Genomic DNA, 144179 nt, shown 5'->3' with positions numbered 1-144179 from the left:
CAGGACAGGGGATTTTCAACTGACATGAGATTGGGTTTTTTTTAAGTATTTTCTATAGAACGTGACAGTAAATGTTATTTGTGGGGCTAAATGCAGTCAACATTGTCAAATTGAGCTAAGTCTTTTCATTTATTTAATTGCGCAGTGAAGAATTGAACTGTATATTAAAGCAAGCACTGTAGTCTGAGTGAATATCATCTGCAAGTTTGAATTAAGAAATTAAGTTCAGAGAAGTGACAACTTTTGGGAAAGTAGCTCTGATAATGTTTAAGCTGAACAGCCTGCAAATTTTACAGTGCAAATTAAAATATAGCAATCACTGCAACTCAAATGCTATATCTTACTCCCAGTCAGATAATATTAACACCTGATGTAGCTTTTATTTATTTTATTTTTTTTTTCATAAACCACCCAAGGCAATGTAGTCAATAAAGCACTACATTATTAGTATTGTTACTGTTTTACATATTACTGTTAAAAAGAAAAAATAAGTAAAGATATGCAAACTATTGGATGATCCTGTTGATTTTCCCCCGTAAAAGGTGATATTTGAAAAAAAAAATGTTTGTAATTACCAAAAAAAGCTACACTTGACCTAATTTCGTTAGCGGCAATTAAAGAAGTGCTAAACTAAATGTACACCTAGTTCTAGCATTTTTTCTCATGAAATATAATTTATATCAGGGGTCGATCCAGCGCCAAATTGGGCCACAATGCGGCCCCTTCACAAAATTCTGCATGGCAAAAGCGGCCCCATTCACAAAGCTCCGCGTCGCAAAAGTGGCCTTATTCACAAAATTCCGCGTCGAAAAAGCAGCCCCTCAACAAAAATTTATAAAAAGGCAGCCTCTTCACAATGTTTTTTAACCGCAAATGTGTACGCATCTACGCGAAAGCCTACCCCTCTTCCACCTTCCCCCATCTTATCTTTTTGCCTGCTTGACCATGAGGTATTTTGGCTTGAGAGCGTCAGAGGGGGGACGGGAGAGGGACGCTTGTGATTGGTGGCTACCCAAAATCCAAGAAAAATAATGAGCACGTGATAAAGAATTGATTCGATGATTTTCTACTGTTCCACGAGTGCGAAATGAAGACTGACTCATTTCATGCCACGGCAAATTTATCACCTATATTCTGTTGGTTTGATTTGCTTCAATTACCAAATACTTCTGAATTAAATATTCCTTTGAATCATTGTAACTTTCAATTGTGTCTTAGTTGCACGCATCCTTCATTTATCCATATTATTTTGTCAAATTATGCACTTTTAATTCTCAAAATTAGCTGCAAGTTGAAACCTTGCCAGTTGCAGATCTTCTAGTTTTTTTCTTCCTTTTTTTAAATTTTTTTTTAATATTCTCCTGCTTTTTCAATTTGTTCCTATATCTTTCAGTTTATTTTGAAAAAGTTTAAGGTTCATAGTTGGGGGTTATCTTACGGAATGGACGAGCGAAATTTCTGAAAATTATTCCCGAACGAAGGTTAAAAATAACACTTGAAAATCTTATATTTTTCTTTTTTTAATCAATTGCATAGAAATTCGCATTGAGTACTGGCGCATGCTGATGCAAATCGTATTGTATGGCAAATAATTAAATCCTGTTAAAGTATGAGTGACTACGCGGGAAACGCCAAACAACCAATTGGCGAAATTCCCTGTAGTCTGTAGTCGATGCTGTCCATTCTCGAAAGCTTACTTGACATGATTTTGATTGCATTTAATGAGGGGAAAAAAAGGTGTGATTAGGTCAGGGGTACCCACTTTTTCTCATATTCTTTAGTTTAAAGCAGCGTTTCTCAATCTTTTTTTGACACTCGGACCGGTAAAACTTTGTCAAAAAATTTCACAGTCCAGTAGAAATTTTTACTTTTTTTTCGCTAAAATAAACTAATCAGTTTTGTCTTTTTTTTTTTTTTTTAACAAATGCCCGAAAGAAAAACCTTTTACTTAAAATAAACTTGCAAAACTTAATTGTAAGATTGTTTTTAATAACACACTTTGAATGTAAAAATAAGCGCAGCTAATTTGTGTAAATTTTCATAAGCGAATGAATCTTGGAGAGAAACCACAAAATGTATGCAAAGTAATGGATATATTAATGCATAAAATATCGTATAAAATTAGGAATAAAAATAAAATTAGGAAATTTTATTTTATTGGAAATGGGTATAATTATTCGAGGACCAGTCAAATTTTCTCGCAGACCGGTGACTGCGGCGAATTTATGGTTTAAAATCAGGGGTCTGTCCAGGATTTTTCACAGGGTCCGTTTTTTGTGAAAAATGAATTAATTTTGTGAAAGATCAAAAACTTTCGCAAAAAAATAAATAAATTGTCAAAACAAAATTTTAGAATTTAGAGATGGCGCAAACGGCATCAATTAAACTTAAAGTTGAGTGTTTTCCTTTTCTACGTTAAGAAAATCATTCTGGATTTTTTTTCTGATATTTGGTGGGGGGGGGGGGGGGGGGGCATCGCTCTTTCAAGTATCAATATTTATCTACCATTCTACGTTATGTTAAATTATACTAGATATATTTCTGTACAGTACTTAAAATAATTGTAACAAAAATATAAATAAATAAAATAAAATTCAGAATAGGGTTCAGCATTCAACTTTTTGACCCAAGACACTCTTAAAAGGCAGAGAATTTCGTTTAAAACCTTTAAATTCCGTGATTTTAACAAAAATAAAAAGATATTTCAATTGTTTACCTCTTAACAAAGCGTAATAATCATCAAAAATTCGAAAAATCGGATTCCCACAGCGGATGCAAAGAGATCGCAATTCTCAAAGTGAAGGCATCAAAAGTATAAAAACGGCTTGTAAAAGAAATATTTTTGATAAAATTATTTTAAAATTGCATTTTAGAGTCCTATGATAAACATATCATTACTATCTGTGGACACAGTTTGACCCAAAAAATAAAATAAATTATCTATTCAGCATTTTAATTTTTGACTCATAACAGAAAATGGAATTTTGCTTTAAAAACTTGAAATGAGAGTTCTAACAGAAATGCAGAGACTTTTCATTTATTTGAATCCTAATAAAGCGAAGTTAGCTTGAAAAAAGAACAAAATATGATTCTCATATCGGATGTTAAAAGATTGCATTTTTCAAAATGTATACATCTAAAGAAAAAAAAACGGTAATTAAAAGAGTTTATTTAAAGTTAATCATCCTTGTTAGCATCGAAAAATCAAAACCCATATAATTTTATCCCAAAATAACAATTAAACATCCCACCACCGAACCAACCGTAAAAATGCAAATATTGACAAGCTGGCAAAATGATGAGAATATTTTCTAATCAAGTCATTATAAAGGTTCAACGCCAGACACTAAGTGGTGATAATTTTGAAGTTGGTAACCCTATCTGAAGCGATCATATTTTTTCCCCACCCTTACTATCCCTTTGCAGTTCTAAGTTCATTTCGTAGATATATATCATTATTGTTTATTAAATCATGAGTGGAGAAAAGTGCTTACCAATGCCTTTTCAGAAAAGTTTACAACACCGCCGCTAATTAGCTATGATAAAACAAACAACCATTATATTTATTTGGCAGTAGCAATTATTTATTGCTTGCAGAGCATCACAAGAGTGCCGCCGATTTTGTATAAGCTGATTCCTCTAATTTGACTTAAAAAAAGGTTCCAAAAATTATCGGTTTATACACAGAAATATGCGTTATTTTGCTTTCAGATTTGCTCTTTCAATAAACAATTTGTGACAGATCTGATCTTGTTTATCAGGATTTTGTGAAGGGTCCGTTTTGTTTGATCGAGATTTTGTGAAAGGTCCGTTTTGGTTGATCGGATTTTTGTGAAGGGTCCGTTAACGGACCTAAATATCCTCTGGCCAGACCCCTGAAAATGCATTATCCATTTTTTCTTTCCTGCTATTTTTCTTGTAGACTGTACATGTAGAAGCAAAAGATAACTTCCAAAGTCACGCTAGTTTGAGCGTACAGCATACAGTAAACTAAAAGAATAACGGTATTATTGTTATTTTTTTTTAAAAGTTTAATCCCTACATTCTTTCTTTTATTGATAAAATACAATGCCAGCTGAAAAATATCGTCAGTCATTCTATTTAATCTTGCTGTCTTTTTAAATATGAAACTTTGAGATGAGCAATTTCGCAATTATTTAACGTATGTCCGCTAATGGTGAGCAACGGGAACAGCGAGCAAACGAAGTTTTATTGAGTGGGATTTTATAAAAAGTTGAGGGAATTGCGTAATTTGCAGACGATAAATTTAAAAAAACTGCAGATGATAAATTTAAAAAATGTGGTAATTGTATATTATTCCAGTTCGTTTTCTTTCTTGGTATTAATTTTTCTTTTGTAACAGATCGTCTGCGATCCAGGAGTGCAGACGATATTTCTCATAGTAAACTTGTTCATGTCTTCGCGTGTTTAAGTAGACATTTTTTTAAGCACATCAAAGAATAAATTGTTATTCTATTCGATTATAATTTGTGCTTTGCAAAATATTTTTTTACGTTTATAGCGGATAATGGAGAGCTGGAGATAGCAGCCGCAATAATTTCAGTTTGGAGAGATCGCTTGTTCGTTGAAAATTATTCTTCAAGAAATTAAAATATGAAACAAGGATGTCCTGCAGCGGGAGGTACCTCCTGAAATTCTGCGTATTATGTTAAAAAATTTCGCTCTTTGAACGTTGGGTCCCAAAATATTGTGAATTTCTTCAAGTCAGCAATTAACAACCCCGATGAAATCGCTACCACCACTTCATCATGCAGTAACAGTAACGCAAATGTTCCCGTTTCGGAGGACTCGGAAAATGCGGTAAACATTAGTGAAGCAAATGTTCCTGATTTGGAGCACTCGGAAAATGCGGTAAAAGATAGTAACGCAAATGGTACCATTTTGGAGATCTTGGGACTAATTGACATATTTATGCAAAACAGATGAAACCTTTTGAAATCCATTCATGGGGAGCTTTTCTCTAATCAAGAACATAGGTTTTAAGGAATGATTACAGCATTTTAACAATAAAAAAAATATTTACTTAAGTGCACAAGTTAACTCTATTTCAAATGATTTCAGTATGTATCAAAAAAATCTTAGGTTGCTTTTGTAACAAACAGCTTTAAAATGCAAGGGGAAAAAAACAATTTGTTAATTTCAAAATATATAAAAGAATACAACTTGGTTTTAAAATAAAAGAATCATTTAAGCCTGAAAAAAAGAAAACCTTTCTAATCTGCAGTGACAGCAAATAGTATAATGGAAAAAAACAAAGTTTTTTGATTCAAAGTTCAGTTTTAGCAATTACATAAAAAATGTGAAGAAATAACTTTTAAGCTTTTATCAGTATTAATTCAAAAAACAAAGATTTCTTCTTGAAATCTTGATTATAATACGCTTATTACTTTGAGACAATGGAATAAAGGCAAAGGAGCTATGGCATTAATGACGGTTTCCTCTTTGCTTGTAGGGTTGTTTATTTTACGTAGTATTGAAAGTGTGAGAGCAAACTTCAAGCTAGGTAAAATAAACAATTACAGACACAGAAGCAATCTTAGGAAATTCATCCTGTGGTTAATAAGTAAGATGCAATACTTTGACGTTGAGGAAAAAAGATACACAAATATGCAGCAGTGTATAATCGCACCACATTAATTTTAACTTTTTTTTTTGAACAGATAATTGGCGGAAAATGTGTAGAGAACTAGGGTATTTAATTTTGCAAAGCAAAAAAAAATTTTTTTTTTCCTTCATAAAATCAATTTTCTCTTGCTTTTTTGTTATTTTTTCGAAATTTCCTGATTTTTCCCTGATTAATAATGTTCCCTGACTTTTCCCTGATCTGTCGCCACCCTGTGCTAACTTGAGGTAAGAATGCCACGTATTTATCCCACATTTCAGTTCAAAACATTTTTCTTTGAAAATATCGATATTCCGTTGTTTTCAGGAAACTCCTAAATTTTACTTTGATTACGCAATATATATTTAGTATTAATTTTTGTTGAGTTTCAAAATACAATTCTAAAATGACTTTACTTAAAATAAAATTATTTTATATGCTGTTTTTATATTTTTATTTCTTTTGAAGATCTTAATTTCCTTGCATCTGCAATGGCAAACGAATTTTTCGCATTTTTGATGTTTTACTGTACCTTGTTAAGAGGCAAACAAATAAAATGTCTTTATGTATTTATTAACATCATTAAATTGGAAAGCTTTAAATGAAATACCTACCATGTAAGAATGTCAAATGTTAAAAAATTAAACGCTGAATGCTGGTGCAGTATTATTTTGGGTTTTAATTACTTTTAAGTTTTTCAAACACATACATGGCATCTTCATGATTAAAATACTTTGTTCATGTTAACTGATTTAGTGCTCAAAATGTTGGTTTAACCAGTAAAAAAAAGTGTCTGAATGTCACACCCGTCACAATGGAATTGCTCAAAACATATCTTCATCTTAAACAGAGAAGTCAATTTTAAAAAATTGAAATAATTCAAATTTTCATTTTGGGGGGTGCCCCCCCCCCTAAAATCTGCTACTGTTTGTAATTTAATTGTTTCTGTTAAGCTTGAAGTTGAAATATTTTTATGCTAATCCCACATGGAATGTTGTTATATTCTTCCTTAAATAGACTGAATGCCATTTTAGCTTTCTTGATTGATTATGTTAGCTGTTCTTGATGCTATCTTGGCTTTTTTTTTTGGTCACTCTTGACTTGACTATTTTATCATGGAAGGTATGTTAAACATTATCTATATTGTATATATGTTAATAAAATTATTTATTTTAACATATGATTCATGAATATCCAGAGAGCAAAATTTAATTTTTACTCGAATACTTTGATAAAATCTAGACAAGAAAAGTTCAACAAACTTGGTATCTAGGAATTACATCTTGACATAGTATATTTTGATTTAGAATGTAAAACATTGGTCTTAGAAAAAACATCGACCAACAGCAGCGTTTCAACAAACCTACAAAAACATGAGTTTTTAATGAAGATACAGTCAAGACTAGATAAAAGCAAAATATAGAAATGTTTTTTCTATTTTTTAATTTCAATGAAAAGGGATTTCAGCTTAAAATAAAGACATTACCTTTTCAAATAGTCTGTCGAATCTTTGAACTCTCTGCTTATCCAATTCCTTTACGATACTAAAAAAGCTGTCATCCATTATTGATAGCCAAAAGCAGAGCAATTATACATCAAAGGAGAAAACCTGAAAGCAAATTATATGTATAAACATATTTTGCATGGTGACAGCTAAACTTGGCAAAAAAACACTGTAGACTGTGCTTTTAATGTGTACCAGCAATCGTCTAGAAATGAAACAGCATCTGTTGTATAGTACAGGGGGGCAACAGAAACTGAAAAAAAGTTCCCTGACTTTTCCCTGACTAAGCTCACCAAATTTCCCCGATTTACGTTACCAATGATAATAGTTTCCTTGCTTTGCCCTACTTGAAAACCATTGCATATTAAATAAAATGCAGTGTTTAAAACATTTTAAGCTGTTAATTAAAAATATATTTTGAAAAGATCTTTTTTTTTTTAAAGTAAAAACAGTATATTAAATTATCTAAAGGGAAATGTTATAGGAAATCTAAAACAATTATACTTTACTTCCAGTAACCAGTTAACATAAAAATTCTAAAAAATTATTACAAACACTTTAAAGAAATGTCTAATCCTGATAAAACTAAAAAGCTTATATAGAAATAATTTTGAACAAAATTATCAAGCAGTATAGTTATTGCTGCAAGAATAACAAAAAAAAAAAAAAACTTAAGTACTAGAGACGTACCGAGTACTCGGTAACTACTCGGTACTCGGCCAATTTGTCGAGTACTCGGTACTCAGCCCAATTTTGATCAGATACTTGGCCAATACCGAGTAGCTGCAAAAAATTGAATATTGTTCAAGACAGATATTAAAATTTATAAAAAAGCGCAAGCATATATAATTTTCTACAATCATTTACAAGTCAAATTTAAATTTTGAGAATAATGAAGTTTGTAATGCTTCAATGGAATTAGTCTTTATTTTAATGTCCCCGAAGTTAATAAAACTTATTTATTAAAAATTGTGCAAAAAAAGTAAGTGTAGAAAATATGGAATTTTTATATTAAAAATAGATTTTTGCTACAAACAAAAATTAGTTATAAGAAATATAAAAATACCTTTGCTTAAAAAATAAATGGAAATAAAACAATGTTAAAAGCACAGTGCAGACACGTGTTTTGGCATTACAAGGAATTCCTTTTTCAATGCACAAAATGTGAGCTCATGGATTTAAAGGCATCCGCCAAAAGTTGGATTCTTCTGTCGAATGTCTTTAAATTCTTTAGCTCACATTTTATGCGCTGAAAAAGATGTTCCTTGTAGTTCAGAAACACGTGTCTGCAGTGTTCCTGCACATTTGTTTTATTTGCTTTTAAACATTATTTATGTTTGGAGGACTAGAACTATAATAGATTGGTATAATTTGTTTTAATTCCAACTTGATTAATCATACCTTTTATTTATTTATTTTTAATTTTAAAAATATTTTTTTTGTAAAATTTTTGACATAAACAAAATTTTTTAAATAATGCGTAATTAAATTTCAGCAGGAATTTAATTTTAAAAACTGTTATATGGAAAAGGAGGTCTATACAACTATTCCAATAAGTTCAAAATTCATTACATGTGTGTCGGTGGTTCTTCTTAAAACATAATTGGTACTTGGTAACTCGGCCGAGTACTCGGTACTCGGCCAAAGTGCTACTCGGTACGTCTCTAAGTACACAAGGTAACTCAATTTCAAATGATTTTCTTATTTGTTGGGAGAAAAAATCTTAGATTACTTTGGAAACAAACAATCAATTTCAAAATATATTTATATGTATATATAACTTGGTTTTAAAATAAAAGATTTAATTGTGTGAAAAAAAAAACCTTCATATAATCTGAGGCGACAGCAAATAATACGATGGCAAAAAAAAAGTTGATTCTCATTCAACATTAGCATTTCACTTAAAAATGTGAAGAAGTAATAATTTTTAAGCTTTTATCTGTATTAATTTTTAAAAAAGATTTTTTCTTGAAATCATGATTACAGTACACTAATTACTTCAAGTTCAAGACAATGAGTAAAGGCAAGGGAGCTAAGGAATTAATGACGGCTTCCTGTTTGCCAGTAGGGTTGTTTATATTATGTAGCATGGAACTCGTGAAAAGTAAATTCGAACTACGTAAAATAAACAATTCTACAGAAACCGAAGCAATCATAGGAAGTTCCGTTTGTTTAATAAGTTAAGATTCAATACTTTGACATTGAAAAAAAAAGGTGCACAAATATGCGGAAGTATATAATCGCACCTCATTTATTTTACTTTTTTCTCAACAGATAATTGGCAGAAGACTCATAGGAAAATAGGGTACTAAATTTAGCAAAGCAAAAAAAAAAAAAAATTTTTTCCTTCATTTAATCAATTCTCTGAATTTTTGTTACTTTTTCGAAATTCCCTGATATTTCCCTCATTAATAAATCTCCCTGACTTTTCCCTGATCTCCCCCCTGGTCTGTCGCCACCCTGTAGTATACAGTGCAACATCAATTTTAAGATTTCCAAGGGACGGAAAAATTTATCATTAAATCAAGGATATTCTTAAATCAAGAGCAGGGTTTGCCGATATATATCATGATATATATTACGATAATATTTATTTGGAAAATATCATGATATTTTCAATATTTATTTTTTCAATCACGGTATTTTCGATATAAAAATTATATTAATCATATTAATATTGTTAATTTATTTTTGAAAATAACCAAAAAATTATGTACTATATTTTTAAGATGTATTAATACATTATTAATGAAACAAAGTAATATAGTACTCCTTTTTATTTTATATTCATAAAATTATTAGTAACAATTTGTAACAATTTTAATTCCGATTAAAGGTGTTTAATTTAATATTAAACGATGGTCTGAAAAAAAAAATGTCCTATGATTGTGCACCAACTAATACATATTTTTTAATTTCTCAATCATATTATAACTGTGTAAAACTAGCTAACAGAAGAAAAAATGAGTAAAACAGCTAATGCTAAATTAATTCCATTAAAATTGATTAAAATGTCAAATGAAATGTTAGATACAAATAATAATAAAAGAAACCTTAGTTTTAAGCCTACATATTGTAATCAGCGCCGGATCTAGGAAGTTTCCGAGGTGGGGGCAGAGCTTCAAAATGCTGTCCCCCCCCTCCCCACACACATCCATCTTGCTCTAAATTTTTTTAATCAAGTTGTACTTTAGTATTTTTCAGAAGCTGTTAAGTACGAAAGGGTTTGATTAAAAATTCACATTATACTAAGCATGTTAGTATGATATATTTTTTTTTAAACTGAGATATACCGTATACAAATTGTAATTTAAAGACCCCTCTCTCCCTTTTTTTCCGAAAACGAGTTCAGTATTCAGATATGGGTGCTTTATTTTTAATCTTCTAATTTTTGCCACTTAGTCCAGAATCTGACAGCATATGTGTTGGAAAATTTGAGTAGGAAGATTTGTCTTTCAAAAATGTTCAATTGGTGTTCTAGAAAGTATTTTGAACTTGGTTGAACATCTTCCACAGGTACATTTTCCTGCTATTCCTATGCACCAAAGATGGAGTCCGGTAGCGCTCATAAATGCTCAACACTTCAGCAGAAAGTTTGAGCAGGGAGAATGTTTTAGCACAAAAGTTTAACAGGTGTCCTGGAAAGTATTTTGAGCTTTGACTGAACATTTGCGGGTATTTTCTAGGCTGACTCAATCAAAGATGGCAGCAGTCCGCCCTCACAAATGCTTGTATCTATATTAGGGTAGACCAGGGAAATGCCGCCACCTTAAGGAACTTCAATTTTTATTAGTATCAAAAATCATATTTATGAGCTAGATCAATATTTTGGATTATTGTACGCCATCTTAAGAATGTATACAAAATTTGTTATTAATAAATCTATAAAAGAAATAGTTATAAAACATCAATTTGTCAACATCTGCATTGTGGCGGTATTACCCAGGTAGCTGGGGCAATCCCACCACTAGCCAATATGACTTAAAGACTAAGAAGGAAAATAAGTTTTGAGTAAACCGAGTTTGAAGATAACGTCCTAGGTAGGCTTTCATTGAAAAGTTTTTCTAAATCATGCTGCACAGCAGCAGGGCTATCAGTAATATCTTTTGCCCCAAGACAGAGAAGCAGTTTCCCTACCATTTGCACTGGTTATTAGGGTGGAGTGAAAAAATGAAATTGAGAAATATGTAAAGTCTGTGTGTAAGAAAGTTGCCTCTTACCAAGTCTATGTGTCATACAAAATTTCAGCTAAATCAAGTAGTATCTTTAGCTGCCCATTTGACTTTGCATTTTAAGTAATTAGCCTGATTTTTCAGTAAACTGGCAAATTGTTTACAGCATAAATAATCTGTTTTTAATTTTTCAATTAGTGGAAAATATTATCAAAAAATATTCAGTTTGAGATTCATGGCCTTAATTTTTTTTTTTTAATGGTACATTTGCTCAGTTAACGTTTTGGTCTGTCCAAAATTGTGCCTTATATAGAAAATATTTTTTTAAGGGTATTTGAAGAGCATTTTTTCCATAATTTATGTCAATGTCATGTATGTATTTTTGAATATACTAAAATGAAAGTTATGTGGTGTTGAAGTTGAGGTCTGTGTTCCAGGGTTGGCAAGTTTCTGCCGAGGCGGTTAAAACCACTGGTAGAAACCAATTAAAACCGGAATGGCAGAAACTGGCAAAAACTCACAAAATGAAAAATTAATTCTTGATATACAACAGAACATGCATGGAAAAAATAATTAATCGTTGACTAAAGCACTGTAATTTTATTACAAAATTATCACAATTCAAAATCAAATGTTACATTGCTTGGACTCTGCAATTGCCTCTTAGAAATGGTAGTTTCAAAAATCTAAACACGTTCTCAATTGAATATGCACAAATGAGAAACTTTAGAATGTTATTGAAATAGAAGAGCTAGCAGACAATGCATCAAGGAGCAAGCAATGTCCGTGAAACTTTCATCTATTGTATAACTGGTCCACCATGTAGTAACTGCGGTTGTGGTAAATTTGACTGGAAAAATAAGTTTTGAGAAATGGGACTAATTTGTTTTGCAAAGCTGTGACATTAGGTAAAAAATCTAGGCAAGTAAAATTCGGGCACTTTCTTCTTGAAGCACAGGACATGATAATTTCAATCGCAAACAATTTAGAGGAAGCAGATAAGTGAGAAAATTACAATCAGTAATACCTGTTTAATTCTATATGTCACTCCTCTTTCCTAAGCATCTCCATATGATTTTTTATCCTTTGTTAAATTAAGGGTCATTCCACGTCAAATCAACCACAAAAATGGGATTTTAACACCCACCGTCTCGGAATTTGATAAAACTTGGTATACTTCATCCCTTTATGGTTATAAGCAACCCCCTAATTTTTTTTCTTTCAATATCAATTCGTTTTGTTTTTATAGCCTTTTGAAATTCGGCGATTTTGCATTTTTTATCATTTTTGAGACACTCAAACTGAGAAGATGTTGTTTATTAAAAAAATTGTTTCTTGGTAAGTAATGCTATAATCTTTCTGAAAATTTTTGCATAAAATGTAAAGACTTTGAACATGTTGATAAAAAATATCTTAATAGTTTTAGTTTACATAAGAAATTTTTAAAAAATTAGAAAAGTGAAAATTTTAAATTTTTTTTGTCAAAAAAAGGTGTTGACATAATTCTGAATTTCAACAAGAGGGTCAGCTTTAAAAATCATAATTTTTTTAAAAAATGATCATGAATATGTATTCTAACTTATCCAATAAAAAACATTAGGGGACTTTGAGGGATTCTGCCCCCCCCCCCCCATTCTGAAAAAAAAAAGCAGGAAACTTCATACAGACAATCTCTTCCATATTCTTAAAAACTGAATTGTCAGCAATTACGACAAAAATTCAAATATACAGTGTGTTGAACATTGGACTCAAATGTAAAAAAAATCTAAGCTTCTTTTTCATTTGAAATAACTTAAAATATGGGGTAGTTCCACCCCAAATCTACCGTAAAAAATGGGGATTTTAACATGTACCACCTCAGATTTTGATGAAACTTGGTATACTTCCTTATTTTGGTGGTAAAAAGCAACCCCTTAGTTTTTTTTCTTTCAATCTCAATGTATTTTGATATTATAGACTTATCAAATTTTTTGATTTTGCATTTTTTGTCATCTTTAAGACATTCAAACTGAACTGTTGTTTAATGGGAAAAAATTGTTTCTTAGCAACTAATAAACTTACCTTTTTGGAAATTTTCATAAAAAAATGCTAAGATTTTGAATATTTTTATTAAAAATATTATAATAAGCTTGGTTTATACTAAGAATTTTTAAAAAATTGGGAAAAAGAAAAAATTTTGATTTTTTTTTTTTTTTTCGGTGAAAAAAGCCATTGTCAAATTTTTAACATCAGGGTCAGTTTTAAAAATCATGTTTAACAATGAAAAATGATCATGAGTATGAGTCCTAACTTCCCATATGAAAAAAGTTATGGGTCTTTTAGGGATTCTGCCCTCCCCCCCCCCTCTTCAGAAAAAACAAAAGCATCAGAGAAAAGCTCTTCTATGTCTTTGAAAACAGAGTTCCCAACAATTATTTTTTTTTAAAAAATATATATAAAATGTGTTTAATATTGAAGTCAGACATATAAATTTAATATTTAAGCTTTTTTTTTTAAATTTGAAATAGTTAAAAATTGTCTAAAATATATAGACATTCTGAAAATAAGATATCATGAAATTTAAAAGTTACAGACAATAATATCTGCATACAGATTACTGCATTTTAGTTAAGACAACGGAAAACAAAAATTAATTCTTAACACCAATTTATAATCATGCAGTTTCTAGCACTTTCAGGATCCTCCCCCCCCCCCTCCCACCTAAACCCTTATGTTTGAGAAAAATTGCTATAGTGGAACTGTATTTTGTAGTAAGTTACCGCCCTAATTCTCCTGGCTTGCTAATTCTGTATAAGCTACCAGTTTGTTTGGCTCTCTTGGCTCCCTTAAGAGATTTTTCGCCTCCAGCTCATGTGATTCCTATTCCGGGCTGATGAGTGCTAAAAAGCACGAAACTGCAGTCCTCAGATGGAATAACTGAGCTTGCGGTGTATTTTAAGTATAGTGGAACTGTTTTTCATTTTAGTGTTACTGCTGTAACAGCAACAAATTCATCCTTTTCATTTCTTGAAAATAGTTAACACCCCTTAAAAGTTAATAGCTTGATTGCTTAGTAATAATATGTTCTAAATAAAGTAAATTACCTTCCCCCCTCCCTTCATAGCAAATGAGGAAATAAATTGCATCTCTCATATTCAATGGATTTTTTGTATATTTTTTTAATGAGAATAAGAAACTAAATTAGTATTTGAAGGGAAAAAAACAATATTTGTCCGGATTCCCCCCCCCCCCCCCAACATAACTTGCATCTTTTCCTCAACTGCTTTTGGGAGTGTACACTAGTGCAATGCAATTAAGTGCAATAAATAGAATAGAGAAAAATTAATATAAAATGTGCTAATTCAAACTACAACGGAACCTCCATAACTCAACAAACCAAGGAAACATGAAAAAATTTCGACTTAAGTGGACGTCAACTTACTGGGGTTCTAAAATTTTAATTCCTAAAGAGTTTCTGTGTGTACAACTTACTTACTGATGCTTAATATTCACATTATGAAAACTAATTCCAGTAAAGGAATTTTCTATTCTTTTCGTTTTCTTTCTTTGAAAAGTATATAGTAAAATCAATAATATATTTGAATATATTGTGAAGCATAAATACGTAATTGTTGAAAAGAGATAAAAGCTTCTTGTTAGTCATGTCTGTTAAAGATAAAAAGTCCTGCTCACACTTATTTAGAATACAGGCATAATGGTGCCTTCTTTCTCTACAGTTTGGTATATTTTATCCTATCCTTTTAGAATTGCACTAACAGCACAGAGTGGTTGCGTACTCCCCTGGATAAAAGATAGAATTCTCTAAAAGAGATTTCCTAAAACTCTGAGAAAAAGTTAATATGAAAGAATGTTGGTAGCAAAAATTGAACTAGAATAGCAATTGGGTGTGGACTGATAGGGGGTTCTCGTAAATGTGTGTCAAGCTAGTTAGATTTTCAGTCATTGAATTTGGCATTGGGCCAGCCCTAAGAAAAATAAATGTCCAGTTACAGGGGTTTATCAGTGTGTCCAGTTACTGAAGTTTCACTGTATTTAAACAGGAATATTTAGAGTAGAATGTTTATAAATCATTTGTATAAAATAAAAAGTGGCTTTAATTTAAACAACATACCGCAATTCAGGGGCGGATACAGAAAAATCTTTTGGAGGGGGCACGGGAAATTGAACTTTTCTGGGCTAATCTGTTTGATAAGCGGAAAACAAATCCATGTTTCAGTTTGATATTGCATTAGATTAATGAAACAAGTTAAAAGCTCTGCGAACTAGAAGTGTCTAGCTTCGAATTTGTCTTTTAGTCTGTTCTTTGCCCAGTTGGTTAGAGAAATCATTACTGGACAGATATCAAATTTTTACTTGTATTTGGCCTAGATCTGATTACACACAACACAATAATTAGAATGACATACATATTTTATAATCTTCTTAGTAGGAAAACAGACATAAGGTATAAGGAATTTAAGAACTATGAGCTGGTATTCATAGGATTTGTGATACTTTGTATTAATTGCCTAATTATAAATTAGAATTAGATGATTTCTCTTTTAATTTCTATGTTGTCTTAATGCATACTAAACAATAATTTTTAGTATGCATAAATTGTTGTAGGAAAATTTCGAATTTCGCGATAACCTGTTTTTATTGTTTATTATTAATTTATTTAATTAACTGCTTTCAATTCAAAAAAATCTTGAGTATTAAAATGTTTAAATTTGGGTTCAAACACCAATATATGTCATTGTTCAATTTTTTTTTGATGCTATTAGTAATTAGCTAAGTTTGTAAGATTGTGATCGATTTTTTTTTCTTTTATCAAAATAAGGGGGGCAAGGGGGCAGAATCCCTCAAAGTCCCCTAAAGATTCTCATTTTATATGTTAGCACACATGTTACTGATCATTTAAAAAAATATATAAATTATTTTAATTTAGACCCTCATGCCAAAAAATTAAAATTTTGAAAATCATTTTTTTATTGAAAAAATTTTAAAATTTTCAGTTTGTTAATTTTTTTCAATTGCTGAATATAAATTCAGATCTTTGATATATTTTTTTCTAAAATGCTTGAAGTCTTAATGTATAATGAGAAAATTTTCAAAAACTTTTTATCTTTAGTTGTTGAGAAATAATTTTTTTTGCAAACAGCTGCAGTTAATTCTGAGAGAACTGTGAATGACAACTAACGCAAAATCTCAAAACTTTGAAGGGTCATAAAATAAAAACAATTTTAAATAGAGAAGAAATACTTTAGGAGGTTACATAGGACTATGAAACATAGAAGTATACAAAGTTTCATTGAAATCTGAGGATGGTGGGTGTTGGGGTGTGGTTGAACTGACATGGAATGACCCTTAATCCAAATACTATGAGCCTCTGCAATTGAAAAGTTTCCTTTTTGAACTAAATCAAGGCACTAACACTGGATGTTATTTTTTTAAATGATGAAATGATGTTTAATTTTTTAGTTTATAGTTATTTAGTAATTATTTAGTTTTAATATCATTTACAAATTACTTCAGCTATTAAAGACACTTTTAAGTTTTTGCCAGTTTCTGCTGGTTATAACCAGTTTCTGCCACTGGCACGGCAAAAGCTAGTTTCTGCCGGCAGAAAGCCAACACTGGTTTGCTCCCACCTTTTGAGAACTGCCCCTATCTGATTTCGCTCAACTGAAAATTCATATAGTAGGTACATGTTACTTCACTGATCTCCGACAGTAAAAATTGTTTTTACTGCATAAAGATATTGTAGATTATTTGAAAATATATTTTTATGAAAACTTCAAATTCAAGTTTTAAAATTTACATTAAAATTAAAAAAATCAGTTATAAAAGCAACTAGACACTGCAAAATCATACAATTTTAAACCATTTATTTCTAAGTTTGAGTGAGAAGAAATGAAGCGACTGCATAAAAAATTGCAATGGTGGTGGGGTGGGATCATGGGTGCCCCGAATTAAAATTGGTACCGGGCCCCATTGCTGGTAGCAGCGGCCCTGTACAGGGTCGCAGGCATTTGCATTAGTTGATCGAAAGTAGTTGTTACAACAAGGTGGTTAGCTTTAAGAGGACTCTTGATCATCTTTGAGGAATAATAAATTGACTAGGACCAGCCTTGCAGGGCACAGAGCCTATTGCTGGTCGATTAAAGAAGAACATTTCATATAATATTATTAGATTGATGGGAAAAGATTGTATGCTCCAGCTCCTAAATGTGATTATACTAGTTATAATATTGATTTGCCCAAATTAACATGAAAATATAAAATATTCTTTTTTTCAGGGGATATTTCGATAATTGGGAATCTGGCGCGGTCGTCTCGTTTCTGGCGTAAATAATTTTATTTTGGTAACCCCGCTAATTTAAAGTAACCCTATGTGAATAGATGTTTCCGATCTCATTGTTTAGATTTGCAAAGAAAAATACTTCTCGCGCAGGCGCTGGAGCCAAAAATTGACGCCAATGAAGAAAGATCGCCAGATTCCCAATTATCGAAATATCCCCCAACAGAGGAACCCTTGTTTTTATTTCCCAAAAACTGATGACAAAAATTAAAGAAAAAGTCGCACAAAAGAAATTAAATATTTACCCGCCAAGTTTTGCTTTCCAATCTTCTTCAAAATGATGTTGCCAGCTCGGAAAATCAAAAGTTTGGGATTTACTCCATTAAAAAAAATGACTTAAATAAGTTAGTTATTGTCGTAGAACTTAGCTTAAGAAGTGTTGAAGACATTAGGAAAGTAAGTTTTTATTTTAAGTTCTTCAAATTGTAATATTTTGCATAATTACATTTTATTAAAAGATTGGCAATGACTTCAAATGTTATCGTTTACTTGGGAAGCCCCCAATTATTCATAACCGCATTGCGGTTACTCACGCATTTCCGCTGAAAAAGAGTTCTATCATATAATTTGTTTATTTTTTTTACTTCATTTTAGACTATATTTAATTTCTCACCCACATAATAATTTAGAACGAATTTCTCATTATTTTTACAATTTCATACTAATAAACTCCATCATTTATGAGATACATGTTGTTTCCTTCTGCGGAGGAATACATTGATATATATACACACTTGCGTATTCCACATCACAGCCTCTTTTCGTAGAGTCTATGTAGGTTTTTCACGTGGGGAAAAAAATTAAATAACTTTTTTTAGTCATAAATGATAAATATTTGCTCTTTGAGCACCAAAAAAAATTAAAAAACATAAAAAACTAAAAAAAAATCGAAAAATACTGAAAAAATTGCTAAAAAATATCGAAAACGTAAGCAAAATCCTCTTGAGTGTTAGCTATCCATGTCATAGGCTTAACATTGAAACAAGAAGGAACTTTGAAGAAATTGAAAGAACAAAATGAATCCTAACGGCCCAAATTATCCTGTGGCGTCTTTGTACGTTGGAGATCTGCATGCAGATGTTACCGAAGCTATGCTTTTTGAGAAATTTTCCACAGCAGGTCCAGTATTATCAATTCGAGTTTGCAGAGATTTGATTACACGAAGATCTTTGGGTTATGCATATGTTAACTTTCAACAGCCTGTTGACGGTGAGTTTTTATCATTTTGTTATTCTTAAATGGTATTAATTGGTTTCTGCTTAGATTATACCAAAAGATGATAGTGAACTTACGTTTTTTAGAGGTTTAAATAATATAATTTTTGAAACATTTGACAGTCTGTTAATATGTGGAGTTTTTATCAAATTTCTGTTCCCTAATTTTGTTGGAAGCTTTATGCTTGTGCCATGAACTATAGCACTGACTAAAACTGTTTAATATCATTTCATTTTTTTAATAAAGATTTGATAATTGCCCAAGAAAATGAATAAGAGCCATTTCACAATACTTGTCCAAATGTTGAGTCCGCAACAGGGCACTTTTTTTTTGCCATAACTGGTATTATTTACTGCTTGCGTAGCACATTGCTTTATTTTGAGTTTGTGTTGCTAGAACTAACTAAAACTAAAATTTTGTGCTAATCAAACAGTAAATTAAATAGTTATGCCAAAAAAGTCATATTGGACAAAATACTGTGAAATGGCCCATAAACAATATGCTGATCTTTCTGCTTGCTAACGACTGTTTGCCTTTTTTTTAACTTAAAACTTTAATAAACATTTCTGTCAAAAGGCATAGTGCTACACTTTTGTTCTGGGAAAACATCTGCCTAGGTACAATTAGAACAGTCATCATTTTTGCTAAGAAATAAATAACTAAATCCTTTAGTAATACTGAATGAGTTTGAAGTATGAATTTATTATTATGTTTAGCGAAACGAAAATCTTGTTCAACTTGTACAAACAAATAATGTTTCAATAAAATTAATGTCCAGTTGCATTTTAATTACTTGTTAAATTACAAGCATAATATGCGGTCCTTTTAAGTTTGTTGTTATATTAGAATTTCTCACTATGTAAAGGTGAATAAGGTAGTAAGGTTTTCAATAAAAATGTTTCGAAATCCTGCTGTATAATATCTCTTGCCAAGGTTACTTTGTACAGTTTCTTTCCACGAAGCAGATGAGAGTTAATCCAGATCAAATTTCTGGAGCTTTAAATAGTTAATGTGAAACCTGTGTAAGTACTCTAGTGGTCTACATAGACTAGTGATCAATTTACGAAGGGTCTGTTATATAAGATTCTAAGCCAAATTTGGTGTATATTGGTGGTCAAGATAGATGAGTGATCCCCTTTAAAGGTTTCACTTTATACTCACACAAATATTTTGTTTTATATGATAGATGAAGTTTGATCAGTCCAAACATTTTCTTTTCATTTTGATGAAATCAGGGTGTCTACCCTCCTGGAAATGTCCTGGAAATTCTTTTAAATTATATAAAGATTTTTTCCCTTTTTGCAGTTCAGTAGAATAAGTTTGGTCAAAATTTCATGCAACTTGAACTTATTAAAAGAAAACTTTTCTTTCCTTAAACCAGTTCTTCAACCCCACTTCTTGTGCTCTAGTTTTGCACATTCCAGTTTTTTGGGGGGGTTGAGAAGTTTGCACCCCCTAACAATGGTCCTTAGGTTGATTCTGCAGCTACCCAATGAAACGTTTTAATTTTTCCTTATCAGTTATGGATCAGCTCTCCAAAGTAAGGGCAAACTAGTTTATAGATTATTGTTCAATTTCAGTATGTTTGTGTAGTTCTTTATCTCTGTAAAGATGTGTTTGTTAATTTATGTTTAAATGCTTTGAAACAATTCCTCTTGAATCAGAGCTGAACAAGCTAAAAATACCATCAAAGAACAGTGTTTTTCCACTAGAATTTCGTCCCATTCGATGGGTATAGAAGTCGGTTGTTGCACAATGGGCTTTCGCTTTAGACATTCTGCCACGCTTAAAAGACTTAGTTAAAAAGTCCGAAGTTGCAAATGATGAACCGAATAACAAATATCTATGACACAGTGAAATCTATGTTGAAGTGCAGTGATCTTTTTGGAAGCAATGTTGGGTTTCTTCATTTCAGTAGCATTAGAATTGCAAGGTTTTAAAAAAATTCCAGGATGGTAAACCAATGGCCTCTTTCCTCTGTGAAGAAAAGACTCAACAATTTAATGAAGCAATTTCTTATAAGTTGCTCAAAGTTTCCCAAGAAACAAAGTGTTTCTGGGATGGATGTAATAGTTTGAAATTTATATTAAACAGGAATATAAATGTAATGTCTATAAAATTTCACATAAGAATAGCCAACCATTAAAAATAGCGAAATTAACTAAACTAACCTTTAAAAAAGCACCTGGAGAATTCACGGAAGTTAAAATTTTGTTTTGAGTAGACACCCTGTTAATTGTAGCACAGATTATGCAATCAATTAGGGTCATTCCACGCCAAATCAACTCAATTTGGAACAGTATTAGGATTAACCGTCTCAAATCTGGATGAAACTTGATACATGAAGAGATTTAACCTTTTCATAAATGAAAATGTTTAAAAAAAAATTTCACCTTATTCAAAAGTTAAATTATCAATTATTCAAATTTTCATTAAAAAATGCTACACTTTGAGTCGGTTAATCCTCATTTTCTCAGAAAGTATAAAAGATACAAGCTTAAAATTGGTCTTGTTTAAAAGCTCTTTTAACCTGCTTTAATTTGACCTGCCACTTGATAAAATCAAAAAATATTTAATTGTAGTTTAATTTTAAAATTTAAATTTCTTAAAAGTTTTAAAAATTTGAAAAAAAATTACAAATTACTTTGTTATCCTCTTACATCTCACTAAGTTTCATAATGGGATCAGTTAATGTAGGGAGGACAAGTTTCACATATGTGAGAAAATTTGGGGGTAATTGTGCTGGATAGTTAATTTTTTATTTACAGAAAAAAGTTAATATAATTCAAAGTGTTAGAATATGATACTTAAATCTGCTTCATACATGGTTACTATTTCATTCAATTTTTTTTCTAAACAATGAAGTTTCATCTTAGTCTGAGTTGTTCCTGAGAAATAACTAATTAATAAACATATTAATCGTCTACATCTCTTATTATTGGGGAAAAAGAAAAAAAATTTAAAAAGGAAAGAAAGAAAAAAAAGCAAAAGACGGAACTCAAACAGCTACACCAATTTCACCCTAACAAAATACAGGGGTGCCCACCTAGGGTGGGGGGTCATAGTGCAGACAATGCAATTTAAATTGGGGGTGGGGGTTAAAGGGTATTTATTTTTCTCGTTGGGAGAGCACTAGCTTTTCATGGGCGGGGTGGGGGGGATTCTTTGCAATATTTGGGTAGGGAGAACTCTATACTTAATTTAGCGAGAGCTGATAGAGGAAGTAAACAAAGAGCAGGGGTCTGTCCAGGATTTTTCACAAGGTCCGTTTTTTGTGAAAAATAAAATAATTTTGTGAAAAATCAATTATTTTTGTGAAAAATCAAATAATTTAAATTTTTTTCTTGTGAAAACGAAAGTTTAGACTCTTGAAATGCTGGAAACTGCATCATTGACACTTAAAGTTGAGTGTTTTCTCTCTTTTCTGTTGAGAATATCATTCTTGAGTGTTTTTCTAGTATTTGGGGAGAGGGGGAGGCATCGCTCCCTGGGAGATGGGCACCCCACAAGTATCAATATTTATCTACCATTCTACATCATGTTAAATGATACTAGAATTGTTTTTTACATAGTATTTAAAATAACTGTAAGAAAAAAAATTAGGCAGGGGTTCAGCATTTAACTTTTTAACCCAAGACACTGTTTAAGAGCACAGAGTTTCGTTCAAACCTTATAAACTCCGTGATTTTCACAAAAATAAAAAAATATTTTATTTGTTTACCTCTTAACTAAGCGTACTAAACATCGAAAATTCGAAAAATCAGATTTCCACAGCGGATGCAAAGAGATTGAAATCCTCAAAGTGAAGGAATCAAAAGTATAAAAATGGCTTGTAAAATAAATATTTTTGATAAAATTACTTTTGAATTGCATTTTAGAGTCCTATGATAAACATATCATTAATATCTGGACACAGTTGAAGCAAAAATAAATAAATAAAATAAAAAATAAACCATCGATTCAGTATTTTAATTATTGACTCATAAAAGAAAATGGAATTCCCCTTTCAAAACTTGAAATAAGCTTTGTTGCAAAAATAAAGAGACTTTTCATTTATTTGAATCCTGATAAAGCGAAGTTAGCTTGAAAAAAAGAATAAAATATAATTTTCATATCGGATGTAAAAAGATTGCGTTTTTCAAAATGTAGGCATCTATAGAAAAAAATAACGGTAAATAAAAGTTTATTTAAAGTTAATTATCCTTTTTAGTATCGAAAAACCAAACCCATATAACTTTCTCCCAAAATAACAGTTTAACATCGCACCACCAGACACTAAGGCGATAAGTTTGAATTTTGTAACCCTAACTAAAGCGATCACATCCGCTCCACCCATACTATCCTTTGTAGTTCTAAATTCATTTTGCTGTATATTATTGATGATTAAATCATGAGTGGGGAGAAAAGTGCTTACTACGCCTATTCAGAGAATGTTGACGCTTTTCCAAAGAAGTTTACAACAACACCGCTGCATAAAACAAACAAGCAAAATTATAAACCGAACTGACTTTCAGCTCTTAATTTCTTTCAAAGAAACCAACAACAGGCATTATATTTATTTGGCCGTAGTAATTATTTATGGTTTGCAGGAGCATCACAAGAGTGCCGATTTCTTTTTCTTTTGCAAAATTAGCTGATTTTGTATAAGTTGAGTCCTCTAATTTAACTTTAAATATGCTGTATTATTTAAATTTGAGATTTGCTCTTTCAATAACCAATTTGTGAAAGATCCGTTTTTGTTTACCAGAATTTTGTGAAGGGTCCGTTTTGGTTAATCGGATTTTTGTGAAAGGTCCGTTTTGATTGATCGGATTTTTGTGAAAGGTCCGTTTTGGTTGATCGTATTTTTGTGAAGGGTCCGTTAACGGACCCAAATTTGCTCTGGCCAGACCCCTGAAGAGGGTTACTACTTTCATGACTTACTCGCCCGATTGGCAATGCTGTTCGCATTGAAAGCGCGGACATTTCGCTTATCTGATTGGCGCTGTTTTCAATCATCCCACCGCCAAGCAGACAGCGGTAACGCCAATTGTAACGTTGCTTTGTTTACGTTCACTATCAGCTCTCTCTAAATGGAGTATAGCTCTTAGGGGGGCAACCCTACAAAACGAAACCGGCTGGGGGGGGGGGGCTATTGAGAATGAGATGGTTTAATCCATCCAATGGTTTGTTGCAGGACCCCCCCCCCCCCCCCCCCCCCGGGCTTGTTTGAGTTGGCCGTAATTTGTGACTTTTTCAAAAACTAGAGTTTTGTTTTGCAAGATGAAGAACAGTCTTATCACTGGAACAGAAATCAAGCCATAATTAATCCTTTTGTTACATACTTCAAAAATGAAAACTAAATTCCAACACCATAGCTTCATAATAATCTCGGAAATGTTTTAAGTACAACACAATAGCTGTTTATCTATTCCAAGAAAAGCTTTTTTATTTTTTAAAATAAAAATTGGAAAATGGATTAGACTTTTTATTTCTCCGATGTATCCAAAATTGTCCTGTTTTGTCCACCCCGGAAAAAAAAACGCCGATGAAAACCGTCCCGGACAAAATGTCATTTTGTCCACTTCATCTGTAAACTGAAAGTTTTGAGTTAAAAATTTGAAGTTTGAAAGTAATAAGTGCTTATGTAGATTTTTTATTTTAACCCATATTTTACTATCGTCCTGTATATAGGACAGATCATATTTATTGCATTTTGGCAACTGTTATCACATTTTTAGTTTCTAATATGGTATTTTTATAAACTCTACGTTTGATAAGTACTGTAGACAAAATTTTAGAGTTCAATTATAAATATTTTTTTTTTATTTTAATTTTTGAATTTGACGATTTTTTGCAGTTTTATAATGCCTAATGTAATAATTAATTAAAATAATTGTGTAGAAAATATGCCAAAATCCTCTTTCAATTTAATCATTACTAATCATATACATTAGTGCTGATCAAAATTTGCAAAGATAAAACTACATTTAAATAGGTTTTATGAAGGTTTTATTAGCCGTCCTATAAATAGGACGATGGTAAAATCCCATGCTATGCGCGCTCCATACAAAAGTAGTTGAGCTGTTGGAAAATGGAGTGGAAAACTTGATTGCTCTCTTTAAAAACTCAATACTATGATGTTGTCTCACAACAAGAGTTGAAAGAGCAGGGTTTTGGGGATCGTAGGGAGTTTTTTGACTAATTTATCATCCGCACTTAATACGTTGTGATGCTACCTTCTGGATTGAGTAAAAAATTTTGCTGTTCAAAGTATGAACGCTGAACTCAAAAGCAAATGAATTAAAGAAAGAGTACATGTGGCATATTGAATAAGAAATTATTAACAACTGAACTAGCTGTAGAATATGTAATGTCATAAGAGGATGAACCCATGAGAGTGACCTTGACTTGGAAATATTGCCTTCTGATCCAGATATAGTCACTGATGATGATTCTAGTATTCTGTATAGTTACGCTGATTTTAACGAAAAACTTCTAGACTCCTTGAGCAATAAACATTTCAAAAGGAATCAACACTAATGAAGAAATGAATATATCAAAATAAAACGGTCTAAGTGTGTATCCAAAATTTGCATAACTTTATGAATCACTTTCAAATGAAAATCGTCAGAAGATATTGTTGGACATAATTTCTGGAAAACACTTGTAAAAGTTTTCGAGAGTGTGATCGAAAATATGATGAAAGCAGTAAAGGAAAGTAATAAGTAACCCTGGCCTAAGAATAACAACGATTTTTGTTTGCAAACATCAAAATTGAAACACTTTTTGGGCATAATGTTATGTAGCGGGTATTATATAATACCCAATGAAATGGGAAAGATGCTCCCGATAAAGGAACAACTTTTGTTCATCAAACTATGTAATGAAAACAGTTCTTTCATATCAAGCTGTTTATACAATTTGATGATAACTCTACTACTGATTTAGATAGCTACTGTAAAGTTCGCCTAATTTATAATTTTTTGAATGAAGCTTTTCAAAAAATTGGTGTGTTTTCTGAGCATTCAGCCATTTATTTTGAAAAATAGAGATGAAAAATTTGCACAAATGAGAAGCTCATGAAGTTTGGTAGTAAGCTCTCGATTGTCAACTCTTTTGGTGGTTACCACTTTCCATTTTATATTATATCAAGGAGCACAAAAAAAATGTCCGATTCCGAAAATTGTTTCGACTGTCATAACAAAGCTAAAAAGATGAAAAATGAAAGAATTACATTCAGGTAACACAGTTAGTAAATAATACAGTTGTTGATAATATGCTGTCCATTATTAAAACTCCAGCAGGGCACAAAACATACTTTTTTTTTTGTCTTATAATATTTTTGTTCATCTCAGAAACAAACAGCTATTTGAAACGGAAACAGTAAGGGAAATTGGAATGAGAAAATGTCCCTTAGAACCATCCAAAATCTTGAAAAACTATGGGATTTAAACATCCGATAGGAAATTTCACATGTAGCACAAGATCACAGCTGTTCGTCGAAATGATGGCATTCTTTGCCACTCATCAACAATTTTTAAGATACAAAGTTTTTCAAAAAAAAAAAAAAAAAGCACAGAATAATGAAGAATTGAAACAAAAAGGAAAAATATTTCATTTTGTACTAGTTTAAAAACTGTGTGGACTTACATGAAAATCATATAGAAATATTATGCATCCATATGTAATACAAAATGGTAACGATCGACCATAATTTTGAAATGCCTTTGAAGCAGAACTGGATGCTGCTTGGAAAATATCGAAACTGTTTGCTTCAGAAGAAACCTTAAAATGTATTGAAGCCTGTAGAAAAGTTACTATTGTTTACATGGGTTTGTGTGTACCTCTATACACTGCTGAAAAGCAACTGTTTGTTCATCAAAACAAGACTCGAACCATACAGAAGAACCTTTTGAAGCTGCAGACTGAAAACGTTTTAGTAAAAACTTCGAACTGAAAACAACACAATAAGTTGAAGCATTGTACTAAGAAAAACACTGGCAGTTCATGAAAAAAATATTATTTAAGACTTTGTGTAGAGTGTTATCTTCCATTTCACACGCACCAGAAAGCTTGAGTGAAAAACCAAGTATACAGTAGTGGATTGTACCATCGTCCTATATATAGGACAGATTGTAAAATGGAAGCGAATACACATTTGGTAATGTTTAAAATTTTATGTGTATTCCTGATGTCTCTTTAGTCTGTAATAGTAATTTTTATGAAAAATATTAAGTTTTTCATAATGTGGTAAAATATGGGTTAATATAAAAATAGCATACACAAATCTGTATATAAACAATTGATGGTAAAATATTTTAAAGCGAAAATAAAAAAAAGTAAGATCAGTTGAAGTTTATGTAAGTGTGTTAAAATAAATAATAATGCATGTAATAGCATTTATAAAACAAGCACATCAGCTATAAATTTTATGATTATCTGTGATGTAGAGGTTCATTGCCCATAATAAGTGTAAGTTTCAAAACATTAAAAATCAGATTTAAAAAAAAAAAAAAACTACTTTAATAATAAAAGAAATGTTGGCATGAAGTGAAATCTGTTCTCGCAATACAAATGTGATGATCAGCAGTAGGCTCTGACTGGGCTGTTCCCTAGTCAATTTATTAATCCCCAATGAAGATTAATGGCCCTTTTAAAGCTATCTACCCTCTTGCCTATTATAGCCTCTTCCGGTACACTTCTGAGTACCCACAAACCTACTAAATTAGAAATTTTTCTTAATTTGTATGACATTAACCTATCCATAAAATATGCTATTACATAAATATTGTACTATGGGGTGACATCAATAAAAACTCGAAAAATTTACTTTTTAAATCTATGCTGCCATGAAAGAGATTTTGGTATTAAGGCTGAGTGACATTTTTCTGTCACTGCTCACGGTAAAAAGCCATGTGATGGTGTGGGTGGTATACTCAAACGAGAAGTAGCAAAGGCAAGTCTTTGAATGCCATACAAAACCAAATTACGACACCTATGCAACTGTACCAAAGATCAAAATCTGACCTTCAATGACCATGGACTTCAGTTATGCCACTAAAGATGAATATATTGAAAATTCAGAACAGCTCTCTCATTGTTTCCAGCAAGTAGTGCCAAAACCAGGTACCCAAAAGCTGCATGCTTTTGTTCCCTCCAACTGTGAAGCAAAGGTGAGTGTCAAAGCATTTTCATTTTCTCCATCATCAACGAAATATTCTGTCATCTCAACTGGAGAAAGAGTTATTTTAACGATGAAAGATCAAAATGGATATGTCATTTCCATTTTTGATAAAAAAAATGGTGGCAAAGCTCTTTTTCTAAAAAATGACAGTTAATATGGATTTTTTTAAATATATATATATATATATATATATATATATATATATATATATATATATATATATATATATATATATATATATATATATATATATATATATATATATATATATATTTCAATTATTAGGATGTCATTCAATTTTTATGTAAAGGTTTTACATTACTATGAGCAGTATATTTATAGTTTGCTGGTCTGATTTTTAAATTTTAGAATAATATTTGATCAATCTATTAGAAAGCCATTTGTCCAAAATGCGGAAATTTGGATAAATATGTGAAGCTTGTTGTTTCTGTATCATATGATCCCATTATGAAACTTGCTGAGATGTGAGAGGATAACACAAAGTAATTTTGTAAATTTTTTCAGAATTTTAAAATTGTTTTTAAGAAATTTAAATTTTAAAATCTGATTAAATTAAATCTTAAAATAAATATTTTTTAATTTTATCAAGTGGCACATCAAATTAAAGCAGAATGAAAGAGCTTTAAAACAAATATCTTTCATAGTTTTTGAGAAAATGAGAATTAATCGTCTCAAAATGTAGCATATTTTAATGAAAATTTGAAAATTAATAACTTTTGAATGAGATGAAAGAAAAAATTTTTCCAGCATTTTCACTCATAACTTGGTTAAATATCTTCATAACAAGTTTCATCCAGATCTGTGACAGTCCGTCCTAAATCGTGTCATAATTCGACACGGAATGACCCATTATAGTCCTGTAACGAACAGCCTGCAGTAGTGTTGCTGTCAGTACAACACTACTGTAGCTGAAGTATAAAGGATCAAGTGTTTGCATGAAACAATCCCATGTAACTTAGTTACTGAGCTTTTTTTTTTTTTTACTGCGATAAAAAATAAGCATGCTTCTGTAAGAAATTGGTTTGATCATATTCTATACTATCCGAATTTTCATTTATCAGTTTTAAACTTTGATCCCAGTTAGTTCGGATGATCAAGGTTCTTCTGTAATTATGTATTGGCTGATGTTAAAACTTGAATCTTTACTCTTGCAGCTGAACGAGCCTTGGATACTATGAATTTTGATACTGTGAAGGGAAGACCCATAAGAATCATGTGGTCCCAGAGAGATCCGTCACTCAGGAAGTCGGGAGTTGGCAATGTCTTCATCAAAAACTTGGATAAGAGCATTGACAACAAGGCTATGTATGACACATTCTCTGCTTTTGGGAACATCCTCTCGTGCAAGGTGAGTGATGATCACGATTAACTGTTATTTTTTCTTGAAAAGAATAGTTGATGCTTGAAGCTTGACTCATTCTTTCAAATACTAATTTTGATTTGAATACTGGTTGTTATTCAGCTTTATTGTTACTAGACTTTAAAACATTCACTTGTTGTATATTTTGAAACATAATACAACACTTATAATTTTCATTGGCTCTATTGATGAGATAACCAAAATTTTAGTTAAAATTTTTTCTGATCTTTTTTAGGTAGTTGTTTTTCAATTTGATTTTTTTTAAAAACTAAGTAACTTATCTGAAGGGATTTTAAGAGCTTCTTTTTTCTACTTTAATATTCTCTTTCGGTATCCAAAGTTATGCATTTGTGGTGCAAAAGTGCATGAAATTATAAACTTATAGTTCTCAGAGTCATATAGCTTCGCAAAGAGAAATTGATGACTACAAAGTTATAATCAAACTTTCCTTCGTCTTAAACTCATTGTTAGTTAAAACTAAGTACTTGATCTAGTTTTGTTTTCACTTTTCAAGTATTAGTGTATGTTTTCTTTGTTTAATATTTGAATATTAATTGATTAATGTTCTATGTTAAAATTATTTTGCAATTTATAGGTAGCGACAGATGAAGAAAGTAGTTCTAAAGGTTATGGTTTTGTACATTTTGAAACTGAAGAAGCTGCAAATAATGCTATTATAAAAGTAAATGGAATGTTGCTCAACGGGCGAAAAGTGTAAGTAGATCCTTATTTATTTTTATTGTTATTATTATTTTTATTAAATTTTTGACTTTGGATTTGATATGTTTGAATCTGAGGAACTTCATTATGATATACATTGTTAGTGACTGGCCTGTGGTTGGAATAAAGCAGTTGATTTTGTTTGATTTATCATATATACTTTAAGGGATATGTGTAAAATTTATACATTAGGGATGGTTTTTATGATTCTCAATACCTGCCAACTCTACTGGTTTTTCCGGGAGATTCCTGGATTTTGATCATTTCTCTTGATTGTATGTATGATGTAAGGAACATTTGGTTGCACAAAGAAGGATCATAAGAAATCCCTTTTCTTCTTTAAATAACAAAGAAAAACCTATCGTAATCATCCACTGGATTTCTTAAACATCTACTGGATTTTTTCCCAGTAGATGTTGGCAAGTATGTTTCTCCATTTTTTGCATGTCAAATTGCGGGGAAAAATCCATGGGACTTTGTCTTTATGCAACCCAAGTCAAAATACTTTTCCTAAGCCAATGTTGAAAAAATAGATCTGTGAATTAAATGCCTAATAGTCAAGCAGTTGTCGACATGAAAAGATTTTCATTTATAAGTCAAAAATTCATACCTACAAACCAAGACTTTTTTATTAATGAGTTACACATTTTTAAAATAGATTTATTCTTTTTATTATTGGCTTAGTTGAGTGTTACCCGACTCTGTCCTATCAAAATAGGGTCCTGTGCAAGGATGCCCATGGGAGGTAGAGGCAAATGGGGGCTCAAGCCCCCCCCCCCTTTTAAATTAAAACTTCCTTGCTTTTAGTACTTTTTTTTTTTGCAAAAATATAAAAACATTTCCTCTCCAGCAATTAATGAATAAGTTATTTGGAATGTCAAATTTTAATAACTCGAATCTGTACTAAAATCTGTTTCTATGGGGAAAATATCCTACTAAATCATAGGGAAAATCTTTGATTTTGGGGTATATTTACTGTAATTTAATCAAATTCCATGAAACAAGAATAAAAATTTGGTAGTTCGCTCAGTGCAAAAAAAAAAAAAAAAAACTACATTAAGAAATTAGTTTAGTTCAATGGAATTCAAATCACCAAAACTATTTTCTTATTTTCTGAAGAAAAGTGAAAAACATTTTTAAAAATAATAATATCCTAATAAGAATACATAAGAAAGCCAACTAAACTATGTTAGTGAATGAATTTAAGCTCTGCCAGAATGCTTTAGATCTACAATTGTTAATAGGTGCAGACTTCCCAACTTTCCGGATTTAGCCCCGTAATGCCGGATTTTTGCCGCGTCTTCCGGGTTACCGGATTTTTGTGATTTTTTCCCGGAAATCCTCTGATTTTTCCGTCGGTAATCAAAACAACGTGTACGGTACGGATTCGAATTTTCTTCCATTGTGGACGGCGACTTTCCTTTACCTACCGCGAGTCTGCAAGCCAACCAAGCCATGTAATAGTTAAGGCCCCTATATATTCAAGCCGACGCATCAGCTTAAGATTAGCCGTTTTGGATCTTAGCGCGTGTTTGAGTGGTTGTCTTTTCTGGTGAGTTATCGCTTTTGGTGATTTTTCACTGTGAGCAATTATTAGCAACACGTGAATTTTCGGCAAATTTGGCGAAATCAAAAACTTTACCGTGGTAACCCTAGCAGTGCAACAATGAAAAATCCGATCCAAAATTTCTAAACTTAGCTGATGCGTCGGCATAGCAGCTCTAAGTTCCCCTTCTAACGATCACTATTCAACATGAGGATCACTATTCAACATGACGTCATAGATCGCTCTGTGGCAGCGCCAAATTCAACGCTGTTCCCCGTTGTTGGCGACCCCAAATCTTTCCACTCAGCAGGATGGTTTGAGATGTTTGGCATCGTGCCAAATAACGTGTTCGCGTGCGCTTGCTACTTTGCTTTGTTTACATTAGCTATTGCTGAGTGCGTAAGCAATGGATGGTAAGAAAGCGACGGAAAAGTTTTGAATTTTGGTGGAACTTGACAATGTCTGGAAGAAAAAATAATTCTATCTTGAAACAAGTCTTACAGTGTTGATCATCCATTCATTATAGAATCAAGAAAAGGTAAACAGTTTGCGTTTTGCTCTTTGTGCTGTTGCGATTTGTCCATAGCCCATAAAGGAAAAGGAGATGTTATTTCTCATATCCACATGAAAAAAACACCTGGACAGTAAACAAAGTGTTGAAAATAATCAAACTTTTGAGTTTTTCCCGACCTAGTAGCTCTTCCAATGCTGGTATCCAAGCTGAGTGTTTGTTCACATCGTCCTTAATTGAACACAACATACAAGGGGTCACTGCTGTGATCAGAAATTTGACTCTGACTTTTTGAGAAGAGTCAAATCATGCACTGACATTAAATAAAAATTAAAGAATTATTTAAATATGTGTATAAAATATTATTCTAGAATAACCATAATTATTAATCAAGATGTTAATAAAATATATATTAAAGTAAGAACAACAATCAATGGAATGTATTCAATCATATTAGGAATGTCTCAATTAATTAACTCCGGTAAATATTACAAAATTTGCTTCCTTAGTATTCAATGCAATTTTGTTGTAATATGTGTTGATCACAATTTTTTAGTACTCGTTGGAATAGTTGCAGGATTTTCTCGTGCAAATTGCAGGATTTTTTATTTTTCAAGGTTGGCAGGTCTGTAGGTGTGTAACATAAATAGTTGCCTCTGTGAAACTGAGCCAACTGATAATAATTTTTATATCGGGCAGTAAGCAGCAGGAACTAGTAGTTTAATATTTTTTTGGGTTTTGGAAGTACTTGTTTATGGAAAGAAGGAAGTACTTGAAAAAAGGGTTTGTCTGATTTTGACCTCTAGAAGAAAAAAGGCAGTTTTTTTTTTTTTTGGTTTAAACCATTTATGTCATTTGGTTTTTGTTTTCAAATATATTAAGGTATTAATCTACAGCAGCAAAAAAATAAACTATGATGTTTAATGAATGCGGAATTTCATTCTGTTTTACTTATATGCATCAAGGTCAAAAAAAAAAGTGTGAAAAGTGACAAATTATTGCATAAAAGTGTTTTAAGGTTATAAGGAAGCTATTTTTTAGTGTCAAAAACATCAGCTTAGGTAGAGGCCATGGGTGCAAGGCCTTCCGTCTCAGGACGGATTTCCGTCTTGGACACATTTTCGAGACGGAGGTCGGGACGGAAAGAAATTCGATGCCTTTCTTTCAGTTTTTACTTAAAAAAGAGAAATTGAGTGTTTGGAAAATATGCTTTAATTACTGGACCGTTCCATAACCATGAATTTACATCGATATTCTCTCGGTTTTCCGCCATGGGCTTGTTTTGTTTGCAACATGCTTTTGGAGGAGCGGCTTTTCGACTCGCGCTGTTTGGCTTTTTTTTAGGTATAGCTCTGTTATTTCCAACTCACTGCATTGCAGACCGATGAGTTACTCGCTATTCTCCCTGTTTTTTCGAAATAATTGGCTCTAATTGAAAATTTAGCCTTTTCTCATGCTATTTTCGATCATTCTTTCGTTTTTTTCATTTGGGGTTTTTTTTGCAAACTTTACACGCATAAATGAAAATTATGTACACTCTTAAAATGTCTTAAAGAGCTGAATCTGAATCATCGATTGAGAGTGATTGCTGACAAGATGAAATGTTTTCGCCACATCAAAGGGCGTCCACATACCAGGTAAAACGGAAACTATCAGGGATTTTGAATATTTCAATGAAAATGGGAATTTTGGAAATAATCGAGAGGAAATCTCAAGCTGGTTGGAAACACCGATGAGCAACCGTTCCTGCATTTTTGACAAAGACTTTAGGAATCACTGAATTCCAATGTCATTGAATCTAACAATCGCTAGAATGTAAATATGGGGGGGGGGGAGAGAAAGAAAAGGAGAAAAATAACGGCAGCACGAATTTGCGAAAAAATGCTGCTCTTGCAAAGAGCCCCACGATACTGAGGTTTTAAAATGTTGATATCTTGGACAATCTAGGGGGGGGGGGGTGTTACTTAAGGGTTACAGTATAAACTATCGAAAAACTGAATTGAAAGCCATTTTTGAAGCTAGGGGTAGTTTGATATTTCTCCTCTGCAAACTCTTAAAACTTATTCGTCTGTCTTTAATAATGTAAAAGGGGGGAGGGGGAGGTTTAAAAAAAAATCAAAAATTTGGAGTCTTAAAAACACTAATTTAGGCAATCTTTGGTGAATTTATGAGAGATGGTTTTGGTGTTTTAACATGAAAATGTTTTGTAGCTGATATTTTAAAAACTATTTGAGGCTATAATTTAATGGACTTGAGTGAAATGGCATTTGGGACCCTCTCCCGAAAAGTGTTTGCAATTGAAGTCTTAAAACTTTTAAGCTGTCTTTGGGAATGTCAAGAAGGAGGGAAGGGGTTCTCTTTAGGCGAAATTCCGACACTGGAGTCTTAAAAGAGCAACTTTAGACTGTCTTGGGGGTTCGGGGTTCCCCTTTCCCAAAAAATATTCAAAGCTGAAGTATTCAGAACTCAGTTTTAGGTAATCTTTAAAAGACTTAAGAAGAGGGAATTCGAAGGCTTTCTCTCAATAAGTTTTAATACTTTCGTTTCTGAAATTTTAATAGCTTTGTTTTGTGCTATCTTTGGATGACTTAAGGGGGAAGGGTGTAGGAAGGTTCTTTCAAAAAGTTTCCAAAATTAAAGTATTAAAACTTTTAGGCTGTCATAAGTCATGTTTATAGGTAAGAGGGGTACTATTCCTACAAAACAATTTAGAAACTGAAGCCTTAAAAATTGAAATTTAGGACGTTTGTGGTGAACTCAGAGGAAGGATTTCGGGAGTTCTCTTCAGAAAATGTTTTGATGCTGAAAATTTAAAGGAATATTGGAAAGGATACCTTGTTTAAAAAATATATCTACTTCACTGAAGCGATTTTTTATTGCTAATTTCAACACATGCTATCTTATAAAAGAATTCTTTTTCAAATGAAGACTGTGTGGGGGAATGGTGCCAATTCATTATCATTAGTCGGCCATACCCTTCCCCCACCTTTCCTTCATTTCTGGTTTGTTGGCGCTACCTTATGTAGGACATTACGATCAGAACTGATTTATGTTGCAAAAGTTAAAACCTTATGTCCTAAGCGATTTTATTGCTGCAATAAAAATGTTTACGATCGGCAAAAACTAATGGTGCAGCGCTGCGAGTGCTTTTACTCCTAACATTATCCAACATCGTCTAAAATTGCATTTTTGGAACTTCAATTTCGAAATATTGCCGGAGGAGGGTTCCTGAACTCCATCCCTTCCATAGTGCATTCAAAAAGCTTATAAACGTTATGAAAGATGGAGTCATGGGTGCAAGACCTTCCGTCTCGGACGGATTTCCGTCTTGGACAAATTTTCGGGACGGAAAGAAATTCGATGCCTTTCTTTCAGTTTTTACTTAAAAAAGAGAAATTGAGTGTTTGGAAAATATGCTTTAATTACTGGACCATTCCATAACCACGAATTTACATCGATATTCTCTCGGTTTTCTGCCATGGGCTTGTTTTGTTTGCAACGTGCTTGTGGAGGAGCGGCTTTTCGACTCGCGCCGTTGACTTTTTTTAGGTATCGCTCTGTTATTTCCAACTCACTGCATTGTAGACCGATGAGTTACTCGCTATTCTCCCTGTTTTTTCGAAATAATTGGCTCTAATTGAAAATTTAGCCTTTTCTCATGCTATTTTCGATCATTTTTTCGTTTTTTTCATTTGGGTTTTTTTTTTGCAAACTTTACACGCATAGATGAAAATTATGTACACTCTTAAAATGTCTTAAAGAGCTGAATCTGAATCACCGATTGTGAGTGATTGCTGACAAGATGAAATGTTTTCGCCACATCAAAGGGCGTCCACATACCAGGTAAAACGGAAACTATCAGGGATTTTGAATATTTCAATGAAAATGGGAATTTTGGAAATAATCGAGAGGAAATCTCAAGCTGGTTGGAAACACCGATGAGCAACCGTTCCTGCATTTTTGGCAAAGACTTTAGGAATCACTAAATTCCAATGTCATTGAATCTAACAATCGCTAGAATGTAAATATGGGAGGGGGGGAGAGAAAGAAAAGGAGAAAAATAACGGCAGCACGAATTTGCGAAAAAATGCTGCTCTTGCAAAGAGCCCCACGATACTGAGGTTTTAAAATGTTGATATCTTGGACAATCTAAGGGGGTTGTCTTGGTTACTTAAGGGTTACAGTATAAACTATCGAAAAACTGAATTGAAAGCCATTTTTGAAGCTAGGAGTAGTTTGATATTTCTCCTCTGCAAACTCTTAAAACTTATTAGTCTGTCTTTAATGATGTAAAGGGGGGGGGGGGAGGGGGAGGTTTAAAAAAAAATCAAAAATTTGGAGTCTTAAAAACACTAGTTTAGGCAATCTTTGGTGAATTTATGAGAGATGGTTTTGGTGTTTTAACATGAAAATGTTTTGTAGCTGATATTTTAAAAACTATTTGAGGCTATAATTAAATGGACTTGAGTGAAATGGCATTTGGGACCCTCTCCCGAAAAGTGTTTGCAATCGAAGTCTTAAAACTTTTAAGCTGTCTTTGGGAATGTCAAGAAGGAGGGAAGGGGCTTTCTTTAGGCGAAATTCCGACACTGGAGTCTTAAAAGAGCAACTTTAGACTGTCTTGGGGGTTCGGGGTTCCCCTTTCCCAAAAAATATTCAAAGCTGAAGTATTCAGAACTCAGTTTTAGGTAATCTTTAAAAGACTTAAGAAGAGGGAATTCGAAGGCTTTCTCTCAATAAGTTTTAATACTTTCGTTTCTGAAATTTTAATAGCTTTGTTTTGTGCTATCTTTGGATGACTTAAGGGGGAAGGGTGTAGGAAGGTTCTTTCAAAAAGTTTCCAAAATTAAAGTATTAAAACTTTTAGGCTGTCATAAGTCATGTTTATAGGTAAGAGGGGTACTATTCCTACAAAACAATTTAGAAACTGAAGCCTTAAAAATTGAAATTTAGGACGTTTGTGGTGAACTCAGAGGAAGGATTTCGGGAGTTCTCTTCAGAAAATGTTTTGATGCTGAAAATTTAAAGGAATATTGGAAAGGATACCTTGTTAAAAAAATATATCTACTTCACTGAAGCGATTTTTTATTGCTAATTTCAACACATGCTATCTTATAAAAGAATTCTTTTTCAAATGAAGACTGTGTGGGGGAATGGTGCCAATTCATTATCATTAGTCGGCCATACCCTTCCCCCACCTTTCCTTCATTTCTGGTTTGTTGGCGCTACCTTATGTAGGACATTCCGATCAGAACTGATTAATGTTGCAAAAGTTAAAACCTTATGTCCTAAGTGATAAAAATGTTTACGATCGGCAAAAACTAATGGTGCGGCGCTGCGAACGCTTTTACCCCTAACATTATCCAACATCGTCTAAAATTGCATTTTTGGAACTTCAATTTCGAAATATTGCCGAAGGAGGGTTCCTGAACTCCATCCCTTCCATAGTGCATTCAAAAAGCTTATAAACGTTATGAAAGATGGAGTACAATTTCATTTTTAAAACATTGATTTCTGGGAGAGCCCAGAGCACCCCCCCCCCCCCCCTCCCTTTCTCTAATATTTTTGAAAGCTGCCCAATATTGTTATTTTGGGACTATCAGTTTGAAATAATTGATGTAAGAGTTCCTGAACCCCGCCTTTCCCAAAACTTTACCAAAATGGCCTACCATAGCGTTTTTTTGGACTTCAATTTGAAAACTTTCTGGGGAGAGTCCCCCAGACCCCCCCCCCCCCCCCCTCCACTTATTGCTGGATTTTAGATTTTTTTCTAATTATGATGTCAAAACGCTTAAATATTACAATTTAAAGGCTTAAAATTTAAATCGAAAAAACAGATTCCAAACCTGGCATTGTAAAATCTACAACATTAATACAAATAAATTTTCCCTTAAGCCTGCATGCGGGCAGGGGGGGGGGGGGGAGCTGAAAATATTTTCCGTCTTGAACACATCACCAAACTTGCACCCATGGATGGAGTACAATTTCATTTTTAAAACATTGATTTCTGGGAGAGCCCAGAGCACCCCCCCCCCCCCTCCCTTTCTCTAATATTTTTGAAAGCTGTCCAATATTGTTATTTTGGGACTATCAGTTTGAAATAATTGATGTAAGAGTTCCTGAACCCCTCCTTTCCCAAAACTTTACCAAAATGGCCTACCATAGCGTTTTTTTTGGACTTCAATTTGAAAAATTTCTGGGGAGAGTCCCCCTGACCCCCCCCCCCTCCACTTATTGCTGGATTTTAGATTTTTTTCTAATTATGATGTCAAAACGCTTAAATATTACAATTTAAAGGCTTAAAATTTAAATCGAAAAAACAGATTCCAAACCTGGCATTGTAAAATCTACAACATTAATACACATAAATTTTCCCTTAAGCCTGCATGCGGGCAGGGGGGGGGGGGAGCTGAAAATATTTTCCGTCTTGAACACATCACCAAACTTGCACCCATGGTAGAGGCTCATCCAACAAAAGTATAAGGGTTTTGTCCAAAATGTTTTGCAGTTTTTGTGCATAAATTTCTTTTATTAGTGTACAGAGATGATCATTATTATGAAGAATATAGTATATGATTTATAAAAACCACCTTTTTAAATAAAAGCCGGCCGGCCTGGCCTTTTTTTTTAGAAAAGGCCGGCTTCTTGCAGCCCTGCCCTTAGGTCATAAGAAAACTCTTCACTGCCAGAATATGAATGAAAGATGTGTTTAAATAAAAGTAAATTTTTTCTCCCTCTTAGATTTGTTGGAAAATTCATTCCTCGTAAGGAAAGGGAAAAGTTGTTGGGAGAAAAGGCTCGCAGATTTATGAATGTGTACATCAAAAATTTCGGAGATGACCTTGATGACGAAAAACTTGGAGAATTATTCACCAAGTATGGCAAGATAACAAGTGCTAAGGTACTTTGTTTTTGTGGTGAAGTAATGCTTAATTCATGTGTTGAGACTTTAAATATCTTTATTATTTTAATTTTATTTATTAGTTTATATTTTATTCTTTTTTTGGTGTGTACAGTAGGATTCTGTATTTATAAACCTTATATTTTCCTAATAGGAGTGCATAAAACTTACTTAGGACAATTTAAATAGGTGTTTAACATAGGTAGAACCCCCTAGACATGAAACGTAGCCACCATAACATTTGCATTACTTAAAAAATGGCACTCATTATGAGATGTTAGACGTGATAGGTATCACCCTGTTAATTATTGGGAAATAAACTACATACACACATGCAGTTCGTACACACTGCTATTAATCTATGAAAATAGTTCAACTTGTTCCATGATGAATTAATTGCCAGTTAGTGACCGTATGTGCCCCCGTTCATCCTCTACATTTATCCTCATTTAAGGTATCACGTATACAACTTTAAAATCTAGTACATTGTTGAACACCATTTACAATTACAGATGTAATAATACAGAGATTTATATTTTTCAGTTAGTGTGTAACGATTAAAATGAGATAGCGATTCTCAACTCTTTCTTCGACGATTTTATACCTCCACTCCCTCAACTAGTACAACTATAGCCCTCAGAAGAGCTTACCTTACTTAAAAGACATACTTTGTTATTTTTATGTAGGAAACAGTTTACACGAACGCATAAAAATGCTTATTACTATATTTGTAAAAAAAAAACAGTAAAAGCCTCGAAAAGGGACAACTGTACTTTTATTTCGTTGTTCAAGGAAGTGACAAGAAAGCTAACAGGTTTTTAACAAAGTCTCATCAGGAAAATAAAAGTTTTGGTACATAATGTAGTTAAGTACATTATGTATAGTGAATTCTATATTATGACCTTCAAGAGACCACAAATTTTGTCCTTTGTATTGTATTTATAAATGCTCCTTTAGCTTGTTCTCTGTAAAATCCTGCCAATGTTACCTGCATTTTAAATTTGTTTGTAGAAAATTTTACTACATTGCATTCAGAGAAGTGATTTGAAAGTCAACCAAGTATGGCACATGCTGATAATACCTGTCTGCTTGGTGCTGGAATAGTGATGTGGATCAGGTAAATACCCAGTGGGTAGGTAAATATTTTTTGGGTATTTACCCAAGGTCTGGGTAAACACCGAAAAACTGGGTATTTTAGAAAAAAATGCAGAAAGTGAATGAGAAATTTTTTTAAAAAATCTAAATATGAAATAATTGGTAAAACTGATACTTACATATGTATTACACAGTTTATAATATTTTTTATTGAAATACTTTATGAAATTATGAAAGAAACATATCGTGAACCAAAGAATCTTTCTTTTCAATGCCATAATTGGAGAAGATGTTTGCTTTTTTTTTTTTTTTGTAACCAGTTAAGCTTTTTACTTTTTGCAGAATAGCTTTTTATATGTGAAATTTGGCTATCAACATTGATTAGCATATCCAGCACATTTAATGTGAATATCATATTAGCTTCCTGAGTTGTTTCACACAATAATTCTTTACATATGTGATCAAAATACAAATTTTAGGGGAAAATTTATTGTTTTGTATATGGTTGTTTATACAGGGTGTTCTGTTTTAACCTGCAAGACCTTTATTTTTGCAACCGTTAGTCTTAGATGCATACTTCCAATTGCAAAAATATTTCAAACCAGATGCAGAATAAAGATTTTGAAAGTTTGAAGCAAAAATAAAAATGAGTCAAAAACTACAAAATTTAACTTTTTATACGACCCTAGGTCCCCTAACTTATATTTAGAGAAATGATCTGCATTTAAAACTTACCGACACAAAAAAACTTGACATTTGTGCAATCAAAACTCAAGGAGATACTACATTTGAAAGTTTTAAGGGACCATGCAGAAGATGAGATTGGAACTTATTACCCTTTCAGAAGAATGATAGGTTGGCTAAATAAAAAACACAAGGTATTTACATTTTTTTATTTCTATTCAAAAATTCATGCAAATGTTATGCTGTGATATGCAAAACACGCTGCAAAACCTCGAACAATTTGAAAAACCACTCTGCACACATATAATTTTATATAAACACTCATTAACTGCTATATTTCCCCCCAAAAGATGTTACTGACGGCGAGTATAAAGTGGTGTAGGTCACAAAACGCTGCTAAACACAAACCGCTCACAAATGGTCATTCTAATGTCAAACTTTTTTTGTTGGAATTGTTTTTCAATGGAGATTATTTCCCTAAATATAAGTCAGAGGACCTGGCGCCCGTGTATAAAGTTAAAATTTGTATTTTTTTACTCATTTTTATTTTTACTTTAAATTTTCAACATCTTAAGTCTGCATCTGATTTTGAATATTTTTGCAATTGGAAGGGTAAATCTAGGACTAACGGTTGCAAAAATAGAGGTCTTGAAGGTTAAAACAAAACACCCTGTATATATACATAGTGGAATACATGCAGAAAAGTATTTTAGTTGAATATAAATTTTTGAAATAAATACCCGGGTATATACCCTGGGTATTTACCCCTAAAAATAAATACCCAGGTATTTTACATCACTATGCTGGAATGATTAAAAACATTGCCAATCAGATGATCAGAGTGGCAAATCCAATGATTAACTCATGAAAGTGGCAAATGTTGTGTCAAACAGCAATTCTTTTTGTTTGCCCCTATCACTTCTCCCTGAATGTACTTTTGTCTTTGCTTGTGGGAAATCTAAAAGACAAAGTGAGTGTTGTTGAAATGATCAACTCTTGCTCTGTAGCAAGTACAGAAATGCCAACTTTTCTGCTTTAGGCAGGAATCTCCTACTTTTGTGTTCAATCTGTAGCCTCTTGCTGCCGGAAATATTTCTAATTTTTAAAGAATCAAAATGTTGCCCAAACTGTCAGTTCTGTCCTGAGTGTTTGTTGTTTTGCCTTCTTCTTATTCATGAAAATTTAGTTAATTTAATGGCTTAATTTGGCTTTTGAATGTCTATCCACTAGCTGTGCTATTTCTGTATAGTGAATTGTTGATGTCAAAACAGTGTTTTTCCCTAATCAGTTATTGCAGACTCAGATAATATAGACAAACACACACACACACAGAATTTTCAAAATTTGCAGGCAGTTTTAAAAAATTTTCACAACTTTCTTTATTTACTCATTTTTTTTTGTAATATGTCTTGATTTTGTTGATTGTATGGTAATAACTTCTGTTGTGCAAAGCTAGCACATTAATTAATCATGATATTTAAGTCATAGTGAAAGTCTACTCACATATATAGCTATACTTTTTGCTGTTAGTGAAGCAGGGTTCAAGTAGTGCACTGCATTTTTTTTTCAAAGGAAATTTTAAAAACCTTATTCGAGTTCGCAAACAAAGGAACATTTTATTAAGGTCTGCAGTATTGCTCATGGAAGGGTAATCTGCTACCTCCAACTGTTTAAAATGTTAAGCCTGCTGTTTCATTTTTCAGGATTTTTTTTAAAAACTAAATATAAGAGTTTGGGTTCATTTTAATTCCTTGTAATAGTATAATCTACCAGTGTTCACTCTCAGCTATACATAATCTGGGTTCCATAGACATATCAATAAAAAAAATGGGTTTTTTGAATAAAAATAAGTCTTTCAAAATTTAAACTGAAAATGTAATTTGAATGAATAGTGCATCCCGAAATTTTGCAGACAGATTATAAAGCAGATAGCTAAAAAACTTTCTGCCACTGGGATGCAAAATAGGCAAGATTTTACTCTACAGTCTCCTTACTAACCCTGGATGTTTTAAACTACATAACTCTTTGATTTAAGCATTGAAACCTTTTAATGCCCTTGATTTCTTCATATATTTTACAATTAAATGTAAGGATTCTTGGTCTTATTTTTGAAATTTTTCCTGTTTATTCTTGTATAGGTCATGTCTGATGATATGGGAAAATCAAAAGGATTTGGATTTGTTAGTTTTGAAGAGCCAGAAAATGCAGAAAAGGTAACTTGTTTAGCCAAATATATATATATATATATATATATATATATATATATATATATATATATATATATATATATATATATATATATATATATATTTTTTTTAATTTCTGTGAATTTTCCCCCAGGCTGTCGAAGATCTCAATGGGAAAGAATTAAATGGAAAGATACTGTATGTCGGACGGGCACAAAAGAAGTCTGAGCGAGCTGCGGAGCTCAAGAGGAGATTTGAAGCACTCAAGATGGAGAGAATAAATAGATACCAAGGAGTGAACTTGTATGTCAAGAACTTGGATGACGCTATTGATGATGAGAAGCTACGGAAAGAATTTTCTCCTTTTGGAACTATCACAAGTGCTAAGGTATGAGTTGCAGCTTTGCTGCCTACTATTTCTCTCTCTTGAGGGATCTTCAAACAAAGTAAAATTAAGTTCATTGAAGTTTTGAGTGGCTATGCCAGACTCAAAACTTAGCTTTCTCAACAATCTTTCAAAAGTTTCAAAATTTCTAGTCCTGACTAAATGCAAATTTAAAATTAAAAAGTTTCTCAAATTAGTGCATTAAGTTGCACTAAGCATGAGACGTTCAAGAATTTTTGAATTTTATGAATACGTTTCAAAAAAGGAATAAATGAATGCTCAAGAATAAATGTTTTTTGCACAAAATGTAACTAGAAAGTGCTCGGAAATATGTTGAATCCTTACACAAGAATTTACAAGATGACTATTCTGTTATAATAATACATTTCTTAATAGTCATGTATATGTTTTTTAGGTTAGTTTTTCTAACATTTCACTTTCATTTGCTATTTTTAATATCCTCCTATTTTTGGCAACTGGTTGCAGGATATAATTTCTCAGTTTAAATTTAAAGATTGTTAAATGATATTAAATGCTTTGTACAGTGCGAACATTTTATGATACAGTAGCCTCTCGAAAATCCGAGGCGTTTAATTCAAGAGGATTTATTTATACTTCTATTTGGATATTTAGTGCATAACAAATGTTTTACATTAAAACCTGGAAATCGAATTCTTTTGCACATATAAGTTTCTTTAACCAAATTTATTAAAGTAATAAAAATGGTCTTGAGAGGTTGGCATCAACAACACTTGCTTTATGGCATGAAATATTCGTAAACTACAAGTTTGGATCATACATTAAAGACCAGCTTAGTGCATTAAATAAATTGAAATTAGAATGGATTTTCCAGAATACAGACTGTGTAACACTCTTGGAATATCAGAGGGCAATTTTTTAACAGACTTCAAAAAGGAGGCGGCTATCAGTTCATACCGTTTTTTTTTTTTTTTTTTTTTTTTTGTCCACTCACAGAACCGATTTTGATGATTCTTTTTTTAATGGATAGGGGATGGCTCAACTTAGGTCCCATTACTTTGTTTGACCATATTTGTTCTTTAGAAAAAAAGTTACGGTCAAAAAACAGTAAATTTCATGAAATTTCCCTATAAAATGATTAAATATAAAACCCATTGTTACAAAAGTTTGGTGCCATACAACAGTTATTTTAATAGAAATTGTACTGATAATTTTGAATAGAGGCTTCTCTGAAGCAAGCATTAAGTTTCTTCATTGTCACTGTCCTATAGTGGGAATAAATTTACCTGGAAGCGAGGTAATGCAGTGATTAGGATCTGCTCAGCCTTCACAGTGCTACAAGGTTAGGTTTGCCTCACCGATATATATATATAGATATACATAGTAGTATTTTTATCGTTATCATCTATGCCAGTAACAGATGATCGTGGCCAAGTAAGGAGATACAGGATTGCATCACAAGCAACTTGTATGCTGTGAAATGTAAATTAGTAAGAGACAACGTAATATTTAAATATTTATAATTAAATTAACACACAAATGAATTCCAGAGATTAACAAAGATAAATTTTTAGTGTCAATCGCTTAAAGTTTAAAGCGTGTTCATAGTTCTTTTTTAGTTTGGAATATTTTTATGAAAAAAATAAGGTGAAGTTTCGTGATAGTAACTTCTTACTATTTCTGAAATACATATACACTAAGAAGAATGAAATAAAAAAATTTTGGAAAAAAAATAGAACCGACTTCAAAATTGCTCTAAAAAGTGAAAAATAATTTCATTCTTTAAACACCAGCGATAATACTTTTAAACATAATTTTTGAAGTTGGCGCAAAAGCGAGCCATATAACTCAACTATAATTTAACCGGACTCTGTTTCTTCACGACCACATACATTATGCATTGATTACAGCATATTTGAGTAACTATATAAATGCTTCGTTCGTAACTTTGGATGATTTTCTGAAAAAAATATGAACAAAGCATGGTTACACTGGATTGCGCCAACTTCAAAAAGTATTATCGCTGGTGTTTAAAGAATGAAATTATTTTTAACTTTTTAGAGCAATTTTGAAGTCTGTTCTATTTTTTTTTTCCAAAATTTTTTTTTTGAAAAAGGAAATGTACAACTTGGTGCCGTGCGCACATAAGAAGATACAGACATCAGTACAAAACTTGCCGAAATGGATTCAGGGAGTTTGAAAATGCATTTTTGGTTGTCTAAAAATTTACACATAAATACTTAGTCATCGTGAAAAAAAGGTCGAAATTCATTTAAGAATAATCAAAATTTAAATTCATGTTGAAATAAAAGTGATAAATTTTTCGTCTTTCTTTTTTAAATAAGAAAGAAAAGATACACATAGCTATGTTTTACAAATAGTGTAAAATTTTAATCGTGAATTATTACAGTATTTTTTTGGATAATCCGAGTTTATTACCTTGGATTTTGGAGACTCTTCTGTAATTCATTCTAGGTCAGCTACATCATTTATTTGGTATGTATCTTTTTCCAGGTCATGACTGATGGAAACGGCCGCTCCAGAGGATTTGGCTTTGTCTGTTTCAGCTCACCAGAAGAAGCCACCAAAGCAGTGACCGAGATGAACGGACGAATAGTCGCTTCCAAACCGTTGTACGTTGCCTTGGCTCAGCGCAAAGAAGAACGTAAGGCGCATTTGGCTTCTCAGTACATGCAACGCATGGCTGGCATGAGAATGCAGGTAAGTCTTGTATTTGTTTGTTTGCTTGTTGCATTTTTCTTTAAAAGTGAAGTTGCTGGAACTGATCTTAAACTTCTGATCTTAAGTTTTCCATTTTACAATTAAATTGTCTCCCTATTTTTCTAAAAGGTGTTTTCTTATGTATTTTCAATAGAACGGATTGGCGATTAATCAGGAAAAGGAGGGGAAAGCTGATTGCTTATTAGCCCTTGAAATTAAAAAAAAAATACAACCACGCATTCTAGGAGCAAGTTTTGCTCCTAGAATGTCTCCTTGTCCTGTTAAATTCTTAGAATTTAATGTCTGTCTCCAAGACTCTTGGAAAACTGGCAGTTTTGGGATTGTTTAACCCTTCTGGAAAGTTTGCTTTTTTTTTTGTGCTTAAGTTAACCAATTTTTTTTGCTTTTCGTGTTATTGCTTACTTGGATATAATGCGCTACTTAAAATTAATGTCTTTCCAGCTTGGTCAAATGTTCAATCCTGGTAGTGCTGGCTATTTTGTCCCCACTATGCCTCAAGCCCAGAGAAGTTATTTCCCACAAATGGCGCAGATGAGAGCTACTCCAAGATGGCCAACTCAGCCTCAAATAAGACCTGGTGCACAACCAGCAGCAGGTAAGACCTTGGTTCTTCAATCAATTAAACTTCTGTTAAATTTAGGGAAAAGATGTAAAGTAAATTATTGTAAAAGAAAATTCATCTGTTTTGCAAGCACTTAAAGCTGTTTCTTCTACATGTATGCTAAGATTCTTATGTGTGTAAAACTTTAGTGGTTAAAAAAAAATTGCTACACATTAAAAAACAATTACAGTCAAGCCTCCATATCAAAATTTCCTATATATCGAAATCCCAGCTAATTTTCATGTCCATTAGATATAAAAATTCTTTCTATATATTGAAAAAATATCTGTATATCAATATTTTTTTCCAAGACATTCGTTGATTTTTTTTTTTCACTTTAGCCTGTTTGTCTCATGAAAAATGAAGATTAGGGGAGAAAAGTATGTTTCGTAAAGGTTGCTAAAAAACTCATAAGAGATCTGGGGTTGAGGGGTGTGTTGATAGGTCGTTGTTCCATTCTGGAGTTCTTAAATTCTTTAAAGGTAATTTCAAATCTTAGTTGCAGCCAGTAATACAGTGAAATGAGTTTCAAGTTATCCCTTTTGTCTGATTATCATTCCACTTTTTAGCTTCGGTGAAAATCATTCAAGTTAAGTAAATTGATTTTTTACTTATCTCTCGATTACAATGTCAAAACGAAAAACCCCTAATATTACGGATCAAGTTGAATTGCCGAAGAATGAAGATGTATGAAGGCGCAAAAAGCATCGTTTCTGGTAAATTTAGTATTTCCTCAAGCAGAGTGCTTGTTGTCGTGAGAAATCGGAAAGCCGTAATAAAAGTACTGAAACTTATAGAAAACTTTCTCTCAAAAACATGAAACAACATTACAGTTGGTTTTTAGAAACAATGCAGTGCTCCAGTAAATGTTTCACACATTAAATTTTTTAAGTATTAACTTTTTTTTAATCCAATGCTCGTATAAAATAGAAATCGGTTTCATACACAAAAATAAGCTTTAGTTTTAATGTTTTAGGAGATAAACTAAGATTGCTTCTATATATCAAAATTTCTATGTATTGAATTTTTGGCAATTCGGCTCGATGTATGGAGGTACGTCTGTACTTAACAACAATGCATTTCAAATTTTAAATTGATTGATCTTTGTACTGATACAACCCATATACTAATGTATTAATAACATTTTGTGGAATTCATACCAGCCCAAATATCATGGACAAAAAAAAATTAATACACTTGCTAGTTCCAAGTTTTTAAGGAGTTACTTCCAATTTTTGCCCTTTTTTAGATTATTCAATCAATTAACAAAAAGTTTCATTTTGTTCTCAATAGATGGCACCAGTTTCTAGCCATGCACCAAACGAGTGTAGAACTCCATGTATTGCATAAGAATACGGACTGAAACCAATTTTTCTTCCCATGCGTAGGAATTCTACAACTATTCAGCCAATAGCACCAAATTGTTTTCAGCATCAACTTGTGACAAAACTACTTAGTGCAATTCTGCACTGTATTTTCCCAAAGCATATGTTAATGTAGGTTCCCCCCCCCCAAAAAAAACTATACCATTTTTATTTGTCTGCTGTAAAAATTCAACCCCCCCCCCACCCCCCTCTTTTTTTGAAAAAAATATCGTCAAAAAGTTAGGAAGATTTCTTGACATGCCACCATATATTGTGATTCAAAAATTCAACACATGTTACAACTGGAAAATTATTTAAAAAAAATCATTAAAAATGTTTTTTCGGGTAATATTTGTAAGCACATTTGAAGAGTTTTCCGAAAATGTTACTGGAGTCCCCTAACACCCCTGCCGAATGCCCACATATTTAATTTCTATAATTTATCTTTTTTTAAACTTGATTTTAGTTAAAACCAGGGATGAGATTTTTACGGCTTTTGCCTGAATTCCGGCTTTTTCTGTTGACTATTAGAACCTTTCCTCCTTTTCCTCTTTTTTTTTTTTTTTTTTGCTTCTTTCAAGCCTTATTTTTCTCAAAAATCGGAAAATAAGATTCTTTCAAATTTTTGTCCCCGATTTCTTATTTTTTCTATTTTCCTCTCTCGAATCTTCATCCTCCGCGGTATCTGCCAAAAACGTATGATTTGGAATCATGCCAACGATGTCACACACGTGCTGCGCCGAAATTTGCATGCTTCGTTTGAGATTACAATCTTTTTGCATCCTGCAAGTATTTAAATTATTTTTAATGTTGGGTGGCTTTTCATTATATGCTAACTTATATCTGCTTATTTTATTCATTATTTCAATAATATTTTTGTTTCTTTAATTTATTTTGGAAAAAATGCAAAAGGTGATCAAAAAATGTCTCATAGCACACAATCTCGAATTTTGTTGAAACTAGGCATGGTTACTTTTTTTGTGTATTTAAGAAAGTGTAAAAAATATTTATTGTGAATCTCAGCCGTTTTGGCTTTACAGCCTATTAAACATTTTGAGATTTCATGATTCAATGAGGCGGCTGCAAGTTGTTCTTTTGATTCCGAAATCGTATTAGGATGTTTTTAAAGACAAATTTTGGGTTCCAGTGCAAGGAAAAAGATAACCAATCGTTTATATATATATACATATATATATATGTATATATATATATATTTTCAATTCTTACTATGAAAAGTATGCTGTACTACATAGAGAAATTTTTGATTTTTCTCTCTGTTGTAAATTTTTACTTTACAAACAGACCTAATTTTAAAATTTATGTTCTCTCTATAAACACGATAAGCTCAAATGTTTTTAATGAAAATAATGTATTTTTCTCTAAAAAAATATGAAAAGTTGACACTATTGTGTGATGCAGCCAAGATTGACCTCTGACTCTCCCAACCTTTTGTTCAATAACTCAGGGGTTAGAAATTGTTGCCTCTTTTTCAAATTTTAGATTTATTTATTAAACACTCTTGCAGGAAATGGTACAATACAGCAAACTGTACAAAATTATTATTTATACTTAATTAAATATATATTACCTTTAAAACTGGTAAATTGGCCCTTTTTTTTATTGAATTTTTGACTATCATGGCTTCTAGGTTCTAATTTGATGCGGTTTTGGATATCATCCCTTTTACAAAATTTTTTTGGATTTCCTCCTTTTTGCTCTCTGACCGCTCTCATCCCTGTAAAACAAACTATCAAGCTTGTGCAATAATGGCAAAAAAAGAAAAAGTAATCGAAAATGAGAGCTGTTTAAAAGTATAAACAAAATTAAGCTTAAATCAGGGACCGCGTTAAGCAATCGCCAATGCTATAAAATCGGCGAACATAATTCGAATTTGGCGAATTTATTGGCGAACAGAAAATTTTCTAAAATATACACAGAGGGAAAAAAAATCTCCCTTCAGATGTCAATCTAGATAAACATTACGTCCGTTCACAAAATTTGAACCCCTAAAAACGGACCCTTCACAAAATTCCGACCCCTAAAATCGAACCTTTCACAAAACTCCCAGACTTAGCAATCACTGAAAGTTGTTTAATCCTCGGACCACTCCGAGCAGATTGAGGTGTGCGTTAGCATTGGATCGGAGGAAGCATGACGTTTGCCTCTCGCTGATTGGATATCGAGTGCGCAGCATGGCTACCGAGTAGAAAGTGTTGGTGGCTGCCGTGTTGTATGGCGCATTTGTTTCATTGTGTTCAATATCTGAAACATCGGAGTAGGATAGGAATGCAGTCTTTGCTTCGTTGAAAGCTTTTATTTCTACTCTCAAATTTATTAAAGAATGATAAATATCACTTAAAATTGTTTTTAGCCATTTTTTCCTTTGAAAAATTGCATATGATTTGCAGGAAAACTACTTAATTTCCATTTTTTTTCTCACCAAATTCCTAAAAACGAACAAATTCGTGGATATACCCCTGCCCTTATCCTCAAAAAATTGTCAAAAATTAAGTTATACTTCACTTTCTGATTAAATATTTCTGCAGACAAAAACACATTAAAAAGAGTAAAAGTTAGTCTTTGACTAAGACTTTTGAAATTTGGCTAACACTTTACAAATTTGGCTAATTTATGGCGAACAATTCGAAATCCTTAGTGCGATCCCTGTTAAATATATTGTGAACAAGAAAACTGAAAATAGATTTTTCATTTCATTCAATCTATGTTGCGTTGAGTTGAAGAAATTAGTGGTGTAATGACTCTCTCATTCTTCCACAGCCTTCCAAGCGATGCAGTCCGCTCCGTTCGCGAGAGCCGCGGCCAGGCCCGCCGTGGCCGCCTCCCAGAATCCCGGCATGCGTGCCGGCATGAACGCTCGCCCCATCACCGGGCAGCAGCCTTCGGCCGCTGCCGCCGCCGCGGCGGCCGCTTCCGGCAACCGGGTGGCCGCCATGGGCCCCACGGGAGTGGGCGCTGCTCGCCCCGCCACCCTGACGGCCGCGGGCGTGTCCCAGGCCCGACCCGCCGCCTACAAGTACACTTCGAACATGCGCAACCCGCCCCAGCCCCAGGCCGTGCCTCAAGCCGTCACCCAGCAGGCCGTGGCCCAACAGGCGGTGCACATCCAGGGGCAGGAGCCCCTGACCGCCTCCATGTTGGCCGAAGCCAACGCCCAGGAGCAGAAGCAGATGCTGGGCGAGCGCCTGTTCCCCGTCATCCACCGCTGGTACCCCGAGATGGCCGGAAAGATCACCGGGATGTTGCTGGAGATAGACAACTCGGAATTGCTGCACATGTTGGAGCATCACGAATCGCTCAAGGCCAAGGTGAGCATTGTTCTTTGTTTCGTGTCCCGGTATTTCCGATTTACGATGCGGAATGCTACTAGTCCCCAAAGCAGAATACAGTTTGACCATCGATTACATGGAAAGGCTAATATCCGGTTTATGGGCGGAAATGGACGTATCTATTAGTTTATGGAGGTGTTAATTGGTTTATTTCAGATGTGCACTTTTGCATCTCTATTATTTAGCCTTAGTTTTGTAAAAATGAAAATTTGCTCGCAACAACATTTTTTAAAACTAAAGTAGATTCTATCTCTATTCTCACAGCAAAAGTTAATTGATTTATTTATTCACAACAAAGTTTTGAGCTTACCATTTTGCTTTTATGTTCCTGAAGGAAATGAAAATATTTTATTTTCTTTTTGTTTCCATGGTTACTATCTTTGTTTCCCCTCACTTTATTTCTGAGAATGCAATAAATGAATAAGGCCCTAGTGACATTACAAAACGCGTGTATCAATATCCCATCGCTATTTTCCCATCTTCCCTGCTAGATTGAATCAGATGAAATCGTCTTTACTTGGCAGATTGCCAGATTACATACAATCCGTGGTCAAACAGCACTTGTAAATGTGAGACATACGTTTCAGAACAGATAACTGAACCGCAGAACAATTCCATTGAAATGTGAGGGGGGAAAACCTCGAACTAATTTTCTGCAGAACTCGGTTTATCAAATATCTTCTAACCAAAAATGTATTTTTTCAGAAATTCTACGCAGATACAGATTTCCTCAAATTAGGAGTATGTCTAAAATTCCTACAATGGATGCTTATTTGGTTGAAAACTAGTACAAATGTCGAATTGGTTTTATACGTTATTTGCCAGAACATTGGATTTACTACCATTTGACGAAATTTACAGAATTTCTGCAAAATCATATCTTTAGCTAGGAAATATTTGCAGAAAGTCATCTTTGACTGCCTGCTCCTTTATGCCCCATAAGCGCCCTGGGTGACCGATCCGTAAATGATTGGTTATTTTAGGCAAACATTTTTGTTCGACGTCTTTGTGTAGCTATCTCTTGGTTGCACTATTGGCTGTGTGCTATTAATCTGAGGGAGAACAACGCTTCTAGTGCAATTAGATATTTAGAACGCTGTTGATGCACTCAAATTTCCTAGATTTTTGAAGGAAGAGTGCAGAGAGTGAAGACATTTAGCATTTTCGTTTTCAGCCAAGAATGTGTGCCTGAATATGAATTTTGTGCTTTTTTCTGCAGTAAAACAGAGTACTGAACAAGTAAATTAAATGTTCCTCTCATACTCCAGATTTCAGTATGAAACAATCTTGATTATAGAACCATGGTGTTTTGAAAAAAGGCCTTGTTTTTCAGTATACGGTTAAATTAGCTAATTGTTATAATTGACAATGTTCTGAAGATAAGTTTTAATGTATGAATTTATCTTCCAAGAAAATTTTTTGTCGAATGATTTTACTTTGCAGAACAACATCGCAAAGTATTATTCTGCTTTTGATACAATTTCTGAAACAGTAACTTAAGAGTTGCTGGGTCATATTAGGCTTTCAGAGCTAGAGTGAATTAAGTCCGTCTCTAAACACCGAAACCGATTTGGCAACAATATGTCATTCCACGTAAAGTCAAAGAGTTTTAGATGTTTTCGTGTTGCACCATTTTTTGTTTTGATGAAATTTGGTATATAATATGTTGCCCCGGGTTGCCATGACAGCAAGCCGTATTGTACGGAATCCGTAAATGTGACGAGAAGCTATATATTTGACGACTGTACAGTTGGGAATCGCATCTCATTGGTTCCCACAAGATTAGCGGGCTCTCCTATTGGGTGAGAATAGTGCCGTGTGCTTTACGCGTTTCCCCAATATATGAATGCTTCTCCCTTTTCGGAAAATGTACATCTGTCCACTTTACGTGGCGAACGTGACTTGCGGACGATGTCTGAATTACGCTTAAATTTACTTATATCAGTAGAAAGATCCAACACATTTGTTCTAGAAATTGTGGTTCAAACAGTGCCGTTCTCATCGTTTTGAGCATTAAAATATAGATGATTGATCTACAGTGGGAGGCTAATTTTCCTGTTGCAGTCCAGTATGCATACTTAACAGTACAGAAAAAAAAGAAGCTAATGATAGTTCTTTATTTTCATAATGTTGAAGCTTGTGATAGTCTGCTGAATAGGTTGCTAAACTGACCCATTATGGTGAAAATTTGACTTCAGTAGTATGCAAGTCTTCCCCCCCCCCTCAAGTGTCTTTAAAACCCTAAGCTCTTGTCATGCATTTGAGCAAAATTGTGGACAAAATAACTTATTAATGGTGTATTCTCTCTCTCTTGCCTCAGGTGGAAGAAGCTGTCGCTGTACTCCAAGCCCATCATGCCAAGGAAACCCTATCTGTTGCAGGAGGTATCAAGAAAGAAGCCTAAAGTGTTTCACTATAAGAACTCTGTTGCTTACAAAAAAAAAAAAAAAATTCTTAAAAAAAAATGAAAATGTTTAAAAAACCCACGTGAAAGCCATGCTTTAAATGAAAAAAAGAAAAATGACAAAAAAATAGCAAAATTCTCAAAAAATATTGAAAGGATTGTTGGTGGAGTGATGAAAATAAATGCTTATATATATCTTTGATATTTATATACGAAAGTCCTTTACATATTATAATGCTCTATTTCTTGTGATTATTTTTTTTGGTAGGTTTAGGGTTTCATTTGACAAAAGCAAAATTGATTTTTAAATAAACTTTTGTTTCTTCTTAAGAGTTGGTTTCATTCCATCTGAATATGTTTTCATTTTTTAACCCTGTAGCATTACTACATTTAAATGAGTGTTTATTGCATTAAACAGGTAGCACCAGATTTTTTTTTGGGGGGGGGGGGGTGCCTGTCTAAAAGTAATATTTAACTACCAAGTTAATTTTTTTAAAAAAAAATACACATACCAATTATACTTAAATAAATTCAGTTTCAGTAGGGGGTGCCTTTCTCGGTGTTTTTCTTAGTTATTTTCTTTTTCGTCATTGCAGCCTTATCTTCATCCTACACTAATGACAATGTTGACTGTATCTGCATCAGGATTGGGATTTGAATACTCGAAACAGGTTTTCGACAGTGCTGATGATTTGTACGGAGGTGATTTGTCGGTGGAGGAATCTTGCTTTAGATAATCGGCTCGCTATCACTATATAAAAAGAATGTTCTGTGGCAAAACAGCAGCTGTGAGCGCTTTCGGGCTTTTTATGCATTAGGAACGTATTTTAGTAAGGCTCCAGGTAGTGATTCCCGAAATGTACACCTCCTAGAGGAGCCATGAAGCCTTTACAGGGGCTCTGCGAAAATTTAAAATAACATCGCAAATAATTAGGGATTTAATAATACTGAAATGTTTCAATATTTCGCTGCTCCCCTCGATGGCAAAACTGTGCTTTAGATCATCTGCTTTCTATCACTATAAAGAGAAGGTTCCAAGGCGAAACAATAGCTGTGAGTGCTTTTAGGCGTATTTTGCATTAGGGACGTGTCTTAGGCTCCAGGTAAAGATTTCTAAAATGTGCACCTTCTAGAGGAGCCATGAAGCCTCTACAGGGCGCCACGAAATTTTGCAATAACGTTGCAAATAATGGAACTTTTCAATATTTTGCTGCATACCAAGATAGCAAGATCGCACGTCAAAGAATCGGCTCTATTCACTGTATTTAAAAGAATGTTAAAGAACTTCCTCGACAAAACCTCAGCCCACATCTGTGAGCGTTTTAGGATTCATCATGCATTAGGGTCGTGATTTAGTAGGTGTCCGGAGTCCGAATAGAAGGTTCAAAACTAAAAAGTCCGCAGATAGAATATTCACGTACGTCAAAAGCTCCGACGGAGAGAAGGTCCAATGGACATAAGTTCCACGAATGGAGGTCCCCGATCATTGAACTAGAAGGTGCCGATTAAAGACAGCTGGGACATAAAGTGAAAACTTAAACTTGAATCTTAAACTCGTTATGTAAAATTGAATTAAAACTGATTTAGTCAGACCACACAGGCAATCTCCCCCAAAATGTTTGCCTCGGAGAGCCATAATTCATCTACAGAGGCGCCGTGGGATATTGCAATAGTAAGTAAAAATTATTAACGACTTTTTAAATAATTATACATTTTTGGCAGTTCCGTTTTTTTTATCTTCTGCAGTTTGGGCTTGGATCCCGTATGGTGCCTCTCACTGGCCCAGGACTGAATATAAGTAATATTTTTTCAAAAACATTCCATTTATTAAAGAGAAGAACTATCTCTCCTTGGGAAAACGAAGAAATTTTAATAGGAAAAAGTACAGAATTGTTGTGAAAAACACTTAATTTCTTTTAAAAAGAGCCTTAAAATAAAATTTTCGGTAGTTACAGTTTCGATAGCTCAGTTAATCACGTCCCAACCCTCCTTCCTCTCTCCTTTTTCTTTTTCCTGGACAGTTCAAAAATATGAAAATCCTCAAAACACTACTCTTCGAAGCCCCTCCTCCCTCAGCCAAAATCATTAAAGAGCGTCTCGATTCCAGGGGTTCAATTTTGCAACATTTCCAGGAGAAGAACTACGAAACACCTTCTCTTTTAACAACATCGAAAATCGTTTGACTCCTTTTTTGGAGCTGCAAAATTGCAGAGCCGCAAACGTTACCAAATATAGTGTACAGTCGCGTCTAAGACTTCGATTTCGGAAAACTCGAACCCCTTCCTCATCTAGTATTATCCAACTCTTCAAAAAGTGGATTTTTAAAAACGACAATTTGTTGAGTTGCTTATAGGGTTTCCAATCTCGAATTCCTCGGGATTTTGCTCTCAATCCCGCAACTTTTTTCCCATTTAAGTATTTTCCAGCTTTTGCCGCTCATAAAACTCGCTAAAAGCCGCTCAAAACGACTATTTTCACAATCATCATCTCAAGTTTAAATCTTCCTCGTATATCTGCGAGAAAAGCAAGAAAAACTGTCTTTTATAACCAACGACGGATTTACCATTTAAGAACACAATAAAAATAGAGCATATTTTTCTGATAATTAATTGGTATTCTAATTCGAGGTTTTCATACGTTCAGCAATTAAGAAAATGTGTAAAACAATTTAAAATCCAGTAAATTACGCTTTAGAAAAAAAATTGAAAAATGTGTTACCTATTCCAAAACCCGCTGGAGTAGCCTGAATGCAATGTTGGAGCACTTCTGTAAGCTTTAATAGAACACTCAAAATCTTTAACCTACAAAAAGTGCACTCCAAAGAAGAAAGCAATGAATATTCGGCACGACTTTAAAAGGGGCGACAGAAAGTAATATGAAACACAGTTTGACTCGCATGGCAGTGCAGTAAGTTAAGCTGCATATGTTTTTGAACATGAGCAGCTTTCATGTCTTTTTAAGTTTTTTCATGTCTTTAAAGTGAGATTTAAAACGAGCTGATGTGCGCATCACATGTCTTCCTTTTACTCCAATTCAATGTCATTATTAGCAATTTTAATGTAATTCAATAGTTTACTCTCTAAATATCACCAACAGTGGCAAATTTGAAACCATATTAAAAAAAAAAAATAAATAAATAAAAATCGCCAAGTTAGCGACAAAAATTGGAGACCAAAAGACTAGCGATCTATCGCCACGTGTCCGCCAAATTATAACACCACTTGAGTTTACATCGAAATAAACAATGATTTCCTCCCAAAAAGGGGCAAAAGACCCCTTTAGAAACACCCGAATGCAACCAAAAGGGGAGGTGCACAACTAGACCCCACTAGGAGTCTACGTACCAAATTTCAACTTTCTAGGACATACAGGGCTCCCAAATGGTCCGCTTTTCCCGCCAAAGTTCGTTTTTTAGGGTTAAGTCCGCTTTAGACCGCTTTTTAGCATTTTGGTCCGATTAGTCCGCTTTTATATTGTTTTTAAAAGATACTGTACACCCAAACACGCGGCCGCGGCGCCTTAACCTGACTTTCCCGTATTATTTCACTTCAGATTGACGTCATTACTCCTCCTTCAACCGCTGCAGCATGGAAATCCATCAAAAAGTGGTTTGGGGGAGGAGTTATGACGTCGAATCGCGGAGCACAGTGCTACCGATATTTCTCGGAATTTCAGCCTCACGTTTACAAAAACGAATAAATTTTCCGATCTGATCTCAATAACTCGAATATTCCTTTATCTCACGGTGTTTTCATTGGATCCCAAGCTCTTGAGACTGTTGTGTGTGGAAACTTCCCATAACTCGGAATGTTTTAGCCGGTCTCTAATTCGCAACTCCAACGAACTATAGGGGGCACTGCAGTCACTGTCTAATGGCGGAATTAAAAACTAAAACAAACGCATGTGGTAACGAAGAAAATGCTAAAAGTGTTGTGATTTTTGTTGTTATGTATGATTTTTTCGCTTTATTCATTTGAAAAGATTTTTCAGTCTTTTGGTTATTCTGACCCATATAGAAAGAGATTAGAAACCAAAAAGTATTACAAAAGTAAACAATTAATGCAGAACACACAGTAAGTTGTTCTGAAGCAGCCATTTTCACGATGTTAAATTCGGAATTCATAAATTTTTGGTTCGTTTCGAACGGCATTTTCATTTTGTACCGTTTTTTCTATACATTAGTACATATTAAGTTCAGTTTCGTAACATTTCCGGCATTTGTTGACATTTTTGTCCCATAGTGCACATACGTGGCAGACTGTCAAGAGTAACGTTTAACACTAGATAATTTATTTCTATGACTATATGATTGGATATCTAAAGAAATCATGCATTTAATTCATTCGTCATGGAAATGATTTACCTGATATGCGAAATCTTGTCAAGATACATTATTCTATCACACAATTTTAAAACCATAACCTTATAAACAGATTTTTGGCGAACTTTTATTTTTTATTACTCAAATTCTTAACGTTCTTTCTGGATTTTTCAATCTGTTCTGCGATAAATATTTTCAAGAAAATTTATTTACATACTTTCTATTTCAGTAGGATACTGTAGTAACAAAGGTTATTTAAATCATTTATGTGGAATTAGGTTAAGGAAAAGTGTCCAGTCAATGTTGTTAAGTTCGTTTTTTTTTCTTCATCGAATTGAAAAACTGATATTTATTCAAATTCACTCAGAACAAAATAAATAAAATGTGTACTCACAGTTTATATATGGCGGTAGTTTTCTTTTCAGTTGATTGACCATTATTTCCTTTCACTTATCGAATTCTGTAATCTTACTACCATTTTATTCCATTCATGATAAAAATTAAAAATGGTTTAACTAAAAACGCGAAATCTCGCCAAGGCTACTTTGCTCGCACAATTCCAAAACTATAACCCTAAACAAATTTGGCGAAACCTTTCAGCTGAGAATAAAAGGAATAAAGTAAATTCTTTCTCGGTTAAACATTTTTCATTTTGTTCTACGATAATAAATTCAAGAAAATATTTTGCATACTGTCCATTCCAACTAAATGCTGCTGTAAAATATGATTAGTTAAATTAATTTAAGATTAAAAAAAACTCATATTCTTACAAATTCATACAAAACAATAAAAAATTTTACCTGGTATAACGTTATCCAATTTTGTTAATCCAGAGTTTTCTTGTTTACGCTTCCACCATTTAATACTTTTTTGAAAGAAATAAGAAAAACTAACATTATTTTGAGAAGCTCGAGAATACTACTAAGGGACGAATTAATTTCTGTTGTTGAAGGCGTTCTTAGACATGTTGAATGCGTTACTCAGAACAAACTGACCGCGTTTACCTCAACAGATACACGTGGAGCGCAACGTGGCAATGTTTTAGTTGCATTCGCAGTTTTATAAATCACCGCAAGGTAGCGTATTCGAGCGCTGGAGTTCCGAATCCTTTTGCAAATGAAATCGGAAGTAATCTCGTGGCGCATGCGCCATTTTTTTTACAGGCGCATATGTTCGTAAATTTTACGCCCTTAAAAAACCTTGAAAAGTTCCTGGGAAAATAAAAGTTCATTTTCCAAGTACTTGAAAGCTTTGAAAAAGTATGAAAAGTTTCTTTATTCTTGAATTCTTTCAAAAATCATTACAAGCGCATACATCATTACAAGCATACGCATACATTAGATTGCTTGTAATTCTTTTAAAAATATTTCATCAGTGCAATTTTCTGAACATTGTTCGATATGCAGTATCGCGAAAAATTGCTTTCGTGTTTGAGGTTTCAATCTTTTTGCATCTTGTAAATATTTTGATGTTTTTTACAATCGGAAGTTATTTTGACATGTGCTACCGTAGATTAGCTTATTTTTCGTTTAATTTCAATAATTAACGAAGAAATTAGTTTGGAAACCATGACAACATTTGAACTTACTCGGACTTCGCGAAAAACTGCTTCTCGCGTTTGAAATTTCAATCCTTTTGCATCCTGTGAATAATTTGATGTTTTTGACAGTAGGAAGTTATTTCGACATATACTACTTTAGATTAGCTTATTTTTCGTTTAATTTCAGTAATTAACAAAGGAATTAGTGTGGAAGCCATGATAACATTGAACTTACTTGGATTTCGCGGAAAACTGCTTCTCGCGTTTGAAATTTCAATCCTTTTGCATCTTGTAAATATTTTGATGTTTATGACAGTAGAAAGTTATTTTGACATATACTACCTTAGATTAGCTTATTTTTCGTTTAATTTCAATAACTAACGAAGTACTTATTTTGGAAACTATGGCAACATTGAACTTACTCGGATTTCGCGGAAAATGAGTTATAGTATTTGAAATTTCAATCTTTTTGCATCATGAAAATATTACAATTATTTACCCAATCGAATGTTTTTTTTCCAAAAGCTACCTTATATTAGCATGTTTTATGTTTAATTTAGTAGAAAATAAATAAATTTATTTTATGGGAAATATGCGAACATTTGAACTTGGTTCGTGAAAATTTGCTTATCTGGGCTTTCAATTGTTTTGCATCTAATAAAATTTTTTATATTTTTGGCAATCTGAAGTTGTTTTGACATGCTACATTAGATTAACTCGTTTTAATTTTTATTTGAATAACTAAAAAATTAATAATTTTTTGTTTTTATTTCAAATTTCTAGTTTTTCAAACTTAATTTTAATTACTATTAGCTTATTTTCGGTTATTACTGTTTTTTTACAGGTGGGATATTAAATGTAAATAATTGAGTGCATAATATTTTAACTGTTTGTATTTGAAACAAATTTGAATTATAAAATTTTATAAAGTTGAATTTATGTACATCATTTCATTGTCATGATGCCTGCTAAAGAGGGGAATTAGTACCCCCCCCCCCATAAAAGTTCAAAGCACTCATGGCCTTGCAATCATGGATTGTTTTTATTTTTTTAAATCTAAGCTTTATGATTCTTGAAAATATACTTTGAATATGAGAGTTGCAAACCTAAGCCTCATGTGATCTGCTTCTTTTTGTCATTAAGCATTTCAGACATTTTTAGGAAAACTTTCAATACAGCAGATCTTTTATCAAAGTGTCTCTTGTAGAAAAAGCAGTTTGTTTTTCTCTACTTTTTATATTACTTCCTGTTATTTATATGTTAGTATTAAATGAAATCTGCATGCAATATTTATAGTGCGAATTCAGGGTAGTACATTGAAAAATATTTTTTTACTCTTGAAAAGTGCTTAAATTTTTTTCTCTCTAAAGGGTATGAACCCTGTGATAAGAGATTAAATTTAAAATCCAAATACGAAAAAATTTTATTATAAACTCAGTTGTAGCTTTGTTCGAATTCAAAACAATATTTTTTAGGTTTCAGTGTGAGTCATGGGGAAATGCAAATTTCTCAGCAAATAGTTAGATGAAACTGATGAAAATGGGAACAAAATTAGAGACTGCGGAAAACGAGAATAACGTTTTTTTTTGTTGTTTGGTGTATGATAACGCTATTAAGAAGCATTACATGACAGAAAAACATAACAATAATTTTAAACTAAATCAAGATGAAGCGCAGCTTCATCTATCCTTCAGTGAGACTACCAGCATCCCTGGTTCAAGTCAAAATGTATCATTATGCCTATTTAGTTCTAACGAGGCTGCCTTAAGTGCTGAACTAAGTGCCCCCCCCCCTCATCCAAATATTTGTGTAAATAATATTATTCAATGGATAAAAATATCAGTTTCACAGGTCAGGGTTCGTACGCTCCGGGAATTCCGGGAAAACCGGGAATTGTCAGGGAAAATGACACTGTCAAAAATGTCAGGGAAAAGTCAGGGAGTTTTTAAATTTTGTCCTCCAAAATTTTTCTTTCCATTTTTTTCCCCAAGGAATTAAGTACCATGAGATCTAATCTTCGTTTTTATTGTGATTTCACGAAAAAAATTGTAAATTTTTATCTAAACCGACGCTTAAAAACTGCAATCGAAAAATGAACTTTTTTTTCACAACGAAAAATGCGCCAAAAGAGCGAAGATTTTCTTACACTGAGTTAGTGAGGGGAACGCATTTCTTTCTACTGCCTAAAGTTTTAGATGGGTTGCCACAACATTCTGTTCGTTTCAGGGTTCGTACGCTCCGGGAAAACCTGTAATTATCAGGGAAAATGACATAGTCAAAAATGTCAAGGAATTTTCCAAATGTGTCCCCAAAATTTTTCTTTTCCTAATTTTTTTCCCAGGAAATTTTGTTTTATGAGATCTAATTTTCATTTTCATCGATGTATTTAAAAAAAAATTGTAACAATTTTAAAGCAATGAAAAAAATGGCGACCCAAAAAATCTTCAGCAGCCGCCATTTTTGGCTCTCAGTAGTTCCCAAGAAAAAAAAAATCAGGTGAACAGGAATTATGCACAAACTCAACAGTTGAGAAGACAATTTACTGCTTCGGAAGCACAACCTGTAGATGGGAGGGTCGATCGGGGAAAATCGTTTTTTTTTTTCTTCCTTGATCGGAAAATCATTTCAGCTACGTGTGAAACGTAGTCGCCATCTTTGGTCTTTCACAAGATGGAAGTAGATACGATCCTAAAATGGCTGAGTTTCTAAAACAAAGCAGAATTGGATGTTTTCTTTAATTGAAAAATGATAAAAATAACAGAAAATGGTCTGCAAATTGTTTTTCTATTATTATTATTATTTAAAATAATTTTCTTGAGAAATGAAAAATTTTGTTCAAAAGTTATTCTTTTCCTCACTGCCTCGGACGCAAATGTGATAAAAAATTTTCAATGAATTGTAGTTTCATGAAGATTTATTATTTTTTAATTGTCTTCATGCGACAAATTAAAAAAGTTATTTCTTATTTTTGGGCATAGCCGCCATATTTGGTCATTCCCAAGATGGAAGTACACAAGACTTTTTTAGTGCCTAAGTTCCCGAAAACGGCATTGGATGTTAATTGCAATGCTAACTATTGAAAACAACACAAATTGTGCCTTTTTTTCCGGATAATTTGTAATTATTTTCTGGAAAAATGCAAAATTTAATCTTCATACCATTTTTTTGTTTAAATTGATTTCGACTCTTATGTGCTAAATACTGACTATTTTGCTTTTATTGTAGTTTTTTAAGGATTACTAATTATTTATTACTACTTTTATTACTACAAATCCAAAAATCAACTTATTATTTTAAATTTTTTACTTTGTCGCCATATTTGATCGTTTGCACAATGGAAGTAGACTTAAACTTCCAGAAACAGAATTGGATGTTTATATCAATGTGTACTATTGAAAATAACATTAAAATGTGCAAAAAGTTATGAATTTTTGAAAATTGACTATTATTTTCTGGAAAAGAAAATTTGAAATTTTAATGTAAGCGTCCTTTAATATGTGGAAAAAAAAAAGATTATTGGCATTGGCCTAAAGATCGGCGTATGTTGATTTTTGTTACTATGCATTATATGGTATGCCGATTGATGCAACAAGTTAATCATATTTATACTGAAATTTAGCTTTGCATTTTGCTCAATATGTTTTGTGTAACCTACTAATAAGAAAATAAAAAGAAGTATTGTAAACCAAAAGTTGATGCTAAAAGGTTGCTGCAGGACTACAGCAAAACGCTATAATATTACGCATGACATCAAAGAAACGCTAAAATAATAAGTTGAAAGTACTCTGTTTTCAACAAATAGTAAACAAATTAAAACAATTTTGAACAAAATGTTTAAAAGAAAACTTAAAATTTTGACAGACAAAACAAAGGAAAAAAAATTCCAATTTTTATTTAATTTCATATCTAAGGGGAGAAGTTTTAGTTCTTCTGCATTGCTACTTTAAACAATTTTAATTATTTTGAAAATATTACTATTTAAACTTAAATTTTGAATGAAGCGAGTAACCTGGAATTTTCTAAAAAACAACCTGGAAAACCTGGAAAAGTCAGGGAACTTTTTTTAATCAAAAGTGTATGAACCCTGCAGGTGATAAAGAAATTGTATCATTATTATAATTAATTAATGAATTATCTTCACAAATTTAACCCAGCTGGCGACTAATTTGCCTTTTGGTGCTTCCCTGGGTTTAACTATGAGTGGTCCTCCCAAGGTCCTCTTTTTGATCCTAACTGGTCCGCTTTAGTCCCCTTTTTGATTGAAAATGGTCCTCTTTTACTCTTTTCTGAAGCTAAAATGTGTTGGGAGCCCTGAGGACATACCGTTCTTGAGTTATCTGATATACGCACATACAGACGTCACGAGAAAACTCGTAATTTATTCGGGAAACGTCAAAATGGATATTTTGAGCGTCTATACGTTCTTAATGGTGAAATCAAACAGTATTCATCCTTTAATGAATCAAAATCACTGATAAAAAACAATTTCTCACTTATACAGTTGCAAAATCATTAATAGTCGGTTTCCAGGGCATTCACCATTCTTTAATTATTGTGGAACGAGAGCTTCTCGCTAACGACAAATAGTATTTCAAGTTCATTTTTAAACACTTATCTGAAAGAACACCATCGTAAAGAAAAACTATTTTTATAGGAAAAAAAATATGTTCTTTCTAATGATACCAACGAAAAGAAGAGGCAAGGTGAAAATTTGAGCTACTGGCCAATAAAAATTGGCCATTTTCCAGGTGAAGGATTTTGACAGCCTCTTTGGATGCAATATCTTTAGAGAATCAATATTTACGCTCTGCAACTATAACCCATTAAAAACACGTATATTGATGACAGAATTACAAAGTACGAGCTTTTGAATCATTTTTGTTCAGAATTTATGACACTTTAAAATCCAGGAAAAAGTTTCTCCATTGCGTTTTTCTTGCGACTGTGCATGCGTGCTACACAAAAGTTAATGAACTCAAATTCATAAAAATACTATCCGGAACTCCAGCGCTCGAATACGCTACCTTGCGGTGATTTATAAAACTGCGAATGCAACTAAAACATTGCCACGTTGCGCTCCACGTGTATCTGTTGACGTAAACGCGGTCAGTTTGTTCTGAGTAACGCATTCAACATGTCTAAGAACGCCTTCAACAACAGAAATTAATTCGTCCCTTAGTAGTATTCTCGAGCTTCTCAAAATAATGTTAGTTTTCCTTATTTCTTTCAAAAAAGTATTAAATGGTGGAAGCGTAAACAAGAAAACTCTGGATTAACAAAATTGGATAACGTTATACCAGGTAAAATGTTTTATTGTTTTGTATGAATTTGTAAGAATATGAGTTTTTTTAAATCTTAAATTAATTTAACTAATCATATTTTACAGCAGCATTTAGTTGGAATGGACAGTATGCAAAATATTTTCTTGAATTTATTATCGTAGAACAAAATGAAAAATGTTTAACCGAGAAAGAATTTACTTTATTCCTTTTATTCTCAGCTGAAAGGTTTCGCCAAATTTGTTTAGGGTTATAGTTTTGGAGTTGTGCGAGCAAAGTAGCCTTGGCGAGATTTCGCGTTTTTAGTTAAACCATTTTTAATTTTTATCATGAGTGGAATAAAATGGTAGTAAGATTACAGAATTCGATAAGTAAAAAGAAATAATGGTCAATCAACTGAAAAGAAAACTACCACCATATATAAACTGTGAGTACACATTTTATTTATTTTGTTCTGAGTGAATTTGAATAAATATCAGTTTTTCAATTCGATGAAGAAAAAAAAAAACGAACTTAACAACATTGACTGAACACTTTTCCTTAACCTAATTCCACATAAATGATTTAAATAACCTTTGTTACTACAGTATCCTACAGAAATAGAAAGTATGCAAATAAATTTTCTTGAAAATATTTATCGCAGAACAGATTGAAAAATCCAGAAAGAACGTTAAGAATTTGAACAATAAAAAATAAAAGTTCGCAAAAATCTGTTTATAGGGTTATGGTTTTAAAATTGTGTGAAAGAATAATGTATCTTGACAAGATTTCGCATATCAGGTAAATCATTTCCATGACGAATGAATTAAATGCATGATTTCTTTAGATATCCAATCATATAGTCATAGAAATAAATTATTTAGTGTTAAACGTTACTCTTGACAGTCTGCCACGTATGTGCACTATGTGACAAAAATGTCAACAAATGCCGAAAATGTCACGAAACTGAACTTAATATGTACTAATGTATAGAAAAAACGGTACAAAATGAAAATGCCGTTCGAAACGAACCAAAAATTTATGAATTCCGAATTTAACATCGTGAAAATGGCTGCTTCAGAACAACTTACTGTGTGTTCTGCATTAATTGTTTACTTTTGTAATACTTTTTGGTTTCTAATCTCTTTCTATATGGGTCAGAATAACCAAAAGACTGAAAAATCTTTTCAAATGAATAAAGCGAAAAAATCATACATAACAACAAAAATCACAACACTTTTAGCATTTTCTTCGTTACCACATGCGTTTGTTTTAGTTTTTAATTCCGCCATTAGACAGTGACTGCAGTGCCCCCTATAGTTCGTTGGAGTTGCGAATAACATATTGAAAACCAAAAGTACTTAGGGGTTAGGGCCGGTAAAATTTCAGGGTAATAAAAATTTCCACAACCTGCTCTTAAACATGATAATTCGTTACGAGAGACAGAATTTCGAACTTAATTTTTTTATCCTTAAACGAAAGAATACCATCGAAAAAAAAAACTTATTTTGAAAGGAAAAAATTTGTTCTTTCTAATGGTTTTAACGAAAAAGGAGATGCAAGGTGACAAACTTGAGCTATAGCGCTTTGAAACTTGGCTATTTTTCACTTGAACGGTTTTGATAGCCACTTTGGATGACAACATCTTTTAGAAAATACAAATTTAAGCTCTGCAACTGTAACCCATTAAAAACAAGTATTTTTACAATAGAATCACAAAGGTGAATTATTTTTGTTCAGATTTTATGACAACGTACAATCCAGGAAAATTTTTCAATTCGCGCTTTTTCACGCGCATGCTACACAAAATCTAAATCACAAAAACACTTGAATATATTAACGGCCAAACGTACTTTAAGCACCTAAAATTTCAGGAGTTCAGCGTGATAAAATTTTCTGGTAAACGTAGTCTGCATTAGGCAATTTGACACAAAAAGCTGATCCGCTATTTTGGATCACATTTTTCGGAGATCCTAGATCCTCAGATTTGGATCTAGGAAGCTGAACATTTGTATAGGTTAGTTCCAAAGACATCTCTACACTTCTATTAAGTTTCATTCTAATCGAAGATGGTCGAGTGGGGACGATTTGAAAAATAAAGTCAGTTGACGTGGAATGACTCAGATAAATCGTAATAGACTCGTCTGCGTATTTCGCGTGATTTTAATTTTTGGAAAATGAACTGAAAATCGCGATGATTTGAACTTTTCAACTGTTGTCATCTTGTGTTTGTTAACAAATTAATACGTAAAATACAATACCAGCTCAGTCATTTCCAGCCGAGGACTGCAGTTTCGTGCTTATTAGCACTCATCAGCCCTACATAGGAAAGTGACTGAGCTGGAGATGGAAAACCTCTTAAGGAAGCCAAGAGTGCGAAACAAACTGGTAGCTAATATAGAATTAGCAGACCAGACGAGTGACCGAAGCAATGGTTCGGTTCAACTCGAAGATTGAACACAAGGCAAGGTATATTCAGTAAATTACCGCCCATTAGCCAGGGCAAAAGCAACTTGCCTTGCGTTCAATCTTCGAGTTGAACCGAACCATTGCTTCGGTCACTCGTCTGGTCTGCTAATTCTATATTAGCTACCAGTTTGTTTCGCACTCTTGGCTTCCTTAAGAGGTTTTCCATCTCCAGCTCAGCCACTTTCCTATGTCGGGCTGATGAGTGCTAATAAGCACGAAACTGCAGTCCTCGGCTGGAAATGACTGAGCTGGCGGTGTATTTCACGTATTTCTGCTTTAGCCCTGGCTAATGGGCGGTAATTTACTGAACAAATAAATGCTTGTAATTATTTTAAGCAAGGCTTTTAAAATAATTTTCAATTTTCATTCTTTGCTTTTGATATAAATCGGGAATTGGGGTGGTCGTCAAGTTTTGGCGTGTGTAATTTTGTTTTCGTTGGGAATATTGCTTCCTCGTCAAGTATGGGAAGGGATCAGTATTGTAAGAAAGATATAGAAGAAAGTTTCGTGATGGCCACAACATACTAGTTTAGAAACGGTGCGCCCTTGGGTTGCTTGTCCGCCGCCCTTTTAGGGGTCCCAGTCCGTCTCTGCTTGAGTATAAACACACTTCTGCAAGCGACGTTTCCACGCTTCGTGCGTTTCCTGGAAGTCGCCATCCGAAACATCCTTCAGAGCATGCGTGCAAGTCTCTTTTGACATCATCCAGGGTCCCGTGGTGGCGCTCTTTGAGGGCGGTTTTCACTTTGGGGAAGAGGAAGAAGTCTGCTGAGGCAAGGTCGGGGCTGTAGGGAGACTGTGGAATTCTTAGAATGCCATTTTTTGTCAAGTGCTCGGCAACCACGAAGCACGAGTTTGGTGCAAATCTTCCTTACCCCAAGATCTTCACTGATGATTTTGTGAACAACCATTTTATCCATTCCTAGCTCTTCTGCGATCATGCGAACACTTAAACACCGGTCCGTGTTCAGCAAATGTCACACACGTTGTTCGTTTTCTGCGGTTCTTGATGTTGACGGGCGACTTGCACGGGGCTTTCCCTGCCGTACGCTTGCTGAATCATTTCCAGCGTTGATGCATCCAATTTTCCAAGGCAAACGCAAAATTTGATTGCGTAATGCTGTTCAATGCTTTGTTGCATTTTGAACTTGCACACACTTTTTTTTTTTTTGAAGACGTCTATGCTATGCGTGATCCTGCCTCAACCAAAGCCAGCAATCGACTGCTGAGTGGAGCGTTATCAAAGTCGAAGGCCCAGTTCTTTGGCCCCATTACCGACTCCAACCGATCGGAGCGCCCTCTGGCGTACAGCCGCATCAGGACAAAAATATTCTCATTACTTAAAATACACACCCTGTATTTACACCATGCTCCAGTCACCATCAGCAAACACGGAGGATCTTGACTGGCTGGCATCGGAACCAGAGCCTTCCAGTTACGAGTCCAACACCGTTCAGATCAAGACACCTGTTAGGACATACGCATGCGTACAAATTGTAGCAGGAGAAATGGCTTAGTATCAAAGAAGTAAATTTGACTCTCTGTAACTGCCATATATGAATATTATCAACTGGGGTAGTCGAAGCAGACCCTTAAAACTTTCTCGCGAATTTTTTTTCAACCCCATGCTAAAAGAAAGGTGATTATAAGATTGAAATGTGTGTGTGTGGCATTGTAGCTCTAAAACGAATGAACCAATTTTGATAATTCTTTTTTTTTCGAAACGATACTTGATTGAGAGCATTCTTAGCGGGTTTCATCTTTGTAGGAATTTAATTACCGAAAATATAAGTAAAGAAAATTGAAAATTAGCATATTTCGCAAATTTGGAAGTGAGAACTTATTCGCACATTTAAATATCAGCAGCAATCGAAAGAACGAAATGTTCGGTGTTTGATTGAATGTTTGGAGTTTCTAACTAGAACTCGAATCACACTAGGGATGTCCTAAAAGTTCATAAACACTTGCGCAAAATTGAAATCCTATTCGCCAAGTAATAACAAAAAAATTTCCTAAATGATTAAAACTCCATTTTTACCAAGTGTTATGAAAGGACAACCTAATAACTTCTTTTTGAATACAATCCTAAGCCTTTATTCACACGATTAGTATGATTTCATTGGTGGCTGACAAGGAAGGAAAGCCGCAATGGTTTTAACTTTTTATATGAATACTAGCTGCGTCACCCGGCTTTCCACGGTCTACCTCGAAAATAAAAGTTATGTCAAGTGACGCTTGTTCAACAATCAGGCTTGAAAAAAAAATTTAAAATTTCCGGACAGATTGCGGATAAATAACCGAAAAGGAAAAATTTGATTCCCCCGACTACCGGAAAAGCCTCAAAACAAAAGGCAGAATTGTATTTGTTCATATTTAAGAAAAAAATGGCTACAGATCTTCCTTCTCCATGAGATTTTCTTCACCGCTACAAATTTTAATAAAAGCATTGTTCAACAATGAATTTCTAATTGAAATCTACCTGTGTTTTAGCATTAAATTAGTTGAAAACCTTGAAACATTTGAACAAATTTTATCAGTGAGTAATCGGAGGTTTCTATGGCTAGTTTGTGTCCTATTTTTTGCGAGCTTTTTTTTTTTCTTATATTACAGAAAAACGCAATTTTCGGTTCCTAAAATTAAAATTCGAACGGTTTGGTTCTTATTTGACGTTCGCCCTCCCCCCACCCCTACGTCCCTTCTAGGGTACCTAAGTACCTCTCTTCCAAATTTGGTCGAGATCCTACGTTAACTGTGGATTTGTACAGGGAACATACACATACATTCTCTGTTTCATTTATATAGACTAGAAAGTCACCCGTCAAGGTATGATGGGTGAAAATTGCTTCTACATTTGAACGAAGCCATTGCCTGTTTGGTGATATTTTGATAGTTGAAATGTTAATCCTAACTCCGATGGATTAACCCTAAACTCTAATGGATAGCGTTAATTTTCAACTGCTTTATCGTTTCTTCATTCCCCTGAAATGACAGTCTTACCAATAAAACAGTTAAGTTACCGGATCGAGTTCAGCCTTGTCACAATAAAGCCTTTCCCTGAATGTTAAACATTACCAAAACATATTAGCAAATTATCATGCCGTGGCGCGAGTTGCATTGAATCACGCGGGTTACTCGATCATCGGCTATTATTTATATGAGGATGTTGTCAGTTTCTATTTGAAAACGAATAAAATACTTGTAGTTCATGCGGGTAAGAAAGGCTTTTATAAGGATTAAAAAAAATTTCTCTTGATTCTACTTTTGCGACGAGCAAATTCAAGTAGTTGTGGTTATATTTCCTTTTCCGTATTTCTCATCTTATCTAGAAATTTTTTAAATTTTATACTACCTTTTCTGATCTGTGAGATTCATTTGAATAAATTAAGTCGGTAATCAGGGTGGTTTTGTTTTATTTTTCACTTTAATTTGATGTTATTTTAATGTTTTTTTTCTTGTATTTGCATAGAAACAAAGAAGAAACGCTATTAAGGGTAAGAGGAACTTCCTAAAATTAAGATTAAACTTTGGGGCTGGGGGTAAGTTAGGGTTTTTAAGATTACGCCACAATCATGTATTAAATTAATAGTAAAAATTAAAAAAAAAAAAAAAAACTTTCAATCGTAAGAAAAGTAGTTAAATAAACTAATAAATATTCTAATAAAAGTTCTGAGCGTGCTCATTATAATTAATTTTGTACAACCATTTTGTTTCTTGTAGTTATCTTCTTGTATACGAAATGTCTTCTCAGATAATATCGATAAATTTATTCGCTGCATATGGAAGGCTTCTTTCTACTCCAACAGGTGTTCTTTTTCTATTTCTTTATCCCGCAGATCTGTTATCATCGTGCTGAGGATGGCATTTGACTTTGATTTTTTTCACCATAGGAGTCTTCCGTATGTTTTACGAACCGCACTAGTTCTCTGCATCAAGGTAGGTCTAATTTTCTCAACTTTTTAGATTGTAAAACCAAATCGAGAACGTTCGTAAGTGATTTGACAATCGTAGCACTGGACTTACTCTTGTTACTCGCCGGAATTTCTCAATCCCGTTCAATGAGAAAAAAAAAAAGTTTTGACGAAAAGTCCTGTTGGAAATGCAACGTCTGAAATGATTTTTGTATTATTAATGGCCATGATAGTCGACTGATAATGAAAATTTCGGTAAACTGGGTGCGTCAAATAAGGCCATGTAGGCCAATAAGGCGAACCCACATTTTTCTTTGTATAATAGCAAAATTCGCCACATCCTGATTTTATCGTCATCAGAAAGCCGAACTGATGGTAAAGCGTTGTCAGCAAGCAGTTTGTTATCAACAAGCAAAAATGTAGCAGCAATTATTACGTGTAAAAGAGCTTTCAAAATTCCCCAATTACAGTGAATTTTGCCCTTTTTGCAGCGAATTTTGTTTCTTCATGCTTCCTTGCGGATAACTAGAGTATTGAAAAAAAATGTGAATAGTTCTAGAAAACCTTATTTATGTAGTTGACGAATTCAAAAGGAAAAATGTTGCTGCGTACCGTAATTTTTTCCTGTGATTTGAAAACCGCAGAAAAGTAGAATGTAGCCCAATAAGATCATGATCGGCATTATTAGGACCCCGGGGTCCTTACACCGAAGAATCAGGTGGATGATGTGATCCTGTGCTGCATATGCTGCACAAATGTGCACGAACTGTGCACAGGAGATACCAAAAAAAAAAAAAAGAAAAGAAAAAAAAACCCGACTGAAAACGATTTACCAGTGCCCCGAATATAACGATTGATTTTTCTCCGTTACATTGAAGTAAATGTGGAATGTTTGAAAATGGTTTTGAGTCTATCAAATGTGGTTTAATATATTTTTATATTGACAATAAAGAATTTTTCAATTTTATTTTGTTTGATAGTAACTTTTAGCGTTTTTTTTTTTTTTTTTTTTTTTTCAGATTTGGTCTTATTGGGGGAATTGTGTCCCTATTAAGGCCAATTTGACATTTTTTGTTTAACTGCAGACAAACATAATTTAAACTTAAAGTTTTTCACATGGAATGATTTTTTATGAGTCATTTGATAAATGTATAAACACTGGAGTTAAATAAATCATAAATGAGCGAAATATTAGGCCCTGAATCTTTAGTTGGTCATGTTTGTCACACTTACCTTTAAAGGTGATTTATCGTTATTCAAATTAGGTTTTAAAAACCTAACACTAACACTAAATATAATTTGAAAAAAAAAAAAACTTTTAATAAATAAATAGTGAAAGTCTAGTCCGGTCAATTTAGACAATTGAAATAACAAAAAGTCCGGGAAAGCTAAATTTTTGTAGAGACCTTGGGTTTAGCATTACAAATAAAGTGCCAAAAGTCCCCGTCGATCCCATGTGCGCTAAAAAAGTTATTCGGGGTCAAAGGTCAAAATTTTAGGTTTTTTGGATTTTTCTCAAAAACGGTAAGTTTTATCGAAAAGTACCTCAGACCAAAGTTGTAGACCTCAAAATTCTCTATAAAAATGGTCCTTATGATTTTTATCTCCAAGACCAAACCATTTCCCAGACATTGCATACTCTCAAAAGACAGCCAGTCACATACTGAATCCCCTCTACTCGCATGGCCTTGAATAACATCTGGCTATTCTAGTCCGTGAGGCGTCGTTCACATACCCAAGGGTTCCCAATCCACTAAGGGCATGGGCGCACCCCTCAATATCGCGGAGCCCCCCCCCCCCAAAAGCAAGAGCCCCCTCCAAAAACTGAGAAAAATATCCCTGAAAACAATCCCCCTAAAAATTTCGATGGCGCAGTCTGAGCCATGACCCCTTCTAGATGGGCTGACGTACATACTTCTTTTAGAGTTAAACGTGCAATTCGAGTGAAAAAACGTATTTATTACAAGGTTCTACTGTTTGTGCTGATCAATATTTAAGAAAAATATCACAATTTTACTTTATTTGCAACAAACTTTTGACTGAAGGTGAAACTGTTGTGCTGGGTCAGTCGTGGAATGCCAACTTTAATCGATGCAAGTATCAGGAGAAGTTATAAGAATGCTGATTATGTAAGACGTCAAAAGTCCGTTACAATTCGAGTGAATTGCAGAAAAGCATACACCCGGAAAAGTTCAATCTCTGCAGCAACGTGAGGATTTAATTCCAAGGCCAAATACTTCAAAAGTAAGTCCTCCTCGCACTGTAGCGCGATTAAGTGAATTTGAATCCAGCTTTTGTTTTCAAAAACACTGCTTATTTTGTGGCTGTGAAGCGGATGAGGAGGCTGAGAAAAAAAAAGTGCAGAATTATCGCAGAAATATTCATAAAGCAGCGACTAAATCATACTCAACATTAAAACGTGCAAGGGCAGCTCTTGGTACACCTCCGAACGAACTTTAGCTAATTTTAAAAGGGATTCTTTGAATGCAAATGTAGAAAATTTAAGAATTTTTCTGCGATAATTCTGCGTTTTGTTCTTCTCAGCCTCTTCATCCGCTTCCTCGCCACAAAATAAGCAGTGTTTTTTGCAACAAAAGCTGGATTCATATTCACTTAATACCGCTCTAGTACGAGGTGGACTTACTTTTGAAGTACTGGATATGTTCATTAGGTTGGATTGAAAAAAAAAATCAAAATCTGATAAACGCTAAGTAATAACCCGGAAAAGTTGCCTTTTGTAGAGATATTTGGTTATGCAAAAGGATTTCGACCGCTAAAAATATCTTCAGGTGTCGCTCCGCCTTGAAGTTGATCATAAATGCATAAAAACTAGAAAAAGTTACAATAATTTCACCAAGTATCAAAATTTGATAAATTTGATGTTATCGCTCTTAAGAGCAGGCTTTTTGTGTAGATTACACATTGCATAAGATCATTTTAATAATAAACTGTATTTTAAAGTTCCACACATGCGGTGAATCTTGAATTTGACCAATATAGTGTCAGAATTGATTAACACAGTGTTGCTCCGTACTTAGAGAAAAAACATTAGAAGTTATCATTTGTAAAAGTTTGCTTTCATATTAATTAATTCTTACATAGATACGGAAAAAAAGAGCAATAAAAGCATTTCTTATCTACTAAGAAAAAATGTTAATTCTCCACTTAGCCCATAACTTTGGCTCAAAATGACAAATTTACCTATGATAGAGAACAAAGGTTAAGTATAAAAATTTTAAAATATAAATGTGGCTTGCAACAGCCCACATAAGTCACCCTTTAAAACAAAAGACGTTGCTAAAGAAACTTTAATGGGTTTTGAGCCCTCAAACTGTAACCACATTGGTTACAATAAAACGTAAGTTTGGCGTGCGAGTTGAACTATTTTGCTTCTCATAATTTTCAGTCTTGATTGAAATTGTGGCTTGATGGTATTGTGGCTTAATATTTCTAGATTCTAATCTGAATCGAATAAATCTATCCCTTTTGGTTAGACAACAAACTGTACCTGACACTTCTTTCTCTTATTTTACCTATCGTCTCGCTGCTTTAATATGACACGTGAGGTTTTGAAAGCCATACTACTCAGTAGGTACGCCATCAAGCAATTTCTTTCAAAGTTTTATCAAAAGTCCCCTTTTTGAAAGAGGGAACTGCCGAGTTTTACCAGTTCTGCTTATCAATGAGCTCATGGTATTCTCTCAGCTACAAAATTGAAATCTGGGATTATAAATGTTCTTTGTCCATCTTTGAACTGGTCGTCGTAATCCGTCTCGAAACAAGTTCTCTGATGGTCATCCGCAATACCTAGTGTTATATTTTTTAGATTCTCAAAGTAACCAGTTTGTAGAACAAGAGCTGATGATCCAAATATAATACGATGACAAGTTTGAAGAATTCGATTGTACAGCGAAAATTTACAATTCCAGATTTCAACTTGAGTACTTTGATAAGCAGAAGTGGGAAAACTCGGATCATCTTCTTAAAAAAGGAATATCAGATAAAACTTGAAATGAAATGGTGCTTGATTGCGTAACTATTGAATTATGTTATTTCCAATACCTCACTTTATACTAAAGCAGTGAGACGACGCGCAAAATTAGATGAAGAAGCGTCAACCACAGTTTGTTGTCTAACCAAGAGAGATGGATTTTAGAATCTAGAAATCTTAACTACAATGTATCACTCGCCAGCCAAACTATGTTTTATTGTATGAAATGTGGTTACAGTTTGAGAGCTCAAGAAACATTTAAAGGGGGGGGGATTGTTTTAAGGGGTATTCTTCTTAGTTTTTGGAGGGGGCTCTTGCTTTTGAGGGGGGCTCCACGATATTGAGGGGTGCGCCCATGCCCTTAGTGGGTTGGGCACCCCTGGGTATGTGAACGACGCCACACGAACTAGAATAGCCAGATGTTATTCAAGGTCATGCGAGTAGAGGGGATTCTGTAAGTGACTGGCTGTCTTTTGAGAGTACGCAATATCTGGGAAATGGTTTGGTCTTGGAGATAAAAATCATAAGGACCATTTTTATAGAGAATTTTGAGATCTACAACTTTGGTCTGAGGTACTTTTCGATAAAACTTACCGTTTTTGAGAAAAATCCAAAAACCTAAAATTTTGACCTTTGACCCCGAATAATTTTTTTAGCGCACATGGGATCGACGGGGACTTTTGGCACTTTATTTGTAATGCTAAACCCAAGGTCTCTACAAAAATTTAGCTTTCCCGGAATTTTTGTTATTTGATCACTATTTTTATGTCTAAATTGACCGGGCTAGTCTATGAGCATCACCTTTGAAATTGCTCTTTTAATTAATTCATGAAAACGTTTTGCACTATTCATCTAGTTATTGGCATAACAAGGGTCGGGTAGGGGAGGGGTGTTAATGGGTATGAAAATAATAACTTTTCGAATGAATATTAAAACATTCAAGTTTGGTACAAAACAAGCAAAACCTAATAAATGACTTTTCACATTTCAGCTATCCTCTTCCCATTTCCAATGTTACCAAAATGAAGCACCTATAGTTAGGGCAAATCTAAGCTGGCAGCGTCGCAATGCTAGTTAGGATCTGTAGCCTTCACAATGCTGTCAGGTTAGGTTTGCCCCAACTTTAGACGCAAAGAGGTGTAGGTGCTAAGATGAAAAACATTTGAGATACTAGCTAGCGCAAATGGTAGTATGGAGCCAATTAACACATATATGAACGAAATATTAGGCCCTGAACCTTAAGTTGGCCATATTTGACGTACTTACCTTTTAAGGTGCTTTTTCGTTACACAAATTTTGGTTTTAAAAACCTAATACAAAGTATATGTTTATAAAAACTTTTAATAAATAAATAGTGAAAATCAATGAGCTATTACTTTAAAATCGGTCTTGTGGCAAGATATAAGTGCCGCTATACAGCATGATTTAGAAAAACTACAGGTAGTTATCAAAAGAATAGAAACACCTGTGAATAAAACGTTTTTGAACGTGCTTTGTAAGTAATCTATATATATAAAATTGGACTTTGGTAAATTTGTTCCCTAAGATCTCAGAAACTACCCGGCAGATTTGGCTGAAACTTTCACCGTTTGTTCTTTTTGGTACTGGGAAGGTTTGTAGATCAGTTCGGTAAAAATCCGATTGATAGTTCCTTTTTTATTCTAATTTGTCCAAATTTTCGCATAAATGCCCCAATATGACGGTGACAAAATACGTGCACATATTAAAATTATGTGTCCATCGAAAGCGCTTATTTTTCTGCTGAAGATGGCATCTGTTAGAAAGTTCTAAGTTGTATGAAAAACGAGTTATGACCTTTTTTTGTTCCATGTTCGAAGGCTTTCCTCAATCCAATTCATTATTTAGTGTATCATCTCAACTCCCAGTTCATAGTTAGAATTGTTGAATGTTTTTGTGTTTCGTCTGACTGTTTGAGGCTTTTCTCAAGTCAAATCTTAAAGTAACGTTTTTTCCCCAAGATTGGCTAATAATAACTAGATTTGGTTGATTATTTTCCATTTAAACGGAACTTTAGTGTAATTAATGGTTTTTTTTATTATTAATTGTGCTGATTGGACTTTTTAATCATTATCCAATCTAACAGCAGAAACCTCGCCAAAATTTATGCAGAAAGATTTCAGTAGCGGATGCATTTGGCAGTTTTTTCAACTGTCGCGGTTTTTGAAGTCAAAGACTACGTAATAATGTTTGTCAGCTTTCACCATGTAAAAAAATATCGTCAATCAAAGAATCTTTAAAATCTTTTTTTTATAGGTAAAATAATCCAGCAACTAAATTAGGCAAATCCATAAAGAGCACAAAAACTTCCATTAATGTGACTTTGTGAACAAATTCAAACAATCTCCAAATTTTACTACTTATTTTGGAAACATTTCGGATGAAATTGTTTAGCGCCATGTTATGGTGACCAAAAGTATCTTAGCATATGGATAAGAGATCTTAACAATATCTCTTTAACAAAAATTAGTAACATAACGTTTTACAAAGTAAGGAGGGGGGAGCATTATCCAAGGTATCCCAAAACGATTCCCGCAAATTCGGTAACATTATAAATCGCACTAAGAACCCACAATAATTGAAAATTTCCAAAATAACTAAAGCAAGTTTAAGGGGATCACGGGCGCGCGGCTACATTTTTTTTTCTTCAATAGACATACGGAGAAGGTAAGACTCCATGTAAAAAAATATATTAACTGATAAATCTTTTTAAACATGTGAAGTTTAATTTCATATTTCGGAAATTTTTCAAATTTGTATAAGCTTAAATTTCGTGTTTTCGTTTCTAAATGATTAGAGATTTTATTTTGCTCTCTTTCCTTCTGCTACTTTAGTTTTATGAGTAAGGAAGAAGTTAGATTTTAAATCACGTCAAAGAGGTGTGTTTTAAGTTCTTTCACTTAAAACAGAAAACAAATGCAAGCAACGATTGTTTCTCATAAATATTGCTAACCCAGGCAACGCCGGGTATTTTTGCTAGTAAAGAATAAAACTAGATAAGTTTTTTTTAATTTCATTTTTTATACATAAATAGCAATGTACATACTGTTTGACCACGGATTATATGTAATTTGACAATCTGCCAAGTAAAGACGATTCCATCTGAATGAATCTAGCAGGGGAGAAGGGAAAATATCGATGGGATTTTTTGATGAACGCGTTTTATGATGTCACTAGTGCCTTATTCATTTATTGCATTCTCAAAAATTAAATAAGGTGGAACAAAAATAGTTACCATGGAAACAACAGAAAGAAAATAAAATATTTTCATTTCGTTCAGGAACGTAGAAGCAAAATGGTAAGCTCAAAACTTTGTTGTGAATAAATAAATCAATTAATTTTTGCCGTGAGAATATAGATCGAATATACTTTAGATTTAAAAAATGTTGATGTGAGCAAATTTTTATTTTTACAAAACTAAGGAGAAATAATAGAGGCAAAAGTGCACATCTGAAACAAACCAACTAACATCCCTATAAACTAATAGATACGTCCATTTCCGCCTATAAACCGGACATTAGCCTTTCCATGTAATCGATGGTCAGACAGTATTCTGGTTGTTTATGGTGGCTTAATTAAAGTTCTGGAAGTTTTGGATTTTTTTCAAGCACGTGAAATGTCGGACGTCTCAAATTTTAAAAGAGGCCAAATTGTTGGAGCGCATCTAGCTGGAGCAAGTGTAACAGAAATACAGTAAAACCTGTCTACAACGATACCGTTGGAACTTAAAAATGATATTGTTATAGACAAGTTATCGTTATAGACAGTTTGATTATTGATTGCTGCTTTTCTGCTTGGGACCAAGGAAAATGTTGTTATAGACAGGTTTATTGTTATAGACAGTATTGTTATATAGACAGGCTTCACTGTATCTCAACTTTTTGGCGTTTCTAGAGGTACAGTATCTAAAGCCATGAGAGCATACATAGAGCGCTGTAAGAAAAGCTCGGCAAAGCAAAATAGTGGACGGAAAGAAAAGCTCAGTGAAAGAAACCGACGGGTATTGAAGCGGATTGTAATGTCTAAAAAGCGAACAATAGAAGCAAAAGTGACCACAAAACTCAATCAACATCTGGATTCACCAGTGTGAGTGATTACAGTCAGAAGGCACCTTTATAAACAGAACATTTACGGCAGAGTAGCGATTCCCAACACAGTTGTCACAGGGTGTTTCTATTATTTTGATAACTACCTGTACAGAATAACTTCGAGGGAGTCACACAAATAGCGGAAAATGAAAAAAGGCGTTAAAAGTTATGGAGTTTGCTCAAACTCTCATTTCATTTAATTTTAATGTTTAATTTAATTGGTTGTGAAAAAATTTTTGTGTGAACTTTTCTCACACACAAAAGAGGGAAACTGTTTATAGCTTCCGAAAGCTCTTCTGCTATTGATTTGCTTTCAATTTCCAGATATCTTTTTTCCTCGTTGCTGCTATTTCTCATTTTTCTCAAAATTGTGTGGCCAGGCTGCTCCTGATTAATAACTGATGAATGCAGTTTTGATTCAGACTGAGCTCTAAACAGTTTGTGACTTGATGGGTAACGGCACTTTCCTGTAAATTTAAGTACCTCAACGACCATTATTTCTTCGCTCGTAGACATGAGGTTTGTCCACTTAACTTTAATATTCGATAGATGAGTTGAATAAATACCTTGGTGCGTAAAAAAAAAGGAAAATAAGAAATAACAACGTCAAATATCACAAATTCCAGATTACTGCAGACACGTGTTTCGGCGTTACAAGGAACGCTTTTTTCGATGCAAAAGGAATGAGCTTTTACATTGTTATTTCTTATTTTATTCGATAGTGGTTTTATTATCCATTTTACTGTTTTTCATAGCTTTGAATATCTTAATATATAAAAATCTTCTGTGCGGACGTTTGTCACCATAAGGCTTTTAAACGGCTGGACCGATTTTCATCAAATTTTTTGTGTGTAATTAAATTGTGGCAAGCATGGTTTCGAAGCGCGATGGATCGAATCAGAAACATTTTTGTTAATTAATTAATCAATTTAAACATTGGATGGTTATATATCCCAATTGCTTAGTATTTATTTTAACCTATTGTTGAGTGAGAACTGAAATAAATATTTTACACGTTGCCAAAGGACAATAAGAAAGCCAGCTCTGCTTTTTGTAATGAAATTTCCTACTGTGATTATGTCATAAAACGTAAGGTCCCTATATATCTATACAGCGGCTCTAATAAAACGTAGAGAGAGAGAGAGAGTGAAGCCTTCATTTCTCTTGAAAAGAACGATTTTAGGTCCCGTGATATATTTTAAAGTACAGTACTGGAAGGTTCACGCAAAACGTGTGTTCTGTCGTCGTAGTTGAACCATGTGACCGGATCGGTGCTTTAGATTTTCCTAACCAAATGATCAGAAAGTACCGTACCTAGCAACATTTGTTTCTCGGCTCAAATCCATCTGAGTTTTGGCACCAATGTCAAGAATACTTTAAGGATTATCAAACTAATCAGTACATTATTAAAGGAAAAGATGATTGCATTTAAAGACGAAACAAATTTTATTTTCGTTCAGATAAATTACAACAGGGTAGTTCTGTAAACAAAAGATTAGTGCCGTGGAAGATCTTTATCTTTGGTGGAGAGAACAAATTAGGCAATACATTAAGTTTTAAAAGTTTTCGTTTAAAAGATCGGGCCTCTAATCGGTCGGAGTTGGCTTTGCTTACTTATCGGCTGGATTACAGTAACGTGGTAGCTTGGCGACTTTGGCTATAAACAATAGAGTTGCGTGATCGTTTGTTTACATTTTAAAGATACTGGTGATGTAATTTATTGTATTTTTTGTTTATTTGGCGAAATATTTCAAATTGCAAAGAATTGTTTTTCGTTTTTAAAGAGTGTGTAGTCATTTTAGTTGAAGAATGTCTTTATTTTGCATCGGAAGGCGGGGGGGGGGGGGGGGGGCAAACGATATCCTTTCGATTGTTTTATTCTTTTTCATATGGGGGATGTTGCAGCGGGATTTCCCGTTTGTTCTAGATGGGTAGTTAGTTTTTTACACTTAATATGAGGACGCTTTTTATTCTTTGAGTATGGCGGAAGGAACAAAATATCAAGTACGGGGGAAAAATAGTTAATAAAACAACTGCTCAACGGGCATTAGATAAATCAAGTTGTAATAAATATACGCATTCTGACACCAAGCAGCTTAAAACATTTTCTTTTTACTCATTTTTTTTTTTCAACAAAACGGTTCAAACACTTGATAGTTTAAATATAAAAGTACAGAGGAAAAACCATTTATTTTATGCATTTTGTTTCTTTTTCTTTAATTTGTCTGTTATTTGTGGTTTAAATTAAACATTCAGTAGGCAAGCACTGCAAAATATCTTATAATACGAGGCGTATTTTTAAAGTAAGTTCCGTTTTGATATAAAAAAAAGAACGAGTACAGATAGAGCAAAGAAATTTAGTGCACAAAAATCTACCATCCTTACGCTATTTTTTGACATTGCTCCTGTGATTTTCCAAACATTTGTCATAGCGTGGTACAGGTTTTTGTATACCTATTCATAGAAAATTGCCGCCTGTGTAGTCAGCCATGGGATAACATGTTCTCTGAGCTCATTATTGCTGTTGTGCCACAGACCACCTTGGAAAGACTTTAGATGCCGAAACAAATGAAAGATGCTGCGAGCGAGGTGAGGGCAGACCAAAGGATGTTCAAAAACGCCACAGCCAAAGCCCTGTAAGAGTCCTCATGGTTGACTAAACGGGCGGTAACTTTGTACGAATAGGTATACAAAAACCTGTACCACGCTATGACAAATGCTTGGAAAATCACGGGAGCAATGTCGAAAAATAGCGTAAGGGTGGTAGATTTTTGTGCACTAAATTACTTAGCTCTAAATGTACTCGTTTCTTTTTTTATATAAAAACGGAACTTACTTTAAAAACACGCCTCGTATTACATAAAAATTATATTTCATTTTCTACAAATAGAGTTAATTCTGTATTTAAATTTAAAAAAAAAGATTTTTGGAGCACTTTTATTTGTATTCATGCTAATATTGAGAGAGAGGAGAGCCCCCATGAACTTCAGGGCCAGGGCCCCACTACTACTTGATCTGGAACACATACCTAATCCACCCCGTATGATCCTGTCATACATTGAATTCCGGTAGTGAAGCTATTCCTACCTTGATAGATTCGACTGTTTCTTTTTTTTTTCTGCTGATTCTCTTTTATTCCATTCCAGGCATGACCGCCATCATCTACTATGTGCTCCCCATGTTACTGGGGCGCACTTACGACATGAGGACGAATAAACCTGGTGTCGACATTTTCCCTCAATCAGCCATTGACGAAGCAACGGTTTGTCTTTAAATTCTTATATTATTTTTCGCGAATTAACCACACGAAAGGTACAAAATGCGGAAATGGAAATACATGTCAAGCTTTATGACTGAAAGAAAATTACTACATGGGGGATACGGGAGGGGGGATAAATACTCTTTTTAGTGCTTGATTTTGTGGTAACTGGAATCGATGTCAATTAATATTGGGCTTCATTGTGGCTGGAATTCGAACATTTAAAAAAGCGTATAATTCGTCTAACACCAAAGCACACATATACGTGTATGCATATGTGTAAGCATTTTGGTTTGTACACAGGGCCTTCGTCAAGGGTGAGGGTTAAGCGGTGCTACCCCCCCCCCCTCACCAGAGTGTTTCAGAAATAGGGTAGCTAACTCCACTGTAAAACTTCTCAGTCTTGAAAAATTGAAATAGTAATAATAAATGAACAAATTTAATTAAAAATGAAATTAAATGAAAGAACAAAAAGTACTTTTTCTGTAACATTTTTAAAGAAAATGCAATCAGTGTGACTTACAAAAAAGTTTACGCTAAATTATATTTAATCGTTTCGAAGGCTTTTTTTTTTTTTTTAAGTTTTTTCCCCCCTCTAACTAAAATGAAGCCAAATGAATAAATAGGAGGACTGATATTTAGGAACATCTAAAATTCAGTATTATAATTTACATGTAAAATAAAATTCTATTCATAAGTTATTTATAATTGAAACAACCAAAAAGTGCAAAAGTGGCCCACTATCGCTGCCGACAAATAGGCAAGAGAAAGAAAGAGGGTTCAACCTCAGTTCTCGTTGCTACACACTCGGTTGACAAAACTTGCAACACTTTTTCAACATATACAAATTCCAGAAAAGAAAATAAGTACAAACCTTCACAATAGGGAAGTTGCAACCTATTAAATGTTCATATTTTGGCTTTTGGATATTGTTAAGTGACCCTCAAAACTAAAAAATTCACAATCGCCGAATTTTAAAACACCGTGATTGATTTTTAATGAATTTTTAAAAATCCACGCGCAAAAGTGCGCTCTTCTGAAAGGCAGCCTTCCGCCGAAGATCCCTTGTTTTCGTTAGGGACATTTTGAGCGCGCAGATATTTTTATTTTTTAGAAATTCAATAATACTTATGAACACACTATGGAGGCCGGATTCGTTAAAGCACAATCTAAATAATCTTTCTCAAGTAACATCAATGATGATATTCGAATATTTCCGAGAGAATGAGAGGTTTAATGTTCCAGAAACGCGAGGAGTTAAATGCGCGGAGATAAGCCTTTTACGTTTCGTCTTCGAAGTCGGATGCACGTCCTTCGGTTTCTCTCCTATCGGAAGAGCGCATAACGTCACTTCCTGTGCCATTTGACGTCACAAGCGCTTGAACTTTAAAAATTAATTAAAAAAAACTACTTATCGTATCGCAAATTTTTTTTCACCTATGATGTTCATACATCGTTACTCTATCATATAAAAATAAAATTGAAAAATCGAAAACTTCCCTCTATTGCTATTAACAGAAAGAAATTATTTTAATGATATTTTTTAAAAACAATATTGTTAAAGATTTGTCTTATTGTATTCAGATTGAGCGGGCCAATTCCATGGGAAACTGACGAACATTTACAAAGCAAAGCAACACATTCAGCACAAAATAATGCATTATTTAAAAGATCTTCTCCCCCTCTTGTTTAAGTTTTTTTTTTCTTTTTCTTTTTTAAAGCTGCTTTTAATTGTGTAATTACATTCCCAAAATACATTTTGAACGATTGAAAAAAAAATCGTTAAAAACAGAACTTTTCTAAAACTCACCCCTCAAAAAAAATAAATAAATAAATAAATAAAATAAAATAAAATAAAATAAAAAATAAAATAAATAAATAAAATAAATGAATGAATAAATAAATAAATAAATGAAAAATAAATAATAATAAATTAAATAAATAAACAAAACTAGGTAATAACAATAAATGAAACAGAATTTAAAAATAAAAAAATAAAAATCAAAGTTACTTACTGATTTGCCGGTTGCATTAATATCAGTTAGCTATCATGTTTTTAACTATTTTTAAAAATCGTACAAAATGTATTTTGAGAATGTAATGAATTCATTAAATTCAGCTTTAAGGGGAAACAATTTGTTCGATCAAGTATATTTTTTGTTGAATGTCACAAAATGCTTATTGTTTTGCTTTGTGAATGTCAGTCGATTACCCGTAGAATTTCCCAGCATTGCAAAAAGACAAAATTGCACAAAGTTAAATTGGTTCCCAGTTCATATGCTTTATACACTGATCTATATATAGAACTGGTCCAAACTTCCAGGTGATCGAGCGGCACTTCACCGACGCCCAATACAAGATGGTGTCAGACACGAGGGAGGCTCGGGATTTCTTGGGCGTGTCGGGCGACCTCTCACTCAAGATCAAGGCTGGAACTGTCAACATCCAGGGACTCGGAAACTACATGAAGGAAACGTACTCACGCTCCAACTTGGTCGAGATTCTGGTCAAGGTTCACTACGAGACGGTGAGATCTGTGTTTCACCTTACTAAAGTTCTGGGCGGTCATTCCAAGCTCGCCAGCTTGCGAGATCGAGATTCTCGCTCAAGTGATTGGTTGTGATGTAGAAATGCCACAAACTAGCACTCTAATCTACTCGAACTTAGTTTGCGGCTAGGTTCCAGTAGATTAGAATACTACTTTGCGACATTTCTACGTCACAACCGATCACGTGATCGAGAATCTCGATCTCGCAAGCTGACGAGCTTGGAATGACCGCCCTGGATGTTTCAGACATCGTTACGATGTCTTCTACTTCGAGAACTAGTTTTAAAGCTTCTCTGAGTTCGGTTGGTTAGGATGGATATCTTTACTAATAATAAAGCTGAATGTCTAAATCTCTGTCCGGATCTCCGTCGGGATGTCTGGATGTCTTGTGATGCGCATAGCGCCTAGACCGTTCGGCCGATTTTCATGAAATTTGGCTCAAAATTAGTTTGTAGCACGGGGGTGTGCATCTTGAAACGATGCTTCGAAAATTCGATTTTGTTCTTTTTCTATTCCAATTTTAAGTACATTTTACCGAGCAAATGATCACAACGTGGACGAGCAAATTATCATAACGTGGACGAGCAAATTACCCCAACATGGGCGAAAAAATGAACATAGCAAATTGGCGAGAAATTCATCATCTATTTATTCTGGCGAACCAAATGACCTAGTAATGTTCTATTACGGGCAAAGCCGTGCAGGTACCACTAGTATGGTATAAAACTCACGACCTTTTTCCTGCCAAACTTCTGACGAAGGTATGAAGGCAAATAAAATATGCAAATCAAAGTTGAAAGAAAATAGCCATAAGGTGCTAAATTTTTAGAATAGAAATTGACTAGATATACAAATTTTTAAATTGTGAGCGATTCCAAAAAAAAAATTTTAACGAAAAAGTGAGCTGTGATAAGAATTGACTGCTCCTCTAATATGGCGCTCGTCTACATGCATCTGTTGAAATACCGTTTATGCTTTGTAGAATGAAATTATGTCTCATTTTCTTAAACTATTTTTAAATATGTTGATCCTAACAGATTTCGCATTAAAATAATCACTTATCCAACGTTATGAAGCAAAAAATAATGCAAATTACTGCAGACACGTGTTTTGGTGTTACAAGGAACACCTTTTTCAATGCAAAGAAGTATAAACTTGAGCTTCTGGATGAAAAGTCATCCGAGAAAAGCAACACGGTGGAACAGGAGATAGTATAAAAGCCAAAAAATAGAAATTAAACAATTGAAAAAGATAAAATAACACCTGGAGCCGAAATTTATTATATAATTTCAACAGGAAAAAACCCGTTAAGTAATAAATTTCCAAGAAAACCCATAAACAATGCAAATGGTCCAAAAATGAAATCACTCAGAATAAATTAGCAATAAATTTACCGACAAGAAAAACTACGTATGGAAGCAATGTAACAAGGAGAGAAATGCGGGGAAAAAATCCAGAGTGAAGGATAAAAGATTGGAATTAGTTGATCACAAAACGAAATAAGAAAGCAAAAAATGAAAAAATAAAAGTGAGAAATGTACGACGTTTACATAAGAATAATAGAAAAACTAAACCAATTTTAAGAAAGGAGTACACACAGAAGAAAAATACGGAATGCAGTAAGGTCGTTAATTAAATTAGACCGGTTCCTCAGGATGTGGAAAGATTCCAAACGAATTGGAGGCATTTTTGGATAATTTGATAAGAGTTAAAATGAAAAGAGTGATTCAATTCCCATCAGTGTTGAGCAATACTGGATTTATTCAGCTGTTGTTTTTTCACATAGCTTTGATGCTCTTTTAAGCGAAATTTCAAAGAACGGCGCACAGTGGTTCAAAACGGCAAAAAAGCGGAAAAAATTTAATAACTTTTAGTACTCTCAAAAAATGCTATGGAAAATTGTTAAAATTGTTGTATGGTAATATTTATCTTCCTGCGGGCTGATCGAATTCACTGCGAAACCCCGATTTTACGTCCCCCGAATCAACGTTTCCCCCGCGTTTTACGATTTTTATCATCAGATCCCAGATTTTCCGTGTACTAATAATATTAATTTAACCCGGATGGAAATTTTGTTATTTATGAATTTCCCGCATTTTACGTTTTCCCTTGGCAGTTAAAAAGAAAGGAAAAAAAATGTTTTAAAATTTCGCAACGTATTTCCTTCTGTGCATATTCAAACATAATCCACTCTGTTGAAAGTTATTCCAATAAAACAGAAATGCTACTACTTCATCCAGTAGCCGACCCTGTGGACCATTCGGCCGCCAATGAAGATGAACAAGACGAGGAAACACAACTCGTCTCTGCTTTCCATACTGCATTTAAGAGCTTACTAATAGTGAAAAACTATTTTCTTTATCATAAAGACCAGGAAAAAACTTTGCAAAGTATTTCAATACTGGAAGATGTTGTATTTACTTTGGATTCAATGACTCATTTAAATTAAATCAGTTGTATGCCACACGAAGGTTTATTTACAAGGTTTATTTACCCTCGAACAATACTTTCTGGCAATGTTGACAAACTGAGAACAGCTTTATACTAGAATGATTTCGAAAAGGAAATCAGAAATTTCAAACGTTTGATGATTTTATAATTTCACTGTATTATGAACAGAATGGTTATTTAAAGTTTAACATAGAATTCTGTATGAGTTTTAAAAATTCCTTTCTCATATATATCTTCTTTAAAGCCATACTAAACGGGTCCGAAAATTGTTATTTTCAGGTTACTGCTTCATTGCATATAGAATAATGCTCCGTATTAAGCCATAACAACGTAAATCTGTTAAAAAAATCCTTAATATTTATTGATGAATGTTTCAAAATCCCTAACTTTCGGAAACAGTAAACAAACGTTTTTAGGCTCTCCCGCAAAGTAGTGAAACTGTCACATGCGTTAGTCTGGGACATGTCAAGTTTGATGACCAATTTCTTTGATAAAAAAAGCAATTTAGCCCCGTCATAATGTTACGGTTTATTTTTAGCTTACAATATTGGTGTTTGTAAATAGCGAAAATCTAACAAAACATCTGCCACGACTGCAGTCGCAGCTAAAATGTTGTTGTTTATTTACAGGGAGGGTTAAACTATTGATATATGTAAATTTTAGCCCACCGGAAGCCGCCGATAAAAGTATATACCACAATAATTTTTTAATATACTTTTTAGAAAATTATGTTTTTTTATTTCAAGTAGTTCTCAACTTTCATGAATTTTTTATTTTTAACTACGATGTAATATGCATCCTATAAGTGTGAAAAACTAATCAGAAATGACTTTTATTAAATTTTAATCCTTTTTATTGAACGAATGAATTAAAACTGAAATATAAAGCGTACGTCCGAAAAAAGTAAAAACATAATTGTTCAACAATCTTGGCTTATTTTTGTAAAAACGAATTTTTTTTCTCAAAAAACTCTAATGAAGTAAGTTACTACAACTCAAGAGCTAAGTAATTACGGCATGAAATATTTTTTATCTTAAAACTTAAAAATGGCATTTTTTCCGCCCTTGAACCACTGTGCGGCGGGTGTGTCCGATGTATCCGAGTCCGCAATTACAAACAATTTTATAGATTCCACAACAATTAAGTGAGTGAATAGAATCTTTAAGAGAAGAGAACGAAAGTCTATTGATGGGAAAAAACACCACTTGGAATTGGAATTGCTTCAGAATCTTAGCAACCTGAAAACTAATACCAGGGAAGAAAGGCAGAACAACTAAATTCTTAGTGTTAAAAGTTCTATTAAGAACAATATTTTGAAATTTTTTGCAAAGTTTTTTATAAATGGAATCAACTAAGGTGGACGGATAGTTTCTATCAACAGCCACAGCTCTGACATAGTTAAGTTCCGCATTAAAAAGCTCAGGTGAAGAACAAATATTCATTGCACGATAGACAAATGTGTTGAAAGCTGAATATTTTTGATTAGGAGGGTGAGACGATAATCTATGTGGGGTTAAGGAAACAGCAAAAGGTTTGCGATAAACCGTAGTTTCAAAGACAGACTCAGTTCGAGAAACGAGGACATCCAGAAATGGAAAGCAATTATTATACAGTCGACTCCCGCTACAACGCGATTTGACTTACGCGAAATGGCTATAACGCGAATTTTTCACGAGTATAGAGTTTATAGCTAACGCGAATTTGGAGTCTAGAACACTAATTGTTTTCGAAGAAAGTATCGGCTTCGTTATTGGTTACTAAATACTGATTTCGGGAATATTATTACATCCCTTTAGCATCACTGACAGCGAAAGTTCTCACACCAAATTAGATTACACATCGGGCTTAGTGCATCAAATAACCACTCATTATCTTTCATTTATCTTTTTTACATTCAAAATACAAAAGTTGATGAAATATAATGCCATCTTAGTGTGCAGTTTCATCTAAAATTTGTGAAGATGGGATGAAAAAGAAAGTTTCTGACAAAAAAAAAGTGTTAAGATTCTCGATATGCTTGAACAACTACAGAACGTCGACGGTAGCACGAAATCCGTAAAAGTTCAGAACTTAGTTTCAATATTGAAGCCTGCAGAGTAATGTCTAAGTAAAGTAAATATTATGAAAATGGAAGCTGCTCTTGTATTATGGATTGAATAGATAAGTAAGGTGGTTGTTACTATAAATGGAAACGTTATAAAGGAAAAAACGGAGCAAGCGTATTTAAAATGGTATTAGATAACGATCTGATAATGGGGCATAAATCATCATCATCTTGATTTTTTAACTCATAAATATTATTACTGCATCTACTGTACAGTACTATTATACAGGGCTCCCAAATGGTCCGCTTTTCCCGCCAAAGTCCGCTTTTTCGGGTTAAGTCCGTTTTAGACCGCTTTTTAACATTTTGGTCCGATTAGTCCGCTTTTATATTGTTTTTACTTAAATATCAGATTTTAAAAGTTTTCCATTGTGTTAAAAGATACTGTACACCCAAACACGCGTCCGCGGCGCCTTAACCTGACTTTCCCGTATTATTTCGCTTTAGATTAACGTCATTACTCCTTCTTCAACCGCTGCAGCATGGAAATTCATAAAAAAGAGGTTTTGGGATTAGTTATGACGTCGAATCGCGAAGCAGGGTGCTACCGATATTTCTCGGAATTTCAGCCTTACGATTGCAATAACGAACGAACTTTCCCATCTCGAAACTCGAATATTCCTTTATCTCAAAGTTTTCATTGGACCCCAAGCTCTTGAGACTGTTGTGGAAACTTCCCATAACTCGGAACGTTTTAGCCGGTCCCTTGGGACTTATGTCAGGCGTTGACTGTAATAGTAACGCTGCTATGAACCACCCCTTTTGCAAATAAATTCGGAAGTAATCTCGTGGCGTATGCGCCATTTTTTTTTACAGGTGCATATGCTCGTAAATTTTACGCCTTGAAAAGTTCATGAAAAAAAAAAGTTTATTTTCCAAGTGCTTGAAAGCCTTGAAAAAGTATAAAAAGTATCTTTATTGCTTGAATTCTTTTAAAAATCATTACAAGCAATCTAAAGCATACTTTTGCTTGTAATTCTTTTGAAAATATTTCATCAGTGCAATTTTCTCAACGTAGGTTCGATATGCAGTATCGCGAAAAATTGCTTTCGTGTTTGAGGTTTCAATCCTTTTGCATCTTGTAAATATTTTGATGTTTTTTACAATTGGAAGTTATTTTGACATGTGCTACCTTACATTAGCTTATTTCTCATTTAATTTCAATAATTAACGAAGGAATTAGTTTGGAAACCATGACAACATTGAACTTACTCGAACTTCGCGGAAAACTGCTTCTCGCGTTGGAAATTTCAATCCTTTTGCATCTTGTAAATATTTTGATGTTTATGACAATAGGAAGTTATTTTGACGTATACTATTTTAGATTAACTTATTTTTCGTTTAATTTCAATAATTAACAAAGTAATTATTTTGGAAATCATGGCAACATTGAACTTACTCGGACTTCGCGAAAAATGAGTTTTAGTGTTTGAAATTTCAATCTTTTTGCATCATGAAAATATTAAAATATTTTGCCCAATCGATTGTTATTTTCCCACTTGCTATCTGAGATTAGCATGTCTTATGTTTAATTTAGTAGAAAATAAACAAATTAATTTTATGGGAAATATGCCAAAATTGAACTTGGTTCGTGAAAATTTGCTTATCTGAGCTTTCAATCGTTTTGCATCTAGTAAATATTTTTATATATTTGGCAATTTGAAGTTGTTTTGACATGCTGCATTAGATTAACTCCTTTTAATTTTTATTTAAATAATTAAAAAAATTGATATATTTTTTCAAATTCAAATTTTTAGTTTTTCAACCTTAACTTGCAAACTTAATTTTAATTATTATTAGCTTACTTTCGGTTATTACTGTTTTTATAGGGGGGGGATATTAAATGTAAACAATTGAGTGCATAACATTTTAACTTAGTGTTTGTATTTAAAACAAAGTTGAATTATAAAATTTTATAAAGGTGAATTTTTGTACATTTTTTTTCATTGTCATGATGCCTGCTAAAGAGGGGAATTAGTCCCCCCCCCCCATAAAAGTTCAAAGCACTGATGGTCTTGCAATCATGGAGTTTTTTTTTAAATCTAAGTTTTATGATTCTTGAAAATATACTTTGAATATGAAAATTGCAAAACTAAGCCTCATGTGATCTGCTTCTCTTTGTGATTAAGTATTTCAGACATTTTTAGGAAAACTTTCAATACAGTAGATCTTTTATCAAAGTGTCTCTTGTAGAAAAAGCAGTTTGTTTTCCTATACTTTTTATATTACTTTCTTTTATTTATATGTTAGCATTAAATGAAATCTGCATGTATATAGTGCAAATTTAGGGTAGTAACTTGAAAAATATTTTTTTACTCTTGAAAAGTGCTTAAATTTTTTTCTCCCTAAAGGGTATGAACCCTGTGATAAGAGATTAAATTTAAAATATAAAATAATTTTACTATAAACTCAGTTGTAACTTTGTTGAAAATCAAAACAATATTTTTTAGATTTCAGTGTAAGTCATGAGGAAGTGCAAATTTCTCAACAAATAGTTAGATGAAACTGATGACAATGGGAACAAAATTAAAGACTGGGGAAAACAACAAGAGAATAAAGTTTTTTGTTTGGTGTGTGATAACACTATATTAAGAAGCATTAAAAGACAGAAAAACATAAAAATAATTTAAAACTAATTAAAGATGCTGAGCAGCATCACCTATCCTTTAGTGAGACTACCAGCATCCCTGGTTCAAGTCAAAATGTATCATTATGCCTATTTAGTTCTAAAGAGGCTGCTTTAAATGCTGAACTAAGTGCCCCCCCCCCCCAATGTTATGCACTCTATCAATGGATAAAGAGATCAGTTTCACAGGTGATAAACGAATTGTATCTCTCATTATTATAGTTAATTAACGAATTATCTTCACGAATTTAGCAGCTGGCAACTAATTTGCCTTTTGGTGCTTCCATGGATTTAACTCTGAGTGGTCCTCCCAAGGTCCTCTTTTTGATCCTAACTGGTCCTCTTTAGTCCCCTTTTTGATTGAAAATGGTCCTCTTTTACCCTTTTCTGAAGCTAAAATGTGTTGGGAGCCCTGATTATAGTGCAGAATTTTATTCTTATTACATACTGTGTGTACCGTGTTGTTTTATTTAGGTCTTTCCCTTCCACTAATCATTCATTTTGTGCACCTTAAAGTATTTCATGTAAAATAAAACAGCTTTTTTTTCCATTTTTCAAATACCTACAGTAAAAGTTGAGTTCTTAATGTAAGAAACGGTAATATACAATTGAGGGGGTGTTTATAAGTGCCTAAAAGATTTTGGTATGTCTCTAAAAAATTGTATACATACATTTTTCTACAGCGCGAAATTTCGATTTACGCGAATAGTCTTGGAACGCATCCCTCACGTAAGTCGGGCTTCGACTGTATTCGTTAGATTTTGCATTGTTTGTCATTTGGGCAATCTCTTTCACGAAAAATGACTCTTTGAAACAGATGCTGTAGCGCAAGTGCTTAACAAGACTGAAATATGTATTAAAAAATATGAAGTAAGAGAGCTGGTGGTACCCGATATTTTGCAACATCAAAACATCTTGTGTCAAACCCCGTGCATATACAGCTCCTACTTTAAAGCGCGTTTTTACTCACAATATTTTTAATAAAATTGTGTATACAAATAGCAATATAACTTACTTTGACAAGATTAACAGTGCTAATATTCTCATTAAGAAGTATTTCTTCATCAATTGTCATTCTATATTTATTGAAAGTAAGCTTTTATTCGCAACACTAGTTTGTATGTTTCTGCGGTATTTTTTATTTAATGTACTTAATATATACTTTGTGTAAAAACCTCCGTTTCCAAATATGTTTTGCTCATCCACTTTTCTAAAAGTTGATGTTGTACTCATAATGTACTATTTCATTCTTAGTAATTGAACAAAGCATTTTGCTGCGAACTTGGGTTTTCTTATTAAGATTACAAAACTCTAATTGATTTCAATTGAAACTGAGAAATATAATTTGATGGTGCATTGGCACCATTCGTCTCAAGTGTGATTCCTTCAATTCTCATATGAATAAGCATTACTTGTTTGTTAAAATTTGCCGTAAAATTTCTGGAATTCGTCTAATTCACTTGCAGGAGACGTTGACTTTGCCATCTAGAGCTGAGCCTCGTCCTGGATGGAAAATCTTAGACTTACAGGACATCGGGACTCACTATGTTCGAAGTATCACTTATGGTGGAGATATGGTTGCTTCACTTCGCTTCACAGCTAAGAACGCAGCAGACAGGGAAATGATCCGGGCAAAAGTCCAGGCAAACCTTCAAGCAGATTCAGGATCGTTCGGACTAGGCATCGAAGGTAAATCCAGAAGAAATCCCTATAAAATATCTAGAATTTTTTTTTTTTAAGTTGCATTGCAAATAGCATCATTTAGATATTGCAGCACATGACTTTGACTGAAGGCTCTCGAAGCTGTGACCTATAACTAATTCATCGGAATTTTTTGGTGAACAATACTTCTTAAGTATCTATTACACGCAAAAACTTTTTGGGCAACTTTTGTTCAGCCAATACTTTTACCATTGTTTTGCATTTAAGAAATGTTACTAGTATAATCATAAAGTCGAACAACTTATTATCTTAATTTGCGTATTATCTGGGGTTACCGGATATTTCTTAGTATTACATTTCTCTAAGACAATTAAGAGGATGAATTTTATCAATATAAGTACGAAAAAAATGCATCATTCTCATTAATTTCTAATTACATGACTTATAATGTGAAGTTTTGTGGCTCAGTGGTAGCGCTTTGTGCTTCTATGCTGCAGGCCTGAATTCAGTTCCCGGGTTGGGCACGGCCGGTTCAGCCCTTCTGTGGGTCATTAAAATGAGTGCCAAACGTGCTTGGGAACTAAACCCTGGTGGTTCCGTCTTCGGCTGATCACCTAGCTGGAACATCTGCCTTGCACCCTGGAGCCCTTGCTCAGGAAAACTGAGATGAGCGCAATAAGTCTTGACCCTTTTAGGCTGTTGCGCCACCGGGTTTGGTTTTTGGTTTTGACACTTAATCTATTAAGCAATGGGCAATATGTATTAGCGTACATAGCACCTTCACACTCCCACGGGCAGGGAGAGGACGTAAAAAGTATGAGGGAGCTCGTTGTGAAAAATAACACTTTTTAAATTGAAAAAAATCTCATGGGGAGGGAACACTTATAAATCTTGGGGGGGGGGGGGGGTATCGAAGTCTATGTACGCTGCTTTATATGATTATATTATAATGTAGTACCATTTATTAGTTTTATTGCATGGATTCTGTGGTAGTAGTAGAATTGAGTTCTGAATTGAACCTTTTCAATTACGTTTAATAGGAGACAATTTTTCAAATGTTTGTTCTAATTTATTATCTTCGAATCCTGACAAATTTTCATCGTGTGCAATTTGTTTATAGGCTTTAACATGATAAAAAATTCCAAATGATACGTAACGTCGTTTATGTAGAAAGGTGCTATTTCATAACTTTAGGTAGTTAAATTTAGAACGCTAAAGATTTTTTTTTTTAATTTTTAACCCCTCCTCCCCCAAGTGAACAACTTAAGCTTCGAAGTACCTCCGTGTTAAATTTAGCGAAGATTCGATGTTGAGTATGTCTAGATTTGTATATGGATGTACAAGAGTCAAACACATCGTCTTTTATGCAAAATAAATGTATCAACCAGTTTAATATTCTGGCAACACTCGATAGCTCTAACCCTTTTCCAGGTAACTTCTCTCGCCTTCAAGAGGACCTCAAGGACTCGTCCTCGTTGGAAATCAACTACTACGCGACTGTGCCCATCAAGGGGGTACCCAACACCATGGAATCTCTCATGGAGTTGGTGGAAGAATTCCCCGAGCAGACGCAGCTCGTTAACAACGGGAAAGGGGTGCCCCTCAGCATGGAGCTTTTCCCGCTCTCAGCCCTCGATTCCGAACTACCTAGATACCTGGAGACCAAGTAAGAACTAAACTCTGTTTTTAATACGAAATTTTATTGTACGTTGACGGCGGTTTTAAGCTTTTTTTTTTTTTTTGCCAAACTGTGCCCGAAAGAAGTTCTTATGTCAAAATTATTTTTCGATAGAGATTACAGGCTGTGTTCCATCCGGAATATTTTTCGGTATCATTTGGCTTAATATAGACAGGGTGGTCGAAAAAGCATGATAGAAAGTAAACGCTCGTTGGAGAAAAAAGACAAACGACAAGAATACACGAAACCTATTTTATTGAATAAAGATATGAATGACATTTAATATATAAGACGCTCCAAATGTCTACCATCCCCGACTATAGCGCTATAAAACCTTTTCTGAAACTCTATAACTTGTTGGAGTGTGTCGAGACCAACTACTGCATCGTGGCTAATTCCAGGTCGTTCATTGAATCAGTGGGTTGCGTAAAAATTCTATTGTTGGTGTAACCCCATAAGAAAAAAGTCGCATTGATTTAGGTTCGGTCTGTATGAAGAGGGCGGAGTGGCACTCTCTCCCGCGTCCTATGAATTTCTCTGCAATTAATGCAATCAAATCATGTAGAATAAACGTCGTTTCGAGCCACGTGAAGACATCAGCAGTTCTCTGGGGACAAGTCCCACCCTGCAAGAACTAGAACCTCTATAAGAAGTTTTAGCAAGAACCAGTAGTAGCTTCAATGCCAAAGTGACGCTCCAGCAATTCCTAATACTTCACTCTTGTAGCCGGAGCGTCAATGAATATCGGACTAATTACCTTCTTCGATGTTATGGCATTTTTCAACGTTACTTTTTGTGGATACAGGGACGAGAAAACACTGAGATGAGGATTTTCCACGCCCGAATGGCACTAGTTTTGTTTGTGCAAGCAGTTTCGGAACCGGCTTTATAACACTACGAGCGGTAACCGCACGGCTTTGCCCGTAGTAGAAAATTAAAAGGTCATTTGGTTCGCCTGTATATTAACTAACAGTGGATGATGAATTTCTCGCCAATATGCTATGTTAATTTTCCTGTTCATGTTATGGTAATTTGCTCGTCCGTGTTACGGTAATTTACTCGTCCATGGTGTGGTAATTCGATCGGTGCTTAGGAATTAAGCCACCAATGATGGGAAAAATAAAATCATAGAAAAAAAAACAAAATCAAATTTTCGAAAAATCGTTTCGAGGTGCTCCTATGCTACGAACTAATTTTGTGCCAAATTTCATGAAAATCAGCAGAACGGTATAGGCATTATGCGCGTAACATAGATACAGACATCTAGCCATCCATAAACACAGACTTTCAGTTTCATTATTAGTAAAGATAAATATGGTCGGGGACGGTAAACATTTCGAGTGTCTTGTATGCCAAGCGTCATATTTTCATTCAGTGCAATAGTTTCCATGTTCTTTTGCAGGATGTTTCTTACTCACAATAATCGCTTACTTTCTATCATGTTTTTTTGGACCACCCCGTAACTCAAGCTTTATCAAAACCCAAATGAGCTTACACAGAAGTAATTTTATTCTATTTACCCGCACCTTCGTCGACATCGTCCCTATTAAAATATTTTCATTTATGTTTGTACTTATTTAACGAGGCTTATTTGAGATTATATGTTGTATTCTAGGGCTCTAGTGGATCAACTGGATCGTTTAGAGGTTCAATTTGACGACATTCGGGCTACGAAGAAAGTGCTCCAGGAATGGTTACTGAACGTCCCTCCTGTACTCACTCAAGAACTCGAGGACGAAGTGAGTATTTCAGACGATTTTTCTATTGATTTTTACACGATTGGTAGAAGTGATGTACTTTTCAATGAATAGCTTTTGACCGGGTTGGACTGATCGAGAGCTTTCTACTTTAATTCCTACTTCAATGGGCAAGCCATGGCCCCAACATGGGGAGGCCAAGAGGCACGAACGATGCAGTGGCGAATCCAGACGATCCTGTTGGGAGGAGCGAATGAGTAATGCAATGTAGGAGGGGGGCGACTAATGAAAATTAAAAAAAAAAAGTTATAAGAACTAAAGCATGACGTGTTTTGTTTTTTCGAATAATCTATTTGATTAAAAAAATTTGAAGGAAAGTTATAAGTGCTTCGAATACCGCGAGAATAAAAAAATAGGGGAAAAATAAAACTCAAGATGGCTCTTTTTACCAGCTTTCGTACCAAACATAATGAAATACGAAAAAATGCATTTGTGAAATTGAAGATAGTTATGGATTTGTTTTGTTGATTGAGCTGTTTAATATTCGTGCATAAGTAGAAGAGTTTGCGGGCTCTCCCCGAAAATGTTTGTTAGGAACGCATTTTTAGACACTTTGGTGGTTAATAGGAGGAAGGGAGGATGAGGTCCCTTTACGGAAATTTATGAAATTTAAGGTTATGTTTTCGAAAACACAATTGTTTGTCCTTTTTGATGGCTTGAAGGGAAAGGATAAGGTTCGGGAATTGCCCTTAGCCTTTTTTGTTGATATTAGAGCTTCAAAAACGCAACTTTAGATATCTTTAGTGATGTTGAATTGAAGTCCTAAAAACGCAATTGGTGGACCACCTTTGATGAAGTATTAGAAGACATGGAGTTCAAAACTTTTCCAGGGAAATGTTTCGATGTAGAAGATCCAAAAAAACGCAGTTTTTAGACGATCATTGAACAATGTTGAAAGGTGAGGAAAAAAAGGACATGGGCAAGCGAGGTAGGTTTTAACAAAATATTTTACTGCTTATTGATCGGGGAAGCAATCACAAATCACTTTCTAATTTCCTTAAACATACGAGTAATATTTCGTGATGAGCACCCCCTACTTTTATAAGAGGGCTAAAATGGTCTTAATAAAGCATAAAAGGAGATCATGCTCATCAGCACTTTCAGCACTGCAGAAATCTCTTTTATAGAGAAACCTTTTTAGCAGAGAGAGAAATCCTACCATACTTTATTTTTGTGGCACCCTCCTGACTCTCATTTAAAAAAAAAAAACAGTTATTAGCAAGCATTTGACATTCATAAAGACATTGATGTATAAAAAAGAAGAGTTTTTGAATGATCTCACGAAAAATAAATATAAGTTTAAAATAAAGGTAATCAAAACTATTATTCTTGTTCACGCACCCCCCCCCCCCCTTTTCTTCATTTCATCCTAATTGTGATATCAATATACTAGTTGGCAATTATTTTTTAAGCGAATAAAATAAATGAATAAATACTAAGCCACAGGAGCTGCTTAATTAAAATTGTATTGAAAAATATTTTCGCATTATAAATGAAGGAGAAAGAAAGCAAAAAACATTTTTCGTTTTCAAAAACCCCCTCCCAGAAAATTTTTCTGGATGTGCCACAGCCCGGAAATATGCTGATATTTAATTTCTAAAAACATTGTTTAAGATTGTTTTGTGATGTTAGGAAAGGGTGAGGTTTTTATAGTTATCCTGTGGAAGTTTTTTAGAACTGGAGTCTTAAAAACGTAATTTTTACTATAACTTTGGCAGTATTAGATAAAGGGATGGAACTCAAAAAAACTTCCCCGGTGATTTTTTCGAAATTGAAGCTCCAAAAAATTCAAATTTTTTTGACATTGGCGAGAGGAAAATTTTTGGAATTAAAGTCGTAAAAATACAGTTGTAGGCGATTTGTTGTGATGTGTTGGGCGGAATGGGGGGAAGGGTTAGAGACCTTCTCCCGGATTTTTTTCGAATTTACAAACTTTTTTCTTTTTTTTTTGGGGGGGGGGGGCGATCGTCCTAAGCGCTCCCCCTGTGGATCCGCCACTGAAGCAGTGGGGCCAGGGAAAAAAAGGGGAACGGAATGAGAAATATGAGATAAAACTTACTATATGTGTACAGACTTAACATCGTTTATTCGGGTCCATTTTGTTGATTTTTTGAAATGAAATGTGCAGAAATAAAAACTCTTAATTTTGACAGCAAGAACGCAACCATTAAGCATGCCAAATATTCGGTTTTCATTTCGATCTATTGGTAATAAAGCATTTGTGTAACCGTGCTTCATTCAGACCCCTCTCGCGCTTGAAACAAAACACAATAGAATAATTTAAGAAGTGATGTGAAAAATTATTTATATGTATTTTTAACCCGCAACACACAAAAGAAGGAGGTTAAGTTTGACGTTTCTGTGTATCTGTGCATCTGTCTGTGGCACTCTATCGTCTAAACGGATGGACCGATTTTACAGAAAAATTTTGGAGTTGATCGAGAGTGCTCTAAGCTAGCTTGAGTCTTTGAATGACATTAATTAACGAAGATGTTACTTAAAAACCTCGAAAAGGTTTTTTACGATTTTTGCAGTGAAAAAATATTTAAAAATTTAAAAATGTAATGCTAAAATAAAGAGATTTTTTTTCTGCGTCTGATACAATGTGTTTGGAACTTTCATGTTATATAGAATTCGAATTATGACTTTTTTTAAAGCAGATTTTGAGTACGGCTAAGCCTTTATTTACACGCTTGGTAACCGTATTCATTGTCGGCAGACAAGGAAATTTTTCTTCTTCTTTTGGTGCCTAGGCGCGGTGTTGTGATGAGGTGTGGACACAGAGTCCCTACTCTCCATTACGCATGATTAGATTTATTAGCGAGGATTATTAATTTTGAAAACCTTACAAATACAAGGAAATTAAACATAACGCAATGATTTAAAATTTTTATCTGGTGCCAGTTACTATTTGAAAACAAATAAAATACTCGTAATTGATTTTTAACAGCGTAAGGCTCTTAAAAGGATTTTCAATTTTCCCTCTTGATTTTACATTTGCAACTCAGTCGGGGGTTTTAAATTTTTTTAATTTTAGTTACTTGTAATGTTTTCTTATTCAAAGATTTGTTTGCTTATTATCCATATTTCCTGGTCATCCGGATTTAAGGCCCCTATATATACGAGCCGGCGCATCAGCTTAAGATCAGCCTTTTTGGATCGGAGCGCGAGTTTGATTGGTTGTAATTTCTGGCGATTGTTCGCGTTTGGTGATTGTTCAATGCTAGCGATTATTAGCGGAACGTGAATTGTTTATGAAATAAAGTATTATTTTCGGCAAATTTGGCGAATCCCGAAACTGTGCTGTGGTAACCCAAGCAGTGCAACAATGAAAAATCCGATCCAAAATGGCTGAACTTAAGCTGATGCGTCGGTCTGTCTATGTAGCGGCTCTATCCGGATTGGCTTTGGCCCAGTTGGTCAAGATAATCGATATTGTACTGTAAGTTTAAATTCAAAGATTAAATGAACTGGAAGAGGCCCGCGTTATGATCCAGGAAGAGGGCCCTATAATACATGTAAGGTCATGGGGAGACCTGTCTTTTTGGGGGCGGGGGAGGGGGAAGATATTTAAAAATTTTGATACTTTACGTCACTAAACTGCTTTTGTTACCCATTTTTATTGAAATTGATCGCAAGTACAACAGTCTTACAAAATTTATTTTTGCAGGAAAACAATGAATAAATTAATAATAAAAACCACCAGTCCGTGAATTTTTTTCAAATTTTTACCTGTTTGCGGTTTAAAAATGTTGAGCAACGCTGATATAGTAGTGCTCGACCAAAAGCATGAATGAATTCTGTAAAAGTTGTTTTTTTAACCAGAGCACTGTTAATTCAGGGAAAAAAACTTTTCGCCTTAAAGTTCGTTGAAGGTAAATAAATTTTGTAAAAGGTGTTTCTTTGCCAGTATAGTTTTAATGTAAGAAAAACAACTAGCTTTTGCTACACTATGTACACTCATTAGCTGCACCCTCATCAAAAGACACGTTTATGTTTCACACTGCCATCGATACTACAGTTCCGCGACTGAACTCAAATTCAAACCTCGCTAATGTTTAACTTATCTTTATTAAAAGGCTTTAATAAAGCTGAAAGTCTGTGTGTCTAACCATGGCCCCACTGAATACTTAACGGCCGTGGCAATCGCTGAAACTCATGGCAACAAAGAGGGCGCCACTGGCTACCCCTGTTTTTGTTTCCACTTGGCGTGATTGTGAGCGTTGGCGCTTTGGCATCTGTGAATACGTGATTTCTCGACTTATTGTCGGGCGTACGTCATTTGACGAAAATTTCAATTTCAAAAAAAGGAATGAAGAGAAAAAGTGCTGAATAAACATTGTATTACAAAGGTGAAGAGCATTTCTTGTCATTATTTTAATATTATATCAAAAATTACGCGTAATAAAAAATTTTAACTAAACACAGAAAACATATGATTTTTTTTAATATTAATGCGTAATTCTTAATATATTTTTTCAAACTTTTTTTTTTAAAAGCTTTGAATAATTTTCAAATTTTTTATTGAAAATCCCTTGGGGTTTCCTTTTTGGATACAACAGTTCTAAGATTGATGATATATGGCAGGCAGCCCTCATTTCTAATTTTACATGCTCATTTACATGCGAATTTTTTTTTCTGCTCAATAAATTACATCGAAAAAAAAACACGCTCCGCAATCTGTAAATACATTCATTTCGCAAAACTTGAGAGACATTCATTGCCCCTTTTGACCTTGATGGGGATTAGAGGGGGGGGGGTATAGGAATTTACGTTAACAATTGCCATTCTTTTCACTCGTAATGTAGTGTATATTTTACAACGAATAGAATTTAATTAAAAATGTACGCTTGGGAACAGGTCCGACATTTAAAAATTCGCGGGGGGGGGGGGGGGGGGCAAAGGTTTTGTGTTCGGGAAAAAAACAAGCATAATGTCTAATTTTAGTATGTTTGTAAAATTTAGGGGTGTCATAATTGCCCCCCCCCCCCCCGTGATATCCCCACTTGACAGGCCTGATTAGAAATATTCTTTTTCAAATGAAGAACAATAGAAAAGTTAAAAATATGATGGCAATTTGAGAAAATGAACCATTTACATAATTTTAAAAACATTCAAAATCAGAGTGTGACTAATACATGGTTCTACGACGTGTCTGTGGTTCTCGCACCAATATTTTACCGACACCAAAATAATGTAATTTATCTTTTTCCCCTTCCATTTTTAACACATCTCATGTTATAATAACTTTAGTGTAGATTTTAGTAGTATATTAGTGCACAATACGCATAGAGATGCACAAATGTTTAGTGCACAAGAGCTATTTCGAAAAAGTGCAGATTTTTTTTCCTTACAAAAGGAAATTCATAGCATAATCAAAAAATAAATAAAAATAACATGGAGCTAGAAAAAGCTTTCATTTTTCCGTAGCTTAGTTTTTAATTTGTTAAATGTCTGATTTTGAAAATAAGGCGTGGTCTTTATGACGTCACAAATGATGTATTTTGGCGCATCTGTCTACCGCGTTTCTACGTTATGATGATCAAGAAGCGAATTACATATTGCACTCTACGCTTACTATCAATCATATAGTTGCCAACACTTGTGAGTAAAGAAACTAATTGAATATTGTGCTCTGTGAGTGACATCAGTGAATGGCATTTCATCATTTGTGATGTCATCTGCAGAAGCGTAAACAATGAAAGCGCACCGATTAATGCATTATTTTTTAAATATTAAACTTAGTCAAGTTATTTTAAAAAATGGTCAGATCCTATGATTTTAAAAATGTTCTTTCAAAAAAAAAACCCTTAAAAATTTTCGCTCGTTTTATAAATAATTTTTATAAACTACACAAAAAAAAGTCCGCACAAAAACAGGTTTGAGTGTACATACACACATCGGAAGGCGCACAGATCGGAGAGCGTTCACTTTAGTTCAGGTTCTATCCCCACCCCCAGGCTCCCACCTTACCGTTAGCATCCCAGGTGCTATTACTTCAATATATTTTTCAATTGTTATAAAGTGTTCACGCAAATAATAATTTTTATGATAAAGGTCAGATTCGGCCATAAAATATTTATCTTATTTACAGACTCATATTACCTATTCTAGAAAATCAACAGTCATATTATGACGGGTGCAAATTTCTTGGTCATTTCCATTTCATTCCATTTGTAGAAACAAGAAACCCAACGAGTAGGATCCTATTGCAATTCATGATCATGAATAACTTTATTCGAACTCAAGCAGCCAAAATTCAAATTATTATTATTTTTTAAAATTTATTTTTAACATTTAACAAATACATGCAATAGGGAAAGAAACTCCTCAAATATCTACACATGAATTTGTGAAACTAATTTTTTTTAAAAAAATGTGGAACAGATTATTTTACAAAATATCAACACTGTTGATATTTTGTAAAATTCTAGCAGGGGAGAGTTCCGTACAAAATTTATTTTGTCTTTGCAAAAGCAAAACAATGATATGATTTTTTTTATTTGCCATTTTAAAGATATTTTTAAACATACATTCGATTTGCGATAGCTCGAATGTAAAAAAGAAAGATGGAAAACTTCGACTTATCGAAAGTTTGACTTAACGATAGTTTTGGTTTTTGATATTTTAATACTAAAAACCATCGAATGCTTTAATATGTACATATAACAGACAAAATTATAGAACTTAAGTTTTTTAGCACAGTATGCACAATTTAATCAAATGTATTGATAGAAAAAAATCAAAAGCATGCTGGAACCGCTTGAATAGAGCTGATTCTACTTCAGGAAATGTGCACATCTTCGTTCGTTTCAAATTCGGATTGGAAATGAAGGTGAAATAATTATTCTCCCATAGTCACTTCTTTCTTTCTTTCTTTCTTTTTTTTTTTCGTTCTTTCGAAATAAATTTCGAGTAATCCTGGAAAAAACTTCGAGTTGAAAGAAGTTAACTTCGAGTTATTTATAATAATTAGAATGGAATTAAAGACAAAAAAGTAGGGACTTGATAAAAATTTCTAGTTATAGTAATGTTTCGGACTTCGAGTTATCGCAAATCGACTGTATTTTTAAGAAAATTAAAATATTTAGCGATGTAAAATCCCGTAAACATTGAATTCTAGTCATAAAAAAACTGTTTTCTACACTTGAAAAATGAATGAGAAAGGAGCTTTGAACTAGAAACTTTGTAAGATATTTGATCGCCAAGTTTGGCGAAAATTTGGATATGAATTTTCTGTTGGAAAAATAAAATACACACACACAGTAGATCGTCAAGAATCCGCAGGAGTCTAAGATCTGCTTACAAATTTTTGTCATCTTCTTCTAATTGTATAACATTAGGAGCAGCTCTAAATATCTAGCATTTCTTAAAATAAAAAAAGGGTGGGGAGGGGGGTAATTTTCCGTTATAGGTACGTAGCGGTGCATTTTTTAAGGTGGCGATTAGTTTCAATTTTATTTATTGTCATGGACTATTTCAAGTTACATATAAAGTACTTATTTGGCGATACCATGAACTATTTTGTCTTTTTAAAGACTTATAAGCGAAGCAAGCCTAGAAACAAAATCAAAAAGTCCATTAAAATAAAAAATAATCCTCTGAATAATTAAGTTTCTCCATTAAGCGTAAAATAATCTAACAAATGAAGCACAAACTATAAATGAGCATGTAAAATTAAATTAAAAGAAATTGCCAAACCAACTTTAGATGCTCAATTTACGCATTAAATAATCAGCTGAATAACATTACTGATTCCATTCGAATTGGTTGATTCGGTATATTTCTGAGCATCTTGCGAAATATTAATGTTTGTTTTCTGTTTCATTTATTAATTAAAATAAACAAGCTTTGAAACTTGTCGTTGATTGGTTGATGCAACCGTGGCTTGTGGCGCCTCTTTGCGGTCAGAATGGGCAAATATGAAGTTTTGAAGTTTTTCCATCTAGTGTGGCCATGTTCAAGTGCAGAAATAGTTGCCCCGGTTTAACACAGGAAAGTCAAAAATTGTCAAGGCCTGGTAAGCGCCAGCGCATTCAGTGGGGCCATGGTCTAACTCTCTGGATCTTTGTTTGCTACGCGCATAGCGCCTAGACCGTTCGGCCTATTTTCATGAAATTTGGCACAAAATTAGTTCGTAGCATAGGGCGGAGCACCTCGAAGCGATTTTTCCAAAGTTCGATTTTGTTATTTTTCTATTCCAATTTTAAGAGCATTTTATCGAGCAAATTATCATAACGTGGATGAGTAAATTACCCTAACGTGGACGTGCAAATTACCATAACATGGGTGAGCAAATGAATATAGCAAATTGGCGAGAATCATCATCCATTATTTGTAAATATACAGGCGAACCAAATGACTTTTTAATTTTCTACTACGGGCAAAGCCGTGCGGGTACCACTAGTACATATTTACATGAGTAACAAAACGTACTCGAAATGAAGTATAACTCGAAATAAAATCTGCAATATTAATTTCTGTTCCTCAGTCAGACTAACGTAAGTCTAAAAATTGCGAATTTCCGTTCATTAGTGAATTGTATGCAGAATCCCATTCTGCATCGAGCTGCATAAACTTAATCAAAAAAAAAAAAAAAAAAAAAGACCCTTTTTAAGAAAGCGCGAGCTCAATCCTTTGTGTGCACCAAGCGACCGTTTTTCTGTTCTCCTGTAAAGTAGCGATTATGTGACCTACACTAGTCTGTCTCTGAAGTACAGATTTGAAGAAGCAATCATATATTCTACAACTATGAAAATTACTTTTGAATTAAAAAAAACCGCCTTCAAAAAATACCCAGGAACTAAAAAGCAAAACATAACTGATTACATTGACATTCTATTACCTACCCAAACATAGAAATGAAATTTATTTTACAATTCCAATACAAAAATCAACTAAACTAAACACCGAGTTATAAAATAAACACTGATTTAAATTACTATACGATGAATTATTTTAAATACCTAACTAATTATATACGATCTCTTAATTTTTAATAACCTTTTGAAGTCAGGGCTTCCTATAAACTACTACCTAACGTAACTGAATAGGTTTAGTTTTAAAGACTAATTTCGCGTGTAAATCAAAGATTTGGAACCTAAGTTAGACCACCCCTAAACAAAACCACCACTAAACAAACTAGTATGTTGTGGCCATCACGAAACTTTCTTCTATATCTTTCTTATAATTCTAATCCCACCCCATGCTTAACGAGAAAGCAATATTCCAAACAAAAACAAAATTACGCACGCCATAACTTGACGACCATCCCAATTCCTGATTTATCTCAAAAGCAAAGCAAAGAATGAAATTTGAAAAGTATTTTAAAAGCCTTGCTTAAAAAATTTACAAACATTTATTTGTTAACAAACACAAGATGGCAACAGTTAAAAATTTTAAATCATTTTGAGATAATATTTCCGATCATTTCTGTGCTATTAAACTCCCGAGATAAACGCAGACGACAGTCTATTACGATTTATTTTTCTTATTGTTGCAATTATAAAGCTATTTTTATTCATACAAATTAAAAAACAATCAGCCCCCATGGAGCGGTTGGCGCCAAAATTGAACCAACGCCTGTTTACATATGGATTCATATTTATTCCTAATTTCATCTAGAACGTAGCATTACTTCCTGAGATATGGCACTCACAATGGGAAAAAAGGAACGCTCCACTGCGCCACCCCCTTTTGAGCTGCTGACGCCAAAATAGAATCATTTTTTATACCCTCTAAGGGCTACTTGTCAACAAATTTTGAACAAAATTGAAAAACAAATAATGAACGTAATCAAATTTTTGTTTGATTACGTTCATTATTTGTTTAGATACAGCAGTCACAATTGACGACTAAAAACGTTCTATGATCAACCCCCGTTTGAGCTATTGACACCAAAATTGAATCAAGACCTGTACCTGTTAGGGGAAATATATGGACCAAATTTTGTTTGATTCCACCAGTTACTTCCTGGGGAATAGCAGTCACGCAAAACTCAAAAAACGTCCCATTGTTCCACCCCCCCTTGGAGGAATTCGCGCCAAAAACCAATGGGTACAAGTTCACACAGCGGCACATCCGTGTACCAAATTTCGTTCGATTTCATGTGGTAGTTTTTGCTGTAGAGCGGCCACAAAAAACTGGTCACACACAGACGTAACACACACACACACACAGACAGACAGACATTTTCAAACTAGTATGTTGTGGCCATCACGAAATTTTCTTCTATATTTTTCTTTTTTTTTTTTTTTCTGATCCCTCCCCATGCTTGACGAGGAAGCAATATTCCCAACAAAAACAAAATTACGCATGCAAAAACTTGACGACCATTCCAATGTATGAATTATTGCAAAAGCAAAGCAAAGAGCGAAAATTGAAAGTTATTTTAAAAGCCTTGCTTGAATTAATTACAAATATTTTATTTGTTAACAAACATAAGATGGCAACAGTTAAAAATTTTAAATCATTGAGATAATATTTCCTATCATTTCCATACAATTAAAATCACGAGAAATACGCAGACGACAATCTATTACGATTTATCTTTCTTATTGTTGCATTAATAAAAATATTTTTATTCGCAAAAAAAAAAATCAACACCTCTTGGAGCGATCGGCGTCAAAATAGAACCAAAGCCTGTTTACGTATGGATTCACATATATTCCAAATTTCAACCAGAACGTAGCATTACTTCTTGAGATAGGGCACTCAAAATGGAAAAAAAGAACGGGTGATTGCGCTACCCCCTTTTTAGCTGTTGACACAAAAATAAAATCAGTTCTTATACCCACTAAGGGCTACTTGCCGATAAATTTTTCTTTCATTCCGTTCATTATTTCTTGAGATACAGCAGTCACAATTGACGACAAAAAACGTTCTATAGCTCAACCCCCGTTTGAGTTATTGACACCAAAATTGAATCAGCACCTGTTCCTGTTAATACCAACATATGGACCAAATTTTGTTTGGTTCCGCCAGTAACTTCCTGAGGAATAGCAAGCACGCGTAACTCGAAAAACGTCCCATTGCTCCACCCCCCTTGGAGGAATTCGCGCCAAAAACTAATGGGCACAAGTTCACATAGGGGCACATATGTGTACTAAATTTCGTTCGATTTCATGCGGTAGTTTTTGTTGTAGAGCGGCCACAAAAAACTGGTCACACACAGACGTGACACACATACATACACACACACACACACACATACATACACACACACACACACACACACAGACAGACATTTTCCAAAAATGGTCGAAATGGACTCAGCACACCTAAAAACGTTCGAATCCGTCAAAATTCGAAATTCGAAAATTTGCACGAATCCAATACTTTCTTCTATATATTAGATATAGAAGAAAGTAAAAATGGTCGAAATGGACTCAGCACACCTCAAAACGTTCGAATCCGTCAAAATTCGAAATTCGAAAATTTGCACGAATCCAGTACTTTCTTCTATACATCAGATATAGAAGAAAGTAAAAAAAGCATAAAAACCAGTTCACTAAGTGACCGATATACAAAGTTAATAAAGTACAAATCGATTTAAATGTGAGTATGATATTTGAAGAGTTCCTTCAATTTCATCAAACCTGAACTTGATTAACATTAGACCGTCGAGGAACTATGCTGTTTCAAACAAAAAAAGACTTTTCCTTATCGGTACAGGCAGGGGCGTGCACAGAAATTTTGGAGCCCATTACAAATTACTTTTCCGGGCCCCTCTCCATATTGTTTACTCCTATATTTCACCGCTAGTTATAAAAATGTTGGGCCCCCTCCAGGCTCCGGCACGGGCCAACAGGTGTCCCTCCCCCTTCCCTGTGCACGCCCCTGGGTACAGGTGCCTTCGAGTATTTATGGAACATTGTACAAAGAAAAAACAAATCCGACGAGTTCAGAACCTCCTCCTTTTTTTGAAGCCCTAATTAATGTAACCCTAATTTCAAATTGAACTGGCGGCATCGTGAAATAGGAAATCTAGAATATTGGTCAAACTTCAGAAATCATACACAGTTATAATGTATATTATTAAAGAATATAAATTAAATCGTGGGGGAGGGGTGTTCTGTATTCAATTCCCCCTCAATTGAACACTAAATATATTTAAAAATTGGAATATTAAATAAAGAACTTTATATTTTAGTGCTTAAATAAAGTTATTTATTAGTAAATAAAATATTAAGGAAATTGATTCAACTATTAAAGTAGCAAAATATGTTTAATTTACTGCTTTGCTACGCAGTAATAAATACATTAGTAACACCTATAATAATAAATTAGCAGGCAGCTCAGCGTTGCGAAAATTAATCATCCATGTGCCGCGAGAATTAAGAATTAATTCAAGAGAAAGCCAAAACCTTAGGTGTGAAAATACACCGATCACAGCAACACCACGTGACCATGACGTATGAAATTTAAAGTTTCTTGGATTTCTCCGGAACTCCTTATCAGATCCAGACCAAATTACAATGGGACCATCTGGGAAGTATACAATTCCAAACAAAAAAAAAAATTTTTTTTCTTCAAATCGGTCCAGTAGTGTTGGAATAATTCGAAAACACATATAAAAAGCTGCAATACGAAATCATAACCTCCTTTTTTGAAGTCGGTTAAAAAAAGAAAGGAGCAAAAAAACTGACAAAGCGAAGATTAGAATTCCATCGAGTGTTAAACTTAACAGTTCAGGAATGCAGACATTTTACAATTAAAGATTGTTATTGTTCAGTTTGACGTAAGAAACAAATGTTATGCAGTTAAAATGGTGTAACGCGATATGCATATTAAGAGCCATTATTTTGAAATTCAGACAAAAAACGGAAATTTTGGCAGTGACCATTTTTGATTTTCCTAATTTTTTTATATGTCAAAGTAAGTCATGAGAAGTGAACGTTCTGAAATATTTAGCCTTCCAAAAAAAATTTTTCGCTCGTTAAAAATTCCCAAAGTTGGAGGTTTTGCAGCGCTTTTTCAGAAAAATTCTAAAAGTCGTATTTCAGTGCGCTATAGCTCTTGACAGAAACATCACCTCAAGGTTATGTTCATATTTATCGGTTGTACTGTATCTAGTGATGATGACTTCATAGTTATTTTGGTTGGGGGTTGTTGCTTTCTTCAGATAAGGGGTCGCAAAGTATGAATTTTATCCGTTTTCGCGCAAGTTTAACCTGCGTTATTTCCCCCAAAAAGTCACTCCCCGAAAAAAAATGTAAACATATACTGAAAGTTTATAATATGAAGAGAGTTAATGGCACAAAATTTGTTTGAGGTTGAATTTTTTTTAAGAGAAAAATGCTCTGATATTTTTCAAATTTTCAAAAATTGTGCTTTTTTGATCGCAATTAATTCAAAACAGCATCACTAGGAAAAAAACCGTTTATATATTATGGTACCTGGCTATGTGTAAAACATCATGAAAAAGAAAGCAGCATGGGATCTCTTCTTGTTTTCCAGAAAATAATTTTTTTGTAGCTCATTTTATGCGTTTTCTATTACGTAAAACGTGAGTCCAGTATGCAGATTAGATCTGCTAAAACTTAAAGGATGTAGTAAGAATGTATATATGTATGTATAAGAGAGAGAGAAAAAGATAGCAATACTTTATTTTTCTGATTTTTACAAATTGATGGTATTTTAATTGCAGGTAAATCAGAAAACGATAAATCGATATCATGTATATAGTGTAACGGATCCGGTGCGACTTCCAACTTTCTTGAAAGGACGACACAGTTCTTGATTAAGAATACTGGAAATTTATTTACACTATGTACAGGGAAGATCGTCAACAACTGCTAAATTAATCATCAGCAATTAAGCAAATATCACACATCACCGTAAATTCAACGGTTACACACGTATTTACTTCCAAATACGAAAAACAACACAGCGAAATGCCTCGCAATAAACAGAGCTAATATACTCTCAGTTCGAATTCTCAATCGAAACTCACTTTTTATCCAGCGTAACGGCTTATATACACACCGAAAAGAGAGCTCTCAAATATTCCACAACATTCGAAATGCTTCTCGAAATGCGTAGACCGTTATCTTATTCCATTCACAAATTTTATCAATGAAAAAAATAGGGGGTCGTATACTTCAGCCGAATGTACAGGGGCTGTATATTCATTACGGGAAACTATTTACCAGCTACGTTACTACAATAATTACTATTTACAGAATTTGTAACACTGCCCCCTTCCTAAGGACTGCACGTCCCGGGCAGTACAATCCCCAGAAAGAATGCCAAACTTCTATCACAAGTTCACAAATACACACATTAAATAATAACTAATAATGCATAGGAAACATAATAATAACAAGAAATATTACTAAACATTAAAAGCAAAAAAAATTATCTACAACTTTTATGTTATCAACCATGGTTGTTTACGTAAATACTCATGAGCTATAGCCATAGTATGGGGCTAACCGATCATAATGTACAACCCTAGGTTTTGCATTAGGTGATTTTTGGATCCTCACTACGACGTCATTCAGTCGGTTAAGGACTTTATAGGGTCCATCCCAATGCGACTGCAATTTGGGTGAAATATATCTTTCCGTCGGATGGGATTCCATAACCAAACCTAGTCGCCTTCGATGAATTCATGTCCAGTAGACCTTGTGTCGTATCGGGTCTTCATCTTCTCCGCCGCGATGTTGATTCGCTCTCGTGCGAAGTTATGAACGTCTTCCAGCCGGGCCTAGAGATCCTGGATGTACTCCTCAGGCGATGAAGGCGCATCCGGAGGACGACCGAAGACGATATCACAAGGTAGCCGAAGCTCTCGTCCGAAGAGCATCTGAGATGGAGCAAATCTGGTAGTCTTGTGGACAGCACTGCGGTAGGCCAGCAGGAACAAAGGTAGCTTCTTGTCCCAATCCTGTTGATTTCTGGATACCATAAGCGAGAGATTATTCAGGATTGTGAGGTTACATCTCTCCACCATGCCTTCCGATTGTGGGTGTAGTGGTGTTGTCCTAGTTTTCTCAATTCCGAAAATTTGACATAGGCCCTTAAACACAGCAGAGATGAAATTCCTCCCTTGATCGGAATGAATCTACAAAGGTGTTCCATATCTCGAGATCCAATGTTGGACTAGAGTCTCTGCTACGGTGGTAGCTTCTTGATCTGGAATGGGATACGCTTCGAGCCATTTGGTGAAATAGTCGATGGAAAGAAGAATGTATTTGTTCCCATCAGCAATACTTCATAGAGGACCCAGGATGTCGATTCCAATTCGTTCGAAAAGAGCTCCAACGTTGTACAGATGTAGCTTCCTTCTGCTTCTTTTCTTCGGTCCTTTACGAGCAGCACAGGCGTCATAAGAATGGCATCACTTCTCCATGTCATCCTTCGCCTTGCTCCAGAAGAAGCGCCCTCGAACTTTACTGAGGGTTTTCAGGACACCAAAATGTCCTCCAGTCGCACTACTATGTATTTCTTTCAGAACATCTGAAATCCTTGATCGGGGAAGTAGTAACTGCACCTAGATGTTTTGCCGTCGTCAAATTCCAATTTTTGGTGTAGCACGCCATTCCGTAAATGGAGTGAGTTCCATAAAGCCCAGTATCTTTTTGTTGCAGGACTGAAAATGGAAACGTCCTGCCAGCTAGGTCGCCGACTGTCACTCTCCGTGAACTCCAAAATTGGTTTGATGTCGGGGTCTTCAAGTTGATCTTTTCGAACTTGGTCGTCACTCCATGGATCAGGTTCTGATGATGTTGGAGTCACTGTCACCTGATAGGCAGTAGGGCTAGTCGTTCCATACTGTTTCTCGATTCGGGAACAATAATTGCAGTTCTCAGGACAGGGTCCCATTGATAAAGCGTCAGCATTACCGTGAGACAACCCTTTTCGGTGCTTGATCTCCATGTCATATTTCTGGAGCCGCTGTATCCACCTGGCTATCTGGCCTTCTGGATTCTTGAAGTTCAAAAGCCAAGTTAACGAGGCATGATCTGTCCGAAGCAGAAACTTTCGGCCGTAGAGGTAATGATGGAAGTGTTCTACAGCTTTCACTATGGCCAGTAACTCCTTTCTGGTGACGCAGTAATTTCGCTCCGACTTTGATAAGCATTTGCTCCAGTAAGCGATGACATGTTCATTGCCGTCAATTTCTTGGGATAAAACAGCTCCGATGCCCTCGTGGCTCGCATCAGTGTTGAGGATGAAGGTTTTTCCAGGCTGAGGATATGAGAGAATAGGCGTTGATGTTCAGTCGTAAAAATGCATCTTCGCATTCTTTGGACCATTCAAACTTTTGCTTGCACTCCGTCAGCTTATGCAAAGGTCGTGCAATGTTGGAAAAACCCTTCACAAACTTCCTGTAGTACGTGCAGAGCCCAGGGAAACTTCGCAGCTGATGGATGTTTTCGGGACGACTCCAACTCTTGACCGCAGATACCTTTTCTGGATCGGTTTGTACACCCTCAGAAGAGATGATGTGACCAAGGTAGTTCACTTCCCGGCGGAGCAAATTACATTTGGACGGGCTTAACTTCAGATTGGCTTCCTTAAGCTTTTCCAGCACCTTCCTAAGATTTGCCAGATGTTCTTCGAAACTGCGACCCACGATGATGATATCGTCCAAGTAGACCAGACAGGATTCGTAGGAAAGTCCTCTTAACACTGTCTCCATAAGACGCTCGAACGTAGCTGGTGCATTGCAGAGGCCGAAGGGCATCACTTTAAACTGCCATAAGCCTTGTCCAGTTGTAAACGCTGTCTTCTCTCGGTCATCAGGGTGTATCTCGACCTGCCAGTAGCCGCTCTTCAAGTCCAGGGTCGAAAATCACTTGTGTCCGGAAAGAGTGTCCAAGGTGTCGTCTATCCGTGGAAGAGGGTAACTGTCTTTCTTGGTGATTTCATTCAGCCGTCGGTAATCGACACAAAATCTCGTGGAGACATTTTTCTTTCGGACCAAGACGATGGGAGAGGCCCAAGGAGTGGATGAGGGTTCGATTACATCATTATCCTTCATCTCTTTCAGGAGGGTTTCAACCTCTTCCTTCTTGGCGAACGGTAGTCGTCTTGGATGCTGTTTAATAGGGGGGTGTTCTCCAGTGTAGATCCTATACTGCGCTGAATTCGTACGGCCAACATCCTCCGATGTAGATGAAAACAGATGCTTGAAGTCGTCCACCAATTGTTCCGCAGCAGTTCTTTGATCTTTCGATAATGGCGCACTCCCAATTAACTTCGATGTCAAGGACTCAGAAGACACAGTTTCGGGGGAATTGATTCTTCTAATGATGCAGTTTACTGGAGTACAAGTTGCTAACACTTCATCTTTCCGGATATTCCTTGGCCTTTCACTCACGTTGGCGACTCTCACAGGAATTACATCCTTAGAAAGGTCCACAAGCGTAGATGATACTAGCACTCCTTTTGGATTATTGCTTAGGTTAGGGTATTCAATGAGTCCAAATCGAAAACTATTGCTTTCTTGAATGGAGCCAGGTATTAATGATTCTGACCTTGAGGGAATCGATAAATCTGTTTGGGCTATTATTTGATGACCGGATTTTACATCACTTTCTGCGGGGAAAACGGCTATGTCTTCCCTCGTCGAGTGCAGCTCATTAGTCTTGAAGTCGAGAGTGAAGTCATACTTCTTTAAAAAGTCCAATCCGAGAATGAAGGGGTCCTTGATATTAGTGACGAATGCCGTATGATGGTAGGTGGCATTCCCAAACACTATTTCCAAGTCCACTTTACCTTCAATCTCGATTTTGTCACCTGTCACAGTCTGGAGACTTACGCATGGCGATGTCCACAGCAGTTACAATCCAAATTCACGAGCCACATCTGTCCTAATGATTGTCACATTGGCTCCAGTGTCGGCAATCAGTCTGCAGGGGTTCCCATTTACATGTGCGTGAATGAAAAGTCCATTACTGCCGCTACTAGAAGAGGAAAGCTGCAGAGCTCTGGTGGTGGTGATTTCCTTCCCTCGCGTAGCTTGGCGAGCCGGACAACTCCTTCGCAGGTGCCCTTCACTACCGCATTTCCAGCACTTCTGCTCTTGTTTCTTTTGGGCTGTTATGCTGTTCAGATGTCTTTCCAAGTCACCGAGTTGTCTCTCAAGTTCAGCGAGGTGGGACGACCTGGAATCAGACTCATCAGCTTCCAGAGTCCGGATGGGATGGCGATCCACATGGGTTGCTCCTTGGGCGGCCTCGTATCTCATCGCATACACCAAAGCAGATTTCAGGTCGTTTACATCCGCCATCCGGAGGGCTTTCTGGATTTCAGGATTCCGAACTCCGTCGATGAAGTAGTTGAGTGCCAAGTTGTCTCGAACATCCGCAGGACAGTGGCAAAAAGCAAGATGAGACAGTCTCTCGACGTCCGCCGCTAGCTCTTGCAGGGTTTCCCCGGTTTTCTGGAAACGGGACTTCAACTGGAGTCGGCTGAAATCTTTCTGGCACTTCTCACCGAAGCGAAGCTCCAACGCAGATGTGAGGGCGGCGAAATCCAGGCGCTGGCTGTCCGGAAGGGTCTGAAGAATGTCCGCTGCGTCACCTCTCAGGGATGCTGCAAGATGGCAGGCCTTGGTAGCAGAGTCCCATCCGTTCGCTTCCGCCACTATCATGAATTAAGTTTTGTAAACCTGCCACGAAGTTTTCCCATCAAATGTGGCAAGTTTAATGGACGGTCGAGCAACCGATGTGGGAGCGCCAAACTGTACAGAGCTGCTTTCCGCGGTCGCCAATCTCCTTTCCATGTTTTTAATTTTCTCATCCACATGATTTTGAACTGTTGCGATACGGTTTTCTACTGTTTCAAAATTTTCATCAAAAGCATCAACTCGATGCTCTATCTCATTAAATTTATTTTCCATCACAGTCTTTACCGAAATAAGGTCGTTTTTAATTTCCTCTTGGTTGGAAGCTAAATCATTTTTCAGCACCATTAAATCATTTTTCTATTGTTCTTGATTAGCCGCCAATTCATTTTTCAATTGTTCTTGATTAGCCGCAATGTCATTTTTTAATTGTTCTTGATTTGCAGTAAAACTTGCAGTCAAATCACTTTTTAATTGTTCTTGATTAGCCGCCAAACTTTCAGTCAAGTAACTTTTCACAGCATTAATTGCTTCCAGAAGTTGTTTTAATTGGTCATCCATTGCGCGAGTAATCACTATAAAAAAATAAAGTCCCGAATTCAAACAGTCTTTATGAAAAAATGTCCAAAGTCACATTTACTCCAAGAAAGTCCAGAAGAAGCCCCACGTTGGGCGCCAATTGTAACAGATCCGGTGCGACTTCCAACTTTCTTGAAAGGACGACACAGTTCTTTATTAAGAACACAGGAAATTTATTTACACTATATACAGGGAAGATCGTCAACAACTGCTAAATTAATCATCAGCAATTAAGCAAATATCACACATCACCGTAAACTCAACGGTTACACACGTATTTACTTCCAAATACGAAAAACAACACAGCGAAATGCCTCGCAATAAACAGAGCTAATACACTCTCAGTTCGAATTCTCAATCGAAACTCACTTTTTATCCAGCGTAACGGCTTATATACACACCAAAAGAGAGCTCTCAAATATTCCACAACATTCGAAATGCTTCTCGAAATGCGTAGACCGTTATCTTATTCCATTCTCAAATTTTATCAATGAAAAAAATAGGGGAGTCGTATACTTCAGCCGAATGTACAGGGGCTGTATATTCATTACGAGGAAACTATTTACAGGTTACGTTACTACAATAATTACTATTTACAGAATTTGTAACAATATATATATATGTATGTATATAGATTTATCGTATCAATCCCAAAATAATTATTTCTTATTTATGTCCATAGCAATGGAAGAATTTCATAAACAATATCTGCTTCACTTTCCTCTAAATGTCTATTTTCTATGTCATCTTCAAATACCTCTAAAAGGCTGTCGGTTCTTGATAAATCAGTATTATTCGCTTTTTTTTGCTTTGTATATCGGGTAAAAGCAGCTTGAATTTGACTTTTTCTCAGATAAATTCGTTCGGTTGGAATATTTTTTATGTCTTCAATCATCTCTGTTCTCATTGCATGTTCTACTTGGTCGGGCGTCTGTTTTCTCCCGGTTTTCTCACCATAAAGGAACTTTTCATAAAGAAACTCTTTTTGTTTCAATGAAAATCGTGTACTTTTACGAGTTGGGAGAGTCCACCCCTCACATGCGATTTCCAAAATGTTTTCTTCTTTGTTTTCTCCTTGTTGACTGGTAGATGTGCCTGACCAAGACCATAAGAAACAGAACCTTTATGTTCTTGCAGCATGTTGACGTAGTTTTTCTTTACTCCATCAGACGATGTTGCTACTTTTACATAACTGTGTTTTCCAGAGTAAATGTGCTATTCGTAGTCATCTTTTTTGAGAAATGTTTTCATGCAATCTGTTTCTGAGCAGAAATAGGAAGCAGCATGCTCCCTGTCCAATCTTCGTCGTTTCTGTGCTTTGACAATTCTTTGAGGACGTTGATATTCCGCAGAAGAGAATTCTGAAATAACTGAGTGACCAGATTTAAAGAAAGCATCTTCTATAAATGAAATTTCCTTTCCTTTACCGACGTCGAAATACTGCCATACTCTTAATCCCGAGTTGTTTATTTCCACCGAATGATATAAATTTATATTTTTGATTTTCTGGAATTTACATATTGTTTTTGCGTCATTAATTTCAATAATGGACACTTTAGATTTGCTCACACCTCCCATGTAAAGTAGACTCTCCTTCAATTCTGAAGCATTACATATGTCTCTTCCCGAATTCAGGAAAACACTACGATAATGCTGAGCATTTGCTGCCTGCATGTCACATTGGTCTTTACCACGTTGTGGCTCATAATCATGGCGCAGCAATTGAAGTCCTAACTGGTGTAAAATTGCTGCTTCTATCTGAATGTGGCCATTTCCACTATAGCAGCCAGCATTGTCAGATTTCATTAAAATACCGTGTATGTTAGGAAAATCCGATTTTATTTGCTGTGCTACATACTCCATAATGCATAAAGTATGTTCAAGTCCTTGGTTACTTTGTTGAATTACAGTAAAGTATACCTGTTTTTCAATTATATCACAGTCTCTTTTAAAAAACAGAACATCGATATGCAAACTCATTCCTTTTTTGCCAAAATAATCCCGCTGTGATTCTCTAAACTTCATGGGAATGATTTTCTGGGCCCAGTCTTTTATCCATAGTGCCTTATTATTAGCAACCTGATTCATAGCAGATATTTTTGCTTTATTCTGTTGAACATCTTGTATGATATGTTTCATCCACATCAATAAAGTGTTTTTTTTACAATCTAGATCATAACGCAGTTCTGGCTGATGTTCTTTAAGTTGAGTGTCTATTTTCTTCTCTGAGTAGCTTTCTGTAACTCAGTGGAATCGAAAAGTTTTTTTGCCAAAATTTGAAGTTTATTAACAGAATCTAATCCATCAGCAATAATATTGTCAATACTACTCAAGTTCTTTATCTTCTTTATCTTTAAATCTTTTATAATATGAAACAGCACTGCATCTGAAAGCGGTACGTAGTCAGTGAAACTACAGCTTTGTTTATATAAACTAATGGCATGACTTTTCAGTACAGTCATAATAGTCTGTGGAATTCGAAAACTATCACCTCCGTCAAGTTTCAGAAGTGAAGTACCATACGCTACGTCTTGAATAGCTCCCGATGAAAATAACAAATAACAGATTTCGCTCTGAGTTAACGAGAGGAGCAAGAGAGAGGACAGCAATTTTCTCAGTAACACCGAGAGCATTAGAATATGCTTGCAAAAGTTTTTTTAACAGTTTCGTCATCACATTCTTCATCTGAAAGTTCAGTTGATTCTAAGTAAACATTTGACAATGCTTTGAGGACGTTGATATTCCGCAGAAGAGAATTCTGAAATAACTGAGTGACCAGATTTAAAGAAAGCATCTTCTATAAATGAAATTTCCTTTCCTTTACCGACGTCGAAATACTGCCATACTCTTAATCCCGAGTTGTTTATTTCCACCGAATGATATAAATTTATATTTTTTAATTTTCTGGAATTTACATATTGTTTTTGCGTCATTAATTTCAATAATGGACACTTTAGATTTGCTCACACCTCCCATGTAAAGTAGACTCTCCTTCAAGCTACAGCTGTTTACTTTGACCAGGCGCAATGTTTTCACAAAACTGTTGTTTTACACCTTGTATATGCTGTTGAAACTTTTTTTTTCACGTATCTCATTGTTCTATTACTAAGCTCACTTATAGGTGACGTAATGTGAAATTTTACTGGAGTAACATTCGCTGCATCAGCTAGAACATTAATTGCTTTCTTATTTGGAGAAATTGTATCGAAAACATCAGGTTCGTAGTCTGGATCAGTTGATAGATTTTCGCCAGTTTTCTTCAAGGTCAAGTCAGATTTCTTTCGATGAGCTGCACATAAGAAGTCATTTTTCGGTAAAAGTTCAGAAGGATATTTTTTTTTTTTTTGTAATTCGACATACACACTCTCAGACATGGAGCGAAGTCCTGTTGTCTTCTTTTTCTTACCCTTTTGTTGCTTATGCAAGGGATGTACACAATGTTTTCGAGGGGGTAAAAATTTAGCCAAATGAAAGGAGCATATCTCTTCTTTATCGTTGGCAAATGTCATGTGTGACCGGATCACCTCCCCTTTTGTGAAATTGTCATTGTAAATTTGTTCATCTAACTCTGTTAGAGAGTGAATATTATTGTGTTTTAAAGTTCTGTCTTCACCACACCTTCCACTGTCTACATTGTACCAAGTACATCTCGTATATTCCATTTTGAATTCGTGGTGATCACCTGTTAAAAAACGGAAAGAAATAGAAAACTATTTTTTTCTGCAGTAAATAAATGCTTTCGTGTGTTTTACTCATCACACTGAGTGCAACACACAACTTTGCCATTTATGTAAATTGTCGTAAAAAATTTTTAAAAATTGACTTATTTAATGCTAAAGACTTATTAAATGACTGAACACATGGTTGAAAATGCAAGTTCAAAATTTTTAGTGTGACATTGCAAGTTTGTAAACATATTTATAGTTATCTTCAATTGATAAAACTATTTTAGCATCTTAAACTTAAAAATTCTTGAAACAGAATGTGGAATTACTCAAGGAAATCCTAACAAAATAAAGAATAAATAAATAAATAAATAAATAAAACAAATAAATAAATAAAGCAAATAAATAAATAAAGCTTAGACCTAAAGAATAAATAAAAAAAAACCCCTTACTTTTATAAACTACTTGAATGTAACAGAAAATCTCACTAGCATCACTCTGTAATCTAAATAACAGAATGCACTAAGAGACATAAAGCGCTGTTTCAACTACCTAAAAAAGTTTTAGCAGATCTAATCTGCATATTGGATTCACGTTTTACGTACGAGAAAACGAATAAAATGAGCTACAAAAAAAATTATTTTCTGGAAAACAAGAAGAGATCCCATGCTGCTTTCTTTTTCATGATATTTTACACATAGCCAGGTACGATAATATATAAAAGGTTTTTTTTCCTAGTGATGCTGTTTTGAGTTAATTGCGATCAAAAAAGCACAATTTTTGAAAATTTGAAAATTATCAAGGCATTTTTCTCCTAAAAAAAATTAAACCTAAAACAAATTTTGTGCCATTTACTCTCCTCATAGTATAAACTTTCAGTATATGTTACATTTTTTATCGGGGAGTGGCTTTTGGGGGGAAATAACGCAGGTTAAACTTGCGCGAAAACGGATAAAATCCATACTTTGCGACACCTTATCTGAAGAAAGCAACAACCCCCAACCAAAATAACTATGAAGTCATCATCACTAGATACAGTACAACCGATAAATATAAACATAACCGTGAGGTGGTGTTTCTGTCAAGAGCTATAGCGCACTGAAATGCGACTTTTAGAATTTTTCTAAAAAAGCGATGCAAAACCTCAAACTTTAGGAATTTTTAACGAGCGAAAAAAATTTTTTGGAAGGCTAAAAATTTCAGAATGTTCACTTCTCATGACCTACTTTGACATATAAAAAAATTAGAAAAATCAAAAATGGTCACTGCCACACCTTGTCTGAACTTCAAAATAAGGTTGATTCAAAAAAACTTTTTTTCAGCTAGAGTCCAAGACAGTCCCTTAATTTTTTTAGAAATTAAGAAATTACTAATAGTATTATGCTATAGAAATTTTAGCTTCTTACTCAAATTTTAAGAGGGTGCTCAATGACCCCTTAATTTAACGTAAGCCATAGCATAGAAAATGCCACACATTTAATTTCTCCAGCTGTTTTTTTTTTTTTTTTTTGTAAATAATTATTTTATTGCAATGTTTATGCATATTACTAGTGAATATGATAATATGTAGCTTTTTTTTAAATTCAATGTATGTTATAACCCCCCTCCCTACACTTATGAAGTTTGGGGGAGGGGGTTGAGCACCCTCTTTCAGTTGAAATAGGAAGCTAAAATAATTCCAGTATATTAATCCACAAATCTAAAAATATTGAGGGATGTCCTGTTATCAAGGATGAACTTTTTTTTTTTACGTGTATTTTTGAACCACCCTAATTTATTGGTTGGCGCAAGTTGGCGCCATCGAAATGGGGGAGGGGATTTTTAATTCATTTATTTATTTATTTTTAATTAAAATTTTTATTTTATTTTGTTTTATTTTATTCTGTTTAAAATTTATTTCGTTTATTTATTTAGTTTGTGTGTGTGTGTGTGTTTGTATGTCATTGGCGTAGCACAGAATTTTTCTAGCAAAATAATAATATTAATTAAACATAAGTAAAGAAACGAAAAAAATAATAATAATAAAAATTTTTAAAAAGAAATGAAATAAAAAAGAGAGCTAAAAATAAAAAAAGGCAAGAAGGTTGAGAATATTTTTGCGGGGGAATTTGCGCTATTGAACTTGGGGGGGGGGGATGGACACCCTTGCGTGGTAAGTATCGTCATGTGTCATGGATGAGCATGTTCGAAATGGTGGTTTTTTGATTACTATTCCAGGAATTTGCGTGGGATTTCAAAGTATGAAAAATCTTCCTTATGCGTTCAAAATTTGAATTAAAAGTCATAAAACTTTTCTTTTCTGTACAAATGCTTTAAGCATCGTTTCAAATTATGTACCATTTTAAAGTATTTAACAAACTGCACATGTTAAAGTTTCTTTCAAATCTTGTGATAATTGAAACACTTGGAATAATTGCTTCTTACTAGACGAAATTGATAAGGTGGAGAATTGCTTCATTTTTACCAAGTTTTGACCTCTGTTTGACTGGTTTTTCTGTAACAAGAGTTAGTTTGAGCCTTGAGCGTCCCATTCTTTTACTCGCAGGTGGGTGCTTTTAACGACGAACTGGAGCGTATCTCTTTCGTGTTCTACAAAGTGCTAGCGAACCTGAATCTCGGAGAAAATGCCGACGTGGGGCAGTTCAAGGAAGCCTTTGACGCCTATGCAAGCAACGGAGGCAGCCTTCCTGACAAGTACTATCGGAAATTTCAAGTCTTGAAGCACAAAATCGTAAGGAACATTTTTTGGTTTAAATGCGCGAAAATATTAAACTAATAAGGAGACTACTACAACTTTGTTTAGCCCGTAGACCTGTAAATTAAATTTTTTTGGTGCGTCGCTAGCAGCCAGGAGACACTTTTAGTTTAGCTGCCAATTTTTTTGTCATTAGTAGCCACTTTATCCAGGGCTACTTTTTTAACGAAAACAAAAAAGCACTTCGTACACTTGAATGTAAGCTAAGAAAATATTACCATAAGAGGTTTAACTGCAATTTCATTCATTTGCATTTCTTACTTTTCCCCAACAACCAAGGTGCATTCAAACCGTCGAGCAGAAGTTAGGAATTGGAGGGCGCTATTCCAATGATTGGCTTAAGAAATGCTGAGGTAAAAATTTCAAGTCTCTTGGTCATCTTCCACGAATGGGAGACACGTTTTACGTGAAACGAGTGTAAGAAACCTGATTTCTTCACTCGACGTTAAATCCCGGTTATCACAAATTTGCCATTTCAACTGCGCTTGCGCACGGACTTAGCTGATTTCAAAAATCTTGCTAAAATTAATTACAAACATTTTAAATTTGCTAATAAATATGAGATGGATACAGATAAAAATTAGAAATCACAAAGTTTTCTCTGATTTAGTTTTTAGGCCTCGGTAAAGATTGAATTTTGCGTCTTAAATTAATAATAGATTCGGATTAAATTAATAATGGATTCCAATACTTTACTTTAAAATACATCACGTGACTTGGGAGCCTTGCTCCAAAAATTGAAGGCTTCACTCTCGCCACCTTTTATTCCTCCACAGTGATTCAAACCTTTTGAACATACCTGCGAGTTAGCACTTGCTAGTTATTAAGGGGATGGGTAGGAAAGTAAAGCAATAATGGATTTCTCTTATCCATTGGCGATATGGAATACTATGTGAGAACTTGGGATATTTTTACATCACAGACCAAGTATGACAATTACTTATTGTTTTGTGGCTTTTATTTTAAAATACAAACACTTTTGCCATTTGGTGTTTTTATACTTAAATGAAAATTAAAGAATCGCTTGACGCAGTATAGCCCTTAAGGGCTCTTGCGCCATTAAAACCAAATAAACCAACCAACCAAGTGTGACTAAATAGAAATGACTTGTTATCAAAAAAAAAAAAAATCAATGAAATCATGACTATCCGTGTCCGGTCAAGATTTAAAAAAAAATGAGCTGTTGAGTATTTTGTCTAATTACCGAAGTAAGACATTTAGTTACCAGATGGCGAGGGGCGATTGCTTAATTTCAGATCTAATTTAGGGGTTGCCAACCAGTGAAACTGATACATATTTTCATAAATTCAGGGTGTGATCTCAAAATGACGACCGAATCAGGGGAATAATGTAAGCATCTTAAAAAAAAAAAGTTTCTGTATCGAAGGACATCGCGAAATTGCAATAAAGTAGACGTCTAGTAGAAAAAAATTATAATTGCTATTTCAGAAGTGAACATGAAACAGATTTTCTTTCGATTGTCTCATTACTTTCCGCCACGTTGCAGAATTTCGATGGAGTTTGAATGTTATTTATCGTTTTTTTTTTTTGACTAGAGATGTTTTGTTGCCGTTGAATCCCCACCCCCCTCCTTGTCAAGTGGTTTCACACTACACTCCATTGTTCCCCGTACCTACCACTACATATGGTTTAACCAATTGAATGATGCCTTTGAAGGCAGCTCCGTTTTTTGATCCAGATCAGGAGACGAATAAACCCTGATTCAACACCCCAGAGGTATTGGTTTGTAATATGAACTTGGGAATCTTTGCACGTGCACCAATCCCCATTAGCAAACACAGAGAATCTTCGATCACCTGGCATTGAACTCGTACCCTCAAGTTACGAAGCCAACGAAGGTTATTACAGGTTATTGTTACGTTTATTCATTTTACCCTGGAGAAGTTTAGAACATTTAAATCACTTCTGTTAATATATCATGGTTGAGAGAGAGACAAAGAGAAAATGGGGAGAGAAAGGGAGAACGTTGAACGGACACGTCAAATCGCCTAATGCAATGTGCCGTCATGTCTCAGATTTTGTCCATTATTTTTTTTTACGAATAGATATCTATGAGAAAAAGCCCAAATTATTTTTTTAAAGATTTTTTGAATAAAAATTACGCTTTGGAGAATTTTTTCAAAAATTCGATATTTGATCATTTTTCGGTGTCCCCGTTTTGGCATAAATTCAGAAAATCTCTCTAATTTCTTGATTTTTTCAACCAATTAAGCTGAATTTGGTATCAATTTGAAGCTAATATTTTTCTTTTTCAGTGTGCACGACAGAAAGTATTCTACGAACAGTTGGGTGTTGCCACTCTTTATCTAAAGTCAGTTTTTATGTTTTCTCAATTGGGAGATTAAATAAGTTATATCTCCGGAGTACCTATTACGATCTGCATCAAACTTTTTTGAATCATATTTAAATCATTCTCTTGCTATGTAGAAAAAAGTAGAAGGGTATTATTTGTTGTTTTCAATTAAAAAAATAATAAAGTTTGTTTTTCAGAAAATACAAGTTTTCTATTATTTTAAATCCCCTTTAAGCTTAAAGAAGATCAAAAACTTTTCAGAACAATTAATACTTTTCTCCGCACGCACCCCACCTCTTAGCCGTAGGCCTTAGGTTCCACCGCCCGGGGGGTCCGCGTAGCGGGCCCCCCGCACGGCTGGGTGCGGCGGTCGATGAACAATTAATACTGGACTCTGAAAGGATTTGTATCAATAGTTAATCGCTAAGTTGTTTACTTTTGAAAAGAATTGTGCAAAAACCTCCATTTCAGGCTTCGCAAAAATAAATAAATAAATAAATAACCTTTTGATTGGAAAGTGTACTAAATATTAAGAATACGTAATAAGTTGAAGAATAGTATAAAAATATTTTTCATGGAATTATTTTATTTTTTTTTATGACATTTAAAGAATGAAAAAAAAAAAAAAAAAATACTGTTGAAAACTTTTCTTAGCATAATCTTGTTTGGATTATGTTACACCTGACAATGAACTTCTACACTTATAGTAAGTACTCCAAATCTCTAGATTTCTCTGAAGAAGACTATTTTTGCTGATTGAAGTATATTTTGAAACCTCTTTGAAACTTATTGATAGAAATTCCGACTTTTTCATCTTCTGATACAAAGGAAATAGTAAATTAAAAAAAGGCGTCCACACAAGCATGCCTTTCATTTCACATTTTATAATCGACGAAAGCTATGTGTCGATATTAACTTTCAAAGCGAAAGAAGAATGATGCGTATTGCATGAGTATTGTAAGAGCGCAAGATCATTGTCAGATGCTACGTAATGCAAACAAATTTAGGCTATGAAAACTTTTCAATAGTAATTATTCTTCCCCCCCCCCATCTTTTATTGTCAAAAAAAAAAAAAAAAATAATGCCATTAGAAATATTTTTTATACTATTCTTCAAATTATTATTCTTAATATTTAGTGCACTTTTAATCAAAAATGTTTTTTGTTTATTTATTTATTTATTTTTGCGAAGTCTGAAACGGAGGTTTTTGCACAATTCTTTTCAAAAGTAAACAACTTTTTAACGATTAACTATTGATACAAATCCTTTAAGATTCAAGTATTAATTGTTCTGAAAAGTTTTTGGCCTTCTTTAAGCTTAAAGGGGTTTTAAAGTATCAGAAAACTTGTATTTTCTGGAAAACAAACTTTATTGTTTTTTATTTCAAAACAACAAAAAATACCCTTCTACTTTTTTTCTAAATAGCAAGAGAATGATTTAAATATGATCCAAAAAAATTTGATGCTGATCGTAATAGGTACTCCGGAGATATAACTTATTTAATCTCCCAATTGAAAAACATAAAAAGATAAAGAGTGGCAACACCCAACTGTTCATAGAATACTTTCTGTCGTTCACATTGAAGAGAAAAATATTAGCTTGAAATTGATATCAATTTCAGGTTAATTGGTTGAAAAATCCAGAATTTAGAGAGATTTTCTGAATTCATGCCAAAACAGTGACACCGAAAAATGATCAAAAATCGAATTTTTGAAAAAATTCTCCAAAGCGTAATTTTCATTCAAAAAATCTAAAAAAATTAATTTTGGCTTTTCTCTAGATATCTGTTTGTAAAAAAATAATGGACAAGATCTGTGACATGACGGCACATGGCATTAGGCGATTTGACGTGAAATGATCCAGCTAAAAAATCAATAATTACGTATATTGTACAAACATCTTCGTTTATATAATTTTCTTAAATTAAAAGAAATAGGCACCTTTATTATCGTTTCATTGAAAATAAAAAAGTCGCTAAGGAATTAATTTAAAAAAAAAATGATTCTTTTTTCTTGTATTTATTACTTTTAATTTTTTTATAATCTAATTAATTTCGTTTGGTTTTATTTCAGATTCACAGCTCAAAAGGTAAGTTACAGTAATATTTCTGTCCATCATTTTTCAGTTCTAATATTTTTCCTTTCTTTTCGTAGCTCATGAACTTGTTTTTCTAAATTCGCTGCACGTCAATTACACCTTGTTAATTCATTGCACATCAACAAAACCTTGATAAATTCGTTGCATATCAATAAAACCTTGATTAATTCGTTGCATATTAATAAAACATTGTCAGTTCTTTACAAAGGAATTTAAATGTCATAAAGTTTCGAGTTAGGTAAACTTTTGGGAATCGATAAATATCGGTTTCTCAACTTCAGTAAATAGTATTTTTGTTGTTTGAATTTGAATAAGGAGTACCTCTGTTCCTAAGTCGTTTTTTTTTTTTTTTTTTTTTTTTTTTTTTTTTTTTTTTTTTTTTTTTAATGTCAGACTTACGAATCCAAGATTGAATTTAATTGAAACGCAGCAATTTGATTATTTTATTGATTTTCGCAGTTAGCTTACTTTATGAGTTGTAGGGAGAAATAAGTTCAGAAACACCATTTTATTATCTCCTTATTATGCAATTGCTTAGTTTGGACGTCTGCTTGAGCACCGGTGAAGGTTTTTTTATTCTCAAAGTCAGAAATTTTTCCTGAAATTTTCACCATTCGTATCTACTTCTTCTTGAGTTTGGCATAAAATATAGTTTTACTTCAATAAAAATGTAATTTTTTTTAACATTCTGCATTAAATAAACAAGACTGGAAAAGCTATTGTGAAATCTAAAATATTTAACGTTTATTTGCAATAGTTTTTTTTTAAACGTAGATTTTTTTTTTCTTGCTATTTATTGAAGAAATTCACACCGACTGTAACTCATGATCAGTGACGCAGCCAGAACTGAGGTTTTGGGGTGAAAACCCCCCTAAAACCCGTTGTTTTAACACATATTGTCAATCCCAATACTATAGTTATATGCGTAAAAGGGCGGCGATGACCAAAAACCTCATCCGGATATTAATTTCTGGCTGCGCTACTGTTCATGATTAACTCATTTTAAACGCACAAGATGCAAATTGATAAAACTTCCAAACCAAAAACATTTTGTGTTTTAACACTTTAACAAACAAGTAATAAGCACAGGCTTTTTTCAAATGCTCTTTAATTATAGGAGCAGGGCCGGATTAAGGTATGGGCACACAGGGCACGGGCCCTAGCGTACTGTCGATGGTAACGGCCCAGGACATCAAAATTTGGATGGCACAAAATCTGTTTGTAAAGCTTCAAAAAATTGGAGCTATTTCATAGAGTAAGATGTAAATATTAAATCTAAAAAATAATTAATTAATTAAAAAATAATAATAAAAGAATCATCAAAATCAGTTTACTAGGTAAGACGCTGTGAGTGGACAAAAAAAATTAATTTGAATTTTGAAATTTTGAATTCAAATTATGTTTTTCGCAATCACGACAGGACCCTACTCATTGGAGTTATTGTTTCTAGAAACGGCTCCTGTCCCCCCAAGCCTGCCTCTCCTCTTGGGCGGTTACGTGCGTATAGTTGTGTGTGCAGGTGCACGTGCGAGCATGTATAAACTTGTGTATGTAAGTGTATGTGTGTAACGGCGTGTGTGTATGTGCGTAACGATGCGTGTGTGTGAGCATGAATGTTTGTGAGCGTGTGTGTGTGTAGCATATGGACGCCACCGACCAGGAGAAGCGGCTAAAGGGGGACAGTGCTCAGGACCGGAGGCCCCTGGTCCAAGCTGAAAAAGGAACCACAACGCCAAGGACCGTCAAATGAGAATAATAAGCAATCGTGATTGCTCAAAAAAATCTACTTCAAATTAATTTTGTTTTTTTTCGTGAATCCCAAAGCCACTCCTACAATAACTCTATGCTTACTCTATTATTACATTTAAAAGTTATATCATAGAAATTTTTGACATTTACGGCATATTGCAGCCAAGTAAAAAAAAAAGACATCTTGCATCATAATGTATACTAGAGGACCCGACAGACGTTGTTCTGTTCAAACTTTGTAAATTGAAAAGTTGAAAAATTTCAATAAACTATTAAGCGTTTCAACAGATTTGTTGAAAAAAATAAGTAAATAGAAAATGTTTTAAGCTGTGTGTTTGGTGTCAGAATGCGTATATTTATTACAACTTGATTTATCTAGTGCCCACTGAGCAATTGTTTTATCAACTATTTTTTCTCGCGTACTTGAAAGATCTTCAGAGATTGTATGTTTTGTTCCTTTAGCCATACTCAAAGGGTAAAAATCCTCAGATATTAAGTACAGAAAAACAACTACTCATCTAAAAAAAAAACGGGAAATCTCGCTGCAACGTCCCCCATATGAAAAAGAATAAAACAATCGAAATGATATCGTTTAAAAAAAATGATAAATGAAAAAACAGTCCGTGAATAAGCGAAAATCACTCCCCCCCCCCTCCCGATGTAAATTAAACACATTCTTCAATTAAAATGACTAAACACTCTTTAAAAACCAAGAACAATTCTCTGCAATTTAAAATATTTCACCAAATGAACAAAAAATACAATAAATTACATTAACAGTAGTAAACAAATAATCACGCGACTAAATTGTTATGGCCGAGGTCGCCAAGCCACCACGTTCCTGTAATCCAGCCGATCAGTGAGCGAAGTGAACTCCGACCGATTAGCGGCCCATCTTTTGAACGAAAACTTCATATATTGGCTTAATTTGTTCTTTCCATCAAAGATAAAAAATCTTCCACTGCACTGATCTTGTGTGTACAGAACTACATTGTTGTAATTAATCTGGACGAAAATAAAATTTGTTTATTCTTCCAATTCCACCATCTTTTCCTTCAATAATGTACTGATTAGTTTGATAATTCTTAAAGTATTGTTGCCATTGGTGCCAAAACTCAGATGGATTTGAACCGAGAAACAAATATTGTTATATACGGTACTATCCGATCATTTGGTTAGGAAACCCTAAAGCACCGACCCGGTCACATGGTTTAACTATGACGAAAAATACGCGTTTTGCGTGAACCTAGTGTAAGAAATCCGATTTAATCCAGTACTTTACTTTAAAATATATCACTGGACCTAAAATTGTTGCTTTCAAGAAATGAAGGCTTCACTCTCTCTCTCTCTCTACGTTTTATCTATTCTCAATTGACATGTCAGAGCAGTCACAGTAGAAAATTTCATTACAAAAAGCAGAGCTGGCTTTCTTATTGTCCTTTGGCAACGGGTTAAATATTTATTTCAATTCTCGCTCAACAATGGGTTAAAATAAATATTAATCATTTGGGTGATCTAACCATCCAATGTTTAAATTAATTAATTGACAAAAACGTTTCCAATTCGATCCATCGCGCTTCGAAACCATGCTTGCCACAACTTAATTACACACAAAAAAATTGATCAAAATCGGTCCAGCCGTTTAAAAGCCTTATGGTGACAAACATACGCACAGAAGATTTTTATATATTAAGATTTATTATTCGTATCGCATTTACTTGTACACACGTATAAGATATTGCCAAATCTAGCCTAGTTGTGTTTACACAAGTATCAAATGTTTCATTACTTCACTTATTAGTTATGGGTGGGGGGAGTGGACATGAAATAAAGTTCGTGCCCGGTGTCCTCAAAACTTAAAGTCGTTCCCTGAACATGAGGAAAAAAAAAAGAAAAATGGTCATAATCAGTAAGTTTGTTGGTAATCTCAGATACAATAAGATGACATTTGCCTTTAGCTCGCTTACTGACTGTTCTAGACTGTCGAGTCCATAACAAGGACGAAACAGCAATCTTTGGGTGTCATAACTTAATTGCTGGTATCTACGCGTTATTAAGGTCTTATTTATTTATTTTCGTGTTTATGCTTTAGTTCTGCAGACAGACGTAGGCGGAACTACTTACACCCACTGGGGACACGATGAATGTGGTGGCAGCCAGACTATATACAGTGGCACCATGGCCTCGACTGATATGACGAAAGGCGGAACAGCAAGTATAATCTGTCTTACGGACGACCCTCAAACAGACGACGATGACAAAGATTACAAAAAACATCACAAGTAAGTGTGAGACATGCCAGATGTTCACAGTTCGATTATTTATTTCTTTAACTTTTTTTTTGTTTTAAAATCTGAAATATAGCAGTGTGTTAAGCGCCTCGCCTCCATTTTTTCATGTGATAAAAACAACTTTGAAATTTTCATTCATTAATAGAAAAGAAAGCCCATCAGGAAACATTCACAGCCAAAGGAAATCACCCCAAGGGCACCAGTGAATATTGTAGCCGAACAAGTTGTTTTTCTTACATTAATAGTATACTAACACACAAACAACTTTTACGGTACATTTACATTCAACGAGCATTTAGGTGAGGGTAAAACAAGAACGAATATTTTTTATTTCTTTGAATTTACAGTGCTCTGGGAATTTTTTTTTTTTTTTTTTTGCAGAAATCATTTATTACTTCGGTCAAGAATCACATGGTAAACGAGGACCCGGGTGAGGTTTCTTTTTTTTCAACCAAAAACTTTATTAGGCGTTAAAGTACTGTGAAGAAAAAGATTATAAGTTTTTGCAAATGTGATTTACTTACAATAAACTTTAATGTAAATGTAAGTAGCCATAGTAATTGTTAAACATAAGTGAAATTAACCTTAAGAAAAACACACAAAATTAGAAATATTATAAATTTAACGAAATAAATGTAGCAATAGAATATGTTACTTATTTATTTAGTTTTATTTTGTAATTATCATTATTTTGTTATTGTTTTTAATTTTATTATTTACTTACTTTATTTATTTTTTGAGCAAGGAGAAGTTTTTAAACCCATACGTAGTAAATGCTCAGAGTACCAGTCAAATTTTTCTGCGGACTGGTGTCGATCCGCCTTACTAGCGGTTGAGAATCCTGAATTAAGTAATGAGTCCGGAGCCGAATGGATTTTAAATGCAATACGTAAATCTCAAGACAAGGAAAAAATAATAAGGAAAAATTTCTTGCTAAGTCTAAAAATATCTTAACATAATTTAAAATAACTTATTCTACAGAAAAAATACCGTGATTACATATTTATTAAGGCTAGATGATGATTCAGTAAACAATGAGATGTAAAGTGAAAAATGTAAAAATAAGAGTCTATTCACAGCCAGATTGTAAAAAAAAAGAAAAAAAAATCAACATTGTTTTTAATAAAAGGAATAAAATCTTTTCAATTTAAATGATATCTTTTATTTTAATCAATCAAAATATAATTCATTATGTTATTTTAAAACTTCAGATATTAATTGAATTACATTTGCATGTGTCACTAAACTTGAATTGAGTTTTAAAAATAATACAAAATAATTTTATTTCAAGTATTATTTCACCGAAAAATTTTATATTGTACAAAATCAATATCAATGCAAAAGCATGTGGTTCAACTCAGAATTGTTAATGACTAGAAAATCGCATGTCTACCAGTCTTACCAATAAAACAGTTAAGTTACCGGATCCGGTTCAGCCTTGTGAAAATAAAGCATTTACCCTGTCAGGTGGGAGGGGGGGGGTCAAACATTGCCAGAAAATATTATCAAATTATCATGCTATGGCACAAGTTACATTGTTAGTGACGTCAGCGTTACTCGATCAGTGAATTGGCTATTATATATATGAGGAAGAGTTTTATTTCCAATCTATGTAAAATCAATTTAAATGCAAAAGCATGTGGTTCAAATTACAACTAATAAATGATGAGTTTCATATATAATCTTTTCCAGTTCTAAAAGTTAAAATGACACAAAAAAAAAAGTGCTTCGTGTACTCACGGATAGCCAGTAGCGGATTTAGGTAGGCCCAGTGGGCCCATGCCCCTCCCCAAAAAATAAAATTGATTTAACTATCTAATTAAACATCCTTTAATTTGCTTGAAATACACCGCCAGCTCAGTCATTCCAGCCGAGGACTGCAGTTTCGTGCTTATTAGCACTCATCAGCCCGGTATAGGAAGTGACTGAGATGAAAGGGAAAAACCTCTTAAGAAAACCAAGAGTGCCAAACAAACTGGTAGCTAATATGGAATTAGCACTGAACCAGACGAGTGACGAAGCAATGGTTTGGTTCAACTCGAAGATTGAAGGCAAGGCATGGTATTTTCAGTAAGTTGCAGGTAACTTACTGAAAAAATTCTTTAATTTATTTCTAAGTATCACTAATCAAATTCTTTAAACTGTTATTCAAATAAAACACATATATTTGGATTAAACGACTTTTGCTTTCTATAAGACTAACATCAGAGTTAGAGACCAGTAAAACCTGCCAAGATAATAAAATAATTGTTCCCCTTAGATTTTACTCCAAGTTGTCTCCCGTACGCATTATGGGCCGTAATGTTTCAAGCGATGCGCCGGTATCCTGCGCCGCTTGCTTCGCCGGCGAACGTACTTCCGCCTTGACTTTCCCGGGGCGCACCGCCTGCCCTCCCGCCTGGACGTTGGAATATGAAGGCTACTTAGCGACTAAAAATTTCGAGAGCCGCAGAGGCGACTACTTGTGCGTGGACACTGACGCCGACGCAACAAAGGATGGAGCGCTGCTGACGGTGGACTCGGACGTTTTGGACGCCGTGAGTGATTTGGGGATGCAATGTGGGACTCTGCCTTGCGATGCCTACGAAAATAAGCTGACGCCTTGTGTCGTTTGTTCCTACTAAAAGTCGAATAAAAAATTGCCCACTAAACATCAAAAAACAAATTTATTTTATTCATTTTTGCATATGGTCTTATTTAGGAAGAGATTTCATGCATTTTCTATCACACACAAAAAGCTCACGGAGCAAAATGTAAGATCACTAAACATAAAAAAGCAGCATTTTTATTGTCAACTTCAAACTAGATGAAGCCTACTTAATGGTTTTGAGATACTAAAAACTCTCTGAATGTTTTCTATGCGTTACTTAATCTTCACTCGACAATTGTTCAAGTTCTAAAACAACCTCAAGTGTGGTAATCGAGTTTGTTTCTATTTACTCCACGTTTTTTTTACTCAAACTGATCGTATTTATTCCACATTGTTTTTAAATTCGAGCACACAAACTTCTAATATTTCGAGAACAATAGCGGTAGAGTAAGTTGTTCTCCTTTTATGCGAGATACATTTATCTAACAAAGAAAGGGAACATCGTCTGCAGGTATTTTTTAAAGAATCGGTAACAGGAAAATACGCTACTCGACATTGAAAATGCAACACCAAGAAGGAGTGTTCAGAAAGTGATGAAATTTGGAAAAACGACAGACAGCAAGGAATAATAAATGATCTTGATTTCAAAATGATAGGCAGAATACAGAGCGAGAACAGCGTCGGCTCAGTATGATATAGGACTATCGCGGACAGCGATACACGAAGAAACAAGTCTAGGTATAGAATCAATAAGGGTGCGGATGGTGTCCAGAGGGATTGCTTTCCATTCTCTTTCAACCATTTGCCACAGTTCGTCTTCTGAATGAGGCAGGGACAGAGTCTGCAAACGGCGTCCAATCACATTCCACACATTTTCGATTGGTGGCAAGTCAGGAGAGTATGGTGGCCAGGGAAGCATCTGTGTGCTTTGGAGAGCACAATGGCAGATGCCAGCACTGTGTGGTCGGGCGTTATCCTGCTGAAAAATTGCATTAGGTAGCCCTTGAAGGTAAGGGATTGCCACCGGCCGCAGCACATTATCCAAGTATCGTTGGGCCGTCATAGTGCCCTGAATACGAACTGGAAGTGATATGGAATTTTACGCAATTGTGCCCCAAACCATTATGCCACGTTGTCGTGCGGTGGGACGTTCCCAGTTACTACCGGATTAGATCTATCTCCACGTCGACGCCACACACGTATGCGGCGACTATCACTGGATAAACAGAAGTGGGATTCATCTGAAAACACGACATTTCGCCATTCTTTCATGCACGTCGCTGTAGTCCGGTACCATACTAAACGTTGCTGTCTAAGTTGTGGGGTCAATGGCAGTCTTCTTAGCAGACGCCGTGATTGCAGACCACATGTGACCAAAGACGGGAAATGGTTCTGGTTAACACGGGATCATTCAGGGTATCTTGCACCTGCTGCAGAATCGAGGAACAAGTGACTTGTGGGTCTGCTACAGCTTGTCGGTGGATGCGTCGATCCACGCCTTCTGACGTCACTCTGGCTGCCCCTGCACCCCTCAATCTTGCCACATTTCGTTGTTCCACCGATGCACCGTGTTCGCATCCATGTGGGTAGCAGTTGCGATTTGATGTACGGACCAACCTCCCCTTCTCAGTCGGATCACCATACCCCTAGTAAAATCGTCTATCTCCTGGAAGTGCCTTCGTTGACGGCGGCCTGGCATTCTCTCATGTTACACGTATCCTCCAAGACAAAAAGAAAATTTCTCCAGTCAGAAATAACGACACGAATATTGCCCATTCTGCAAGTTCCTTCCCTTATGTCTTACTTCACGTGCGTCGGAGAGCTGCGTATTTCACATCATTTACATAACTGAGTAATGTACGTCTACTCTAAAATTTGCATAAATTTCTGAACACTCTTTCTTGGTGTTGCACTTTCAATGTCGAGCAGTGTATGTTTTAACTTTCCAGATTTCACCTCAAGTAAATTTCAAAGCAAAAACTTTTTTATTTTATTTTATTTACTTATTTTTTTGAATCTGGGGAAAATATCTCTGCCTTGGAAATAAAAAGCGTGAAATGAAACAAGAAAAGAGGAATTCTTTGAAGTCCAGTGATTTAAAAGTAGCGGTTCGCGCTTCCGGGCTGCGAACCCGGGTTGGATACGGTCGGCTCAGCCCTTTATCCCTTCAGTGGACTGTTAAAATGAGTACCGAGCGTACTTGGAAACTAAATCCTGAGGGTTTCGCGTTTGGCTCGCTGGATCCAGTATACCTTGGTCACCATGGGCTGTTGCGTCAATAAGTTTAGTTTAAATGAATTTTTTATTAGTAACACACATAAACTGCAGTTGATGTTAATATACTTGTATATGTAACTAGTTTCTGAAACAGGCAATTTAAATTGAAAACTTAAGACAAGAAATTGGCTGTAAATAGATCTGTATGAACAGATATTACTATACCACTAATATTTCTTTTTCCCTAAATTTTTAATTTAAGTTGTATTGTCTGCTTCAGAAGGAACCTAAATTTAACTATAATAGCAGCGTCGCCCGGCTCTGTACGGTCTACCTCGAAATTAATAGTTACATCGAGTGACCCTTATTCAACAATTAGGCTTAAAATAACAGAGTTTTTTAAAAAATACCAAGCACTTTTCATTATGTATTCAAAAGGACAAAATAACTTTTCTGGGTCAGAAAGGAAAATTTAAGAATTCAATTCCTGTAGTTTTCGAAAATTCCAAGTAAATGACAAAACAAACGAAGAAAAGTGTGGCTCAAGTCATGAAGAGAATTTCTTATCATTATCTAGCTTTCGATAATAAATTTTGAGTGTTGAAACATGCATATTTTTCTTATTGGGAAAGTTTGGTTTGAAATGACTAGAACCGCACTTTTCTTCGTTAGTGGTTTCATTTTCTGGGAATTTTCGAAAACTACAGGAATTCTTAAATTGTCCTTTCCGGCCCAGAAAAGTTATTTTATCCTTTTGAGTGCATTATGAAAAGTGCTTGGTACTTAAAAAAAAAAAAAAAAAAAATCTGTTATTTTATTCACCCTTACGAAGCTTCACCTTATTTTTTCATATAAATGCTCAGTACTAAAAGGGAAAACACCTATATACGAGTCTAAAACTTTGTAAAAATGGGTTTTATATTTAAACATTTAATAGGAAAATTACATGAAATTTGCTGTTTTCCATCCTAACTGAAATAATAATTTTATTTTAGAATTTTAATTTTTCAGCGCTAAGTTGTACCTTAAGATTAAGCAAATCATTTAGTGAAATCCCAAAGTCTCTAAATACTCTAGTTGCAGAGATACAGGCAAAACCAGGCCTCAGATTTCTTCGCGACTGTCAGGCCAAGAATAATAAAAGTGCTTAAAAAAGTGAAATTTCCAATCAGAATAATGGCCATAGTGCTTGAAAATCCCCATTCAAGTTCGGACATGAGTAGGTAAAATTCCCATTCCAGTAAGAAAATTGTGCAAACAAAGTTAACACTATCATTAAAATACTAAGTATCGATTAAATAAGAAGAGATAGCTAAGAGGGTCATTAGAATAAAGACAAGAGTCCCAAAATAGCGCCAACAATACCTATGAATACTCCCCCCCCCGTTTAATCTCGACATTACGCCCTAAGAACCTTTTGAAGAATGAAGACAATTTTAAAAGATCCCCATAAGGGTAATTACAACAGTTCCTTAAAATTCCCATAAATTCTCGTTAAGACAAGCACTTCCTTACATTCCATATTACGACAAAAACTTCTATTTCAAAAACTCCCTGCAAGAATAAGCGTTATAGTTTTCGATAACGTCAACAGTCTTTAAAAATGTCTATTTGCATAAAAAAAATCCAAAAAAATTACCTTCAAAGTAAAAAAAAAAATTCACTTAAAAAACATCAACATACCCTCTTTTAAACCCCATTAGAATTAGAAGAATCGCTTGATAAACGTCCCTTTCGAATTTGGGGACAAAGCTTCTACCACAAAACCACAGAGGCTTCTAAATTCCTTTTTGAAAAAGTTCTATATTGCCTCAAAACACCACCTCCTATGTAGAATAAAGCCCTGGACGACACAAAATGGCGGACGATGGAGCGTGTCGCCACGCAAGATCACTGGTTTCGTCATGTGACCGACAAAGGCCCACTCAGAGGAAATTTCCCCCGACGAAAATCGCTTTAATTTATGTCTCTTAATATACTGAAGCTATTATTTTGAGAGCAGTAGTTCACCAAACATATTAAAATTGATCAAAGGAGAAATCAAAAGTTTATTTTCCAAGTGAACGCTCTTTTTTTTTTCTTTAAATTGAGCAAATATATAAGAAAGAACGTAAGAAATAACAAGATTACAGTAACCAAAATTTTCAATACATTGTATCATATCCGCATGAATTTTAAACTCTTATTAGGTTCGAAAATAATGTCTAAATTATCAATATCATAACGAAGTAAACATACAATTAAAAATTTAAACATTATCATAGACTTATATTTAGACAAGAACGACATAGTAAAGTCAGACCAAACAACGTAAGTAGAAGCACAAATTTATAAATTACAGCAGACACGTGTTTCGGCGTTACAGGGAACGTGCGATACAGCAGGGGACGAACTGCTGTAATTTATAAATTTGTGCTTCTACTTACGTTGTTTGGTCTGACTTTACTATTCAGCACAAAGGTATTTATTTATCTTATTTGTGGCTTAAACGGGCCTTACGTTTACATTTTCCGCCTTTTATGCAATTTGTGTTTTTGTTTTTGTTTTCGGAATTTTTGTCTATTGTTGTATTTTGATCGTGATTTTTTACTTCTTGTTTCTTATTCATTCTGTTATTGTTTGATTTTGTTTATTTTCATTTGTTTTGGTTTTGCTTTTGATTATGTCTCAAATCAATAGGTTTGCCAATCTTCGGATTAAGAAATTTCGTTTTTTGAACCATTTAAAATTTCTTCAAGAGTGTAGGCGCAAGAAAATTATTCCGAAGTTTATTTCTTTGAAATGTAATTTACCACGTTCTGTAAAAATTGACAAAGTAATCTTTCGGTCGAAATTGGCTTTACTCAGAGCTTCGATCCAGGAAACTAGGAAACATTTATCGTTTATTGAACGTGAACTTTATGATTTACATCTTTCGGTTTCTAATTCCATTCCGAACTTTAACATTATTGACAGAAATTCTTGGTCTAGAACCCTTCGTTCCTCTGATAAACATCAAATTGTTTTGAAAAAGAAATTAGCTATGCTTTGTAAATCTTCTCATGTCGTTCCTCTTGATAATTTACCTGTTGTTAATAAGAATGTTGTTGTTAATCTTTCTAGCGTTCCATTAAGTAATTCTCAAATTGAGGCTCTAAAATGTAATGATAATTTTGCTGTGAGTGTTAATCCTTCTTTTTCAAAGCTTATTGCTCCTGTTGAGAAAGCTTTTAAATTTAGTGCCTTAACTTCCTCTCAAAAAGATTCGATTCGGCATCTTATAGCTTCTAATATTGACTTTAACTCGAAAATTTCTAAACCTGTATTTGCTAATACTGTTAGCCGTTCTGTTAAAGACTTAGTTTCGAATTCTGATCTGGTTGTTACCAAAGCTGACAAGGGTGGCCAAATTGTTGTTCTTGACAAATCATCTTATGTTGATAAAACTAATGATTTGATTTCTTCTGGGCCATATGTTGAAATTTCTAAAGATCCTAGTGATAAAGAGTTAAAAACTATTGCATCTGCTGTTAAGTCTGTTCAGTCTATTCCTTCAAATGTTAAACGCTCTGTTGTTCCATCTATTGCTAATTGTGCTAGATTTTATGCTTTACCTAAGGTGCATAAAGCTGGTATTCCTTTCAGGCCGATTGTTTCCAATATTGGTACGGCTTCGTACAAACTTGCAAAATATTTAGTCTCTGTGTTTTCTCCCCTTAGGAGTCACAATTTATTTACCATTAAAAATTCTGTTGAGTTTGTTAAAAAAATTCATAGTTTCGTTCCAAATAATTCTTTTATGGCTTCTTTTGATGTTAACTCTTTATTTACGAACGTTCCCGTCGAGGGTTCATTGTTATGCCTTCGTAGAAGACTTTCTGAATTTCATTTCACCAATACGGAAATTGATGATTTAATTTTCCTTACCCGTACTTGTCTTAAACAATGTTCTTTTGTTTTTAATGGGAATTTTTATATTATGTTAGATGGTCTGGCTATGGGTAACCCACTTAGCCCCATTCTTAGTGATATTTACATGCATTATTTTGAGGTTAAGCTGTTCCAAAAACTGCAGTTCCAATTTTATGTTCGGTATGTTGATGATTGTTTTGTTCTAATGAACCAGAATCAGTTTGAGAGTGGTGAGGTTTTATCTATTTTAAACTCCATTGATCCTCATATTCAGTTTTCTTGTGAGAAAGAACGGAATAATTGCATTTCATTTCTTGATGTACTTGTTTCTCGTACAGAAATTGGTTTTGAAACAACTGTTTATCGCAAACCTTTTGCTGTCTCTTTACCTCCTCATAGACTATCGTCTCATCCTCCAAATCAAAAATATTCTGCTTTCAATTCTTTTGTTTATCGCGCAATTAATATTTGTTCTTCGTCGGAACTTCTTAAAGTGGAACTTAATTATCTTAAAGCTGTGGCAATTGATAGAGACTATCCGCCAACTTTGATTGATTCCATTTATAAAAAACTTTCAAATAAATCCCAAACTAATGTTCTTAACCGAACCTTCATCAGAAAGAATTTGGTTGTTTTGCCATTCTTTCCATCTGTAAGCTATCAGGTTGCTAAGATTCTAAAACGTTTCCAATTCCAGGTGGTGTTCTCTCCTATTAATAAACTTTCATTCTCTTCTCTTAAAGATCCTATTCACCCTCTTAATTGTTGTGGAATTTATAGAATTAATTGTAGTTGTAAACTTGCCTATATTGGACAGACTCGGCGTGCTTTAAAAATTCGCTTGAAAGAGCATCAAAATTATGTGAAAAAACAACAATTAAATAAGTCTAGTATTGCTCAACATTGTTGGGATGCGAATCACTCTTTTGATTTTAACTCTTTTCAGATTATCCAAAAATGCCCCAATTCATCAGATCTTGACTTTTGGGAATCCTTTCATATTTTGAGGAACAGTTCTAACTTAGTTAACGATCTTAGTGCTGTTCCATATTTTTCTAACATTTGGCTCCCATATCTTTAATACTGTCTTTTCCCCATTCCCCCCCCCCCCTCTTTTTTTTTTTTTTTTTTTTTTTTTTCCCACTCATTTTTATCTATCTTCCTTTGTTTATTTTTGCCTTTTTGTCTTGATTGACAGCCCCCCCCCCCAATTTTCTTCTATTTATCTTTATTTTTCCTTTTTTCGAATATTTTTTGTGTCTGTTTATCTTATTTCATGGTTTTCCATTCTGTCTTTTCCTTTCTTGCGGTTCACGGTTACTGACAATTTCTTTTCTTTTTGTTCAAGCTTCGGCTTAATCCTTGTCCAATTGAATTCTTTCTTTCTGGGCTCGTACCTAAGCGAAAGCTCCTGACCTTTGCTTGCATTCCTATTGGTTCCTGATCGGTTTATAACTTTGTCATTGGTGTTTGGCTAATCCGCTGTTTTTATCTTTTAAGCTGCATGCTTATCTGCTCTTGGCTTTTGTCGGATGTCTTTTCATCCATAAGCTCATTATTTTTGCATTGAAAAAGGCGTTCCCTGTAACGCCGAAACACGTGTCTGCTGTAATTTATAAATTTGTGCTTCTACTTACGTTGTTTGGTCTGACTTTACTATTCAGCACAAAGGTATTTATTTATCTTATTTGTGGCTTAAACGGGCCTTACGTTTACATTTTCCGCCTTTTATGCAATTTGTGTTTTTGTTTTTGTTTTCGGAATTTTTGTCTATTGTTGTATTTTGATCGTGATTTTTTACTTCTTGTTTCTTATTCATTCTGTTATTGTTTGATTTTGTTTATTTTCATTTGTTTTGGTTTTGCTTTTGATTATGTCTCAAATCAATAGGTTTGCCAATCTTCGGATTAAGAAATTTCGTTTTTTGAACCATTTAAAATTTCTTCAAGAGTGTAGGCGCAAGAAAATTATTCCGAAGTTTATTTCTTTGAAATGTAATTTACCACGTTCTGTAAAAATTGACAAAGTAATCTTTCGGTCGAAATTGGCTTTACTCAGAGCTTCGATCCAGGAAACTAGGAAACATTTATCGTTTATTGAACGTGAACTTTATGATTTACATCTTTCGGTTTCTAATTCCATTCCGAACTTTAACATTATTGACAGAAATTCTTGGTCTAGAACCCTTCGTTCCTCTGATAAACATCAAATTGTTTTGAAAAAGAAATTAGCTATGCTTTGTAAATCTTCTCATGTCGTTCCTCTTGATAATTTACCTGTTGTTAATAAGAATGTTGTTGTTAATCTTTCTAGCGTTCCATTAAGTAATTCTCAAATTGAGGCTCTAAAATGTAATGATAATTTTGCTGTGAGTGTTAATCCTTCTTTTTCAAAGCTTATTGCTCCTGTTGAGAAAGCTTTTAAATTTAGTGCCTTAACTTCCTCTCAAAAAGATTCGATTCGGCATCTTATAGCTTCTAATATTGACTTTAACTCGAAAATTTCTAAACCTGTATTTGCTAATACTGTTAGCCGTTCTGTTAAAGACTTAGTTTCGAATTCTGATCTGGTTGTTACCAAAGCTGACAAGGGTGGCCAAATTGTTGTTCTTGACAAATCATCTTATGTTGATAAAACTAATGATTTGATTTCTTCTGGGCCATATGTTGAAATTTCTAAAGATCCTAGTGATAAAGAGTTAAAAACTATTGCATCTGCTGTTAAGTCTGTTCAGTCTATTCCTTCAAATGTTAAACGCTCTGTTGTTCCATCTATTGCTAATTGTGCTAGATTTTATGCTTTACCTAAGGTGCATAAAGCTGGTATTCCTTTCAGGCCGATTGTTTCCAATATTGGTACGGCTTCGTACAAACTTGCAAAATATTTAGTCTCTGTGTTTTCTCCCCTTAGGAGTCACAATTTATTTACCATTAAAAATTCTGTTGAGTTTGTTAAAAAAATTCATAGTTTCGTTCCAAATAATTCTTTTATGGCTTCTTTTGATGTTAACTCTTTATTTACGAACGTTCCCGTCGAGGGTTCATTGTTATGCCTTCGTAGAAGACTTTCTGAATTTCATTTCACCAATACGGAAATTGATGATTTAATTTTCCTTACCCGTACTTGTCTTAAACAATGTTCTTTTGTTTTTAATGGGAATTTTTATATTATGTTAGATGGTCTGGCTATGGGTAACCCACTTAGCCCCATTCTTAGTGATATTTACATGCATTATTTTGAGGTTAAGCTGTTCCAAAAACTGCAGTTCCAATTTTATGTTCGGTATGTTGATGATTGTTTTGTTCTAATGAACCAGAATCAGTTTGAGAGTGGTGAGGTTTTATCTATTTTAAACTCCATTGATCCTCATATTCAGTTTTCTTGTGAGAAAGAACGGAATAATTGCATTTCATTTCTTGATGTACTTGTTTCTCGTACAGAAATTGGTTTTGAAACAACTGTTTATCGCAAACCTTTTGCTGTCTCTTTACCTCCTCATAGACTATCGTCTCATCCTCCAAATCAAAAATATTCTGCTTTCAATTCTTTTGTTTATCGCGCAATTAATATTTGTTCTTCGTCGGAACTTCTTAAAGTGGAACTTAATTATCTTAAAGCTGTGGCAATTGATAGAGACTATCCGCCAACTTTGATTGATTCCATTTATAAAAAACTTTCAAATAAATCCCAAACTAATGTTCTTAACCGAACCTTCATCAGAAAGAATTTGGTTGTTTTGCCATTCTTTCCATCTGTAAGCTATCAGGTTGCTAAGATTCTAAAACGTTTCCAATTCCAGGTGGTGTTCTCTCCTATTAATAAACTTTCATTCTCTTCTCTTAAAGATCCTATTCACCCTCTTAATTGTTGTGGAATTTATAGAATTAATTGTAGTTGTAAACTTGCCTAT

The 144179-nt window shown here is 34.2% G+C and overlaps 2 protein-coding genes across 2 annotated transcripts; both read left to right on the top strand.

Moving 5' to 3' along the window:
- The first annotated feature begins 18383 nt into the window (after positions 1-18383).
- LOC129222031 (polyadenylate-binding protein 4-like) lies at positions 18384-54196 on the top strand. The gene is made up of 10 exons (XM_054856448.1): positions 18384-18848; positions 29196-29389; positions 29997-30115; positions 38920-39079; positions 42997-43071; positions 43199-43432; positions 45923-46129; positions 46592-46745; positions 50894-51441; positions 53783-54196. Exons 1-10 carry the CDS (start codon positions 18656-18658, stop codon positions 53864-53866), a joined length of 1968 nt encoding a protein of 655 aa, XP_054712423.1. The 5' UTR covers positions 18384-18655; the 3' UTR covers positions 53867-54196.
- A 17090-nt stretch (positions 54197-71286) lies between these two features.
- Positions 71287-134236, top strand: LOC129222601 (uncharacterized). Its single transcript, XM_054857116.1, has 10 exons — positions 71287-71387; positions 82606-82721; positions 85042-85245; positions 93914-94136; positions 95541-95775; positions 97403-97526; positions 122911-123096; positions 127507-127522; positions 131373-131562; positions 133832-134236. Exons 2-10 carry the CDS (start codon positions 82608-82610, stop codon positions 134193-134195), a joined length of 1656 nt encoding a protein of 551 aa, XP_054713091.1. The 5' UTR covers positions 71287-71387; positions 82606-82607; the 3' UTR covers positions 134196-134236.
- The last annotated feature ends 9943 nt before the right edge of the window (positions 134237-144179 follow it).

This window comes from Uloborus diversus, chromosome 5 (assembly GCF_026930045.1).
Source record: "Uloborus diversus isolate 005 chromosome 5, Udiv.v.3.1, whole genome shotgun sequence".
NCBI lineage: Eukaryota > Metazoa > Arthropoda > Arachnida > Araneae > Uloboridae > Uloborus > Uloborus diversus.
This window is presented reverse-complemented; position numbering and strand designations above follow the sequence as displayed.

What these genes read in the sequence shown, in the direction of transcription:
- LOC129222031 (XM_054856448.1), top strand. Translation starts at nt 18,656, where the DNA reads ATGAATCCTAACGGCCCAAATTATCCTGTGGCGTCTTTGTACGTTGGA. An exon ending in TGGCTGGCATGAGAATGCAG is followed by an intron (nt 46,130 to 46,591) that starts GTAAGTCTTGTA and finishes ATGTCTTTCCAG; the next exon opens with CTTGGTCAAATGTTCAATCC. An exon ending in TGGTGCACAACCAGCAGCAG is followed by an intron (nt 46,746 to 50,893) that starts GTAAGACCTTGG and finishes ATTCTTCCACAG; the next exon opens with CCTTCCAAGCGATGCAGTCC.
- LOC129222601 (XM_054857116.1), top strand. Translation starts at nt 82,608, where the DNA reads ATGACCGCCATCATCTACTATGTGCTCCCCATGTTACTGGGGCGCACT. An exon ending in CCTAGATACCTGGAGACCAA is followed by an intron (nt 95,776 to 97,402) that starts GTAAGAACTAAA and finishes GTTGTATTCTAG; the next exon opens with GGCTCTAGTGGATCAACTGG. An exon ending in CTCAAGAACTCGAGGACGAA is followed by an intron (nt 97,527 to 122,910) that starts GTGAGTATTTCA and finishes TTTTACTCGCAG; the next exon opens with GTGGGTGCTTTTAACGACGA.